This window comes from Hemitrygon akajei, chromosome 15 (assembly GCF_048418815.1).
Source record: "Hemitrygon akajei chromosome 15, sHemAka1.3, whole genome shotgun sequence".
NCBI lineage: Eukaryota > Metazoa > Chordata > Chondrichthyes > Myliobatiformes > Dasyatidae > Hemitrygon > Hemitrygon akajei.
Window position 1 is genome coordinate 39558356 of NC_133138.1, and position 144179 is coordinate 39702534.

Sequence of the window (144179 nt, forward strand, 5' to 3'; positions counted from 1 at the left end):
ACACTGTTCATGTTCCATAGTCTTTCAATTTCCTTAAATTCAACATATTTCTGTTTCTTTCAATTATTGATTTCTGTATGGGGTGTGTTTGGAGTGGTTATTTCAATTAAGTAAATTGCTCTTATTGCTTATACTGCATTATTATATCCTAAAGGTCATTAAGGGTATTCTTATCTGTATTAATGGATGGATTGTTCGTAGTATGATATGGAGGGAGCTGACGATAAAATTGGAGCAGGCTTGTATTTATAGTAAGACATGGTGTCTTTTATAACTTTATATTTCAAAGCAAGATTTCGAAGAATGATATTTGCCACTTGTTTGCTTGAATTTTGAAGTTATCAGATTGAGTTACACTGCTGCATGGTCCTGTAATATCGTTGATTATTTCTTGTTTCTCATGACATTTTTTGTATTTATCATCTTGAATTTGCTGTTCTTTTATTTTGGATATGCCTTTAGATGAACCACCTGGCATTTCGTTGTCACAAGGAACCCCTCTGTTTCTGAAAAGAGGTCTCTATTTCTGAGCTGGCCATTCCACAGCCCCTTTCAACTTCCCATCAGATTATGGGGATGTCTTCCCTGGAGGGTAATTGTCCTTCATTGTTTAATTTTCTTTTTTCTTTTTTAGTGATAATTTCTTCATTTTTCTGGATTGTGCTTTCATTTAAATTTGGTGGTACATACCTCTTATCAGAATTGTATATGCTGGTGTGGAGTGCCGAATCTTATTTTCGTTGATGTAAGCATATCCTTGGAAGCTTTATCTGACCATTGCGTATTTTCTAAGTTTGTTGTGCCTGTTCCACCTTCTGTTCCAGGTAATGTTAATCTAAGTGCGATCGAGTGTACATAGTGTTTTCTAACATTTATCATATCAGTTCTGATTTTTTCCTTGTTAGTTTTTTCAAAGTGGTTTCGGACCAAGATATTCTGCCAAAAGTGTAGGTTATTATCAGTATAACGAAAGTGCTTATTGCCTTTGCTATACTTTTCATATTCTGCTCTGCTTTTCATCTTTTCTTGAACCTTGAACTGCATTCACTCGAAATTTGTCCCGTTATTGCACAATGGTCTAAGATACTTTAATTATATGTTCCATATTTAACCATCGGTTGTGCTGCATCCTGCAGCTCTGTTTTGTATTCTACTAGCTATATTGCATATTTCTTGGTGTTTACTGTTCTGTACTTACCTTGCTCAAAGTTCATGCTTATGTATTATTATTTCAAATATTGTTTACCGATATCTTTCATGTAATAATATCCACAGCAGATACTCAAATATTCAAATAAGATATTCATGAGAATTTCATTATTTCTTTTTTAGGATATTCAAGTCAGAGTTCGAGAACATAACACTAATGATGCCACCAACTTGAAGCAATTTCGAGCAATTCATCCGTTGAAATCTGAACCCCCACTTCATGTGGATTTCACAATTCTACACTCCGAATACATAGTAAAGGCATTTCCCATGCTGGAGATCTGAAATGAAAACGGAAAAGTTCCAGATAAAACTCAGCAGACTGTAATATCTGTCCTTTCACCACTTCCTTTCTTATATTTCACGATCCCAAACTTTTTTTCTTGAATGAAGTTACGATTTGCTAGTTTTTATTTCGAGTGAGACCCATGATACTCATTGTTCAGAAGAACAGTCGTTATAGTGGTCAAGTTATAGCCGGCTGAAGATCATTTAATTCAATAACATCAGATAACCACCTTTTCTTGTTTATACCAAAAGTGGCCAAATCTAATGATCGTTTAAAACCTAATGCACTACATGTACATCTGTTACCATCCACAGAATTCACAGTAATCCCTTTTATTTCAGAATTTGCACTGCCCTATTCTATAAATCATTGTTTTAGCTTCCGTTAAATGTCTTCATTTTGAACTCATTGTTGTCCTGACCGTTTACCATGTCCCCACGCCATGTATTCCGGAAACCTTTACTTGAACACCATCGGTAGGACATGAAAAGTTATAAAAAGTGAACGCAGCAATTAATTGCACCACTTCCCTGAAACTTGTACTTTTCTAAACACACACACACACACACACACACACACACACACACACACACACACACACACACACACACACACACACACACACACACACACACACACACACACACACACACACACACACACACACACACACACCTCGGCACCTTCGATGTCAAGGTTCTTTAAGCATCAGTCTGTGAAACAGGCATTATTTTTTTCCCGTTCTGGCGTTAAACCAATTTGATGCATCCCCCTGGTTTCTGTGTTGTTTTGAGGATCGAAATATAAGAGGAAGTAAGGATGAAGGGAAATCTTTTGACGACAAAGGAAAGATTGAGGCTGACGTTCCAAAAAGAACTTATCCAGTGAGTGAACTAACGCATTTGAATTTTTGCCCATATCACATGCAGTGTTTCCTTTGTAAACCTTCACTATTATGCGAGTAAAGTATTCAATTCGTTTTATTAAAACAAGATATGCTATTAAAGAATACCGGCACTGCTCCTGTCTTTACGAACCCAAGTGGAGATATTATGTTTGGAGATATATGTTCTTTGTAAAACTTCACACATATGGTATATTAAATTTCTTTTGAGCCTCTCATCTCCGCGGTAACTGGAAAGGAATGGATTGCGACAGCCGCATCCACAACGCCATATGTACTCATACGGAAGGCTTCTACAACCTTACTCCCTTTTACTGGTTTACCTTCCACTGAATTTTTGTTGAATCCTGTGTCTCCGAAGATCTGATCTGAAAACATAAAAGAGAGGTAATTCTATCTGCATTAAAAAGGACTTAGAACAATTTCGCTATTTCTTTTTTTTTTAAAGAGACGATGCCTCTTGGTGCTGGGACACGATTCCGAGAATTTAGTTACCCAAAACTAATACTATTATACACTATTTATCTTGCTTATATACGAAATCAATTCCAGGCATTCAGCTGAGCGTACGGCATGTTCATATTGGCCATAGTGCTCAGTCTACGACTCTATTATTCGCTCACGCACAGGTGCTTACGTATGTAGAATACACAAGGCGTTCTCGCAAACTAACAATCTCTTTGGTGGCTCAGGTGTTCAAGTGCTGGCTAAAGGTCGCAGGTATACATTCCGGCTTTGGAGATGGAAACCAGCTTCTTTGATGCATAATTTATAACATCAGTTTAATCATAACTGAAGCTGTGTTCACAGGCAGATCCAAATTTACTTCTAAAAGCAATGATGACAGAACAGAATGTTTCCTTTAAACGAACACAGTTTAACAGCAAATGGTGAATTAATCAGTTAGAAATAACATAATCAACAATAAATGTTTGAAGATGTTGGATGCAACTAACTAAATTACATACAATTGTGGACAAAAGCTGAATTTATACCAGATAATTCACATTTCACCCAGCCATGGAATGAAAGTTACCTGATCCCATCTCTGCAATGCTGTTTACCAAAAACATAAGACCTTTGTGCATACAATCAAACTCTGAAACTGAGTGCCGTGGCTTGAGGATATGAAATTAATTCAACCAAATATGATCAGAATATATATAATCCAGAAGGTTTGCCTATTCGTGGTAGGGCAATAGTTGATTTATATACTATAAAACAAAATAAATCTAAGCATTTTTTAAAAGAAAGATTGGGACAAAATTGTGACAAGAAAATGTCCAAATTTGATGCATGAAGAATTATGTTAGCAAAAGTTAGATAATTCGATGCTGGGTCCAGAATAATAAAACATTTCAATTTGGAAGCTGAGAATTGTCCTCAAAGTTGCTTTCTTGATTTGGCCTCGTTGTAACAGTATGGGAGGCCACATTCAGAATGGTCAAGATGCAATGGGATGAAAATGTGTAAAGACTAAATTCATTGAATTATAATTATGTAGTGATATAATTCTAAATTAAGTCTTTGACCTCAATTTATCGATGCCAACTAAGATGATAATCCAAGCTTGCTCCGTTCGTCTCCGTTTGCTCCACACCCCTCTAAACAATTCCTGTATTTCCATGTGTTCATCCATATTTTACGAAAATACTGCAGAAGTACACGCTTCTACAGAGTCCTCTCTCAGCTCTTTACGTACACTAACCATGCTTTATGTGAAAATGCTGCCTTCGGCTCTCACCCATTTCACGTTAAACCTAGACACTCCTCTTTTACCCTAAATTAAGCAACATAGGGAACCTGACATTCACCTCATGGATCTATAATAATTTTAGAAACGTCGTAATCCTCTCCTTCTTCTTCTTCACACCAAAGAAAATGTCCCAGCCCAAACAAACACGCTTTATAATTTAATCCCACTCACTCAGCCCTGTGTTTCTTTTCCGCATCCTTTCCAACTTAATGATATCCTTTCTATAACTGGGAAAACTGGGCGGAGCTTCGCATGATGGCAACTTTCTTGCTTGCATCTTCGGAAACAGCTCGATTTTTATCTTTAATATCGCTATTTTTTTTTACACTCAGCGGGAGACGCTCATGGAGTGAGTACTGTTTCAGATCCGCTCCATAATCTTTACTTATTGTAACCTTTGATCACCCTTATTCAACTTATTGTTACCTACACCAAAAGACTTTTGCTACTTTCTCGGGCTTATTGTTAAGATTTTATCGTGAATTTTGGAAGATATGCAAACAGAAATGGCTCTTAGATCCAAAGGACGAGAACCGGGGCGAAACCCGAACGGTAATGGAAAGAAGTCAGCTCAACCTCAACGCACTGAGTTAACTTATGAACTGCTTATGGAGCTTTTGGATAAAAAATTTGAGGAACAACGTCAGGCTCTTCAACGAGACATAAAGGTTTTTCAAGATTATATGGTTAAGACGGATTCAGTAATTAACCAGCAGCAAGCGCTTATCTCATTGCTGCAAGAGGAAGCGCGGAAACGAGATTCGACAATTGAAAAATTGCAACAGGATTTAATTTCGACTATTAAATTGGTGGAGACACTTAAAGCCAAGAGTGTCGATTTGGAGAATCGGTCCAGAAGACAGAACCTACGCATACTTGGTCTCCCAGACGGCATAGAACAAGGCGATCCTTCGAAATACTTTGCTCAATTTTTAAAAGATGCGTTTCCGTCGGTTTTTCCAGTAAACCCTCCGCTACTTGACCGAGCACATAGAATTTGGAGTCGATCACCGACGGTTTCAGATAAGCCCCCGGTGGTAATCGTTCGATTTCATTACGTACACGATAAAGAACAACTCATTCGTGAAGCTCGAAGGGCTGGGATGATTAAATTTCGTGATTATTGTTTTCGCTTGGTCCAGGATTTTAGCCCAGAAATCATGAGAAAAAGGCTGCTTTTTAAACCTCTGATGTCTGAATGTTATGAGAAAAATCTAAAACCTGCGCTCTTATACCCGGCGAAGCTCAGGATCTCCCCCCCGAATGCTCCGCGTAAAGTATTTTTGTCTACCTTTGAAGCGAAAAAGTATTTGGAAGAGAACTGCCCTACTGATACAGTTACTACTCTCCAGTAAATGAGTGATTCTGATCGTGAAAGATGGTTTTTGATTTTTTAAATCAGGGTTAGTCTCTGGTTATTGGTGTAGGTTTATCCTATACTTCATATTTAAGTTAAAGTGTGTTTTCGTTATATTAATCGCTCTGTCTTATACACTTTAACTACTATACTATATTTTTGTCTACTATTTTTGTTCCCTTGAAGGTATATTTTTAACCTTTCGAAGTGAATTTTTTGTTTAATATCAAGATAATGGTTTTTTGTAAAGTATTGGATTAGTTTAAGATGGCGTTATTGCTTCTTTTTTCGTCTTCTTCCTATAATGCATCGCTTATCATTGTTTAAATACTTCTTGATTTGTTTGGGTTATAACCCGATTTATAAACTTTTAATGATTTTATTCCCTTTTTCTTTACAACTCAGCATATTAAGAAGCGTAGTTTTTAGTACTGTGATCATAATTCTTAAAGTTCGGGTGGTTTTTTATATATACCCGTTAATCACGGAGTGATCTGCCGCTGATATGGGGTTAGAGTTAGTTTCATTTTTTCTTTTTTCTAGCCACATTTTGGCTTTTTTTCCTTTTCATATGGGGGTGGGGGTTGGTCTGTTCTCTTTTTTAATTTCTTTCTTATCAATTTGTTTTAGTTTTTTTACTTGGGCTGTTCATGAACTACAAATATGTCTACGATGTCGTCACTTCCGGGTCCGCTCTTTATTTTTGTCCCTCTTCCGGATGCATGAGTTTATAACATGGTTAACCCTTTATATACCAAAGGGATGACTTTGGAAACATGGTTCAAACCATTAACTTTGTGTCTTGGAATACTAATGGATTAAACCATCCGATTAAACGAAAGAAGATTTTCAAAGTATTCCAAAGACTTAATGCTCATATTATTTTTGTACAAGAAACTCATGTGAGGAAGGAGGACAAATATCGCTTTTTTAGGTCTTGGCGGGGTCAACAATATCATTCGAATTCGAATGCCAAAGTTAAGGGAGTTTCAATTTTTATTGACTCCTCTATTACATTTGTTCAACACGATATTCTTTCGGATCCGAATGGTAGATTTTTGTTAATTACGGGTTTACTCGGTAATAAAAAGGTTGCTATGGTTAATGTTTATGCCCCAAATGCGGATTGTCCTGACTTTTTTAAGTCCTTATTTACTTCTTTACCTAATTTAAATGAATATAAATTAATAATGGGTGGTGACTTTAATTGTTGTTTAATTCCTTTGATGGACAAATCTACAACTATTCAGACTTTACCCAATAAGTCGGCCACTTGTATTAACTCCTTTTTGACTGATAATGGAGTTTTTGATATTTGGAGATTTCGTCATCCTAATGACAAAGAGTTTTCTTTTTTCTCACATGTTTATCACTCCTATTCGAGAATTGATTATTTTTTTATTGACTCTTGTTTTATTCCATCGGTAATTGGTTGTAATTATGATATTATAGCTATTTCTGACCATGCTCCTTTAAAACTTTCTATTAATTTTACGGATACAGCTTTAAATGCTAGACAATGGCGATTTGACTCTACCTTATTGCAAGAACCGGACTTTATTAAATTTATGAAGGAACAGATTGATTTCTTCTTTTCAACTAATTCCACGGAGGATATCACATGCGGAACACTTTGGGACACTTTAAAAGCGTATATACGTGGACAGATTATCTCGTATTCTGCTGGTCTGAGAAAACGTATTAAGAAGGAAACTCTTTTACTGGTTGATAAAATTAAAGAGATTGACAAGAAATATTCGACTACTCCTAGCATGGAACTTTATAAACAAAGGGTTGAACTTCAAATGGAACATAGTTTATTACTTACATCTCCGATAGAAAATCAATTAATGAAAACCAAATCTGATTTCTATATACATAGTGATAAATCAGGAAAACTGTTAGCTAGTCAGCTGAAGAATGTTTCAGTTAAACGCCAGATTACTAAGGTTCGACAGCAGAATGGGGATTTGACAGTTAACCATGATGACATAAATAAGTCTTTTCAAGACTTTTATACCTCCCTGTATAAATCTGAATTCCCTCAGGATCATAATAACATGTGTGATTTTCTCGGGAAATTGAATTTTCCAAAACTATCATCTGATGATATTTCAGTAATAGATACTCCGTTTACAGATGCGGAAATTAAAGGGGTTATTTCCTCAATGAACTCTGGGAAAGCACCAGGTCCAGATGGGTTTACAGTAGAATTTTTTAAATGTTTTTCTGATACTCTATCTCCTTGGATATGCAAGGTGTTTGAAGAAGCAATTAGATTGGGGAAGTTGCTGATTGTGCATCCTACAGACCAATATCTTTATTGAATGTAGATTCTAAGATTTTTTCCAAGTTGCTGGCTTCTAGGTTGGAGAAGGTATTACCCCAAATTATTTCGGAAGATCAAACCGGTTTTATTAAAAATCGCTATTCTTTTTTCAATGTTAGGAGATTATTGAATATTGTTTATACTCCTTCACATAATACTTCAGAATGTGTTATATCATTAGATGCGGAAAAAGCATTTGATAGAGTTGAATGGCCCTACTTATTTTATGTGTTGGAGAAGTTTAATTTTAGTCCGACCTTCATTTCTTGGATTAAACTGATATATCAAACTCCAGTAGCCTCGGTGTTTACTAATAATCAAAGATCTCCATTTTTTCGTTTATTTCGGGGCACTAGACAAGGTTGTCCTCTTAGTCCATTACTATTTAACATCGCCTTAGAACCTTTGGCAATTGCCATCAGAGAATCACATGATATTTTGGGTATTAATCGTGGAACAGATATTCATAAGGTATCTTTATATGCAGACGATTTATTATTATTCATCTCTAATCCTGAAAAATCTATTCCAGCAGTCTTATCATTGTTGGCTCAATTTAGTGAGTTTTCTGGGTATAAGTTAAATCTTAATAAGAGTGAATTGTTTCCTTTGAATAAACAGGTCCCAAATTATGGTATTTTACCTTTTAAATTAGCTAACGATTCTTTCACTTATTTAGGGATTAAAATTACCAAAAACCATAAAGAATTATTTCGGTTTAATTTTTTACCCTTAATTGATCAGATTAAAGGTTTGTTTACTAAGTGGTCACCATTATCTTTATCTCTGATAGGTAGGATTAATGCTATTAAGATGGTTATTTTACCTAAATTTTTATATGTTTTTCAAGCGGTACCAATTTTTATTCCGAAATCCTTTTTTACTAATGTTGATTCAAAAATTTCTTCATATATATGGCAGAATAAAAATCCCAGGTTAGGTAAAATATACTTACAGAAGACAAAGAAGGATGGTGGGTTGGCATTACCCAATTTCAGATTTTATTATTGGGCAGTTAATATTAGATATTTGATATGTTGGTTGAAAGAATGGGATGGTCCTTTTGGCCCTCATTGGGTGAGTTTGGAAACCAAATCGGTTTCTGCTTATGCTTTGGGTTCTATCTTAGGGACATCTCTCCCTTTTGCTCTTTCTAAATTGCCGAAGCGAATTGACAACCCGATAGTTAAATATACCTTACGTATATGGTTTCAATTTCGGAAATTTTTCGGGTTGACTCAATTCATGTTAAATAGTCCTATTGTATCTAATTGTTTTTTCCATCCCTCAATTATAGATCATGCTTTTTTGGCTTGGAAAACTAAGGGATTATTAAGATTTTCCGACTTATTTTTGGACAACTGTTTTATGTCCTTTGAGCAACTAGCTAATAAATATAATTTGCCTAGATCTCATTTTTTTAGATACTTACAGGTTAGGCATTTTTTAAGTACGGTACTTCCTTCGTTCCCAAATTCTCTGTCTTCAGATACTTTGGAAAGTTTGTTTGAACTAAACCCTTTTCAAAAAGGGCTTATATCAAAACTTTATAATATAATTATGAAGATACGTTCAGTGCCCTTTGATAAGACCAAAAATGATTGGGAAAGAGAACTTAATCTTATTATTCCTATTGAGAATTGGGATAGAATTCTTAAATTAGTTAATACTTCATCTATATGTGCCAAACATTCATTATTACAATTTAAGGTTGTACATAGGGCCCATATGTCCAAGGATAAATTAGCTCATTTTTATTCTCATATAAACCCTATTTGTGACAGATGTCATTTAGAAATCGCTTCTTTAACTCATATGTTTTGGTCATGTCCACTTTTGAGAAAATATTGGAAAGATATTTTTGATATTATTTCGGCGGTATTGAACATTGATTTACAACCCCATCCTATTACCGCAATTTTTGGTTTACCGATGATGGACTTACTTCACTTATCTCCGTCCGCCTGTCGAATGATTGCTTTTCTCACTTTGATGGCTAGAAGATCTATTCTGTTGAATTGGAAGGAAATTAATCCTCCCACGGTATTTCATTGGCTTTCTCAAACTATGTTATGTTTAAATTTAGAAAAAATTAGAAGTGCTGTATTTGATACTTCTATTAAATTTGAAAAGATATGGAGACCATTTATTCAATATTTTCATATGATGTAATGGCCCTGTGCCGGGCTTATTGGTTTTTTTTTCAGCCTTAATCGTATGTATGTTGAGAGGATCGGAGTTGACGTCATTGATGTTTATGTATACTCGTGAGATACTATGAACAGCCCTTTTTTTTTCTCTTTTTAAAAGATTTTTTATTTTTTTTTCTTTTTGGTTTTTTTTTCTTTTTCTTGATACTAGATTAGTAGATTAGCTAACTTCCTTAGATAGATTTTTTTTTTTCTCTTTTTTACATTATATATTATGAAATATTTAAACTTACCTTGTTCATATATATACTATACGGTTTATGTTTTGGGAAACTTACTTATGCTCTATTCATTGTTTATGTAATACTTTATGTATAATGGGAGTCTATATATTTGTAATCCCTTACCATTATTTGAATTGTATCTCATTCATAATATTTTAAATATTAATAAAAAGATTGAAAGAGAATATCGCTATTTTCCCTTTTCAGGGTTGTTTTGAAGAACCTGACCTGCAGTTACGCACTGACGTCGGTTCTTTGTGGAAATGCGACCCGTTCTCGGCGTCTCACGGCCCGCCGCTTGTCGATATGTGAAGGACCTGGTCTGGAAGACTTGCGCACCTTCATGGTGTCGGAGTTTTACGCTCTGGAGGCGAGCGGACTCGAGGCCGGTGCCGCCCCCGGTATGTAGTGGGAGATGGATGGTCGTAAGCTGCGAGCTGGCTGCTGGCTATGTCCCGAGAGACCGGAGTTCTTTGCGCACACAGATCGGAACAAATAACGCAACAGCATAAATCGGCGAGATGTTTTGTTATGTTTCTCCTCTTGCTATGAAACGGGACAACTATTTTTCTCCTTATTAGGGAGAGGGAGCCTGTGGTATGTCGAATTACCGGGTGAACGAGTAGTCTTTGGAGTACTGCAAGTCTATCTTTATTGATGCTTTCCTGCACGCTTGGGTGCTCAGTGGGGGGAGGGGGTTCCAATACTCTTTTTCTGCTGGGGCGGGATCGTTACTTTGCTGCTGCTTATGAGTGGGAGGGGGAGCTGGGGGCCTTTGAGATTCTGGCATTTAAATGTCATTCATTCTTTGGAGCACTGCTCTATTTTCGTGGATGTCTGCGAAGAAAAATAATTTCCGTATGAATATTGTATAAATTTCTCTGACCTTCTAAGTACCTATTGAATCCTATTGAAATACAATGCTGAATTGTGTGTCTCACCAATAAACTCTACAGATATAACATGATGTTCTAGCTTCTGCAATTAATCCCTTCACTAATGAAGGCAAGAATGCCAAAGGCATCTTTAGCCTCCTGTCTACCTCTGCCACAATGTTCAGGCTAATAACTACGTGTATCTAGATCTGTTCTACGCCTCCCCCAAAACATTAGCATTTACTGTGCAAGACCTGCTCTAGCGTACCCGACAAAATGCAACAATTCGTGCTTATGTTCCCAATGGTCTAATTCTGCTAGAATAATTTCTGGTACTATGGTCTTATGGACCTGTACAAATTAAAGCTAACTGCACTTCTTTGGCCATCTTGCCCACTTGTTAATTCCGCACTAAACCTTCTGTACTGTCGACTATACTACTAATTTTAGGATTTTCATTTACTGTGTTAATAGCATTTTCCTGTACAACGTTTATATAAATAATAAAGCACTGACTACTATGGACAATACCGATTACAGGTCACCAATCAGATTAAGAGCTATCTGTTACCAATTTCGGACTCTTTTTACCGAGTCAGCTTTGTATATAATTGAGTATTTCAGCATGGATCCCGCATGGTCTGACTTTACAGATTAGATAACTATGCTACACAATGGTACAGGCCTTGTTAAAGTCCATGTAGACCGCTCTTACAAACAAAAATAATTACCCAATTGGTCAGGCAAAATTCTCCAACGCACAATGTCATGTGAATAATCTCTTATAAAACTATCCCTTCCAAATTCTGGTACATCCGTACTTCAGAATCTGCCATCGTAATTGTCCCACCACTGATGTTAGGTTTATGGGCCTGTAAAATACCTGCCTTGTTTATGCAGTCTTTCTGAAATAAATGTGCAATATTAGCTATCTCCAGCATAGCAAAGCAACTGGAATTACCTCCGACGAGGTTCCAGCAATTTCAGAGAAACATGGAGAACCTACAGCACAATACAGACCCTTCGGTCCATAATGCTGTGCCGGACATGTACTCTATTTTTCTAAGCTCCATGTACCTAAGAGTCTCGACCTTATTGTATCCACCTCCACCACCGTCGAGGCAACCCATTCAACGCACTCACCACACTTTGTATAAACAATTTACCCCTGACATATCCTCTGTACGTACTTCCAAACACCTTAAAACAGTACCCTCTCGTGTTAGCCATTTATGCCTTTGGAAAAAGACTCTGACTGTCCACACGATCAATGCATCTCATAATCTTATACACCTCTATCAGGTCACCTCTGATCTTCGGTTGCACCAAGGAGAAATGGCCAAGTTCATTCAATCCATTCTCATAAGGCATGCACCCCCATCCAGGCAACATTCTGGTAAATCTCCTCTGCACCGTTTCTATAGTTTCCACGCCCTTCCTGTAGTGAGATGACCAGAACTCAGCACAGTACTACAAGATCCCTTTGATCCTCCATACTGCCAAGAGACTTACTATTAACACTGTACTCTGCCATTTTATTTGACCTACGAAAATGAAGCACCTCACGCTTATCTGGGATGAGCTCTATATGCTATTCGCAGCCCAGTTTTGCATCCTATCGATGTCGCACTGTAACCTCTAACAGCTCTCCATACTATCCACAACACCACAGACCTTGATGTCATCAGCAAATATACTAACGTAACCATGTAGGTTGACATGCTAGTATGACACAGTACGTTGGAGGTCTGTATTCCTGTTGCTCGTTCCTGGTTTTTATGCCATGAATTGTCAGCATTTCATCCGGTATGCAGTTCGATGTTATAACAAATACTTTGATAGCATTCCTCAAATAATAATACTTCAAGCAAATCTCCGCCTCCAGCCATCAGGTTCCTTTGCGGAAACGACCTAATAGCAGCCCATTTGTGTACGTCATTCAATATCAGGAAGTAAAAATCCTCCTCTGATACCACAGATGCCATTCTCAGCTGGTTAGGTTGGAATTGTTACTATTGAACATTACAACAAATATACTTTCTCTTAGCTGAGAAAAAGAAAATTGCACAAACAGAATATTTTCTAAAATAATCCATTTCGAATAAAGCACATAATACCCTATGATCTCATATCTGGCTATAAAAAGAAGTAACTGCAAAACAAGTGTACAACGTGGCCTAGGAATTGGTTTAAGAACGAGGACATAATTTTTTTTTCCATAATTTGGGCTCTCTTCCAGGGATGGTGGGACCTGTACAGAAGAAACGGTTTGCACTTAATCTGTAATCGTAATAATCTCCCAGCGGGCTAATGCTGCACGGCGGAGTGTGGGGCTGTGGTTCAACTGTGGTTCAACTTGGGTTGTGTGGCTCTACTGGTAAAGAATGACATCAAATCCATAGAAATATGTGACATAAGATTGGAAGATGTTGATTGCAGCTATATACAGGCCTCCCAACAATGCCTAGGAAGTGTAACAGAAGTTACAACTGGAAATATAAAAGGCGAGTCAAAAGGGCAAAATTATGGTAGTCATGGGATATTTTAACATGCATGTCGATTGGGAAAATCAAGTTAGTAATGGATCTCAAGAGACTGTGTTTACTGAATACCTAAGAAGTAGTTTTTCAGAGCAGTTTGTCGCTGAGCCTGCTAGGGTATTTGCTATACTGGATTGGGTAATGCTGTGTAATAACTGGGAGGCGATAGGAAGCTTAAGGTAAAAGAACCCTGAAGAAACAGTGATCACAATATGATTGAGTTCAACTTGAAATTTGATAGGGAGCAAGTAAAGTTTGATGCAGCAGTATGTCATTGGAATAAGAGAGGAGTTTGCCAAAGTTTATTGATAGGAGCTGCTGACAGAGATGTCAGTGGAGCAGCAATGCGTGCGTTTCTGGGGAAGATGTGAAAGGTGCAGGACATATGCATTCCAAAAACGATGAAATACACAAATGGTAAAATGGTACAACCATGGCTTACAAGAGACGTCAACGCCATTATAAAAACAGAACAAAGGGCATACAACACAAAAATTAGTGGGTAGATAGATGTTTGGAGAGTTTTAAAAACATACAGAGCAACTGAAAATCATTAGAAGGGGAAAGCTGAAATATGAAATCAAGCCAGCAAATAATATCAAAGTGGATAGTAAAGGTTTTTTCACGTATGTTAAAAACAAAAAGGGAAATGAGAGTGGATATAGGACCGCTAGAAACTTGGACAGGAGAAATAATAACAGGGGAAAAGGATCTGGCTGATGAACTAGATGAGTATTTTGCATCAGTCTTCACTGTGGAGGTCAGTAACACGATGCCTAATGTTGTAATGTGTGAAGGAAGGGAAGTGGGTGCAGTTACTATTACAAGAGACAATATGCTGAAAAAGCTGAAATACCTAAAGGTACGTAAGTCACCCGGACCAGGTAAACTGCATCCTATGGTTCTGATAGTAGTAGTGTTTGAGATTGTGGTGGCATTAGAAATGTTCTTTCAGAATTCATTGGACTGGAAAATTGCAAATGTCACACTACTCTTTATGAAAGTAGGAAGGCAGCAGAAAGGAAATTGTAGACCAGTTAGACTGACCTCAGTGGCTGGTATATGTTAGAATCAACTGTTAATGCTGACTGATGGAGTACTTGGTGACACAGGACAAGATAGTACAAAGTCAGCATGGTTTCCGTCAGGGAAAATCTTGCTTGACGAACCTGTTGGAATTCTTTGAGGAGATTACAAGTAGGATAGATAAAGGGGATGCAGTGGATGTTGTATATTTGGACTTACAGCAAATCTTTGGCAAGGTGCCACACATGAGGTTGCTTATCAGGTTAAGAGCACATAGTATTACGGGAAAGGTACTAATATTGTGACAGCATTGGCTGATTGGTAGGAGGTATCAAGTGGGGATAAAAAATCCTTTACTGGTTGGCTGCCAGTGACTAGTGGTGTTCTGCAGGGTTCAATGTTGGGACCATTTCTTTTTATGCTGTATATAAATGATTTGGATGATGGAATAGATAGATTTGCTGCCACGTTTGCAGATGATCGGAAGATAGGTAAAGGGGTAGGTAGTGCTGAGGAAACAGGGAGGATGCAGAAGGATTTGGACAGATTAGGATATTGGCAAATGAAAGTGGCAAATGAAATACAATGTTGAAAAATGCATGGTCATGCACTTTGGTAGAAGAAATAAATGTGCAGACTATTTTCCAAACGGGGAGAAAATCCACGAATCTGAGGTGCAGAGGGGCTTGAGAGTGAGTCCTAATGCAGAACACCCTGAAGGTTAAATTGAAGTTTGAGTCGGTGGTGAAGAAGGCAAATGCCATGTTAGCAAGTGGTCCAAAATACAACAAGGATGTGATGATAAGGATTTATAAGATAATGGTGAGTCATCACCTTGAGTATTGTGAACATTTTTGGGCCCCTCATCCTCGAAAGCATGTGCTGGAATTGGAGAGGGTTCAGAGGAGGTTCACAAGGATGATTCCAGGAACGTAGGTGTTATCATACAAGAAACCTTTAATGGTGTCATGCGGGGGGGGGGGGGGGGGATCTCATTGGAACCTTTCGAATGCTGAAAGTCCTAGACAGAGTAGACGTGGAAATGTTGTTTCCCATGGCGGATCAGTCTAGGACAAAAGGGCACAACCTCGGATAGAGGGGCACCATTGCGAAACAGAGTTAGGGAGAAAGTTCCTTGTACAAAGGGTCGTGCATTTGTTGAATTTCTTGCCACATGCAGCTGTGGAGGCCAGGTCGTAGGGTTTATTTAAGGCACAGATTATTAGATTATTGATTGGACATGGCCAATGTCCAGAAAATGCTGCACTGAGCTGAAGTTATATTATTCACTGTGCACTGCATTGCCTTTGATGCTGTTCTCCACAAACGTACTGTGTAAATAATATTTTCATGGAAATAGATAATATAAATAGCAAATAAAAATTAATTCACCACTGATATATTTGACACACCTTTGGCCACAGGCCTGCAATATGAATAACAATCTTGCACTACCAACCTTTGTCTCCTTCTAATTGTTTAATTTGGATCCAGCTTACTAGCTCGCCTTGGATTCGGAGTGATTTAACCTATCAGTCCAGAAACTCACGCAGATGCCTGCTAAGGGTCTTCTGAAATTCATGCGGATAATTGCTACTGCCTTGACTTCACTGTCCTCCTCATTGCCTGTTCAAAACGCACAGTCGGACACGACATTGCACTCTTACAACAATGCTATCTGTTCCTTACATCTTTCACAATACAACTGCTGCCAGATCCTGGCCCTCAGAAACCCTTCTGGTATTTTTTCCACTAGTACTATTATGTTCACGTGCTTGCAGACCCCTGGCTTACTCTTGAAGCCCGTTTTAAATATACGCAGATATCTACCAGTACCTCACAATTGACAAAAAAAAAATGAGATAGAGGTATCTGATTCAAGCTCTGGAAAATCCCCCCTAGCCTCCCGGAATATGTCGGAAAACACCGGATCAAGATACGGCAGTTTATCAAATTCAATATGCTTTAGGATTAGATAAGAAGTGTTGCATTCAAATCAATTCTTCCTGAGAAGCATTGGGTTTTGATTCGAACAGTTACAAAGGAGGAGGTTAAAAGGGAATGCTTCGCATCTCCAGTCTTTCTTTCTATCGTGTCAAGATGTGGAGTGGCTGCCGGACGCAGAAATACAAATAAGAAAAGGGGTAGCAACGTTGCTTTGAAAGACCAAAAAAAAAGAGAGAGGAACGAAATCTAGTTGCCATGGTGTAAGTTGTGTGCACTTTGAGATCTGGTGGAGTGGGAAGTAATAAGCAGCGAGACTGTTTTTTTCGTTCTTAGAGGAGAAACGACTAGAGTAAATGGAAAACAGATTTTTCCCGACTGCTTGGTGCACCCTCAATCTCTGTTATTAATAGTACAGTCTACAGAACCCCCGAAAAAATTCTATTTCACATAAACTGTTTCGGCCTCCCCTATGGACTGACATCTCAGTAATCTCCCTATGTTGCATGCATCCCACAATCGCCAGGTCTGTCATCTCAACGCTAAACTCTTTATTATTTTTACCTGTTCCGACAAATAGTCCAGATGTGAAGCGAAGAGAATTGCTGCTTTGCCCACAGATCCAAACTAACAGCTGAGTGTCTGCAGTGTATTGTGGAATCTCAAATGAAAACATCTGCATATTTGCTTCTTTTTATTCAGCCAGTTGAAGTATTTCATCCAGAGTGAATTTCACTATGCCAGCAGATATATCATCATTTTTATTTTCAGATATCACCATTTCAAGTGGCATGTGAATCTCAGAGCTATGATACAAATTCAATAGCAACCCATTTGAAACGCCGTTCAGCGACAGTTAGTGATATTCCCTTCAGATTTGTAGATGCCACTCTCAGGTGGTTAGATTTCGGTTGATGTAAATTTTATCTAACCATTATACCAGCCATATTCCTGGTCAACAGAAGGAGAAAAAAAAAAGAAGTGGCGCAAAGAGAATAGGCTCTGAAAGACATTACCTCAATAAACCATATCACGGATTATAAACAAAGACGCGTACATAAGATGGGTATATGTTGATGTTAATGATGACTGTAATCTAGTATTGGGTCTGAGAGGTGGGAGGGCCGCATGGCTTCAAAAATAGGAAGTCGCTGTTCGCTGATTCTGGAGACAGACAAACCGAGTACTGTGTTAGCCCTGGCACGCGGACCACCTGGTCCGTATCAGGATAGCGTAAAGTTTCCTCCATTGCACTTTTACGATTAAACGTGTCCTGCATATCTGTAAGTCTGTAACAATAACTGTGTGATGTATACTCTTGGTTCATTTTTCTGTCCTGTTTACATTTGATTCCGATCAACAGAATTATAATCAGAAGAAAGACAATGGAGGTGCAACTGAAAATAACCAATAAATAATAATTTAGATCAGATATATGTTCAGGCTTCTTCAATAAATTACTGCTTTCGGTGAGAGATTCGGTGCTATTCTGCAAAATAGTGATGTGAAGGGTAACTGTGCTAGATAGGTTTGGCTTCCCGTTGTCTTTCACCAAGATTACCAAAGTTTGTGTCGTTGGATCCTGCTGCAATATTTGGCGCGCTGTTCTGATTTCACCAGACATTTGACCAATTGCAAACAAACTGTTATCAGTAACTTTCACCATTTGGTAAAATAGCCTCCCGTTCTGACCAGAATCTGCATCAGTGGCCAATATCGTGGTGACCAAGTACCCCTGAGCCGCTGACTGGGGCAGGGTTTCCACGGCCGATGCTCCACCATGCTCGCAAGGTGAAACAATCACTGGTGCGTTGTCATTTTGATCCAGTATGATCACATTCACTGTAGCGCTGCTGCTCAGCGGTGGCACTCCAGCGTCACGAGCTTGAACATGGAACTGAAAACTTTTGAGTTCCTCATAATCAAAAGAGCGCAGTGCGTAAATAGTGCCGTTCATTGAGTTAATGCTTAGGTACGTAGACAATGGCAAGTTTTGAATGTAATTGTCCAGAATGGAATAAGAAACATAGGAATTCTGTTCTAGATCGGGATCTGACGCCGTTACTGTGAAAACGGAAGCGCCAGGCGAACAATTTTCAGTCACGTATACGTTGTAGGGTAGTTCAGCAAAGTGTGGGGCGTTATCATTGATATCAGTAATGACAATATGGATGGTTTTATTTGTTGAAAGTGAGGGTGACCCCAAATCCCAAGCTGAAACGAATATGTTGTACTCCGACACCGTTTCACGGTCCAAAGGTTCATGTACAATTAATTTATAATGATTAGATGATGTTTGCAGTAGAAAGGGGACTTTCTGAGATACCTCGCAGCGCACTTGACCGTTCTCCCCAGAATCACGATCGATAATATCGATCAAGGTGATTAATGTACCCGGTGAGGCATTTTCTGGGACTTGGTTGGAGGCTGACGTCATTTTTATTTCGGGTACGTTGTCATTCACGTCAATGACCTTGATCAGTACTTTCGAGTGCCCCGTAATCGCAGGTGAACCGTGATCAATAGCTTGAATATCAATTGAATAGCTCTTTGTTTCTTCATAATCAAGCAGCCCTTCCACTCGAATCTCTCCGGTATTTCCGTCCAAGCTGAACAATTCCCGCATTTTTCGCAAGGAAGTAACATCACTGAAAGAATATGTTACCTCTGCATTCAGCCCTTCGTCCAAATCATTTGCCTTAACTTGTATCACTACCTCACCTTGTGGTGCGTTTTCAATAATGCTTCCCCTGTACACATCATGCTCGAATACAGGTGGATTGTCATTAATGTCCAGTACAGTAATGAGAATCTGAGCTGTTCCGGTACTCTGAGGATTCCCACCATCCACAGCAGTAAGCACCAGTTGAAAGGATGATTGTAGCTCTCGATCCAAAGGTTTCTCTAACAGCAACTCAGCAATTATAAAATCCTCCTCGGTTCTCCGTGTTTTCAAACTGAAGTACTCACTCGAACTGATTGTGTAATTCGTGATAGTATTCATTCCAGTATCAGCATCGTCCGCGCTCTTAAGTCGAAAACTTACGCCAGGCGCGATAGCTTCAGAAATTTGCAAGGCAATGTTTTTGTCCCGGAATATAGGGAAGTTGTCATTTATATCAAGAATCTCCACTTTCCCACGATACACCTCAAACGGATTTTCCAGTATTATTTCCAAAGGTATCGTACACATATTTGCTTGTCCACAAATACGTTCCCTATCGATTTTTTCACAAATAGATAGAAGCCCATTATCTGAACTAACCTGCATGTACCGTTCTCCGTCAGCGGAGCTGAGCCGAAATTTACGAGCTGACAATTGCAGTGCATTCAATCCCAAATCTTGAGCGATATTCCCAATGATTGTCCCTTCGCCCATTTCCTCAGGAATAGAATAACTCAGTTGTCCTAAAATTCGAGCCGGGGTACACACGATAAAGATGAACAAAACTACAGTGTAGCTTAACCTCGATGTTAACCACTCCATTAATCCGCATTCAGTTAATTTAGAAATCCAGGCTTCTTCTCGATTAATTCGTGACGCACTGTCCTGAACACAAAATATAAACGCAAACAGATAAACAACTGATATAAAGAGACCGAAGATTTTTCCGCCTCAGCTTAACGCCATAATCTAAACGCACCCAATGGCTGTCTCTTTCGTCGACCCTGTCCTTTTATTCTGGATGTGGGAGGGACAATGTATCCATCAGTGGAATTGTGTTTCTCATTGGTAGACAGCGACACAACCAGTTCTTTTCGACAATTACAAACTATGCTCTTAAAGCTGTACTGTTACCCTAGCTATTTAATGGTGTGCAACCATAAAATGTAGTTGTTGATTGCGTTTCAAATTAAATTTTATTTTCGGTATTTAGCATCGTAAAGCATAAAACTGCTTTTAGATGGCATTTAACCTTACATTTAGTACGACCTACAAATTCAGTCAGAATGTAATCTGGAGCAGATAAGTTCCTTGAACATTTCTGTGACTCAATGAAATTAAAAGCTTGGTTGACCCTCGTATCCGCCATGGCAGTTAGCTTTGTGCATTTGTTCTGTGATATAAATAGCACGAACACTGTATGCGGGAGAGATTTTAAATCTGAAAGGCCATTGCACTGGGGCTGTTCTACTCTTTTGGGTCAATAATATGGTTCAATCTATTAAAAATCAAAACGATTTGCATATAAGGACACTATTTTGGAACCCGCTAAGGGTAATCACCTAATGTGATCTATATACATATCCGTTTGTTAGCAGCTGGGATTTATTATTAATTCTAATAAATAAATATTTTCTGAAGTAACAGTAACCTCAATAATATTCAAATAGATATTCTTAACAATTTCTTTGTAAATTTTCGAATCTGCAAGTGGGAAATCGAGAAATTGATGATATTGATATCACCAAATTTAGAATAAATTTCGTGTTTTCATAAAGTGTTTAAATAAGGGTTGTTGAGGGATGACAACCATGAACATGGTGGTTTTAGGGAAAAGGAAATAAGTTTTGACCATACGACCATAAGACCAAAAATATAGGAGCAGAAGTAGGATATTCGGCCCATCGAGACTGCTCTGCCATTCAAGCATTGGCTAATCCAATTCTTCCAGTCATCCCCACTCCCCAGCCTTCTCCCCATACCCTTTGATGCCCTGGGTAATCAAGAACCTATCTATCTCTGTCTTAAATGCACCCAATGACTTGCCCTCCAGAACCGCTTGTGGCAACAAATACACAGATTCACCACCCTCTGACTGAAGTAATTTCTCCGCCTGTCTGTTCTAAATGGACGTCCATCATTCCTGAAGTCGTGCCCTCTTGTTCTGGACTCCTTTACCATGGGAAATAACTTTGTGATAAAAAATCTGTTCAGGCCTTTTAACATTCAAAATGTTTCGATTAGATACACCCTATTCTCCTGAACTCCAGGGAATGCAGTCTAAGAGCCACTAGACGTTCTTCATACGGTAACCCTTTCATTCTAGGAATTATTTTCGCGAAGCTTCTCTGAACCCTCTCTAAAATAAAGCGCCTAAAGCTTCACATAATACTCCACGTGTGGTCCCACGAGTGCCTTATAGAGCCTCAACATCAAATCCCTGCTCTTATATTCTAAATTTATGGTTGAATAAATGTTTAGTTCAGTGTAATAAAACCAGATGCTAAATTTATAAGCATTTTAAATGGTCTGGAGAAAACTCTGAACGAAATTGTGTACGCTGGGACTTTACGAAAGACCAAATATAAGTACTCTTTGATTAAAAACTTATTGAGAAGATTATCATACCCCAAATATAGACTGATTGATTCTCTTGTCTTCTTCAATTCTTTAAGATAACAGGAATAATACAGAATACTACAATTTTCTTTCACTCTTTAGCATACTATACAAAAACCAAGTCTGTTGACATCGTCGATCTGAATATTTCCTCATCTATTTTCAGGCTGTTGCACCTGCTCCTAGAATCCCCATTATAGGAATCATATTCTCCGCATTCTAGGCCTTTCAATATTTGAAAGATTTCAATGAGGAATACTCCTCCCCCACCTTCATCTCACATCTTTCTTCTGAATTCCAGTGACTGGAGGCACAGAGCCACCAAACGCTACTCATCTGTGAAACCTTTCAATTCCAGAATCATGTTCATTCACTTCCTCTGGACCTTCTCCAATGCCAACACATTTTTTTCTTCGATCAGAGGCCCAGTATAATGGCGAATAAAATTTAACTTCGTCCCACCTTGTTTCGGAATTCTAAGAACATGTGTCAATCAGATATTTATGTTCCAAAGATTCAACTTGTTGATAAAGTCTACATAGACACTACCAGTAGAGATACTCCGAATGAAGTTTACTACGAAAGATACTTCTACACGGCCATTTTGGTAACACAGGATTTTTTTGAGTACTATAGTGATGTTTTAAAGAGAAAATATCCGTGGATCACTACATAATTCTGTCTGTTCTTTGCAAATTGCAGTTATGAAGCCTTTGAACAAAAGAGAAGCAAATCTGCTCACAGTTCTCCTGTGCGATATGAACAATACCTTATAAAGGTTCAAAGGTTCAAAGGTCCAATTTAATGTCAGAAAAAAATGTATAAAACATACATCCTAAAATGCTTTTTCTTCGCAAACATCCACGAAAACAGGGAGGTGGCCCAAAGAATGAACGACAGTTAAACGCGAGAACTGCAAATTCTCCCCAGCTCCGCCCTCCCGTGCGAAAGTGGCAGCGAGCATAGATCCCCTCTCCCCCAACCGGCAGAAAAGCAAGCATCAGCACCGCCACTCAAACACTCAAGCGTGAGCAAGGCAATAGGAAAGACTCAGACCCGCAGTTACCACAAAGACTTCGCCTTTCATCCGGCATTCGACATACCACAGGGTCTCTCTCTCCCTAAGCAGAAAGAGGGAGGTGTCTCCATTTTCGCATCCAGCGGGGAGACAGAACAACAACTCGCTGGTTTATGATGTTAAAACTCTGTTACGTCGCTTTTTTCGAGCTCTGTGATTCGAGCTTTTCCTGAAGATCGCAAAGATCTCTGGTCTTCGGGCCCACAGCAGTAGATTCTTCGACTCCCCCAACGACACATGCGTCTGCTGCCGTGACACAAGCCATCGATTCGCCCGGCTCCAGAGCCCCGAGATCTTAGGCTTCCAAATACAAGTTGGAACCCTTGGCGTGCCGAAAAATGGCCAGTCGCGAAACCCCGAGAACGGGTCCCACTCCCGCAAAGAACCGAAGTCTGCGTGTAACTCCAGGTCAGTGTCCTCAAAACATCACTGAAAGTGAAAGATAAAGATATTAATGATGGAAATAGAACTGTTTCCGAAGATGCAAGCAAAGGAGTCGCCGTTTAGCGCCATCTGAGCTCCGCTTCCGTCTCCCTTAGCATTGAGTCTTAAAGCCTCCACTTAAAGCCTTAAGTATCCACAAAGCCTTAGCACTGCATCCTTGTTTTTATATACTAGTCCTCTCAAAGGGAAGAGTAACACTGCATTTGTCTTTCTTACCACGGATTCAACCGGAAAGTTATCCTTTAGTGAATCCTGTGACTCCCAAGCCCCTTTTGCAACTCTGATTTCTAAATGTACGCCATGTTTGGAAAAAAAGGGCGGGGGGGAGAAGGGTTAAGGAACCAATGCAGAGTGCCCCTGTGACCATCCCCATCAACAACAAATATACCATTTGGGAATCTGGCTGACAGATAATCTAACAAAGGAAAGTGACAGTCGTCTGGTCTCTGGCACAGAGCCGGCCTCTGTGTCTCAGAAGGGAAGGAAGGAGAAGAGGCAAGTTGTGATGATAGGATATTGGTTAGTAATGGGAACGAACAGGAGGTCCTGTGGGCAAGAACGACATTATCGCATGTGAGGGTCCGGGATAATCGGATTTATTCCTTATTAACCATAAGTGGGAAGGAAAACAACCCGAAGTCCTGGTCCATTTATGTACCAATAACATGGGTAGGACGAATGACGTGGTTCTGCAGAGGGAGTTCAGGAAGCTAGGTGCTAAGTCAAAAGGCAGGTACTCCAGGGTTGTGATCTCAGGGCAGTTAACCGCGCCATGTGTTAGTGAGGCCGAACTAGGAAGATTATACGGTTTACTACTTGGGGGGGGGGGGGTGGTAGGAGTGCAAAATATTTTTGGATCATTGGGTTTTTTCCAGTTAAGGTGGGACCTGTACAGAAGGATGTTCAGCACCTGAACTGGAGGGAGAATAATATGCAAGCAGTATGGTTTGTTAATGCTGCTTGGTGGGAAGCAGTGCCAAAACAGTTAGTGAACATGTTGTGGAAGCAGATGTTGGTAAGACCTCAGACAAAATTAGGAATCAGAAGGTTCAGCATTGTGCGAGTAGTGTCCTGAGATGCCGATATTTCAATGCAGGAAAGGCGGGAAATAGTGCAGAAGACGATGTGGCTGCTTTACAGACAGAGACAATGTGTAGTGAGGAGAGGCTGTTGAAAAGGAAGAATTACAGTTAACAGGATGAGTTGCAACGTAAAAGGCAGACCAAATTGAGAAGCCTGAATACAGCATTGAAGGTGTTGTATCTGAATGCGAGCAGTTTACTGAAAAACGTAGATGAACTCGCAGCACAGTTGCAGATTAGCACGTATGATTTCTAGGTATTAATAAATCAAGGCGCAAAGATTATTGATGGGGTGTAACGTCACAGGATGAGCATTGAATCAGAAGGATAGGCCGAAAGACAGAGGGGACGACGTGTTACCTTTGCTAAAAAATGAAATGAAATCATTAGTAAGAGTCGACATGGGGTCGGAACGTGCTGAATTATTGTGGATAGAGCTAGGGAACTGTAAGAGTAAAAGGATCCCGATGGGAGTTGTATCCATACCCCAAAACAATAGTAAGGATGTGACCTACCAATTACGAAGGATGATGGAAAAAGCATAACAAAAGGTCAATGATACAATAGTTATAGTGGAGTTCAATATGCAGATAGATTAGGAAACTCATGCTGCAGCTCGATTACTGAAGGTGTGATTTCTAGAGTGTTTAGGAGATGGCTTTTTTAGAGTAGCTGGTGGTTGTGCCCACCAGAGGAACAGCTGTTCTGGATTGGGTGTTCTGTAATAAAACAGAATTGACAATAGAGTATAAGATAAAAGATCTTTAAGGGGAAAACGATCATAATAAGATCGAATTCACCCTGAAATTTCTGAAGGAGAAGCGAAAGTCAGATGTATTAGTATTGCAGTGGAGAAAAAGGAATTACAGAGGCATGAGAGAGGAGTTGGCCAGAAGTGATTGGAAATAAGCACTGTCAGGGATGACGTCTGAACAACACTGTCTGGAAGTTCTGGAAAGAATTCAGAAGGCACAGGATATGTACATCTTAAAGAGGAAGAAGTGTTCTAATGGAAAGATGACACAACCGTGAATAACAAGAGAAATTAAAGCCAATATAAAGTCCAGAGAGGGCATTTAATTGAGCAAAAATCATTAGAAAGTTTGAGGAATGGGAGATTTTAAAAACCAGCAGAAGGAATCTTAAAACGTCATTAAGTAGGTGAAGATGGAATACGAAGTGATTTAGCCTATAATATTAGAGGGAAAAAAACTTAAGTTACTTCAGGAACGTAAAGTGTAAACGAGAGGTGAATGTGAATATTAGATTGCTGGAAACCGATACTAGAGAGATAGTAATCGGGTACAACGAGATAGCGGACGAAATGAATTAGTATTTTGCATCAGTCTTTACTGGGAAAGATACTAGCAGTATGGTGGAAGTTCTCGGTGTCAGGACTCATGCGTTGTGTGAAGATCCCACAACGAGAAAGAAGGTTCTTGGGAAACTGAAGGACTGAAGGTTGATACATCACCTGCACTAGATGGTGTACATCCCACAGTTTTGAAAGAAGTGGCTGAAGAGTTCGTGGAAGCATGAAAAATGATCTTCCAAGAATCACAAGATTCTGGAACTGTTCTGGAAAACTCGAAAAGTGCAAGGGTCTTCAAGATAAAAGAGGCAGAACAAAGGAAGCTATTGGTCAGTTACTCTGACCTCAGTGGTCGGAAAGATGTTGGGGTCATTTTTAAGGATGAGATCTTAGTGTACTAAGGCATAAAATAATACAGGTCGTAGACAGCATGTTTCCTCAAGGGAACGATGGATAAAAAAGTGGCTAATTGGCAGAAGGCAAAGAGTGGGAATAAAGGGAGCCTTTTCTGACAGGCTGCCGATGACTATTGGTGTTCCATAGGATTCTGTGTTGGGACCGATTCTTATTAAGTTATATGTTAATGATTTTGATAATGGAGTTGATGGCTTTGTTGCAAGGTTTTCTGCCGATATGAAGATAGGTGGAGGGGCATGTAGGGAGGCTCAGAGAGACTTACACAGATAAGGAGAATGGGCAATCAGTGCCAGGTGGAATGCAAAGCCGGGAAGTGTATGGTCATTCGCTTTGGTGAAAGAACTGAAAGGGCTATTTTCTAAATGCAGAGAAAATACTAAAAAACGGGGGTGCAGAGGGACTTAAGGGTCCTTGTTCAGGATTTCCTAATGAGTAATTTGCAGGCTGAGACTGAGTGGGAAAGGGAAATGCAAAGGTAGCATTCATTTTAAGAGCACTGCAATAGCAATATAAAAGCAAGGATGTCATTCTGAAACTTTATAAAGCTCTGCTGAGGCTTCACTCGGAGTATTCTGAGCAGGTTTGGGCCCCTTATCTTAGAGAAGATGTGCTGAAACTGGAGATGTTTCAAAGGGGACTCACGAAAGTTATTCCAGGATGGCTTGTAATATGAAGAGCAGTTAATGGCTCTGGGCGTGTATTCATTGAAATTCAGAAGAATGAGAGGTGGCCATATTAAAACGTATCGAATAGTGAAAAACCTTGATAGAGTGAATGTGGAGAGGCTGATTCCTCTGATCAGAAGTCTAGGATCAGAGGGCAGAGCCTCAGATTAGAGGGGAAACCTTTTAGAACAAAGATGGAGGAATATAATTAGTCAGAGAGTGCTAAATATGTGAAATTTTAGGCCACATGCAGCTGTGGTTATCAAAACTTTCTGTATGTTTACGGTAGAGGCTAATAGATTCTTTTTTGGTCAGGGCATGAAAGGATATGGGGAGAAGGCAGGATAATGGGGCTGGAAGGATCATTGCATCAGCCATGATGGAATGACGGAACGGACTCGATGGACCAGATGGTTTAATTCTGCACCTATATCTTATGGCCTGACGATCTTAATAGTCTTAACGCCTTCACTCCTTCGGTTAAAATCGATTACCATGCACTTTCCTGCACTATATTTCATCTGCCAATTATTTTCGCATTCCCATTCTCTGCCTTATTGCTTCTGCAAATTTTGCCAAAACTACTCCTTCCTCCACCTATCTTCGTATCCGACACATACTTTGTCAGAAAGCCATCCATTCCTTTCCAAAGAAAGTTCAGCATTCTCCTTCATTTCAAATTTTCGCCACTATACATTCTGCAACAAACATTCTGCATCTTACGCTATTTCTCTCCATTATGAGCAATTTTTTGTCCTTATCTTTGCATAAGGAGCGAAGAGACGGATTTTTCTTCAGGGCGTTCATCAAAGGAGGACTGCGCAAGCGCGTGGACGACAGCGCATTAGACCGGCGCGAAGTTTGAAAGGAGACGTCTTTACAGAGCGGGTAAAGGAGTAGAGGGAGACAGAGGGAGACCCCCTGTTTGTTTCAACAGGGCTTCGGTGATAGCGGGTCGAGGTCAGGTAGGTTACCTATGAAGAATAGAAACAGGAAGAATGTCTGTCAGGCGTGTGCTCTGTACTGGGTGTCAGATGTGTGAAGTTCGACAGAATCCCAACCTCCCGTAAGGCCTCATCGGCGCCAGGTGCATCGAATTGTAGCTTCTTTGGCACCGTGTCAGGGAGGTGGAGCTGCAGCTCCAGGACTTTCGACATGTCACGGAAAGTTAGGAGGTGACAGAGAGAAGCAATAGTCAAGTCACACAGGGTCTCCGGAGACGGTTAAGTAGGTAACAGTCAGAAGAGGGAAGGTCAGGATGCAGATACCAGAGAGTAACACAGTGGCTGTCCCCCTTAACAATGTACTCTTGTTTCAGTACACTTGGGGGGCGGGTGGCAGCCTACCAAGGAGAATCAACAATTAGGAGGTCAGAAAGGCGACTCTGTGGACGCAGTAAAGTAACCAGGATGATAGTTTGCCTCCCACGAGCTAAGGTCCAGGATGTTTCTGATCGCGTTTACAATATCCTGAAGTGGAAAGGTGAACATCAGAGGTCCTGGTGCGTATGATACCAACGACATAAGTAGGAAAAGGGAGGAGGCTCTGAAAACAGACTACAGGGAGCTAGAGAGGAAGTTGAGAAGCAGGACTTCAAATGTAGTAATCTCGGAATTGCTGCCTGTGCGACGCAACCGTAAGTATAGGAATAGGAGCAGTTGGAAGATGAATGCGTGGCTGAGGGATTGGAGTAGGGGGCAGGTATTCAGATTTCTGGATTATTGGGTCCTCTTTTGCGGCAGGTATGACCTGTACAAAAAGGACGGGTTGCACTTGAATTCGAGGGGGTCTAATTCCAGGCATGGGAGGTTTGCTAAGGCTATTGGGGAGAGTTTAAATTACAGTAAATTAGCACTCATATAGTAAATACGTCAAAGTCATGGCATACAAGAGACTCGTCCGTCCAAAGCATGAGTATTGCACGGCCATATGGGATCGCCATCAAGCTAGCAATATGATGTACATCGAAAAAAGTCCAACGACGTACTGCTCGCTTTGTGTAAAACGATTATAGCCGGAAATTTAGTGTCACCAACTGCTCTCCAAACTTCAGTGGGAACCACTTGAAAACCGACTACGGTTAATCTCCATTTTCAAAGAAGTTGACAGCATCACTCCACCAAACATCCAAATTCGTCACAGGGTCTGTTCAACTCGACAGCAAACTGGACCTTAAATACTAGAAACCCCTTCATTCAACAAGATTTGCTACCTGTTCTTCCTCTACCCAAGATCAACAAAAGTGGAATCTTCTTCCGCCAGAGCTGCGCAGTATTTCTGACATTAATATTTTTACAGATATACTCAGTCAAATAATTTTAAGGGGCCTAGTAAATAAAAGCTCACTTTGCAATTGAAATCTCACGCCGTTCACACCGACAGCGCGTTGTAACAGCCGTCTGGCAGTGCTTGCGCAGTACCAAGCAGAAGCAGAAGAATTCCTGGGGGTGGGAAACGGACTAAAGCGACGGAGGCGGGGCTGTTGGCAAACAAACAGAGAAAGACTGGAGACAGTGCGAGAGGGAGTATAGGCTGGTGATAGAGAAGGCCGATTGTTTAGATATGTCTATTTTAATGCAAGAAACATCATGAACAAAGCGGATGAGCTTAGAGGGTGGATCACTATTCGGAGCTATGATGTGGCATTACAGAGACTTGGATGGTTCAGGGTCAGGAATGGTTACGTACAGTGCCAGGCTATAGATGTTTCAGAAAGGACAGGGAGGGAGGCAAAAAGGTGATGGCATGGCTCTGCTGATCAAAGATAGTGTCACACCTGCAGAAAACGAGGAAGTCATGGAGGCATTGCCTACTGATTCTCTGTGGGTGGAAGCAGGAAACAAGAAGGTGTCAAGAAATCTACTGTTTTTGTATAGACCACCCAATGGTAACAGGGACATCGCGGAGCAGATAGGGAGACAGATTATAGAAAGGTGTAATAATGACAGGGTGTCGTGGTGGTAGATTTTAATTACCCAAATATTGATTGGGATCTCCCTAGAGCAAGGGGTTTAGAAGGGTTGGAATTAGTTAGGTGTGTTCAGGAAGGTTTCCTGACACGATATGTAGATAAGCCTACAAGAGGAGAGGCTGAACCTGATCTAGAGTTGGGAAATGAAACTGGTCAGGCGTCAGGTCTCTCAGTGTGAGAGCGTTTTGGAGATAGTGATCACAATTCTATCTCCTTCACCACAGCGTTAGTCAGGGATAGGAACGGACAAGTTAGGAAGGCGTTTAATTTTAGTAAGGGGAACAGGCAGGAACTTGGAAGCATAAATTGGGAACAGATGTTGAAAGGGAAATTGTCGGCAGAAATGTGTCAAATATTCAAGGATATTGAAGTGGCGTTCTGCATAGGTACGTTCCAATGAGACAGGAAAAGGATGGTAGGGTACAGGAACCGTGGTGTACAAAGGCTTTTGAAAATCGAGTCATTAAGAAAAAACCTTGCGAAAGTTTCAAAAAACTAGGTAATGATAGGGCTCTAGATCAGGCATGGGCAAACTGCGGCCCGTTAAGTTTTTTAATCGGGCCCGCAGAACTTGATGAAATTATATTAATAAACCTTGTTAACGTTTTTTCCCCGCAATTCTGGCGTTTTCCCAATAGATGACGCACTCTATATACATTGAACTTTGTTGAGGTGCAGCGTATTATTCCACATTCGCTTTACTCTTTGACCTCTCACCCCTTCTGTAAAGATGTAAAAAATGCATTTGAAAATATTTTTTTCAATAAGCCTTACATGTTACATGTCATTTCTGTTAAGTGATGGACATGAGTAGTGCGCAGGTGCACGTACGTTCTCAAAATAAAAAATGCGCTCCAGATCAAATAACGCGCTCCGCATACTGGCGCGCTGTCACTGTTCTGTCCTTGTGCTGGTCGTTGTTGAGTTTTGGCACAGGGGACAATTGAATAAGCAGGAAAAGGACAAGTACACCTGCATCTCCTACCGTTTTTGAAATAAAGACAGTCAGGAAGAGAGTAATGATGATAATATCTTGAAGGATAACAGAATTTTCAGTGCTTTAAAATAATAACTGTTACTATTAAAAAAGCTCTATTTTATTCATTTAATTTTCAGTGTTTTAAAGGTCATTTCAATAAATAGCTAAATACCATGGGACTTCAAAGACAGATATTTTGTTGTAATGTATTTGTTCATTTTCAATTGAAATTAAAGCACATGTTTTCTACATATCCCATGATATTTTATTTTCTCTTTTGAGGTGTATTACCAAAACACTCCGTCCATCTGCTCCTGGTCCGGCCCCCCTGTCAAATTTTAGAACCCTTGTGGCCCACAAGTCAAAAGGTTTGCCCACCCCTGCTCTAGATGATTATAAGGCTGGCAGGAAAGAGCTTAAGAATGAAATTAGGAGAGCCAGAAAAGACCAGAAGAAAGCCTTGACGAGCCATATTAAGGAAATTCCAAGGCATTCTAGAAGGATGTGAAGCGCAAGAAATGAGACGTGAGAGAATAGAACCAATCAAGTGTGAGCGTGAAAAACTGTGTATAGATCCTCCAAGAGATAGCAGAGATACTTAATACATACTTTGTTTCAGTATTCACAACGGAAAAGGATCTTGGCGATTGTAGCGATGACTTACAGCTGTTTGAAATGATTGAGCATATGGACATTAAGAAGAAGGATGTGCTGAAGTTTTTGAAAGCATCAAGTTGGTTAAGTCTCCGGGACCAGATGAGATGTATCACAGGCTACTGCAGGAGGCGTGGGAGGAGATGTTTTACCTCTGACAATGATCTTTGCATCATAAATGGGAACAGGAGTAGTTCCGGAGTATTGGAGGGCTCCAGGTGTTGTTCACTTATTCAAGAAAGGGAGTAGAGATGGCCCAGGAAATTATAGACCAGTGAGGTTTTCTTCAGTGGTTGGTACGTTGATGGAAAAGATCCAGAGAGGCAAGACTTATGAACATTTGGAGAGGCATAATATGATTCGGAATAGTCAACTTGGCTTTACCAAAGGCAGTTCGTTCCTTACGAGCCTGCTTGAAATTTTTTCAAAAATATTTTTATTGTTTTGTTAAAAAATAAAGAGAACATAGTATAAAGGAGAATTGTGTGGTGCATTACAAATGCAGCATATGTGTAATTCACATTTATGAAAGAGGTGCATCCATAATACAAACATGCTTTGATTATTGTCCCACCCTTCTCAGTCCCCAACCCCAAGCCATCAATGCATTGTCAAAAAGGGTTAAACAGAACCTCGGTCCCCACAGAGCAGCAATGGTATAGAAAAGGTGTATTTTTCTAATATATAGGTTGTTGTATGATAACAAATTTGAGTCAGCAGAGTTTACCGGAAAATGCTGGGGGTCAAGAAGTCACATACTGAGGAAAGGGAGAGAGAATGGACCTTTAGTCTGGCTGGGAATTTTGAAAATTTTCAAGAAAGGGTCCCCACATCTTTTGGAACTTCCTATCCGAACTGAGGATTCAATAGTGGATCTTATCAAAATGTATACTGGACATGATGTCCCTGAGCCACTGAGCGTGGGTGGGCGGGGCAGCATCCCTCTACTTGATCAAAATTGCACGCCTGGTCAACAGAGAAGCAAAAGACAGTGTGCGACGTTTAGTCGTACTTAAATGCATGTCCCCCTCTCCGGGGGTGCTGAAAAGAGCCATCAAAGGGTTCGGTCCCCAATTGTTATTACGTATCTGGGATAGAGTTTGTAAGACATTTTTCCAGTATTTTTCCAAACTAGGACATGTCCAGTACATATGGATAAGGGAAACCTCGCCCCTTTTGCATTTGTCGCAACAGGGATTACCATCTGGGTAAATGCGAGGTACTTTAGTTTTAGACAAATGGGCCCTGTGTACGAACTTGAACTGTAATAGGCAGTGGCGGGCACATAAAGACGTTGAGTTAACTCATTTGAGGACTTCATCGCATTTGACATTGAAAATTTTAAATCTTGCTCCCAGGCAGTTTTAGTTTTGTCAAGAGAAAGTCGCCTCAGAGCCGCCAGCTTGTCGCAGAGAAAAGATATTAGACCTTTGCAGAGAAACATATCAATGACGTTTGTGACGGGTGTCTCAGGAAAGTTTGGTATCAGAAGGCGAAATGTCTAATTTGCAAATATCTAAAGAAGTGATTGTTGGGTAGATTAAACTTTGCAGACAGTTATTCGAATAATGCAAAACAGTTGTCTAAAGAAAGATCTTTAAAGAGTTTGATGCCCTTTCTGTACCAGTCTTAAAATGCTGAATCATGTATAGAAAGTTGAATGAGATGATTATGTGGAATAGGATTTGAAAGAGAGAAGCCATGGAGACCACTGTGCTTTCCGAACTGAGGCACACAGTCAGGCTGAGCCTGATGACAGGATTAGCAATTGGTTTAGACGTACGAAAATGGAGTGCGGATCCAAGAAGTGCGGAGATGGAAACATTCCACTCCATTGTTACCCATATTAGGCAGTCGGATTGATTATAAAAATGAGACCAAAAGATGAGACAACGAATGTTAGCTGCCCTGTAGTATAGGCGGAAATTGGTCACGGCCATGCCTCCAACACTTTTAGATTTTTGAAGATGAGTTTTATTCAGTCGGGGACGCTTGCCCTTCCATAGGTAAGACGATAAAATTGAGTCTAGCGAGTCTAAAAAGGCTTTAGGAATGAAAATTAGTATGGACTGATTTTTGAAGACGTGAATAAACGCAATATGAAATATGAAGATAGAGTAATAGATGAAGTGTATATGGATTTCAGCAAGGTATTTAATAAGTTACTCCATGCAAAGCTTACTGAGAAAGTAAAGAGGCATGGGATCCAAGGGGAAATTGCTTCGTAAATTCAGAACTGCATTCTCACAGAAGCCGGCAGTGGTTCCAGACGGACCATATTCTGCATGGAGGTCGGTGACAAGTGGTTTGTCTCAGGGATCAGTTCTGGAACGCCTTCGTGATTTTTATAAATAACTTGGATGAGGATGTGGGGGAATGGGTTAGTAAATTGTTGATGACGCAAAGGTTCGGTATGTTGTGGATAGTGTGGTGGGCTGTCAGAGGTTACAGAGGGACATCGATAGGTTTCAAAATTGGGCTGAGAAATAAAAGAGGGAATTCAACCCAGATAACTGTGAGGTGATTCATTTTGGGAGGTCAAATCTGAGGCAGAATATCAGAGGGATCTTGGGCTCCGAGTCCATAGGACGCTCAAAGCTGCTGCGCAGGTTGACTCTGTTGTAAAGAAAGCATACAGTGCATTGGCCTTCTTCAACTGTGGGATTTAGTGTAAGAGCCGAGAGGTAATGTTACATTGGTCAGGCCCCACTGGGAGTATTGTGTTCAGTTCTGGTCACCTCACTACAGGAAGGATATGGAAACTATGGAAGACGTGCCCAGGAGATTAACAACGATATTGCCTAGATTGGGGAGCATGCCTTATGAGAATAGGTTGAGTGAACTCGGCCATTTTTTCCTTGGAGCGGTGGAGGATGAGAGATGACCTGATAGAGGTGTACAAGATGATGATAGGCATTGATCGTGTGGATAGTCAGAGGCTTTTTTTTCCCAGGGCTGAATTGAATAACACGGGAGGGCACAGTTTTAAGGTGCTTGGAGGTTGGTACAGACGGGATGTCAGTCATAAGCTTTATTACACATAGAGTGGTGAGTACGCGCAATGGGCTGCCAGTAAGTGTGGTGGAGGCAGATACGATAGTGTCCTTTAAGAGACTCCTGGATAGGTACATGGATCTTATAAATATAGGGGGCTATGGGTAACCCTATTTCTAAGGTAAGGGCATGCTCGGCACAGCTTTGTGGGCCGAAGAGCCTTTATTGTGCAGTAGGTGTTCTATGTTTCTATGATATCCTACTCACCAAACTTTAATTCCTTCCCATTATAAATCCTGATAGACTCTAGCCCTCAGTGGATCCTCTTATCATTTTGCCACCAGTGATGTTGGGCTCGCTGGCCTGAAGAACCCTGGATTGCATTTGTAACCGTTCTTAAATATAGGCATAACATTAGACACTTTCCCGTGTTTCACACTTGGCCAAGAATGACAAGGGAAAAAGGCCGTTCTGTCGTTTGCATTCCATCACACCGCTCCTCCCCAATATTACCGTAGTATCCCAAGAAACGCATAGCTGACTACGGGGATTTATCCAAATCAGGGATTTATCTTTTGGACTACATTAGAAGAGTTGTATGCACATCAATTCTTCCTGAGAAACAAATCATTGGACTCTGCAGCCTTAGGTGATGAAAAGGGTCTGCAGTGCCCGTTCTTTGTGTCTATGTCAAAGATGTGGAATCTCTTCTGGAGACAAAGGGACAAATATGAATTCGTGAAGGAACGCTAAAGTAACAAGCAGCAAGAGTGTTCTTCATCTTTCTTGTAGAAGAAGGTATCAGAGTAGATTAATGACAGATTGATTCGCGAATGTTTGACATATTCTAAATCCCTGTTGTTATTAGCAGCACGTTATACAGAATAGAAAAAAAATCTATATGAATTTAACTGTTCCGATTCCTCCCACGCACTGACCATATCAGTGATATTCCGTTGTTTCCAACCTGGAGTCCACGGACCACTTACTTAACGGCAGGGGTCTATGGCATAAAAAATATTTGGGGAAGCCCTGCCTTGTTCAACCCATCCCTCACTCTCCTCTTCTGTGAATACAACACGGTAGTCGTTATTCTTTATACCTGTTCTGACAAACAGTCCGGATATGAAACGAAGAACACTGTTGCCTTCACCAGAATTGCAGACTGACATGGTGAGTGCTGCAGTATATTGTTTTCATTTGAGAGCCCACATCTCTATTCTGCTTCCGTTTTTATTCTGCGATTTTATAGAACTTCATCAGGAATTCATTTCAATGTACCAAAGAATTTTGTCATCTTAAGTACACATACCAATCAGGTAGGCCATACATTTTTAGGTAACATATTCAACAGCAACCCATTTGTGAGCGCCATTCAAACACCGACAATAATATTCTCTTCATGGTTAACAGATATCACTCTCAGGTCCTTTGCTTGTTGTGACTGGATATTTTATTTCTTACCACCATAAAAATTAGATCCCTCTTCACAAGGGTGCAAACATGATTTCACAAAGGATATATGTTGGAACATAGAAAACCTCCAGCACAATATAGGCCCTTCGACCCACAAAGCTGTGCCGAACACGTCCCTGCCTTACAACTACCTCGGCTTACCCATAGCCCTTTATTTTTCTGAGGTCCGTGAACCCAACCAATAATCCCTTAAAAGACTCTAGCGTCTCCACCACCACCGCCGTCGCAGGTAGCCCATTCCACGCCCACACCACTTCATGTTTTAAAAAATAAAACTTACCACTGACAACTCCTCTGTACCTACTTCCAAGCAGCTAGAAACTATGCACTCTCATGCTAGCCCGGGGAAAAGCCTCTGTCTATTCATACGATCAGTGCCTTTCATTATCTTGTACACCTCTATCAGGTCAACTCTCATCCTCCGTCGCTTCAGGGAGAAAAGGCGAAGTTCACTCAACCTATTCTCAAAAGGCATTCTTCCCAATCCAGGTAACATCTTTGTAAATCTCCTTTGCACCCTTTCTATTGTTTCCACGACCTTCTTGTAATGAGGCGACCAGAATTGAGCACAGTACTCCAAGTGGGGTTTGACCAGGGTCCTATATTGACCAGCTGCACCATTACCTCTTGCCTCTTAAATTCAATTCCACGGTTCATGAAGGCCAATGCACCGTATGCCCTCTTAATCACAGAGTGAACTTGTGTAGCAGTTTCGAGTGCCCTAAGGATTTGGATCCTCCACACTGTCAAAAGTCTTAGCATTAATGCTATAATCTGCAATCATATTCAAACTATATGTTCTAAAATACTTCACTCCACTGTACCACAACCCAAAATATAAACAACAATAATAACATTACACTGGGCATGCGTTGGTCTTACCCATCTATAATTTAGGATTGAGCCTGACAGCTGGGAGGACCGCATGGCTTCAAGAAAAGGAAGTCGCTTTTCGCTGATTCTGGAGACAGACAGATTGAGTACTGAGGCAGTCCTGGCATACGGACTAACTGATCAGTACCGGGATAGCGTAAAGTTTCCTCCATTACAGATCTTCGATTGCACGTGTCCTGCATATCTCCACGTTTGTAACAATAACTGGGCGAAGTATACTCTTGGGGGTTATTTCTGTCCTGTTTACACTTGATCCCGATCAACAGAATGATAATCAGAAGAAAGACAATGGAAGTGCAGCTGAAAATAATCAATAAATAAAGATTTAGATCAGACAAATATTCGGAAGTATTCACTGAATTACTGCTTTCGGGGAGAGTTTCGGTGCTATTCTGCAAAATTGTGATGTGAAGCGTAACCGTGCTGGATAGGTTTGGCTGCCCGTTGTCTTTCACCATGATGACCAACGTTTGTGTGGAAAAATCCCCATCCATGATTTTGCGTGTTGTTCTGATTTCTCCGGTCGTTTGACCAATCATAAACAAGTTTGGTTCAGCAGCTTTCACCATTTGGTAAAAGAGCCTGGCGTTCTGACCGGAATCTGCATCTGTAGCCATAATTTTGGTGACGAAATGCCCCTGACCCGCTGACTGAGGAATGATCAGCGCGGATGCTGAACCAGTCTGTGCTGAAGGTGAAATGATTACCGGAGCGTTGTCATTTTGATCCAGAGTAATCACCTGCACTGTAGCGCTGCTGCTCAGTGAGGGTATCCCAGCGTCACGGGCTTGAACGAGGATCTGAATTTTTTTGAATTCCTCATAGTCAAAAGAGCGCAAGGCGTAAATGGTGCCGTTCCTGGAGTTAACGCTGAGGTATGTGGATACTGGCAGATTTTGGAAATGATCGTCCAGAATGGAGTACGAAACAGATGAATTCTGGCCCAGATCAGGATCGGAAGCAGACACTGTGAATATGGATGCGCCAGGAGCATTATTTTCAGACACATATATGTTGTAGGATAATTCAGAAAAGTGTGGGGCGTTATCGTTTACATCCGTAACTACAATATGGATGATTGTATTTGTTGACTGGGAAGGTGACCCCAAATCCCAGGCTGAAACATTTATTGCATACTCAATTACCGATTCACGGTCCAATCTTTCCCGCGTAACTAACTTATAATGATTCGATGATGCTTGTAACATAAAAGGTAGGTTATTTTGTATCTCGCAGCGCACTTGACCGTTCTCTCCAGAATCACGATCGATAACATTGATTAAGGTTATGAAAGTTCCTGGTGGGGCATTTTCCGGGATCTGATTCGTCAGTGACGTCACTTTTATTTCGGGTGCGTTGTCATTTACGTCAATAATTTTAATCTGGACATTGGCGTGTCCTGTATTCGCAGGAGACCCGTGATCAACAGCTTGAATATCGAGTGAATAGCTGTTTGTTTCTTCAAAATCTAGTTGCCCTTCAATTACAATCTCTCCAGTTTCTGGAACCAAACTAAAAACACCGCGCACACTCTGTGAAGTAAATCCACTGAAGGAATATGTCAGCTTTGCATTCAGCCCCTCATCCAAATCGTTTGCCTTAACTATCATCACTAATGTACCTCGGGGTGTATTTTCCCTTATGCTACTCCGGTAAACATCATATTCGAATACTGGTGGATTATCATTTATATCCATTACAGTAATGACAATGTGAGCTGTTCCGGTTCTCTGAGGAGCCCCACCGTCCATAGCCGTAAGCACCAGTTGAAAAGATGACTGCAGTTCCCGGTCTAAAGATTTCTCTAACATCAATTCAGCAATTACAATACCTTCCTCGGTTCTCCGTGATTTTAGACTAAAGTACTCACTTGAACTGATTGCATAGTCAACGACAGTATTTATTCCAATATCGGGGTCATCGGCCCTCTCGAGACGGAAGCGTGCTCCAGTAGGAATGGCTTCGGATATCTGCAACGGAATACTACTCTCCCGGAAAGTGGGTGAATTGTCATTCGCATCAAGAATCACCAGCTCCCCGTGAATCACCTCCAACGGATTTTCCAGTATTATTTCAAAGGGCATCGTACACCTATCTGTTTGCCCACAAAGACGTTCCCGATCGATTCTGTCACGAATAGACAAAACCCCATTATCCAAACTGACCTTTATATACCGCCCTCCGTCATCAGCGCTCAATCGGAATTTACGAGTTGCTAATTGCTGTGCATTCAATCCCAAATCTTCAGCGATATTCCCAACAAATGATGCCTCTGCCATTTCCTCCTGAATAGGGTAACTAATTTGCCCTGAAATCTTCTCCAGGGCACAGACGATAAAAATGGAAGCAATTAGAGTGAGGTTTAGCCTCCATACACACGCCATTGTTCCGTATGCAGTTAATTTGAAAAATAAACAGGCCTCGATTAATCGGTTCGACCGTCCGAACGACAAAATGCAGACACATACAGATAAGGACCGAATCTATACAGACAGGAGACTTTTCTGCATCATCCTAACTTCACAGTTGAAACGGACGTAATGATCGCGTTTTCAGTCGACTCCATCCTTTTATTCTGAGTGAAGGAGGGGCAATAGATCTATCAGTGCACTGGAGCTTCTCATTGGTAGACAGCGACACAACCAGTTCTTCTCGACAATTACAACTGCTGTTCTTAAAGCTGTATTGTCGTCCTAAATATTTAATATTGTACAACAATAAAATGCAGTTGTTGTGAAGATGATCCATTTAGTATTATTTTCAGCAGATATCTCTGTAAGTCATTACACCTGTATTGGAATGGCATTTTGGCAAGAAAATTATCACAACATTCGCACTCACTCAGAGTTAACGCATCAGCATTTCTGTGATCCAATGAGTTTAATCGTTTGTTGTCAATTGTATCCGACCATGACAGCTAGATGTGTGCAATTGCACTGTGATGTGAACTACAGGAAGAAACTGCGCACGAGAGTTTATTTTAAGAGGGAAAGCCATTACATTGGGGCATTCCACTCTCCCAAACTAACAATACTTTTCAATATACTGCACTGGAAAACAAGGATCTTCTTCCTGAATATTCTGGGGCGTACTTTTTCGAATATATCTCACTTGAAATATCACAAAGCACCAGCATCCCTATGCAATACAAGTTATTTCTGTAAATTCCCATGTGATAAAGGAAGTGTGAAAATGTTGATGGTGTTCAGCATCAAGCAGTCTAACATAAACAAAAAAAATTCTGAAGAAGCAGCAGTTGTGAAAAAAATTGCAGTCCAGTATCATATAGGAAAAATACTACTTGGCAACAAAGGCGCATGTTGGACTCTGAAAATCATATAGTTAACGGTAGTCACGAAAAATAACATTCTGCATAAAAGTCCCTATATGTGCAACTAGAGTTTGTCGTTATTGTAATATATTTTTTCTTCTCAGCTCAAGATGGTAAAACATGAGGTACAGGCATAGCCAAGCTCACCTATTTCTCAAAGGCTTGGAAGCTTCGTACTGTTTGTTGTTATTCAGTATTGAGGCTTTCGGGAGCTTTACACAAAAAAAAAGCCTAATTGTTTACTTCGAGGAGGAACCCATGGATAGCAACCAGACTAGACGCGGTACCTGGCAATGTATTAATCACCTGTGTTTTTGATCAACTGGCTTTAGTGTACATGAGATCGTTAACCCCTCGCTTCTGCAGTATAACGTACTCATTTGCTTCATAGAAACATAAAAGAACTACAGAACAATACAGGCCCTTCACCCACCATGCTGTGCCAAACAAGTACTTACTATAGAAATTACCTAGGGTTACCCATAGACAACTATTATTCTAAGCTCCGTGTACTTATCCATAAGCTTCTTAAAAGACACCACCGTATACTCGTCTACCACCATTGCCGACGGTCCATTCGATGCTCTCGACGTAAAAAAAAACTTTATTTTTACCACTCCCTACGTAAAAAAAAATCTCTTCTGTACCTACTTCCAGGAATATTAAAACTGAGCCCTCTCCTGATAGACATTTCAGCCTCGGGAAAATGCCACTGACTATCCACACGATCAATGCCTCCAATCATCTTATACACCTCTATCACGTCACATCTCATCCTCCGTCGCTCCAAGGAGAAAAGGCCAAGTTCATTCAATCTATTCTCATAAGTCATGCTCACGAATCCAGGCAATATCCTTGATTATTTATTCAGCAGTTTGATCGCGGCACGACTGCAAGCGTGTGGGTCAGCCAGTGGAAACAGTGAGAAGAGTTTAAGAGGAGATGGTTATTTCTTCCACGGTTTGATCGAGACACGATAGCGTAAGCTCGTGGTCGTCAGGCAGTGAGAACAGGGAGAAGAGCTTAAAAGTTATAAAGTGGGCTCTAGAGTAGAGGGAGACAGAGTAGGAAAGATTTGGCTCAACGGAGCTTCGGCGATAACAGGTCGAAGCGAGGTAGGTTATCTGTGTACAGTACAGACAGGAAGTATGTGTGCGAGACCGGTGTTCTGTGCTCAGTGTCGGATGTGGGAAGTCCGGGAGACTCCAAGCCACCCGGATGGCCACACCAGCGCCAGGTGCGTCTAGCTGTTGCTCCTTAGGGACCGGATTAGGGGACAGGAGATGCAGATCGTTGACCTCCGTCTGGACAGGGAAAGTGAAGAGGTGATAGCGATGAGCTATAGGCACGTAGTCACACCGGGGCCTCGGGAGACAGAGAAGTAGGTAACAGTCAGTAGAGAGGAGAGCAAGAGGCAGATACTAGAGTGTACGCCAATGGCTGTCCCCCTTAACAGTAAGTACTCCTGTTTGAGTATTGTTGTAGGAGATAGCCTACCTGGGGGAAACAACAGTGGCCATGTGGCTAAGTAGGGTAGGGAAAGGAAGAGATGGCAGCAGTCATAGGGGACTCTATAGTTAGGGGGTCAAACATGCTGTTCTGCGGACGCAGGAAAAAACACCGATGACAGTTTGCCTCCCAGGTGCCAGGGTCCGGGATGTATCTGATGGCGTCCACGGTATCTTGAAGTGGATAGGAGAAAAGCCATATTGGTACCAACGACATAGGTAGGAAAAGGGAGGAGGGCCTGAAAACAGACTACAGGATGTTTGAAAGGAAGTTGAGAAGCTGGACCACAAAGGTAGTAATACCACGATTACTGCCTGTGCCATGTGACAGTGAGTATAGGAATGGAATGAGGTGGAGGATATTGGAGCAGAGGGCAGGGTTTCAGAATTCTGGATCATTGGAAACACTTCTGGGGCAGGTGTGACCTGCAGAAAAAAGGATGGGTTGCACGTGAATCCCAAGGAGAGCAATATCCTGGCGGGGAGTACTGCGAAGGCTGTTGGGGCTAATTTAAACTACAATTGCTGGGGGTGGGAACGGCACTGAAGTGACGAAGGAAGAGAAGGTTGGATCACAAATAGAGAAAGCTTGGAGACAGTGCGAGAGGGAGAATAGGCAGGTGATAGAGAAGGGACGCGCTCAGACTTATGGTTTCAGATGTGTCTATTTTAATGCAAAGAGTATAATTCACAAAGCGGATGAGCTTAGAGCGTGGCTAAGTACTTGGAACTATGATGCTGTGGCCATAACAGAGACTTGGATGGCTCAGGGGCAGGAACGGTTACCACGAGTGTCAGGCTTTAGATGTTTCAGAAAGGATAGCGATAAAGAGGTAGGAGTGGCACTGCTGATCAGAGATAACGTCACTACTCGATAAAAGCAGGAAGTTACTGAGGGATTGTCTACGGATTCTCTGTGGGTGGAAGTTAGAAACAAGATGGGATCAGTAACTCTACTAGGTGTTTTTAAAGAGCACTCAATAGTTACAGGGACATCGAGAAGAAGATAGGGAGATTGGTTATGCAAAGGTGTAATAACAGCAGGGTTGTCGCTGTGGGAGATTTTAATTTCCCAAATATCGATTAGCATCTCCGTACTGCATGGGGTTTACATGGTGAAGAGTTTGTTAGGTGTGTTCAGGAAGGTTTCCTGACCCAATATGCAGATAAGCCTGCAGGAGGAGAGGCTGTTCTTGCTCTTGAATTGGAAAATGAACCTGGTCTGGTGTCAGGTCTCTCAATGGGAGAGAATTTTGGAGATAGAGATTACAGTTCTATCTCCTTTACCACAGCATTAGAGAGGAATAGGAGCAGACATGTTAGGAAAGCGTTTAATTTTAGTAAGGAGAAATATTAAGCTTTCAGGTAGGAACTTGGAAGCATAAATTCAGAACAGATGTTCTCAGGGAAATGTACAGCAGAAATGTGGCAAATGTTCTGGGGATATTTACGTGCCGTTCTGTGTAAGTACGTACAAAAGAGACAGGAAATGGCTGGTAGAGTACAGGAATCGTGATGTACAAAGGCTGTTGAAAATCTAGTCAAGCAGAAAAGAAAAGCTTACGAAAGCTTCAAAAAACTTGGTAATGATAGAGAACGAAAAGATAAAAGGCTAACATGAAGGAGCTCAAGAATGAAATTAGCAGAGCCAGAAGGTGTCATGAGAAGAACTTGGCGAGCATGATTAAGGAAATCTCCAAGGCATTCTGCAAGTACGTGAAGAGGATAAGCCGTGAGAGAATAGCACCAATCAAGTGTGCCAGTGGAAATGTGTATATGGAACAGGAGGAGACAGCAGAGGTACTTAATGAATATTTTCCTTTCGTATTCACTGCGGAAAAGGATCTTAGCGATTGTGGGGAAGACTCACAGCAGATTGAAAAGCTTGAGCATACAGATATTAAGAAACAGGATGTGCTGGAGCTTTTGGAAAACATCAAGTTCGGTAAGTATCCGAGACCGGATCAGATGTAACCCATGCTACTGTGGGAGGCGAGGGTGGAGATTGTTCATCGTCTGGCAATGATCTTTGCATCAACAATGGGGAGAGTAGAGCTTCCGGAGGACTGGAGGGCTGCAAATGCTGTTCCCGTATTCAAGAACGGGAGTAAAGATGGTCCAGGAAATTATAGACCAGTGAGTCTAACTTCAGTGGCTGGTAAGTTGATAGAAATGATCCTGAGAGGCAGGATTTATGAACATTTGGAGAGGCATGGTATGATTAGGAATAGTCAGCATGGCTTTGTCAAAGGCAGGTCGTGCCTTACGAGACTGATGATTTTTTTGAGGAGGTGACTGAACACATTGATGAAGATAGAACAGTAGATGTAGTGTACATAGATTTTAGCAAAGCATTTGATAAGGTACACCATGCAGGGCTTATTGAGAAAGCCAGGAGGCATGGGATCCAAGGGGACATTGCTTTGTCGATCCAGTACTGGCTTGCTCACAGAAGGCAAAGAATGATTGAGGACGGGTCATATTCTGCATGGAGGTCGGTGAACAGTGCTATGCCTCATGGATCTGTTCTAGGAAACCTTCTGGGATGACCTGGATGTGGAAGTGGAGGGATGGGTTAGTAAATTTGCTGATGATACAAATGTTGGGGGTGTTGGGGACAGTGTGGAGGGCTGTCACAGTTTACAGCGGGATATTGATAGGATACAAAATCAGTGTGAGGTGGTTCATTTTGGTAGGTCAAATATGAAGGCAGAGTATAGCATTAAATGGTAACACTTCTGGTAGTGTGGAGGATTAGAGGGATCTTGAGTTCCGAGTCCATTGGACACTGTTGGCTCTGTGGTTAAGAAGAGATACGGTGCATTGGCCTTTATCAATCTTGGGATTGAGTTTAAGAGCCGAGAGCTAATTATACAGCCTATCTAGGACTCTAGCCAGACTCCACTTGGAGTAATGTGCTCAGTTCTGGTCAGCTCGCTACCAGAGGGATGTGGAAAATCAAGAAGGATGCGGAGGAAATCTATAAGGATGTCGCCTGGATTAGGGAGCATACCTTATTGGATCACGTTGATGAACTCGGCTTCTTCTCCATGGAACGACGGAGGATGAGAGGTGACCTGACAGATGTGTATATGATTATGAGAGGCATTGATCGTGTTGGTAATGGTAGGCTTTTGTCCCAGGGCTGAAATGTATAACACGAGAGGGCACAGTTTTAAGGTGCTTGGAAGGAAGGTACAGAGTAGATGTCAAGGGTTTCTTACGCAGAGAGTGGTGAGTGCGTGGAATGAGCTGCGGCTATGGGTAACCTAAGGTAATTGCTAAATAACTATGCGTTCGACACAGCATTGTGAGCCGAAGGGCCTGTGTTGTGCTGTAGATATTCTATGTTTTTATGTATCTAAGTTTGGTTGATTCGTGATTTGATAACCCATGTTCACCATGTTTTGTAAGTTAGAGAGCGGGTTGAAAACTAGACAAAACCACATTGATCGGCCTGGAGAAAAAGTGCCTCGGTTTATTTTGATAACGTTGCCTGTTTATTTTCGGTCGTTCATCGGCAGGGTGATTATGGCACGCCAATGCTTCGTCATATGTTGTAGTAATTTCACAATAATGGGGTGTAGCTTATACATATTCAGAACGTCCGTCAATCTTAAATGTGGGACAGGTTCAAATGCTTTTTGGTAGTCTATGTAGCAACATGGACGACTGTTGTACTTTTCCTGTGGGCTTGATTTGGAATTGCAGAGAATATTATCAGTTTTTTTACACCCCTATTGCATCTTCTCTGCTCACTTATGAATATATTGTGGTTGTCTAAGTGAGTGGTGATTAGTTGCGAGATACAAGATGTTACAAATTTATATCTACAAGTAATAGGACGATATTTTGACCTATCGCTTGTGATTTTTTTTTTAGAAATATATTTTACCTTCTGTCAAAAATCGGATAATTTTTCAATATGTTTATTATTATTTTTTTTCCTCAGCTCAATATGTATAACTTGTAGTACGGTCATAGCCAAACACTCTGATTTCTCATTTGCTAGGAACTTTCGGACTATCCTAGCGGTGTTTTTTTATAAATATTGCCCTGTAGGCCTAATTGTTTAATGCTATTGTGAAGTGACTTTGTTTTGACAGCAGTTGGGGGACAATAGTAAATCTGTTTAGAATGCTTATATCTGGAGGGTAAGTTTTTCCAGCTTATTTATCCTGTATAAAGCTACGATACCAATTCTTTGCTATATAAAGAGTAAAGGGGAGGTGGCTATGGATATTGGACCCCTGTACAATGATGCTGGTAAGGTAACAAAAGGGAACAAAGAAATGGCAGATGAAATTAAACGGTGCTTTGCATCTGGCTTCACGGTGAAAAAGCACTAGAAGTATACCAAAGGTCTGTGAGTGGTAGGGAGTATGAGTGCGTGCGATTGCTATTACAAAGCAAAACCTGCGAGGCAAACCCAAAGGTAGAAATTGATGAGGATAGGGCAGTGGATGTGGTCTACGTGGACTTGAACAAAGCATTTGACAAAGTCATGAGCCATGGAATACGTGGAAACTTGGTTGTTTGGATAAAAAAGTTGGCTTAAAGGAAGACAGCAGAGGGTAGTTGTGGAAGGAAAGTATTCTGACTGGAGGTCAGTGACTAATGGAGTGCCGTAGGATCTGTCCTGGGACCCCTGCTATTTGTGATTTTTATAAATGACCTGGATATAGGGACGTAAGGATGGGTGAGTAAGTTTGCGGATGACACGGAGATTGGAGGAGTTGTGGATAGAGCTGCAGGCGATCGAAGGTTACAAGAGGATATAGACAGGCTACAGAGTTGGGCAGAAAAATGGCAGATGGAGTTCAATCCGGACAAGTGTGAGGTGATGCATTTTGGAAGGACAAACCAGAAGACTGAGTACAGGATTAATGGTCAGTTACTCAAGAGTGTGGATGAAAAAATGAACCTTGGAGTTCAAATCCATACGTCCCTCAAGGTCGCTGCATAGGTTGATAGGGCAGTTAAGAAGGCCTATGGATTGCTAGGCTTCATTAACAAGGGGATTGAGTTCAAGAGTAGAGAGGTCACATTGCAACTCTATAAATCTCTGGTGAGACCGCACTTAGAGTGTTGTGTTCAATTCTGGTCAACTCATTATAGGAAGGATGTGGAAGCTATGGAGAGGGTGCACAGGAGATGTACCAGGATGTTGCCTGGATTGGAGAACAAGTTATATGAAGCAAGGTTAGCAGAGCTGGGAATTTTCTCTTTGGAGCGTAGAAGAATGAGAGGGGACTTGATAGAGGTCTACAAAATTATGAGAGGCATAGATCAGGTGGATAGTCAGTATCTGTTTCCCAGGGCACCAATAGCAAACACCAGAGGACATAGATACAAAATTAAGAGAGGGAAGTTTAGGGAAGTCATCAGGGGTAAGTATTTTACACAGAGGGCTGTGAGTGCCTGGAATGACTTGCCAGGGATGGTGGTGGAGGCTAAAACATTAGGGGTAGTTAAGAGCCTCTTGGACAGGCACATGGATGAATGAAAAATGGAGGGTTATGGGGTAGTGTGGGTTTAGTACTTTTTTTTAAGGATTATATGTGTCGGCACAACATGGAGTGCTGAAGGGCCTGTACTATGTCGTAGTGTTCTATGGTTCTCTGGTAGTAAGTTGGGTGAGTCATCTAGACCAGAGGGGCTACATCCCAGAGACCTGAGAGAGGCTGATAATGAGATAACGTATTCAATGGTCATGATTTTTCAAGAATCACTTGATCCAGGCGTGGTTGGTTCCAGAGGACTGGAAGATTGAAAATATCTCTCTACTTTTCAAGAAGGGAGGAAATTATAGGACTTTTAGCCTAACGTCAGTGGTTGGGAAAGAGCTGGAGTCTATTATTATGGATGAGGTTTCAAGGCACTTCTATACTAATGATAAAATACGTCAAAGTCAGCATGATTTCTGTAAAGGGAAACATAGTTTCTGTTAGAGTTCTTCGAGGAAGTAATAATCAAGGTGGGCAAATGTGATGCAGTTGATGTTATTTACTTGGGTATTTAGAAGGATGTTGATAAAGTGCCACACAAGGTAAAATCCTATGGCATAACAGGAAAGAGGCTGGCATGGATACTGGAATGACAGGAGGCAACAAGTGAGATTAAAAGGTGCTAAGGAAGCAATGTCATTGCACCAGGACTTAGACAAATTGGAACATTCTTTCATTTGACATATTTTTTATTATTATAATTATTATTATTATTATTATTATTATTATTATTATTATTATTATTATTATCCAAAATAAAAAGAGTTCATCGAAGTAAGTAACACTTGCAATGTCTCAAAGGGATACAAACAACAACGTTTTAAGGATTGAAAAATATGGTGACACAAAAATAAAGAAAAGAAAAAACTACTAAAGCAAAGAAAAGTGAGAACATAGAACATAGGAACATAAGAAATAGGCGTAGGATAAGGCCATATGGCCCATCCAGCCTGCTCCAACATACAATAAGATCATGGTTGTGCTGGCCTTAGACTCATCTCAACCTATCTGCCTTTTCCCCATAACCATTAATTCCCATACTATGCAAAAATCTACCCAACTTTCTCCTAAATAAATTTACTGAGTTAATACCCACCGCTTGTATTTTTATTCAGATCTGTTTCAGACCACTACATTACGCCAAATGAATAAGTTAATGTAGGTATACCGAAAGTATGCATTACATTTGTTATATATTTACTTTTGTTCTCCGTTTCACAGATTTTCCTAAGCATTGGATTAAATTATGTCGAATGTTTTCCATTTACTATTTGCTTGTTTATATCTCAGATACTTAAATGATTCATATTTATGCATCAGTATTATTGTATCTTGTTCCTCTGGTTAAAATCTTCCGGCTCTTTTGCACCATTCATTATATTTAATATTCTGCACTTAACTAGTTCTAAGTTCATGTTTATATATTCATTATAAAGTTCTACTATTTCAGTTAATTCCTTTAGCTTAGCGATTCCGAGCCTTTTTTGTCCACTTAGGCTCAATATACCTTCGGACGCCCCAATAATGTAAAAACATATCGACCATCTGGCTAACACGAGAAAAAAAATCTCCTTTGGTTTGGTTATTTGCCTTTAAACCTAGCTAAGACAGTACCTGTGAACTGTACAGAAGCTTCGCTATCAACGTGATCCTTGAACTTGATTGTTTTATAGGAAGAGTTGAAATATCTGGTTCAGTTTGTGACAGCAAAGGCCTTAGGTCCCCACGCGAAACATTGTCCAAGTGGCCTCTGTTGTTTGCGTATATGTGGTTCACTGCTCTAAAGCCTCTTTAAACAGGGTAGGAGGATGGAAGTGCAATGAGGATTAGCTCAGCTGCTTGTAGAAAGACCAGGAAACTTCGTATATCATTGGTGCCACATATCACAAAAACCGTAATTTTTGAAAAACATTTTTACTTCTTCATCATTCTAATTTCGAACATTTCTTCTTGCAAGCTATCTTCCTGTTTTTTCCACCTTTTAAATAAATGGGTTATTCATATGTCCGAAATTTTTAGATCGTTTAAGCCCTTGAATCGATTCTGAAAATCCTACTTCCTTGACTGCAGATGTATGCAGAACTCTTTCTAATCGCCGACTGTGAAACACAGTGTCGTTAGTTCCATGCAGAGAAACTGTAAGAACATTCTTCTCCCAATATTTTGCTTATGTATTTCCAATTGTCCGATCAAAGTGGACACTGCATCGTTTTGCCTGCATTAACATTGAAATTCTCACACTGTAGCTTCATACATAGAATGGACTTTTTGTTATACAGACTGCTAGGCATACCATATTTTCACGTAAAGGTTCAATCTTATTTCCTAAGCTCGTGGTAACTTGGGCAAAAATTCAACCACAGTGTCAAAAAGATCAAAGAAACGTTTTAAACAGTAGCCTTCTGACAGCGAACGCACTTTAGTGCAAAGAAGCAAGTGTTCAAACTCTTCATCGTTACCTTGGCAAAACTGGTGAAGTATTCTGCTATTTAACCGATTTGCTTTAATTTCGTTGATAGCAGATATTACAAGAGGAAATCGTGTATAAAGCTGCTGGCTGAGGATTTTGGCTGCGACATGTTAGCGATAAATTACACAATGGATTGCAAACAGACTGAGACTTTTATGTTCATAAATTACACGAACGCAGAATGGGGATCTGTCTATTGGTTGCACAAATCAAAATACTTTCATTTTCGATATGCATTTTGAGCTCGTTGTAGATCGATTCTCCGTTGGTATTTTTCTTAACATTTTACAAAAGAGCATCTCTCGATAAGCTATATTTTTCCATTCTAAATAAATGTACATCTGCAATTAGAAATGCCTCGAAGTCTCGCACAGTTGACTCATTCAGTTTAATCCCAAATTCTGCTTTTGAAACTCTGTGCATAGTTGATATATAATGTCTGCACTAATTTCATCAATACGACCAGCTGCAGATTTAATACTCAGAGGAATTGATTTTAAAATCTTGGTATCAATTTTGAGAACAGTAGCGAGTACGGAATAGGATTACGGAGTATCTGGAGGCACATGACAAGATAAGCCAAAGCCAGCACTGTTTCCTAAAAAGAAAGTCCTGCTTCACTAAACTAATGCAATTTTTGAGGACTTTACAAGCAGGGTAGATGTCGTGTACTTGGATTTTCAGAAGGCCTTTGACAAGGTGCCACACATGAGGCTGCTAAGCAAGATGAGAGCCCATGGAATTACAGGGACTTTACTGGCACGGTTGGAGCATTGGCTGGTCGGCATAAAGCAGAGAGGGCGAATAAAGGATCTTATTCTGGCTGGCTGTCGGTTACCAGTGGAGTTCCACAGCGGTCGGTGTTGGGACTTGTGCTTTTTAGGATGATTGTCAATGATTTGGATGACAGTATTAATGGATTTGTGGCTACATTTGCGGATGATACTAAGATAAGTGGAAGAGTGGGCTGTATTGACGAATCAGAGAGACTTAGATAGTTTAAAGGAATTGGCAAAGAAGCGGCAAATGAAATCCAATGTTGGAAGGAGTTTGGTCATGCAGTTTGGTTGAAGAAATAAAGTAGGAAAACATTATTTAGATCGGAAGAGAATTGAAAATGCGGAGATGCAAAGGGACTTGGGAGCCCCTGTGCAAGATACCTTAAAGGTTAACCTTCAGCTTGAGTCGGTTGTGAAGAAGGCGAATGCAATGTTGGCATTCATTTCTAGAGGTATCGAATGACAGAGCAGAGATGTGATGTTGAGGCTCTAGAAGTTAAGTCAAGTCAAGACGTCACTTTTTATTGTCATTTTGCCAATAACTGCTGGTACATAGTAAAAATGAGACAACGTGTTTTCAGGACCATGGTGTTACATGACACAGTACAAAAACTAGACTGAACTACGTAAAAAAAAACAACACAGAAAGAAAAACTACACTAGACTACAGACCTACTCAGGACTGCATTAAGTGCACAAAACAGTACAGGTATTACAATAAATAATAAAGAGGACAATAGGGCAGTAAGGTGTCAGTCCAAGCTTTGGGTATTGAGGAGTCTGATAGCTTGGGGGAAGAAACTGTTACATAGCCTGGTCGTGAGAGCCCGAATGCTTCAATGCCATTTCCCAGACGGCAGGAAGGAGAAGAGCTTGTATGAGGGGTGCGTGGGGACCTTCAGAATGCTGTTTGCTTTGCAGATGCAGCGTGTAGTGTAAATGTTCGTAATGGCGGGAAGAGAGACCCCAATGTTCTTCTCAGCTGACCTCAGTATCCGCTGCAGGGTCTTGCGATCCGAGATGGAGCAATTTCCGAACCAGGCAGTGACGCAGCGGCTCAGGATGCTCTCAATACAACCACTGTAGAATGTAATGAGGATGGGGGAGGGGGTGGGAAATGGACTTTCCTCAGCCTTCGCAGAAAGTAGAGAGACGCTATAAGGCACTCGTGAGACCACACTTGGAGTATTGTGTGCCGATTTGGGTTCCTTAGTTTAGAAAGGATATATTGATATTGCAGCGAGTTCATACAAGATCCAAGAGAATAAATCCAGAAATGAAGAGTTGCCGTCTGGGGAACGTTTGGCAGCTCTTGGACTATATTCCCTGGAGTTCAGGAGAATGAGGGGGAATCTCATAGAAATATTCCTAATGTTAAAATGACTGAACAAATTAGATATGGCAAAGTTATTTCCCATGGTAGGGGATTCTAGGCCAAAGGGGCACGACTTGAAGATTGAACGACGTCCTTTTAGAACCGAGATGCAGAGAAATTGCTTTAGTCAGAGGGTCGTAAATCTCTGGAATTTTTGCTACGAGCGGCTCTGGAGAACATGTCATTGGGCGTATTTAAGGAAGATATAAATAGGTTCTTGATTAGCCAGGGCATCAAAGGGTATGTGGTGAAAACAGAGGAGTGGGGATGACTGGAATAATTGGATCAGCACATGATTGAATAGCGAAGCAGAATCGACGGGCCGAATAGCCTACTTTTGCTCCTGTATCTTATGGTCTTGTAGTCTTCTGATACAGCAGTCATTATTAATCCTTCACCAATTGTAAGAGATTTTCCACATTAGCTATAGTTTTGGAAATGTCATAAGAAGCATTTAAGACTGCTATCAAGGCCGTTTTTTAGCTTTCTTGGGAAATGACTCTCGAGTGTGCAACACTTTTCAAATGCTTCTTTAATCTTCTGGAACCGCGTTATACCAGACGTAGCGTTTTCTAGAACGGTTCTTGCAATCGTGATGGCTTCATAGCTTCATTATATCGTATGGCATCCGTTAGTCTCGCGAGACCATGAATCTGCACCTGGAAAGTCTTCTCCAGGACATAGGCCTGGGCAAGGTAGTATGGAAGACCGGCTGTTGCTCATGCAGCAAGTCTCTCCTCACCACGCCACCGATGTTGTCCAAGGGAAGGGCAAGGGCCGATAGAGCTTGGCACTAGCGTCGTCACAGGAGTTTCCAGAACGAAGTTGAAGACAACGTCGGACTGCCTTAGGGACTCCAACTCCGGATTTGTCCTCAGGGTTTACTCCCGAAGCCTTTCCCATGAGTTGGTATGGCCGCAAAGCAGCGGAGTTTTGAAATCAGAGATTTCCCTTACTTCGATGAACTGCCTTCCCAAGCTGACGAGCTCCATCTACCCGAAATATAGTACAGTATTAGAAATAAGACTTATGGGACAACGCTGATCTGACAAGAAGGGAATAGCGCCATACTCCAGGTATGTTGGATTGTATTGACGTTTCTTCTTCATAGCAGGATTAAAATTCCAGCCTTCACTGCCTTCAGACTCATAGAGACCACGCTGTGCATATTTATCCATCATTAGCAGGTCAAAAGTAAAATAACAAAAAATTAACACAAACTCCAAAGATGGCTTTTAAACAGAACTATGAAACTGAGGTCGCTTTGAACACCTCAAGAGGATACCTTGGGATGGGTAGTTTCACCGTTCGGCTCCTGTGACATCTCTTTCATTGATCCTGCTTATGGATGCTATTCTATAGATTTGCTGACAATGTCCGCACGAAGAGGAATTTCAGGGTTGTATGTGTTGACAAGTGTGTACCCGATAATTCTTTCTTCCAGTACCTTCTGTTTTGTCCTATCATCTTCCCCTTTATCCAGCCGTCACTCTTGCACCAATCAACTCTCCAGTTCTTTACTTCACCCCTCCCAACACCTCCCGGATTCACCAAATACCTTGTTTTTTCAACACCCCGCCCCACCTTCTAACTCTGACTCGTCACCTTGTTTTTCTTTTCTCCAGTCCTGATGAACGGTCTCGGTCTCAAATGTTGTAGATGCTGCTTGGTCTGCTGAGTTCTTTCAGCTGTGTGTGTGTGTGTGTGTGTGTGTGTGTGTGTGTGTGACTCTTATAATAAATTTTAGATCGAACTTTGAACTTTGTGTCCACCAGAACGAAAACAGAATTTTTACCCCGATCATCTGTTGCTAAGTAATTCATGGACATCAGAAAGTATACTCCGCACTGTGACCCTGCCCCATCTTCCCATCTGCGTGCGCGCGCGCGCGCACACACACACACACACACACACACACACACACACACACACACACACACACACACACACACACACACACACACACACACACACACACACTCGTTATTTGTCACGAAATGACCGATTCAAAAATATTGAATTTTTGACCGAATCAAAAATAATTTGATGGCTACAATAACATAATTTACATATTGCTCTACAGGATGAATGGTAAGAGGAAGTATATCCTTGCGCTTTGGGCAATATAGGAATTAAGAAAGTACACCTTGTTTAAGGAAAGCGTCGAATAAAGTGACGTAATGCATTTAAATTTTGCCAATCTGTCCTTTGAATGAAAGTTTATCTAAGGGTTTTTGAAAAACTTTCGTAATGGTTCACTATCATATCACTAGGGTATTCAATTATTTTAATCATCAAGGTATGCCGTAAAGATAATAGGTTCTGCTGTGTCGTTAGTAACGTGAACGAAATGTTTTCTCGGTATGCTGTTTGTAAACCTTTCATCATACCAGAATTTAAATTACTTCAATTACTTTTGCATTTGCCATCTTCTCTGTGTCTGGAGAGCGACTGGTTATTACAGGCACATCACAAATGGAAATTATAACAACTGCGCCCCCTTGAGGAATTATGTTCACCTTATTAGACTCACTTTCAGCGACTCTGCAGCTCACGTACTCGTTACTATGTAATTACTCTTTAAATATTGGAACGATTTGTCCTCCTTAGCATATGGATTTTTTCTCAATCCTTGCTATTTTGATTTTCCGTGGATGCGTGCAAGAAAATTAATCTCAAGACTGCATGTTTTATACATACTTAAATGAAAAAAATATTGAACACTGAAAATTGATTTTCCTCCACATTCCATTGGCACTCTTTTGAATGCTGTGTCTCCGAAAACCTGACCTGAAAGCTGAAAAGAAAGCTAGTTACTTCTGAATTCACAGGAAATTAATGCAAGTTTGGTCTCTTTTCTTACTTAATGAGACAACAGCTCTTGCTGCTGAGACAGGGTCTGACATGAAATAATATCCCCAAAAGCAGTACATATTAAAGTGTAAAAGCCTTGCTTACACAAATAACCAATTCCACGTATTGCTTTTGCGCATAAGCAGTGTTACCGTTGGCCATGGTGCTACTTCTAAGATTCTAACCAGAATTTTTCGTTCACACATGACCCCAATGCGCGTCTGCGCTCATACTTATATTACATGCGCTCTTCATGCAACCTGATGATTTCCATGGCGTTTCAATGGGTTAAGTAACTGCTGGAGGTCACAGGCCTACAACCTCACTTTAGCAATAGAATTCATCTCATTTATTACACATTTTTAACGTGAGCATAATGATTATTCAACTCTTGTTGCACTGCAATAACTCAAATGCATTTCCAAAATCAATGTGTGATAGTCCGGTCCCTGAATTCCGCATTCCTGTTCACGGTCCAGTCCAATGCTCCTTATTCCTGGTTTTCCTGTCTTCCATTGTTCTGTTGGGTGCTCTGATTGAGGCACCTGATTTTCGTTTTGGGCTGGTTACATGAATAGCTACCGGGTTCAGCTTCATTTGCTGGACTGTTCCCTTTACCTTTCACCTGAGGCCTTGCCTGAAGCCTCGCCTGCAACCTCGCCTGCGTTCTCGCCTGTATCGCTGTCAAGTTCTACCGCTGGAACAAGACCAGAGCCTAGCTGTGACTAGATACGGAACTGTCTATAGTTGTTTGGAACCGTCTCTGTGTCCACACATTCGCTAGGTAGTTCTGGCCGATTGCCGGTACCTTGTGTTAGGAACCGTCTCTCTGTGTTCTGTGTACGAGACGCGGCCCTACGTCCTGTTCCCTAGGAGGAGTCTTGTCTTTGTGTAGAGCTCCGGCCCCAAGTCCTGTTCCTAAGGAGTGGTCCCGGCTCTGTGCTCCATGTCCCTGTGTTCCTGTCTCTCTCAAGACCAAGGCTCTGTGTTCCTGTCTCTCTCGAGACCAAAGCTCTGTGTTCCTGTTCTCTCAAGAACAAGGCTCCATGTTCAGGTCTCCCAGGATTGAGTCAAGGCATTGGGTTCTTGTCCTATCCGTGTGTCTCGTCTTGTGCAGGAGTTCCATTTCTAGTCCTGCATCCAAGCCTCGAAGAACCCAAGCCTCGTCTACTCCTGCAGCCAAGCCTCGAAGAACCCAAGCCATGCCCAATCCTGTAGCCACCTCTTGTCCTCGCCTAGTTCCGGGGTCCGAAACTAGGTTCTGGGTCTGGGTCCTTGACTAGTCTCTGGCTCGGAGTCCAGTCCCGGGCTCCTAGTTCCCAGTTCCTTGTCCTGGTCCCGCCTTCCTAGCCAAAGTCATAGCACAGGTCTGTGTCCTGTCCCGTCCCTAACTCTAATCTAGTCCAGTTCCTAGTACTTCAGTGCCTGTGTCTTGCATTGGGGTCCGCTCCCAGCGCTCACCTTATGACACAATGATACCAGCACAGAATGTTTATATTAAATGAACATATTTTAAGAATGGATAGCGAATTATTCAGTTATGTAAAATAAAATTACACAGCAAATTGAAAATAGTGAAAATGGTTTGAACTGTGTTATTCAAATTTGCGGACAAAAGCTGAAAGTGCACCAAACTGATTCTGACTGCCCACACCGATTGAAGGAATCAGACTTGATCTCAAATTCAGCAACGTTATTTGACAAGAGCCTTCTCTGATAAGAATGCGAAAATCATCGCATAAAATCACACTCTGAGAATAATTGGGGCAAAGAGAAATATGGAATAAATACAGCAAAATTGCGATTTGGATAGATAGGCCCAAAGGTGGGTAGATGGCTGGTTACTATTCTGTGCAAACAAAAACGTGGAAATATGCCTAGCAGGAAGATATGGTCTGTCATAAATCTTTCTTTTTGCCTTGGCCTCGTTGTAAAAGTGCGGAAAGCCACATTCAGAATGTTCATTGTGCAACTGGATTTTAAATACATGTGATAAAAAATCGGAAGAATGTTTCCATTCCCCTTCCTGAGCACTTTTCCTCCACACACAAAAAAAAACACTCAATTCTCTTTTCGTTTCTCGAAAGTCCAAATTCAATGCATTGCAATTATAAGGTGTCACAGCTCGAAAATATCTCCTTCCCTTCAACATATCTATGGTGAGGAAAATGGGCAGCTGGGCAACTCCCGTTCGCCTGCGTTTGGCCCATATCCCTCTTAACATTTTCCATTCATGTAATCGTCCAAATGTCCTGCAAGTATTCGAATTCCACCTTCCTCTACAACCTCCACTGACAGCTCTTTCCGTGCAGTAACCATGACTTACATGAAAAAAAATTGCCTTCAGGTCCTTACATCTCATCTCTTTCATCTTAAATCCGTGAATTCCTATTTAACACTCCCGCACCCTGGGAAAAGACACAGATCATTCAATTATCTGGCCGTTAATTTTATAAAGGTCGATTAGGTCAACTATCAGGTTACAGCACACCAAGGAAAAGCCACAGCCTGAAAAAAACATTTTCATCGGTGAAGCCTGCTCAGTCCTGTTCAACCCTTACACTTTTTTCTGCACCCTTTTCACCTTAATGACATACTTCTTTGGACAAAAATCTCTGCATACAATACTCAAACTGTGGTCTCACGAAAGAACCATAAAACAGCAACTTGATGCTAAATACTCCAGTAATCAGTCCCTTCATTGTTTAAGTCAAGCCCGCTAAGCTGCCTATCGACCTCTACCCTGTCGTTCAAAGAAATATATACATCTTCTCCAAATCTCGGTTTTACAGCGTCCTCGGGAGCGTCTGCCCAAGTATAACAGATCGAATTTCAATACTTCGCAAGTATAACTTAAATGCAATCTGCATTTCATTGTCCTACTTATACGTTATGTTTATAACCTACTAAGCTTTTCTTAGATAAACTTTTTCTCTCTACACTATCAATTCTTATTTACTTGACAAACTTTAAACTGCATTAGTAACACTCATCTATATACCGTTACTATAAATAAGAAACATCAACGAACACAATACTTTGGTCTATGGCAGACTATTGGTAACAGGCCTTCAGTCTAAATAAAGACCCTTCCTTGCCACCGTCTGACATCTTCATCTAGTCAATTTAGTGTACATCTGATTATCTCACCTTGGATCCCATCTGGTGTAACCTGCCATACGAGCTCAGCATGTGGGACCATGTCCAAGACCTTGACGCAGACGCAGACTTCCTTGCCCACATGGTAAATTAAAATTTATCATGTCACACCGGGGCCACGGGAGACAGACAAATGGGTCACAGTCAGGAAGGAGAAGGGGAAAGGTCAGGTACTAGAGAGTACACCTGTGGCTATACCCCTTCACAATAAGTACTCCTGTTTGAATAGTGTTGCGGAGGGGCAGCCCACCTGCGGGGAAGCAACAGAGACCATGTATGTGGCACAGTCTGTCGCTGTGGCTCAGAAGAGTAGGGAAAGGAAGACAAAGGCAGTGATGATAGGCAACTCTATAGTTAGGGGGTCAGGCAGGCGATTCTGTGGACGCAAGAAAGAAACTCGGATGGTATTTTGCCTTCCTGATTCCAGGGTACGGGATGTTTCACATCGCGTCCAAGACATCCTGCTGTGGGAATGAGAACAGCCAGAAGTCGTGATACATATTGGTAGCAATGCCATAGGTAGTAAAAGGGAGGAGGTCCTAAAAAGAGACTACGAGGAGTTAGGAAGGAAGTTGGGAAGCAGGACTGCAAAGGGAGTAATCTCGGGATTACTACCTTTGATGTGGGGGCCATTAAAGAGACATCGATGGCTCAGGGGCAGGAATGGTTACTTCAAGTGCGGGGTTTTAGATGTTTCAGAAAGGACAGGGAGGGAGGCAAAAGAGGTGGCGGTGTGACACTGTTGATCAGAGATAGTGTCACTGCTGCAGAAACGGTGAACACCATGGAGGGATTGTCTGCGTCGGCTCTGTGGGTGGAAAGGTGTCAATAACTTTACTGGGTGTTTTTTACATGCCACCAGTAGTAACATGGATATCGAGGAGCAGAACGGGAAACGGAACCTGTAAATGTGTAATAATACACAGAGTTGTCGTGATGGGAGATTTAAATTTCCCAAGTATCGACTGGCATCTCCCCAGAGCAAAGGGTTTAGATGGGGTGGAGTTTGGTGGGTGTATGCAAGAAAGTTTCTTCACACAACATATAGATAAGCCTACAAGAGGAAAGGCTGTACTTGATTTGGTATTGGGAAATGAACCTGGTCAGCTGTCAGATCTCTCAGTGAGAGAGCATTTTATTGATAGTGATCATAATTTTATCTCCTTTACAACAACATTGGAGAGAGATAGGAACAGTCAAGTTCGAAAAGCGTTTAAGTGGAGTAAGGGGAAATAGGAGGCTATCAGGCAGGAAATTGAAAGCTTAACTAGTAAACAGATGTTCTTAGGGAAAAGTACGGAGGAATGTGGCAAATTTTCAACGGATATTTGTGTGGAGTTCTGCATAGGTACGTTCCAATGAGACAGGGAATTGATGGTAGGGTACAGGAACCGTGGTGTACAAAGGCTGTAATATATCTAGTCAAGAAAAAAAGAAAAGCTTACAAAAGGTGCAGAGAGCTAGGTATGGTAGCGGTCCAGAAGATTATGCTAATAGGAAGGAGCTTAAGAAGGAAATTAGGAGAGCCAGAAGGGGCCATGAGAAGGCCATGGCGAGCAGCATTAATGGAAACCCCAAGGCATTCTACAAGTATGTAAAGAGCAAGAGGATAAGATGTGATAAAAATAGGACATATCAAATGTGACAGTGGGAAAGTGTGTATGGAACCAGAGGAAATAGCAGATGTACTTAATGAATACATTACTTCAGTATTCACTATGGAAAAGAATTTTGGTGATTGTAGTGATGACTTGCAGCAGACTGAAAAGCTTGAACATGTTTTATTAAGAAAGAGGACGTGCTGGAGCTTTTGGAAAACATCAAGTTGGATAAGTCGCCGGGACTGGATGAGATGTACCCCAGGCTACTGTGGGAGGTGAGTGAGAAGATTGTTGAGCCACTGGCGATGATCGTTGCATCATCAATGGGGACGGGAGGGGTTCCAGAGGACTGGAGGGCTGCAGATATTGTTCCTTTATTCAAGAAAGTGAGTAGAGATAGCCCAGGAATTATGGACCAGAGTTCAACCCAGATAAATGTGAAGTGGTTTATTTTGGTAGGTGAACTATCATGGCAGAATATAGCATTAATGGTAAGACTCTTGGCAGTGGGTAGGATCAGAGGGATCCTGGGGTCCGAGTCCATTGGACGCTCAAAGCAGCGGAACATGTTGACTCGGTGGTTAAGAAGGCGTACAGGTATACTAGCCTTCATCAATTATGGAGTTTAATTTAGGAGCCGAGAGGTAATGTTGCAGCTATATAGGACCCTGATCAGACCCCAATTGGATTACTGTGTTCAGTTCTGGTCCCGTCAGGAAAGATGCAGAAATCATAGAAAGGGTGCAGAGGAGATTTACAAAGATGTTGCCTGGATTGGGGAGCATGTCTTATGAGAATAGGTTGAGTAAACCCGGCCTTTTCTCCTTGGAGCGACGGAGGATGAGAGGTGACCTGATAGAGGTGTATAAGATGATGAGAGTCATTGATCGTGTGGATAGTCAGAGGCTACTCTTAAAGCTAAAATGGTTGCCACAGGAGGACACAGGTTTAAGGTGCTGGGGAGTAGGTACAGAAGAGATGTCAGGGATAAGTTTTTTACTCAGAGAGTAGTGAGTGCGTGGAATGGGCTGCCGGCAACGGTGATGGAGGCGGATACGATAGGGTCTTTTAAGAGACTTTTGTATCAGCACATAGCGCTTAGAACAATAGAGGGCTATGTGCAAGTTAGTAATTTCTAAGGTAGGGGCATGTTCAGCATGACTTTGTGTGCCGAAGAGCCTGTATTGTACTTTAGGTTCTGATGTTTCTATGTTTCTATGAAATAAAAATCCATAGTGGTTTTTAAAAGTAAGTGGAAGCCCTTATACGTATAGCAGTGTGTGTTGCCAGATGATAAGAATCAGAATGAGATGCAAGATCACTGAATTGAATTTAATTGAGTTGACTTCATTACTCACATCCTTCATATACATGCAGAGTTAAATCCTTTATGTTATGTCTCAGTCTAAATGTGCAGTGTGCAATTTATCGTAAATTGTAATAAATAGTATGTGTAGCCCAATAGGCTTGTCCGAACGTTCGTCTAGGGCAGTGGTTCCCAAGGTAGGGCGTACGCCCCACAGGGGCGTAATTTGATTTTTAAGGGAGGCAATTCGAGAATGAGTTATTAACAGTGATTTTTTTTCTAGTAAGTCTGTGTGAGTATGAGTGTGTGTGCGAGTTAATACATATGTGTATATACAGTATGCATACATAAAAATACTTGTGTGTATGTACATGTGTAATTGCGTATGTACTGAATATATAGTGCATCACCATCATTACAACCATCATAATTAAATTAATGAATTGACTGATGTAGGAAGGAACGAATAAACAAGTCCAAACGCATAAGAAACTCGTATGAGGTCGCGCCAATGCTGCTTTTTGCAGTAGCTTTCGATTCTTGGTGGTGTGAAGGTGTGTACATTGCGTCATCTCTTTTAAACGGTGTATCTGTCTTTGTATGCTGTAGAAATGAATCGGCATTTATTTATTTATTTATTTATTATTATTATTATTTTAATATCACTTAATGTTCTTTTTTTTTTACAATTTCTTAGTAATTTCTTCCTCAGAACTTTAACAGTCCTTCGGTTCTTTTCTTTTTCTTTTTCATGAATGCCATGTTCTTTGGAAGCTTGTTTAAACCAAGTTAATGGTCTTTTAGGCTTCCTCCAGGTGAATAGGAGTTCACTTTTTGAATAATAAGAATTATATATCTCCACAGGGGGCATCAGGATTTTAGAGGTGTTTAGGTGGGGTATGGCCAAAAAAAGGTTGGGAACCACTGGTCTAGGGGAATTGGCCTTCGGCCCTGCCAAATTGGGCATTCAAATGTGAGTGGATGCTGTGTAATGTACCCCAGCACACACTCATAACGCAAATGTCAGACAGTACACAATAAGCAATTAAATGATTACACTTTATAAACTTCATAAAGACCGCCAACATTAGGATCCTCGAATACCTGTATCACCGTCCAGGGATCACAGAGTGCTCCCCGCACTCGTCCTTCCTCTTCATTCGCCTCGCCTCAAAGGCCCCCGCGAACCAACCTGGTTCCCAGACAAACAAGATAGAATAATATTTCGCTCATTATTTAGTTCCCCGTTATCTGTAGTTATAACCCAAACATCGCAGCTACAGAGAACCCATTTCCTCAGCAGTGAGCATTACAGAGAAGCCATTTTATCAGCCTTAAAAGTTAGTATAAATGAGAATCCCTTTCTTATGTGTAACAGATAGTCAACATAACACAAAAATGCAGTTGTGTCAGCATGAGTTAAGCAGTCTGATGGCCTGGTGAGAGAAGCTGGCCCGGAGATTGTTGGTCCTGATTTTATGCTGCAGTACAGTTTTCCGGAAGGTAGCAGCTGGAACAGCTTGTGGATGGGGTGACGCGGATCCCCAGTGATCCTTCAGGCCCTTCTTACACAGCTGTCTTTGTGAATATCATGAATAGTGGGAAGTTCACATCGACAGATAGGCTGGGGTGTCCGGATCACTTTCTGCAGAGTCCTGCGATTGAGGGAAGTACAGTTCCCATATCAGGCAGTCATTTAGCCAGCCAGAATGCTGTCAATTGTGTACTTTAGAGAGTTCATAGAATTTGGGGCCCCATACCTTACTTCTTCAACCGTCTGAGGTGAAAGAGGTGCTGTCGTGCCTTTATCACGTCACAGCCGGTATGTACAGACCACGTGAGGTCCTCGGAGATGTTCATACCGAGGATATTAAAACAGTTCACCTTACTACACCAGTTCCACCGATGTCAATATCGTTCAGTCTGTCTCCATTCCACTTGCAGTCCACACCCAGCTCCTTTGTGTTTGCGACATTGAGGGAGAGGTTAATTTTTTGTCACCACTGTGCCATGGTGATGACTTCTTCTCTAAAGGCTACCTCATTATTATTTGAGATTAGGCCAATCAGTGTAGAGTCGTCAGCAAATTGAATTAGCAGATTGGAGCTGTGGGTGGCGACACGGTCATGGGTATGCAAAGAGTAAAAGAAGAGCCTTGGCGGGCACCTGAGTTGAGGGTCAGTGCGCCAGAGCTGAGGGAGCCAACTCTTAGCACCTACATAGAATATAGAACATAGAACAATACAGCACAGTGCAGGCCCTTCGGCCCACTATGTTGTGCCGACGCTTAAACCCTGCCTCCCATATAAACCTCCCCACCTTAAATTCCTCCATATACCTGTCTAGTAGTCTCTTAAATTTCACTAGTGTATCTGCCTCCACCACTGACTCAGGCAGTGCATTCCACGCACCAACCACTCTCTGAGTAAAAAACCTTCCACTAATATCACCCTTGACCTTTTCACCCCTTACCTTAAAGCCATGTCCTCTTGTATTGACCAGTGGTGCCCTGGGGAAGAGGCACTGGCTGTCCACTCTGTCTATTCCTCTTAATATCTTGTATACCTCTTTCTCTCCAGGGAGTAATGCGCTAGCTCCCCTAATCTCTGACCATAATGCACACTGTAAAACAGGCAGCATCCTGGTAACTTTCATTTGTATCCTTTCCAATGCTTCCACATCCTTCCTATAGTGAGGCGACCAGAACTGGACACAGCACTCCAGGTGTGGCCTAACCAGAGTTTTATAGAGCTGCACCATTACCCCGCCACTCTTAAACTCTATCCCTCGACTTATGAAATGTAACACTCCATAAGCTTTCTTAACTACCCTATGTACCTGTGAGGCAACTGTCAGGGATCTGTGGGCCAGATCCCTCTGCTCCTCAACACTTCCAAGTATCCTGCCATTTACTTTGTACTCTGTCTTAGAGCTTGTCCTTCCAATTTTACCACCTCACACTTCTCTGGGTTTAACTCCATCTGCCACTTCTCAGCCCACTTCTGCATCCTATCATTGTCTCTTTGCAATCTTCGACAATCCTCTACACTATCCACAACACCACCAACCTTTGTGTCGTCTACAAACTTACCAACCCATCCTTCTACCCCCACATCCAGGTCGTTAATAAAAATCACGAAACGAAGAGATCCCAGAACAGATCCTTGTGGGACAAGGATCTACCCTCCAATCCGAATGTACTCCTTCCACCACGATCTCTGCTTTCTGCAGGCAAGCCCATTCTGAATCCACCTGGCCAAACTTCCCTGGATCCCTTGCCTTCTGACGGTCTGAATAAGCCTACCGTGTGGTACCTTGTCAAATGCATAACTAAAATCGATGTAGATTACATCCACTGAACTACCCTCATCTGTATGCCTGGTCACCTCCTCAAGGAACTCTATCAGGCTTGTTAGACACGATCTCCCTTCACAAAGCCATGCTGACTGTCTCTGATCAGGCCACGATTCTGTAAATGCCCATAGATTCCATCTTTAAGAATCTTTTCCAAAGGCTTTCCCATCACAGACGTAAGGCTTACTGGTCTATAATTACCCGGACTATCCCTACTACCTTTTTTGAACAAGGGAACAACATTCGTCTCCCTCCAATCCTCCGGTACCATTCCTGTGAACAACAAGGAGATAAAGATCCTACACAGAGGCTGAGCAATCTCTTCTCTCGCCTTGTAAAGCAGCCTGGGGAATATTCCGTCAGGCCCCGGGGACTTATCCGTCCTAATGTATTTTAACAACTCCAACACAACTTCTCCCTTAATATCAACATGCTTCAAAACATCAACCTCACTCCTGTTGTCCTCACTATCATCAGGTTCCCTCTCATTGGTGAATACCGAAGAGATGTATTCATTGAGGACCTCGCTCACTTCCTCAGCCTCCAGGCACACCTTCCCACCTTTATCTCTAATCGATCCTATCTTCACTCCTGTCAACCTTTCGTTCTTCACATTATTGAAGAATACCTTGGAGTTTTCCTTTACCCTACTCTCCATGGCCTTCTCATGCCCCGTTCTTGCTCTCCTCAGCCCCCTCTTTAGCTCATTTCTTTCTACCCTATATTCCTCAATAGCCTCATCTGATCCTTGATTCCTAAACCTCACGTATGCTGCCTTCCTCCATCTGACTAGATTCTCCACCTCACTTGTCACCCATGGTTCCTTCACCCTACCGTTCTTTATCTTCCTTAGCGGGACCAATTTAGCAGTAAAATCCTGCAAGAGATCCCTAAACATCGAACACATGCCCATAGTACATTTCCCTGCAAGAACATCATCCCAATTCACACCCGCAAGTTCTAGCCTTATAGCCTCATAATTTCCCCAGTTAAATATTTCCCTGTCCTCTCTGGTTCTATCCTTTTCCATGATAATATTAAAGGCCAGGGAGCGGTGGTCAACATCCCCCAGATGCTCACCCAGTGAGAGATCTGTGACCTGACCTGGTTCGTTACCTAATACTAGATCTAATATGGCATTCCCCCTAGTCGGCCTGTCAACATACTGTGACAGGAATCCGTCCTGGACACACTTATCAAATTCTGCCCCGTCTAAACTATTGGAACTAATCAGGTGCCAATCAATATTAGGGAATTTAAAGTCACCCATGAACATAACCCTGTTAATTTTGCACCTTTCCAAATTTTGCCTCCCAATCTGCACCTCGGTATCTCTGCTGCTACCAGGGAGCCGATAAAATACACCCAATAGAGTATCTGCTCCCTTCCTGTTCCTGACTCCATCCATACTGACTCAAAAGAGGATCCTGTTGCGTTACCGACCCTTTCTGCAGCTGTAATAGTATCCCTGACCAGTAATGCCACCCCTCCTCCCCTCTCCCCTCTATCCCTTTTAAAGCCCTGAAATCCAGTAATATTGAGAATCCATTCCTCTCCTGGTGGCAGCCAAGTCTCTGTAATGGCCACTACAGCATAATTCCATGTATGTATCCAAACTCTCAGTTCATTACTTTTGTTCCTGATGCTTCTTGCATTGAATTTTGCACACTTTTGCCCTTCTACCTTATTACCTTTACATCCTTTATTCTGTTCCTCATTCCTGAAAGACTCTGTATATGTTAGATCTGGCTTTACTCCATGCACGATACTTATAGCTCTCGCATGACCTTTATCCTCCTCCACCTCACTATCTGCTCTAACACTCTGGTTCCCCTACCCCTGTAAATCTAGTTTAAAACCCCGGAGCAGCACTAGCAAACCTTCCCGCAAGGATATTAGCTCCACCCCCCCCCCCCCACCCCCAGTTCAGGAGCAACACGTGCTGTCAGAACACGTCCCAGCTTCCCTGGAACAAGGTCCAATTGTCCAAAAATATGAAGCCCTCCCTCCTGCACCAACTCTTTAGCCAGGTATTTAGTTGTATTACCTTCCTACTTCTAGACTCACGAGCACATGGCATGGGTAGCAATCCTGAGATTACAACCCTGGAGGTCCAGTACTTCAACTTCGCACCAAACTTCCTAAATTCTCTTTGCAGTGCCTCCTCCTTCTTCCTATCCGCATCATTGGCCCCTACATAGAACACGACATATGGCTGATCACCCTTCCCCTTGAGAATACTGAGAACTCGATCCGAGAATGAGAGGGTTAATAAATAAGGGACGGTTCACCGCTCTTGGACTGTAATCCTTGGAGTTGAGAAGAATGAGGGGGGACCTCATTGAGACATTTCGACTGTTGAAAGGCATGAACAGAGAGGATGTGGCAAAGTTGTTTCCCATGGTGGGGGAGTCTAGTACGAGAGGACATGACTAAGGATTGAAGGGCGCCCATTCAGAACATGGATGCGAAGAATTTTTTTTTTAGCCAGAGGGTAGTGAATCTGTAGAATTTGTTGCCACGGGCGGCAGTGGAGGTCAGGTCATTCGGTGTATTTAATGCAGAGATTGATAGGTATCTGAGCAGCCAGGGCATCAAATGTTATGGTGAGAAAGCGGGGGAGTGGAACTAAATGGGAGAATGGATCAGCTCATGATAAAATGGCGGAGCAGACTCGATGGGCCGAATGGCCGACTGCTGCTCCTTTGTCTCATTGTCTTATGGTCTTAAAAGCATTCTTACATAAGCATCCCTCTTCCCCAGATGTGCAAGGACGGTGTGCAGAGCTGTAGATATTGCGTCAAATGTCGATCGGTTGTGCTCTATGCAAATTGTAGGGAGTCCAGAGTGGATGGTAGCAGATGTAGTCCTTGACCAGCCTCTCAAAGTATTTGTTTATTATTGAGGTGAGTGCGACAGGATGCCAGTCACTGATATTATCACTGATAAGTCACGTTTTTTTTCTGTTTTGCTGCAGCAGTACAGTGCAAAACATGAATATGTTATTGTAAATTACAATAAGAAATATAAAACAAAAAGTGCAAATTAGAGAGGTAGTGTTATCCCAGCAACCTGTTCATATGATGTCCAATCCTTATACACTTGCATTCCCCAAAGTCCTCAGCTACTTTGTTGACAATAGACGTTACCAGTTCCCCATCATCACCACACTTCTCCGACTGGTGGAACTGGTACTCAAACTTAATAACTTCTCTTTTGGCTCTTCCCACTTACTTCAGGCCAAGGATGTAGCTATGGGCACTCGCATGAGCCCCAGCTATGCCTGCCTCTTGGTTGATTATGTGGAATAGTCTATGCTCCAAATCTATACTGATACTGCTTCCCAACTTATCCTTCGCTGCATTGACGACCACATTAGTGCTGCTTCTTGCACCCAAGCTGAGCTCGTCAATTTCATTGACTTTGTCTTTTACTTCCACCCAGCCTTCAAATTCATTTGGTCCATCTCGAATACTTCTCTCCCCTTTCTCGATCTCTCGGTTTCCATCTCTGACGTCTTCTATAAATGCACTGACTCGCAAAACTACATCGACAATACCTCTTCCCACTCTGCCAAATGCAAAAATGCTATTCCCTATTCCAAGTTCCTCCGTCTCCGCCGCATCTGCTCCCAGGATGAGTCCTTCTGTTCCAGGACATCTCAAATGTCCTCTTTCTTTAAGGATTAAATAGATAGATAGATACTTTATTCATCCCCATGGGGAAATTCAACTTTTTTCCAATGTTCCATACACTTGTTGTAGCAAAACTAATTACATACAATACTTAACTCAGTAAAAAAAAATATGATATGCATCTAAATCACTATCTCAAAAAGCATTAATAATAGCTTTTAAAAAGTTCTTAAGTCCTGGCGGTAGAATTGTAAAGCCTAATGGCATTGGGGAGTATTGATCTCTTCATCCTGTCTGAGGAGCATTGCATCGATAGTAACCTGTCGCTGAAACTGCTTCTCTGTCTCTGGATGGTGCTATGTAGAGACAATTCTGCCGTCATCAAAGCTGCCCTCACTCGCATCTCCTCCATTTCCCGCACTTTGGCCTTACCCCATCCTCCCGTCACCAGAACAAGGACCGAGTTCCCCTTGCCCTCACCTACCACCCCACCAGCCTCCGGATCCAGCACATATCCTCCGCAACTTCCGCCACCTTCAACAGGACCCCACCACTAAGCACATCTTTCCTTCTCCATCCCACTCCGCTTTCCGCAGGGATCATTCCCTCCGCGACTCCCTGGCCGACACGTCCCTCCCCACAGATATCCTATCTGGGACTTATCCCTGCAAGTGTAAGTTCTACACCTGTCCCTACACCTCCTCTCTTACCACCATTCAGGGCCGCAAACAGTCCTTCCAGGTGAGGCAACACTTCACTTGTGAGTCTGTTGGGGTCATCTATTGCAGCCGGTGCTCCTCGGGCGGCCTCCTCTACATTGGCGAGACCCGACGCAGATTGGGGACTGCTTCGTCGAGCACCTCCGCTCCATCCGCCACAACAGACAGGATCTCCCGGTTGCCAGCCACTTCAACTCTGCTTCACATTCCGATTCGGATATGTCCATACATGGCCTCCTCTACTGCCGTGATGAGGGCAAACACAGGTTGGAGGAGCCAAACCTCATATACCGTCTGGGTAGTCTCCAGCCCCTTGGCATGAACATTGAATTCTCTAACTTCCAGTAATTCCCTCCCTCCACCTCCCCATCCCAGTTTCACTCAGACTCCTCCTCCAGCTGCCTATCACCTCACTCATGATTCCGACTTCTTCTACTACATAGTGCTTTCCCCTTACATTCTTTCTTCACCTTTCCAGCCTATCCCCTCCCTGCTTTCCCTCCCCCACACTTTGATCTTTCCTCTTACTGGGTTTTCGCCTGGCACCTACCAGCTTCTCCTTCCCACCTTCACCCCACCTTCTTTATAGGGCCCCTGCTCCCCCCTTTCACTTCAGTCCTGGCGAAGGGTCTCGGCACGAAACGTTGACTGTTCGTTTCCACGAATGCTGCCCGACCTGCTGAGATCCTCCAGCGTGGTGTACGTGTTGCTTTAAGCCCAGCATCTGCATGGTACTTTGTGTTTACCTTACCTTCACAGTATGGGTCAATTTTGACCCGGCCGAAGAATCCCCTCATAACATGTATCTATACCACATTTTGAACCACAGAATCCATTCCTGTCCTGGTGCCAGCCAAGTCTCTGTAATGGCCACTACAGCATAATGGAGCTCCTCTACATTGGCGAGACCCGACGCAGATTGGGGACCGCTTCGTCGAGCACCTCCGCTCCATCCGCCACAACAGACAGGACAAAGCTCCATGGACTTATCTAGGAGCCTCGTAAATGATCCAATCGTTTCTGCCTCCAACACCACCGCCAGCAACCAATTCCACACACTCACTACTCTTTGCGTAAAAAACTTACCCCGACAACGACTCTGTACCTATTTCCAAGTACCTTAAAACTATGCCCTCTTGTGATAGCCATTTCAACCTTGGGAAAAAGCCACTGACTACCCTGACGATCAATGCCTCTCATTATCTTGTGCACTTCTATCAGGTCACCTCTCATCCTCCGTCGCTCCAAGGAGAAAAGGCCGAGTTGACACAACCTATTCTCATAATCCATGCTTCCCAATCCAGGTAATATCTTTGTAGATCTCCTCTGCACTCTTTCTATGGTTTCCACGTCCTTCCTGTAGTGATGCGACCGGAATTGAGCACAGTACCTCAAGTGGGTCAATCACTAGGGACCTATTTATCTGCAACCTTACCTCTCGCCTCTTAAACTCAATCCCACGGTTGCTGAAGGCCAATGCACCGTATGCCTTCCTATTCACAGAGTGAACCTTCAAGCAGCTTTGAGAGTCCCATGAACTCGGACTCCAAGATCCCTCTGATCCTCCACACTTCCAAGAGTCTTACCATCAATGCTATATTTTGCCATAATATTTAACCTACTAAAATGAACCAGCTCACACTTATCTGTGTTGAACACCGTCTGCCACTTTTCGGGCCCGTTTTGCATCCTATCAACGTCCCGCTGTAACCGCTGACGGCCATCCACACTACCCACAAAACCCCTCACCTCTGTGTCATCAGCAAATTTACTAACCCAACCCCCTCTCCCCACATCCTTATCAACATCGTTTCTCAAACTCATGAAGCGTAGGGGTCCCAGAATGGATCCCTGAGGCGCCCCACTAGTCACCGACTTCTATGCAGATTATGACCCATCTGCAACCCCTCTTTGCCTTCTGTGGGCTGGGTTGTTCGGAATCCAAAAAGCAATGTCCCCTTAGATTTCATGCCTCCATATTTTCTCAATAAGTCGTGCATGGGGTACCTTATCAAATGCCTTGCTAAAATCCATATACACTGCATCTACTGTTCTACCTTCATCAATGTGTTTCTTCACATCCTCAAAAAATCAATCATGCTCGTAAGACACGACCTGCCTTTAATAAAGCCATGCTGACTATTCCTAATCACGTAATGCCTCTCCTAATGTTCATAAGTCCTGCCTCTCAGGATCCGCTCCATCAATTTACCAACCACTGAAGTAAGACGCATTTGTCTACAATTTTCTGGGCTATTTTTACCCCCTTTCTTGAATATGGGAACAACATCTGGAACCTCCCAATCCTCCGGAATCTCTGCCGTCCTGATTGAAGATGCAAAGATCATCACCAGAGGCTCAGTAATCTCCTCCCTGGTCTTATTCTCTCACGTCATATTCTCTTGCTGCTCACATACTTGTAGAATGTCTTGGGAATTTCCTAAATCCTGTCCGCCAAGGCCTTCTCATGATCCCTACTGGCTCTCCTAACTTAAATCCAAAGCTCCTTACTGCTAGTCATATAATCTTCTTGATCTCTATCATTTCCTAGTTTTTGAAGCTGTCGAAAGGTCTTCTTTTCTTATTGACCAGATTTAAAATAGCCTTTGTATATTACGATTCTTAGAGCCTAACATCCTTTCCCTGTTTCATTGGAACGTAACTATGGAGAACCCCACGCTAACATCCCCTAAACATTTGCCACATTTCTTCCGTGCTTTTCCCCGAGAACATCTGTATCCAATTCATGCATCCAAGTTCCTAGCTGATAGCCTCATACTTTTTCTTACTCCAATTAATCGTTCCCCTAAGTTGTCTGTTCCTATCCCTCTCCAATGCTATAGTAAAGGAAATAGAACTGTGATCACTTTTCTGCAAAATGCTCTTCCACTGAGAGACCTGACACCTGACCAGGTTCATTTCCCAATACTAGATCAAGTACAGCCTCTCCCCTTGCAGGTTTATCTACATATTGCGTTAAGAACCATTCCTGAACACACCTAACAAATTCGACCCCATCTAAACCCCGCACTCTAGGGAGATGCCAATCAATATCTGGGATATTATAAATCCCCCACAACTACAACCCTGTAATTATTACACTTTTGCAGAATCTGTCTACCTATCTGCTTCTTGATTACCCTGCTGCTTTTGTCTGGTCTACAATATATACCCAAACGAGTAAGTGCCCCTTTCTTATTCCTAACTTCCACCCACAGAGACTCCGTAGACAACCCCTCCATAACTTGCTCCTTTCCTGCAGTCGTGATACCTAATCAACAGTGCCACACCCCACCCCCTTTGCCTCCCTCCCTGTCCTTTCTGAAATATCTGAAGCCTGGCACTTGAAGTAGTTATTCCTACCTCTGCACCATCTAAGTCTCTGTAATGGCCACAACATCATAGCTCCAAGCGCTGATCCACGCTCTAAGCTCATCCGCTTTGTTGATAATACTGCTCGCATTAAAATAGACACATCTCAAATCATCTGTCTGAACGCGTCCCTTCTCTATCACCTACACATCCTTCCTCTCGCACTGTCGCCAAGATTTCTCTATTTCTGAGCCAACCTCCTTTTCCTCCATCACTTTAGTTCGGTTCATAACCCCCCCCCCCCCACCGCAATTTTAGTTTAAATTCTCCCCAGAAGTCTTAGCAAACATCCCCGCTAGAATATTGGTCCTCCTGGAATTCAAGTGCAACTCGTCCTTTTTGTACAAGTCACACCTGCCCCAAAAGAGGTCCTAATGATCCGAAAAATCTGAATACGTGCCCACTGCTCCAATCCCTCAGCCACACATTTATCCTCCACCTCATTCTATTCCTATTCTCACTGTCAAATGACACAGGCATTAATCCCGAAATGACTATCTTTGTGGTCCTGCTTCTCAACATCCTTCCTAACTTCCTGTAGTCTGCTTTCAGGACCTTCTCCCTTTTCTTGCCTATGTCGTTGGTACCAATATGTATGGAGATATCTGGCTGTTCACCTTCCCACTTCAAAATATCATGGACGCGATCAGAAACATCATTGACCCTGGCAAACACGAGGAAATCTGCAGATGCTGGAAATTCAAGCAACACACACAAAATGCTGGTGGAACACAGCAGGCCAGGCAGCATCTATATGGAAAAGTACTGTCGACGTTTCGGGTGGAAACCCTTCGTCAGGACTAACTGAAAGGAAAGATAGTAAGAGATTTTAAAGTAGCAGGGGGAGGGGAAAATACAAAATGATAGGAGAAGACCGGAGGGGTGGGGTGAAACTGAGAGCCGGAAAGGTGATTGGCGAAAGTGATACAGAGCTAGAAAACGGAAAGGATCATGGGACAGGAGGCCTACAGAGAAAGAAAGGAGGAGGGGAGCACCAGAGGGAGATGGAGAACAGGAAGAGTGATGAGCAGAAAGAGAGAGAGAAAAAAACAACTATATATGTCAGAGATGGGGTAAGAAGGGGAGGGGGGGGGCATTAACGGAAGTTAGAGAAGTCAGGTTGGAGGCCACCCAACCGGTATATAAGGTGTTGTTCCTCCAACCTGAGTGTGGCATCATCTTGACAGTAGAGGAGACCATGGATAGACATATCAGAATGGGAATGGGGACGTAGAATTAAAATGTGTGGCCACTGGGACATCCTGCTTTATCTGGCGGAAAGATCGTAGGTGTTCATCGAAACGGTCTCCCAGACTGCGTCAGGTCTCACCAATATATAAAAGGCCACCCCTGGAGCACCGGACGCAGTATACCACACCAGCCGACTCACAGGTGAAGTGTCGCCTCACCTGTAAGGACTGTCTGGGGTGAGGGAGGTGGTGAGGGAGGAAGTGTAAGGGCAGGTGTAGCACTTGTTCCGCTTACAAGGATAAGTGCCAGGAGGGAGATCGGTGGGAAGGGATGGGGGGGGGGGGGGACGAGTGGACAAGGGAGTCGCGTAGGGAGCGATTCCTGCAGAAAGCAGAAAGGGTGGGGAGGGAAAGATGTGCTTGGTAGTGGGATCCCGTTGGAGGTGGCGGAAGTTACGGAGAATTATACGTTGGACCCGGAGGCTGGTGGGGTGGTAGGTGAGAACAAGGGGAACCCTATCCCGAGTGGGGTGGCGGGAGGATGGGGTGAGGGCAGATGTGCGGGAAATGGGAGAGATACGTTTGAGAGTAGAGTTGATGGTGGAAGAAGGGAAGCTCCTTTGTTTAAAAAAGGAAGACATCTCCTTAGTCCTGGAATGAAAAGCCTCATCTTGAGAGCAGATGCGGCGGAGGCGGAGGAATTGTGAGAAGCGGATAGCACTTTTGCAAGAGACAGGGTGGGAAGAGGAATAGTCCAGCTAGCTGTGAGAGTCTGTAGGCTTATAGTGGATATCAGCAGATAATCCGTCTCCAGAGAAGGAGACCGAAAGATTAAGGAAGGGGAGGGAGGTGTCAGAAATGGACCAGGTAAATTTGAGGGCAGGGTGAGTTGGAGGCAAAGTTAATGAAGTCAATGAGCTCAGCATGCGTGCAGGAGGCAGCACCAATGCAGTCGTCGATGCAGCGAAGGAAAAGAGGGGGACCGATACCCGTATAGGCTTGGAACATGGACTGTTGCACAAAGCCAACAAAAAGGCAGGGATAACTAGGACCCATGCGGGTGCCAATGGACCCTGGCACCTGGGAGGCAAACCAACATCCGTGTTTCTTTCCTGCGTCCACAGAATCGCCCATCTGACCCCTGACTATAGAGTCCCCTATCAGTACTGGCATCTTCTTCCTTTCCACACCCTTCTGAGCCACAGGGCCATACTCTTTGCCAGAGGCGTGACCATTGTTGCTTCTCCCAGGGAGGCCGTCTCCCCTAACAGGAGTATTTATTGTCAAGTGGTACAGTCACAGGGGTGCTCTCTCGCCTCTGACTTCTGCCCTTTCCACTACTGACTGTTACCCACCTTTCTCTCTCCGCAGGCCCCGCTGTGACTAACTGCCTATTACTCCTATTATAGCTCCTTTAGGCTCTCGGATGGTAGCAATGATATGAAGGCATGACTTGGATGGTGAAAAACCCTTAAGGCTTAGTGCAGGGAAGGACATTACATGGATGATGGGGACATTAATGGTGGGTGAATAAAGACTTTGTGGTCAAAGTCCATAAATGAAGGACAATAAGGAAGATGTTCATTAGGCCAGTCATAGAGCTCAAAATCAGAACGATATGTCGCTTCTTTGTAAGTTTCTGCTTGGACTGCATCTAGAGTACTGCACTAAGTTCTGGTGGCCTTATTATTGGAAGTATGCAGATGCCTTTGAGAAGATGTAGAAAAGGATGCCACCACTATCAAATGATATATTCTGTAAAGAGATTTTTGGCAAATTTAGGTTATTTGCTCCAGTGCAGCGGAAACTACGGGGACACATGATAGATGATTATAAGATATTGAGATGTGTAGATAGATCAGCTCTTCTAGTTCTAGAGTTTACACAAAAGGGCGTTCAAACGCAGCATATTCCAATGAGTGGCAGTTCTCTGGACAAAAAGGCATTGTTTATGTGACAGATTAAAGGAGAAAGCCAGACAGGTTCAATAGCGGTATGCGAAACAGCGTCTCTAAAAGCACAGCACATCGAACCTTAAAGTGCATGAGTTCTAGCAACAGAAGGAAAACGAAGTACATAATAATATGTCTGAGTGTATGAAGTTCTGTGCTCGATTGTATACCAACTGCTTGTCAAGTTACTTCATCTGAGACAATGCTCCGCAATGTAAACAGTTCCACGTTCTGATTACAGGCAATTAAATTGACGTGGAGACGAAATCTTGTTGGAACGGGCTTGAATTGTCTTGAACGTAAAATCAGGTCGAGTGGGACGTAATCCGCTTGGAGAGTGTTCTTTTTCTATGCAGTAAAATCGAAGATAAAAGCAGATCCCTTCACCATAACTGGGAATATCCCAAACACTCGCATTGAGCTGTACATTACACACCATCAAAAGCAAGAATAAATCTCTATTTAACCACAACTTTCGGATTCCTGCTATATGCACGGAACTGAACTGATCATATCCGAAATATTCCCTTTGATCCACCGAATCCCTTCCCATCTGCTCTCCTATCTCAAAATTAAAATAAACACACACACACACACACACACACACACACACACACACACACACACACACACACACACACACACACACACACACACACACACACACACACACACACACACACACACACTCGGTATTTGTCACGAAATGAACGATTCCGGTGACTGTACCAGTTCTATTCTGCAAAACTCTAATGTGAATTGTGACTGTCCTTGATAGTCTTGGCTGTTCGTTGTCTTTCAACAACATGACAGAAGTTTGTGTCCAAGACGTTGCGCTCTTCCGATTTCTCCAGACGTTTGCCTAATAATAAAACTGGGATTGGTAGCTTTCATCATCTGGTATAAAGGCGCAGGTTCTGAACATAAACTGCCTCAGTTGCCTCAGTCATTATCTTGTTCACCAGTTAACCCTGATCCGCACACTGGGTACCGCAGCTGATAGACTCCATGCTGAAGATGTAATAATCACCGGAGCTTCGGGATTTTGATCCAGGATGATCACATTCACTGTAGCACCACATTTCAGCGGGGCAGCTGCCAAGTCATGGGCATTAGAATGGATCTGGAAGATTTTGTCTTACTCATCGTCAAAAGAGCCCATTGCGTTAATAATGCAGTTCATTGAGTTAATGCTGAGGTAAGTGGATACTTGAAAGGTTTGTATATGTTTGGCCGGAACTGAGTAAAAAATATAGGAATTCTTCAAAAGATAAAGTTAGTTTGCAGATGCTGTGATGATGGAATGGGAAAGTGTGTTGCTTTCAGCCACATAAACGTCGTAGGATGGGTCAGCAACGCATTGTTATCGTTTACATCAGTAACTGCATTGTGGATGGTTTCATTGTTGACAGTGAAGGTGATACGAAATCTCTGGTAAAAAAAAGATATTTAATTCGCAAACAAAATTACACCATTCAACGTTTCACTTGTAATTGGATGACGTTTGCAACATAAAGGTGATGTTCTTCGATATCTGGTAGCTCACTTGACCCTCTCTCCAAAGTCAAGATCGAAAATATTGTTCAAGGTGATTAAAGTTCCCGGCGAGACATTTTCTGGGTTTGGCAATGTGGCTGATACCACGTTTATCTCAGTTGTTTTGTTATTGATGTCAATGACCTCGATCAGCCCTTTGAATTGTCCGGTAATCCCGTGATCAACAGCTTGAATATCGAGTGAATTGTGGTTTACTTCTACAAAATCTAAAGACTCTTCGATTCCAGTCACTCCAGTTTCTTGATCGCAAATAAGCACGCCATGCGCATTTTTTGTGAAGTTAGTGCATTAAAGGAATATGTCAGCTCAACATTCCACACTTCATCCACATCATTTGCTTTAACTTCCATCATCACGGTGATTTTCATTGCGTGCTCGTATATAATGTCCCTGTAAACATCATGCTCGAATATGTGTGGACTATTGTAGAAGTTCAGCACTGTAATGAGGATCTATGCTGTGATTTCCGAGGATTGTTTTCATCTGTAGCCGTAAACATTGGTTGAAACGATGACTGCAGCTTTCGGTCCAAGTATTTCCCTAACAGCAGGTCGGCAATTATATTACCCTCCTCGTACTTTTTCAGTTGAACAATGTCGCTCTTGAGACCTAAATGTACCCCAGTTGGATTGGCTTTAGAGATCTGCAAAACAGTTCTGTTCTCCTGGAAAATGGACGAATTTCATTCACATCCAGGATCTCCACTTCCTTGCGAAACACCTCTAATAGAAATTGCAGTGTTATTTCGAAGGGTATAGTACGCTTAAGTGCTTGTCCATATATAAGTTCATGGTCGATTCTTTCACGAACAAGCATACAAAACATTATCTCAACTTGCCTTCATTTTACGTCCTCAGTCATCAAACTTCTGTCGAAAATTGCAAGCTCATAATTGCCATGTATTCAATTGCAATTCTTGACGGATAATATCAACAATGTCCCCTCTTTCATTTCCGTGGGAATAGAATTATTAATTTGACCCGATATTCGATCCTCGGCACATATGATAGAAATTGACGAAATTACAGTGAAGCTTAGCCCAAGCAATATGTTCATATTCTCAAGAGCAAACACGAGGAAATCTGAAGATGCTGGGAATTCAAACAACACACACTAAATGCTGGTGGAACACAGCAGGCCAGGCAGCATCTATAAGGGGAAGGACTGTCGACGTTTCTGGCCGAGAGCTTTCGTCAGGACATTAATAAATGGGTGATTAATCCTTAAATAATGTTTCAGAGATCTAAAATGCATTTCAATAGATACGGGTCAAATTTGACATGGACCAGCCTCAATGTACAAACATTTATAGCACCTGTACAAAAGAATGACATTTTAAAGTATTTTCATTTTTGCACATTTTGTGTCACTTTAGGAAAAGTCATCAAATTCTGGCTTAAGGTGGCATTTAGGGTGCTTTTACTGCTGGCAAATGTCACAACAGGTCAAATTTGACCCGAACGGCCAGTAAGGGTCAATCGGGCTGCGCACCCAATTTCCAGCATTCATAAATTTACAAAATGAACGATTAATCCGTAACATCATCCTTACACAAAATGTAAACACATGCATATTAATACAGAATCTAAACACACTGGAAATTGTTACAGCCTCAACCTGACTCTAAAAAAATACAGTGATCGGATCTTTCGTCGACTCTGGCCTTTTATTCTGCACGTGGACTTCATCAGTGGAATTCATCTTTTCATTGGTCGGTATCGGCAGAGCAAGTTCTTTTGGACAATTATAACAGTAGTTTTAAAGCTATATGCTACCCAAAATGTTTAATTGTGTACATCCATTGAATATAGTTGTTGATAAAATGATCCATGCAATTTTATTTTCAGCATTTATCTTCCAAAGTCATAACACCAGAGTTTAGATTTCACTTTGGCCTTAAACACAATACACATTCACTCAGAATGCAATTGCAAAAATATAAACTGCATTAGTATTTCAATGACACATTGGTTATACAAGACAGAACTACATACTGACAATGGCACAAATTTTGGAGTCTAAGACCTGCCGATAAGGGGAGGAATAAAATAAGTTACACTGAATCTAAATGTATCTTTCCTCGCAGCTGGAGATTATTATTTTGTTTTTCATTTACACCTGCTTATTTGTTTTCTCAGTTCAATTTGGAAAAATTTGAGATATGGTATAGCCAGGAACACTCATTTTATAATTGCTCGGAATTCTCCATTAATTCTGGAATGTATTCTGGGCTGAGAAGTGGCAGACGGAGTTGAACTCAGGTAAGTGTGAAGTGGTTCATTTTGGTAGGTCAAATACGATGGCAGAATGTAGTATTAATGCTAAGACTCCTGGCAAAGTGGAGGATCAGAGAGATCTTGGGGTCCAAGCCCTTAGGACGCTCAAAGCAGCTGCGCAGGTTGCCTCTATGGTTAAGAAGGTAAATGCTGTATTGGCCTTCATCAATCGTATGTAACACTTACCCAACAGGCTGTTATATGTCTGTGAGAATCAAGTTTATGCAGCGCGCACACACACAATATCAAACTCACACCAGATACCGTTATGGAATACACTTTAAAGATTTTACTAAAACTAAAAGAGTACTTTGCAATACAGTATATATGAAGGAAAAGAAAATAGAGTAAAAAGCGCCAACTTACCAAAGTTCAGTCAGTTTAGTGCACATCGTAGGAGCTCAACCATCGAACCAGTCGTCCCCTCGTCACTTTCCTCCGACCTCCACGTCCTTGCACCTAGGACCACCCTGGTGGACGACAGAGCAGTGCCGCGTACGTCCACCTTCCTCGGCGTCTTCTTCCCGACTCTCCAAAAGACTGCGAAAAAAAACCCTTCCCAGACCCACAAGACAAAATAACAATTCCCCATTGGTTAACAAATGAATACATCCCGTTATCACCAAGTCTAAAGCTAAACAACTGCGAGAGAAAGCACTTATCATACAAAGAAGCTTTCCTACTCTTAACAAAACAAAGAAGCCATTTTGATTAACATACGCAGTACACGTGGAATTGAACTTAGGAGCCGATAGGTAATGTTGCAGCTATATAGGAACATGGTCAGACCCCACTTGGAGTACTGTGCTCAGTTCTGGTCGCCTCACTACAGGAAGGATGTGGAATCCATAGAAAGTGTACAGATGATATTTACATGGATGTAACCTGGATTGGGGAGCATGCCTTATGAGAATAGGTTGAGTGAACTCGGCCTTTTCTCCTTGGAGTGTCTTAGGATGAGAGGCGACCTGATAGAGGTGTATAAGATGGTGAGAGGCATTGATCGTGTGGATAGCCAGAGGCTTTTTCCTGGGGCTGAAATGGTTGCCACAAGAGGACACAAGTTTAAGGTGCTGGGAAGTAGGTACAAAGGAGATAGCGGGGCAATTGTTTTACTCAGAGACTGATGTGTACGTGGAATGGGTGCCGACAACGGTGGTGGAGGCTGATACGGTAGGGTCTTTTGAGGGACTTTTGGATTGGTACATGGAGCTTTGAAAAATAGAGGGCTATGGTTAAGCATAGTAATTTCCAACTTTGTGGGCCGAAGTGCCTGCATTGTGTTGTACGTTATTTATGTCTCTGTGTATAGCATTGTGGCTTTCTGAAGGTTGACATAATATTTCTCTGTTGGTCTAATTGTTTAATGCTATTGTATAGTGATTTTTGGCATGATACCACTTGTAGATATTAGGACCGTATATACACTATTCATTTCTCGTGATCGTGCAATATACTCTTAAATTCTGCATATTTCCGGTGTTTTACACTTATTGAGTTCTGGATGTTATGCTTGTTCTGAATGGCTATATCTACTAATAAAGATGTTCTTGTTTGTTTATCCTGCAAAATTATAACCGAATCGTTATTAGGAATTGTCCTGTCTGTAATAATGGATTAGACGTAATACAAATTGTAGATCTCTGACTTTAAAACTGGATCAGACTGGATCGGAGCAAGAAGGATGAGAGTGAACGGCTGATTTTTCGGAGCGAAGGGAGTTTTTTCCTACTCCGTTAGGAAAGAGAGGCAAGACTACGCAGGCGCGTGATGTCTGCCAGTAGAGCGCGAAAGGTTTAAAAAGAAGACCGCCATATCCAGCGGGCAGCGGAATGAGAGGCAGCAGAGTAGTAGGGCTTTGGCTCAACGGGCGTAGGCGGTAAACGGACGAGGCGAGGTAGGAAGTATTTCTGTGAGGCCAGATTTCTGTGCTCGGTGTCAGATGTGTGGGGTCCTGGAGACTCCCGACCTCCCGGCCGGCCATACCTGCACCAGATTTGTCGAGCTGCAGCTCCTGAGGGACCGAGTTAGGGAACTGGAGATGCAGCTCGATGACCTTCGCATAGTCAGGGAGAGCGATGAGGTGATAGAGAGGAGTTATAGGCAGGTGGGCACACCGGGGCCATGGGGCACAGACAAGTGGGTCACAGTTAGGAGGGGGAAGGGGAAGAATCAGGTACTAGAGAGTACCCCTGTGCCTGTACCCCTTGAAAATAAGTACTCATGTTTGAGTACTGTTGGGGAGGGTCAGCCTGCCTGCGGGAAGCGGCAGTGGCCATGCCTCCGGCACAGAGTCTGGCCCTGCGGTTCAAAAGTGTAGGAAAGGGAAGAGGAAGGCAGTAGTGATAGGGGACTCTATTGTTAAGGGGTCAGACAGGCGATCCTGTGGACGCAGGAAAGAAATTCAGATGGTAGTTTGCCTCCCAGGTGCAAGGGTCCCGCGTGCTTCGGCTCGCGTCCAAGATATCCTGTGGTGGGAGGGAGAACAGCCAGGGGCCGTGGTACATATTGGTACCAACAACGGAGGTATGAAAAGGGAAGAAACCCTTTTTTGTTTCTCAAAAAATGATGCTCAAAACATCTGGGCAGGATGACCCTGTTGGTAAAACGACGTATGGTTTATTGGCCTTTATCAATCGTGGAATTGAATTTAGGAGCCGAGAGGTAATGCCGCAGCTATGTAGGACCATGGTCAGACCCCACTTGAAGCACTGTGCTAATTTCTGGTCTCCAAACTACAGGAAGGATGTGGAAGGCATAGAAAGGGTGCAGAGGAGATTTACAAGAATTTTGCCTGGATGGGGGAGCATGTCTTATGAGAATAGGTTGAGATAACTCGGCCTTTTTTTCTTGGAGCGAAGGAGGATGTGGGGTGACCTGATAGTGGTGTACAAGATGATGACGGGCATTGATCGTGTGGATAGTCAGCAGCTTTTTTCCAGGGCTAAAATAGTTGCCACAAGAAGACACAGCTTTAAGGTGCTGGGGAGTAGGTACAGAGGAGTTGTCAGGGGTAAGTTTTTTACTCAGTGATTGCTGAGTGCGTGGAATGGGCTATTGGCAACGGTGGTGGAGGCGGATACGATAAAGTTTTTTAAGAGGCTTTTAGATAGCTTCGTGAAATAGAGGGCTATCGGTAAGCCTAGCAATTTCAAAGGTAGAGACATGTTCGGCACAACTTTGTGGTCCGAAAGGCCTGTATTGTGCTGTAGGTTTTCTCTGATTCTATGATTCTACTTGTATTTATAGTGAGGGATAGTGCTTAGGGTTGGTGTCTTCTTAAGCTTGTATTTATTGAATGAAGTTTGCCACTTGTTTCTCCCCCCGTGTCAGGAATCAGATTGAGTTGTCCCGTGCAGGAACCTGAAATGTGTTGAATGTTTCTCTTGACATTTTCTGCATTTATCGTCCTGGAATTCTTGGTCTTTTATTGTGAAATTTTTGATACGTTTTCATGTTGATCCTTCGTTGCATAAGGAACCCATCTGTTTCTGGGAAGAGGCCTGTAGCTCTGCTCCAGGCGTTAGGAGATTCCTTTGTAACAGCTTGTCTGTGGGGGTGTCTTCCATTGTTTAACCTTATCATATGTCGTGATCATATCTTCATCTCCAACCCCAGTGAGACTCGTGCAATTCAGTGTTTTAAATAAAATCGGTTTTGCACTGAAGAAACTAAGTGCTGATTGGATTAACATATTTTCCTAAAAAAGTATCTGCACAGTGAACGAAAGTGCCCCTAATCTTCAAGATTTCCGTCTCTCACCTCTATATTATCCATTCCACTCAAAATACAGTCTATATCTTTGCCTTCTAATCTATTTAAAGCCGTATAATGGTCGTGCTCCAGAAAATCTATTTAGCGGTGATGTTGCAGCCGTCTGCGTATCATTTAATTCAACCTTCTAATTTGTACCAACATTGCCAAAATCTGATTAAAATTAGCAACCTTACGCACTAAATATACATCCGTTACCATCCACAGGAATCCCATCGTTCTTTTTCATTTCAGATATTCACCACTGAACTATTCTATAAATCAGTATTTTAGCTTCCGCTATTTCTCTCCACTTTGATCTTATGATTGTCCTGACCATTTGCCATGTTCCCACACAAAGTGTTGCCTAAACACCGATCCGTAGGACAGTAATAGATATAGATATTAGAAAGTGGACGCAACAATTAATCGCACTGCCTTCCTGGGCCTCGTGTCTTGTACACACACACACACACACACACACACACACACACACACACACACACACACACACACACACACACACACACACACACACACACGCACACCTCATCAGCTGATGTTTCGTCAATGTCAGTTGAGCATCAGTATGCGAAATAGTCATAATTGTTCCTCATTCTGTCTTTAAATCAATTTGATGCATCGGCCTGGTTTCCATACTATTCGAAGAGACCAAAAGTAAGAGAAAGTAAAGAGAGACATGGAAATCTTTGCCCGATAAAGGAAAGATTAAGGATGATGCTCCAAGAAGAATTTATCGAGTAAAATAAGTCAATGCATTTGGCATTTTCTCATCCACTTTTTGACTACAAGATCCAAGGGCTTCTGAAATTCTATGTACATATTACATACGACGGTTTCTTTATAAATGTTCACTATCATGGCAGTAAGGCTTTCAATTATTTGTATTAAAAATCGTATGCTGTTGTGGAAAATCTGCACTGTTCTTATCTTTGAGAACACAGGTGGAAATTATTTCTCCGATACGTTCTTTGTACAACTTTCCCATATGATAACTCCATACGTACCCAAATACGGCACCCATGCGGAAGGATAATACAGCCTTCCTCGCCTTTAATAATTCTCCATCTACAGAAAATTTTGTTGAATACTCTGTCTCCGAAAATTTGATCAGAAAACATAAAAGCGAGGCAATCATTTCCGAATTCACGAGGACTGAAAACAAGTTTGCTATCCCTTCTTTGTTCAAGAGAAAATGTCTCCTGGTGCTGGAACACCATCTGCTGAGAAATTATTTCCTAAAAACCAGTACGTATTAAAGTCTAACTGACTTGTTTACATCCCACCCCCAGCATTTATTTGCGCGTACGGAGCATTCCGTTGGCCATGTGCTAAGTCTCAGATTCTATTATTCGCTCACTTACGATCGCAACGCTCACGTATGTACAATACACGCGGAGTTTCTACAATCTAACCATCTGCGTGGCGTCTCAGCTGGACAAATAACGACTAGGGATCACTGATATTCATTCCAACCTCTTAGAGGGAATTCACCTTCGCTGCTGCACATTTTGTAACGTGCGTAAAATTAGAAATTGGGAGCCTGCGCAGACTCATTTCATGACAGTCACGAAGAAGGGGAAGGTGTTAAGCAACTAGTGCGGAGTACCCCTGTGGCCATTCCCTTCAACAGCAGGTATACCACTTTGGGTACCTTTTGGGTAATGACCTAGCAGAGGAAATATATGGCGGTTAGGTTTCTGGCACTGTCTGATTCTGCAACTCCAAAGGGCCTCGAAGAGTCGAGCCATGGTGATTGGAGTTTTGTTAGTTAGGGAAACAGAAAAGACCTCTGTGGACTGGAACGCGATACGTGGATGGTATGATGCCGCAGGAGAAATAGAGTCAGCGACATCTAAGATAGAGTTCCCAACATGCTTAAACAGGATACTGAACAGCCAGAGGCCATGGTCCATTCAGATACCGATGAGATTCGTAGGAAGGGTGACGAGGATCAGCAAAGTGAGTTCAGGGTTTTAGATGATAAGTTAAAGGGCAGGATCTCGATGGTTGTGATCTCAGGATTGCTACCCGTGCCATGTGATAGGGAGGCAAAAATCGAACATAAGATTTTTGGATCATTGAACTCTGTTCCAGGGAAGTTGGGGCCTGTACAGAAAAGACGGTGTGCACCTGAAGTGGAAGAAGTCTAATATCCTAGCGGGACAATTTCCTAGTGCTGCACTGTGGAGTGTAAATTAAAGTTGCCGGGATACGGGAACCAGAGTGTCTGAACAGATAATGGAGAGATTCCGATGAAACATGTTGTTAAGACCTCATACTAAGACACGAACAAAAGGGTTGAGTGAGGTGGACAGGCGTCCTGGGCTGAGAAGTATTGTAGGAAGAGCAGAAGAGTTCAGGACATGGACCAACAGCTGGAATCATGATGCTGGATGACAGAGCTATTAGCTCAGCCTTCCGGAGTTAATTTGTTGTAGACGCGACCGAGCGGAAGAGATTAATTGAGGAGAAGTCGCGTTACTATTCAAGGAAATATCACGGCAGTGTTCATTCAGGACAGACCGGAGAACTAATCTAGTTAGGCCTTATAGGTGGAAGTGAGAAATAAGGAATGTATGACCACATGGTGTAGCTATATTACAGACCACCCAAGAGGTCTGGGGATTTAGAGGAACAAATTTGCAGAGAATGACAACAATTGCAAGAAACATAAAGTTATTGTTGTTGGTGATTTGTACTTTCTTCATACTGACTGGGTCTCTATTATTGTAAAAGGAATAGATGAGATAGAGCTTGTCAATTGTGTTGAGGAATTTTTGATTAATCAGTACGGAGAAGTCCCAAGAAGAGAGTGTATGATACTTGATTGCCGTTACGGAATGAGACCGGACTGGTAACAGAATTTTGTGTCCGGGAACATGGTGTATCTAGTGATCATAATCCAAATACTTTCGAAGTAAAATAGCAAACAGATAGGTCTGGTGTTCGAGTTTAGATTCTAAATCGGAGAATGGTCCATTTTAGTGGTATCAGAAAGGATATGACAATTGGGAATTGGGCATGCTGCTTCCTGGCAAAATTGTACATAGAAAGTGAGTGGACATCAAAAGAGAAACTTTGAGAACATAAATCTTGTATATGCCTATCAGAATAAAGAGGAAAAAAAGATAACAGATGTGCGTAACATTGGTTTTTAAGGGATATTGAGGTCCTGATTACGGAAAAACAAAGGACGTTCATTGCAGGTATAGTCAGAGAGACACAAATGTGATGCTTATAGAGTATAAGAAATGCAAGGGAACACAAGAAAGAAATCAGATCAACTAAAAGGACGCATGAGGATGCCATAGCAGACAGAGTGAAGGAGAATCCAAAGGGGTTCTGTAAATATGTTAAGAGGAAAGGGGTTACAAGGGATAAAGTTGGTCTTCTGGCAGATCCGAATGCAATCCGTGTGTGGAGCCGAAAGAGATGGAGCATATCTTAAATGATCATTATATTTGCATCATTATTTACTCAGCAGGACACAGAGACTATAGAAGTGAGGCAAGGCGATATCATCTTCATGGATTGCATACAGATTAGAATGGAAAGATGTTTGCCATTCGCAGACAAATTGAAATGGATGCATTCGCAGGACCTGACAATGTGTTCTCTCGGACCCTGCAGTAGACAAAGGCAGAGATTCCCGGGGGTCAAGCAGAGATATTTATATCATCCTTGCAGCAGGTGAGGTGCCAGACAATTGGAAAATACCAAAAGCTGTTTCTCTGTTCAAAAAAAGTTGAAAAAAATGAACACAAAAATTACATGCGGGTGAGCCTGACCTCAGTAATAAGAAGGTTTTTCGAAGGTTTAGACAGTGGCATGGTGAGAAAAGCTAGAGAGTGATAATAGGTGGTTGCCTCTCTGACTGGAGTGCTGCAAGGATTGGTGCTGGGTCCGCTGTTGTTTCTTATCTATATCAACGATCTGGATGATGATGTGGATAACGGAATCAGCAAATTTGCGGATGACACCAATATTGCAGGTGTAGGGGACAGCGCAGAAGCAGCGGAATCTGGACCAGTAGGAAATATGGGCTGAAAATGGCAAATGAAATTTAATACCGACAAGTGCCAGGCTTTGTAGTTCGGTAGGATTAGTCAGGGTATATCTTACACTGTAAACGTAGGGTAGTGATAATTGTGGTAGAACAAAAGGATCTGAGAATAGTTTGGCATCACATATAGGTAGGGTTGTTAAGTACTGCACCTATTAGATAACCCTTTTTGCTATCGACTACACTTTTTTTTTATTTTTACTCCATGGATTTACAGCGCTTCATGTAGAATATATTTCAATGCGTTAACAAATAACTTGATACCAATTCTCAAATATTAATACGCCAAGCACATCACCAAGTTCCGCTAACAGGTTCATTTGCGTAAGCGACTGAATAACAAATTATTTCTTTACTTTATTCAGTGTGGAATAGGAGACCTCACCTCCAACATCACAGATACCACTCTCAGCTGGTTTCAGTGGCTATAAACATTAATATTGATTTTATTATTGAGCATTACAACCAATATTCTTCTCCTTACGTCAAAGCAAGAACGTTGCACAAAGAGAGTATTTTCTGATATAATCGACTCGGATCATACCGCAATTTTCTGCATATCAAAATAAATGCAGGTGAATGGGCACTTCTTCTCGTTACGCACTCTGTCATTTTAGCATTGAATCTGAGTGGTGGCAGAACTGCATGGGTTTAAGAAGCAGATGAACGGGAGGGGACTAACATGATGCACACATGATAACATTAATGCTGCAAGGTAGGAAGCAGAGTTTCAAATCAGTTAGTAGAGCGGTTGTGGAGTCAGATATTAACAATACCTTAGACAAATTTAGGAATCAGAAGATTGCTCATGGCGCGTTTAGTGTCCTAAGATGCTTATATTCAAATGCAGGAAGGGCGGATAATAGTACTATAGATGAGGTATCCTGTTTACACACAGCGGCAATATGTAGTGAGTATAGGCTGTTGATAGGGAAAAATTGCAGTCGACTGGATAACAAAATCAAGAGGGGTAAATGCAGAATTGAAAGTTTTGTATCTGAATGCGTGGAGTACACTGAAAAAGGTAGATGGACTTGCAACACAGTTACAGATAAGCATGCATGACTGAAAGCATTGCTGAATTATAGCACAAAGATTATAACTGGGAACTTAATGTCAAAAGGATAGGCTAAAGATAGAGAAGGCGCTTTGGCCCTGTTGGTATAAATGAATTGAAATCATTAGAAAGAGGTAACATAGGCTCAGAAGGAGTTGAATTATTGTAGATAGTGCTAAGGAACTGCAAAGGTAAAGGGATCCTGATGGGAGCTTTATACATAGACCCAAATAGTAGTAAGGATGTGGCCTATGAATTACAACGGGAGATAGAAAATGCATGCCAGAAGGTCAACGATACCATAGTTATGGGGAACTTCAATAATCAGGTAGAATAGTAAAATCATGGTGCAGCTGGATTACAGAAGGGGGAGCTTCCAGAGTGCCAGCGAGATGGATTTTAGAGCAGCACGTTTTTTGAGCCCACTACAGGTTCAGCTATTCTCGATTGGGTGTCTGCTATGAGCCACAATTTATATTAGAGTTCAAAGGGAAAGAACACCTGTAGAAATAAAGAAATGAGACGTGGATAGGTTTTTTCCATTGAGATTAGGGGGGATTCAAACAAGAGGACCTGAGTTGAGAGTTAGGGAGCAAAAGATTAAGGGTAACACGAGGGGAAATTTCTTTACTCAGAGAGTGGTAGCTGTGTGGAACGAGCTTCCAGTAGAAGTGGTAGATGCAGGTTCGGTATTGTCATTTAAAGTAAAATTGGATAAGTATATGGACAGGAAATGAATGGAATGTTATGGGCTGAGTGCGAGAAAGTGGGACTTGGTGAGAGTAAGCGTTCGGCGCGGACTAGAAGAGCCAAGGTGGCCTGTTTCCGTGCTGTAATAGTTATACAGTTATATGGTTCCAAAAGACTGGAAAATTGCAAAGGTCATTCCACTCTACAAGGGAGAGAGGTAAAAGAAAAGATACAAGAGGCCATTAAGTCTGAGTTCAGTCGTTGGGAAGATGTTGGAATCGATTTTGAAGCATGAGGTCTTAGCGCACTTGGAGGCATATCATAAATTCTGCCGTACTCAGCATGATTTACGCAAAGGAAAATGTTGTCTGACAAATTCGTTGAAATTATTTGAAGAAATAACGATCAGGATAGACCAAGGAGAATCGGTTGTTGTAGTGTACATTGATTTCAGAAGGCCTTCGACAATTGCCACACACCAGTTTGTTTGAAAAAAACTACGAGTTCGTGGTATTACAGGAAAAATTCTATCATGGATAAAGTAGTAGTTGATTGCCAGGAGGCAAAGAGTGGCAATAAAGGGAGCTTTTTCTGACTGGTTGCCGGTGATAAGTGGTACTCTACAGGTGTATGTACTGGGATTGATTTTTTACGTTATATGTTAAAGATCTGAATAATGGAATTGATTTCGGTATTAGAAAGTTTGCGCAAATAGAGGGGTTACAGAAAGACTTAGACAGACTGGGAGAATGGCAACAAATAGCAGATGAAATACAAAAACCGTTTTGGAAAATGATTCCAGGATTGAATGGTTTGCCATTTGAAGAGCGTTTGATGGTTCTGGGCCTGTATCCACGGGAATTCAGAAGATTGAGGGGTGACCTCATTACAAACCTATCGAGTAGTGAAAGGCCTTGATAGAGTGGATGTGATGGGAGAGTCTCAGACCAGAGGACACAGATCAGAATAGATGGCCATTCACTTAGATCAGAGATGAGCAGAACTGTATTTAGCCAGAGATTGGTGAATCTATGGAACACACACAAAATGCTGGTGGAACACAGAAGGTCAGACAGCATCTATAGGAGAAGCACTGTCGACGTTTCGGGCCGAGACCCTTCGTCAGGACTAACTGAAAGGAAATAAGTTTGAAAGTAGGAGGGGGAGGGGGAAATGCGAAATGATAGGAGAAGACCAAAGGGGGTGGGATGAAGCTAAGAGCTGGAAAGGTGATTGGCAAAAGGGATACAGAGTTGGAGAAGGGAAAGCATCAAGGTACGGGAAGCCTAGGGAGAAAGAAAGAAAGGGGGAGGGGAGCACCAGAGGGGGATGGAGAACAGGCAGAGTGATGGGCAGAGAGAGAGAAAAAAACAAACAACTGAATATGTCAGGGATGGGCTGAAAAGGGGAGGAGGGGCATTAACGGAAGTTAGCGAAGTCAAACATGCAGCTGTAGCGACAAAGTATTATGTACATTTAAGGCAGAGTTTGATAGATTCTTTTTTGGACAGGGTATGAAGCGATATGGGGAGAAGTCATGAGACTGGAGCTGAGAGGATAATTGGATCAGCCGTGATGGAATGGCGGAGCAGACTCGATGGGCCAAATGGCTTAATTCTGCTCCCATATCTGTCTCTGATCGCGTGCCCAGCATTCTGAAGTGGGAGGGTGTGCAGCCAGATGTCATGGTACACAACAGTAACAATGACGTAGGAAGAAAGAGTGAGGAGGTCCAGAAGAATGAATATAGAGAGTTTGGTAGGAAGTTAACAAGCAGGACCTCGAGTGTAGTAATCTCAGGATTGCTACCTGTGCCACGTCTCAGTGAGGGTAAGTGTAGGATGATCTGGAGGATGAACACGTGACTGAGGAACTGGTGTAAGGGGCACGGTTTCAGATAGTTTGCTTATTGGGACCTCTTCTGGGACAGGTGGGACCTGTACAAGAGAGACGGGTTACACCTGAACTACAGGGGACAAATATCCTTGCAGGGAGGTTTGCTAGTGCTATTGGAGAGGCTTTAAACTAGATTTGCAGGGTGATGGGAACTAGAGTGCCAGAGCAGATAATGGAGCGGGGGTGAAAATAAATTATGTTAAATGTTCGTGCAAAGTCAGAAATAGAAGTGTTCTCTGTAGTGGTAATAATCTTCTGAGGTGTGTCTATTTCAATGCCAGGAGTATTGTGGGGAAGGCAGACCAGCTGAGGGCCTGGATTTACACATGGAATTATGACATTATAGCTATTAGTGAAAGAGATGCAGGATCAGTTCATTCCAAAGAGGAAGAAAGATTCTAAGTGTCCAGAACCAGAGGCAGCAGTTTAAAAATAAAGGGTAAGCCATTTAGAACGAAGTTGAAGAAAAACATTTTTCACCGGGAGAGTTGTGGATCTATGGAATGCTCTGCCTCAGAAGGCAATGGAGGACAATTCTCTGAATGCTTTCTACAAATAGTTAGATACAGCTGTTAAAGATAGTGGAGTCAAGGGATATGGGGAGAAGGCAGGAACGGTGCTGATTGTGGATGATCAACCATGATCACATTGAATGGCGGTTTGGCTCGAAGGGCCGAATGACCTGATACTGCACCTATTGTTTATTGTCCATTGTCTATTGATTGGCAGCTTAATGTTGCAACGTTCCGATGTTTCAGACGAGATAAAGGCAGAGGGATGAATAGTGTGGGGGCGTGGCATTGCCAGTCAACGAAAATGTCACAGCAGTGCTCAGGCAGGACAGATTAGAGGGCTTATCTACCAAGGCCATATGGGTGAAGCTGAGAAACAGGAGAGGTATGACTACATTAATGGGGTCATATTATAGACCACCCAATAATCAGCGAGAATTGGAGGAGCAAATCTGCAGAGAGATCGCAGGCACCTGCAGGAAGCGTAACGTTGTCATAGTAGGGTATTTTAATTGTCGACATACTGTTAAAGGTCTAGACAGGTTAGAGTTTGTAAAATGTGCTCAGGAAAGTTTTCTAAGCCAATATATAGAGGTACCAACTGGAGAGGATGAAATATTAGATGTCCTATTTGGAAACGAATTAGGACAAGTGACGGAAGTATGTGTAGGGGAACACTTTGGGTCTAGTGATCATACCGCCATTAGTTTCAACTTGGTCATGGATGAAGATAATCTGGTCCTCGGGTTGAGGTACTAAACTGGAAAAAGTCCAAATTTGAAGAAATTTGAAAGGATCTAAAAAGCGTGGATTGAGACAGGTTGTTCCCTGGCAACGATGTGATTGGTAAGTGGGAGGGCTACAAAGGAGAAATTTTGAGATTGCAGAGTTTGTTTACCTTGGCTTACGAGGGATATTGGAAATCTGATAAAGAAAAAGAGAGAGGTATATGACAGGTGTAGACAACATGGAGCAAATAAAGCGCTTGAGGATTATAAAAAGTGCAAGAAAATAGGAAATGAAACAGGAGAGCTAAAAGGAGACATGAGGTTGTTCTGGCAGTCAAAGTGAAAGATAATCTAAAGAGCTTCTTCAGGTATATTAAGAGCAAAAGGATAGAAAGGGATAAAATTAGTCCTCTTGAAGATCAGAGTTGTCGGCTATGTATGGAAACAAAAGAAATGGGGGAGATCTTAAACGGTTTTTTTTTGCACCTGTATTTTCTAAGGAAAATGGCAAGGCATCTATGGAAATAAGGCAAACAAGTAGTCAGGTCATGGAACCTATACAGATTAAAAAGGAAGAGGTGCTTGCTGTCTTGAGGAAAATCAGTGTAGATAAATCCCCAGGACCTGAGAGACTATTTCCTCGGACCTTGAAGAAGATTACTGTTGAAATTGCAGATGCCCTGGTAGATATATTCAAAATGTTGGAATCCATGGGTGAGGTGCTGGACGATTGGAGGATGGCTCATCTTGCTCCATTGTTTAAAAAAGTCTCTAAAAGTAATCCAGGAAATTATAGCCGGAAAATTTAATGTCAGTAATAGGTAAATTATTGGAAGGAGTACTAAGATATAGGATCTACAAGTATTTAAATAGACAGGGACTTACTAAGGAGTGACAACACGGCTTTGTGCATGGCAGGTCATGTTTAACAAATCTATGAGAGTTTTTCCGAGGAGGTTACAAGGAAAGTGGATGAAGGGAAGGCAGTGGATGTTGTCTACAAGGAGTTTAGTAGGGCCTTTGACAAAGTCCCGCATGGGAGGTTAGTTAGGAAGATTCAGTCGCTTGGTATACATGGTGAGGTAGTAAATTGGATTAGATATTGGCTCAATGGGAAAAGCCAGAAAGTGTTAGTGGAGGATTGTTTCTCTGAGTGGAGGCCGGTGACTAGTGGTGTGCCGCAGGGATCAGTGCTGGGTCCATTGTTAATTATCATTTATATCAACGATCTTGACGATAATGTGGTAAATTGGATCAGCAAATTTGCTGATGACACAAAGATTGGAGGTGTAGTGGATAGTCAGGAAGGTTTACAAAGCTTGCAGAAGGATTTGGACCAGCTGGAAAAATGGGCTGACAAATAGCAGATGGAGTTTAATGCAGACAAGTGTGAGCTATTGCACTTTCGAAGGTCAAACCAAGGTAGAACATACAAGGCAAATGGTAGGACACTGAGGAGTGCAGTAGAACAGAGGGATCTGGGAATACAGATACACAATTCCCTAAAAGTGGCGTCACAGGCAGAAAGGATCGTAAAGAGAGCTTTTGGCACATTGGCCTTTATAAATCAAAGTACTGTGTATAAGAGTTGGGATGTTATGGTGAGGTAGTATAAGACATTGGTTATGCTGAATTTGGAGTATTGTGTGCAGTTCTGGTCACCTAATTATAGGAAGTATATTAATAAGTTTGAAAGCGTGCAGAGGAGGTTTACAAGGATGTTCCGGGACTTGAGAAACTGAGTTACAGAGAAAGGTTGAATAGGTGAGGACTTTATTCCCTGTAGCGCACAGGAATGAGGGGAGATTTGATAGAGGTGTATAAAATTATGATGGGTATAGATAGAGTGAATGCAAGCAGGATTTTTCCACTGAGGGTAGGGGAGAAAAAAAAAACAGCGGACATGGGTTAAGGGTGAAAAGGGAAAAGATTAAAGGGAACATTAGGTGCAGCTTCACAGAGAGAGTAGTGAGAGTGTGGAATGGCCTGCCAGTTGAAGTGTGAATGCAGGCTCACTTTTAATATTTAAGAAAAAACTTGGACAGGTACATGAATGAGAGGAGTATGGAGGGTTATGATCTAGCTGAAAGTCAGTGGGACTAGGCAGAGAAATGGTTCGTAACAGCCAAGAAGGGGCAAAAGGCCTGTTACTGTGCTGTAATGTTGTATGGTTCTATGGTTCTATATCTTATGGTCTTAATAGTCTACGCCTTTACTCCTGTCAAAATGCATGATTATGCACGTCCCTACATTATATTCTATTTCCCACATATTTGCCCATTCTTATCATCTGCCTGATTCCTTCTGCAGATTTTCTCCTTTGGCAAAACTATTCTCCCCTCCACCTGTCGTCGTATCGTTCAGAAACTTTGCCAGAAAGTAATTCACTCCCTTCCACAGAAATTTTAGTGTTCTCCTTCATGTCAAATTTCCGCCACTGTATCATTCTGTAACTGAATGTTTTAATTTACATTATTTCTCTCTACTATGAGATTATTTTTGTCATTATACTTGTATCTCCTGCAGACCATTTGTCTGCAAATAAGGCTTTTCTCGGCTTTTAGTCCATCATTTGTAATATGGGTCCTCTTGGTCTCTATCTAATTGATGTGATGTAAAGTTTAAGTAAAGGCCATTTGTTCCCAACCTGGAGTCTGCAGACGCTTCGTCTAATGGTAGAGGTCCATGGCTTAAAAACGTTTGGGAACACTTAGTCTAGACAATCATATAGCCATATAACCATATAATAATTACAGTATGGGAACAGGCCATTTCGGCCCTTCTAGTCCGTGCCGAACTCTTAATCTCACCTAGTCCCACCGACCTGCACTCAGCCCAAAACCCTCTATTCCTTTCCTGTCCATATACCAATCCATTTTTATTTAATGACAAAATCGAACCTGCCTCTACCATTTCTACAGGAAGTTCGTTCCACACAGCTACCACTCTCTGAGTAAAGAAGTTCCCTCTCGTGCTACCCCTAAACTTTTGCCCCTAAACTCTCAACTCATGTCCTCTTGTTTGAATCTCCCCTACTCTCAATGGAAAAAGCCTATTCACATCAACTCTATCTATCCCTCTCATAATTTTAAGTACTTCTATCAAGACCCCCCTCAACCTTCTACGCTCCAAAGAATAAAGACATAACTTGTTCAACCTTTTTCTGTAAGTTAGGTGCCGAAAACCAGGTAACATTCTTCAAAATCTCCTCTGTACTGTCTACTTTGTTGACATCTATCCTATAATTTGGTGACCAGAACTGCACACAATACTCCAAATTTGGCTTCACCAATGCCTTGTGCAATTTTAACATTACATCCCAACTCCTATACTCAATACTCTGATTTATAAAGGTCAGCATACCAAAAGCTTTCTTCACCACCCTATCCACATGAGATTCCACCTTCAGTGAACTATGCACCATTATTCCTAGATCACTCTGTTCTACTGCATTCCTCAGAGCCCTACCATTTACCATGTATGTCCTATTTTGATGATTCCTACCAAAATGTAGCATCTCATACTTATAAGCATTAAACTCCATCTGCCATCTTTCAGCCCACTCTTCTAACTGGCCTAAATCTCTCTGCAAGCTTTGAAAACCTACTTCATTATCCACAACGCCACCTATCTTAGTATCATCGGCATACTTACTAATCCAATCGACCACCCCATCATCCAGATCATTAATATATATAACAAGCAACATTGGACCCAGTACGGATCCCTGAGGCACACCACTAGTCACCGGACTCCAAACTGACAACCAGTTGTCCACCACTACTCTCTGGAATCTCCCATCCAGACACTGTTGAATCCATTTCACTGTTTCAATATAAATACCTAACAATTGAACCTTCCTAACTAACCTTCCGTGTGGAACCTTGTCAAGGGCCTTAGTGAATTCCATATAGACAACATCCACTGCTTTACCCTCGTCAACTTCCAAGTAACCTCTTCAAAATATTCAATAAAATTTGTCAAACTTGAATAATCATGCAGTCAATCATGCAGATCCCTGCCAAAGCCCTTATTACTCTTCATTGGATAATCTTCTGACTTCGTCGCCAGTTCAAAAACCTCATGTCAAACTTTAGACATTATCTCCCAGACACGGAACTTTAAAACCTTTCCATTACAAAATACTGGTAGTCCCTGGCCCTCAGAAGACCCTCCAGTAATTTAAAAACCAGTGATGTTAGGCTCGCCGAATTACATTGGAAGAGTTGCTTCCGTATCAGTTCTTCCTGAGAAGACAGATTATTGAACTGTTTCAAGGTAGGTTGTTAAAAAGGGGGCCAGCTTTGCATCTCTTGCCGTTCTTTTGCTCATGTCAAAGATGCGGCATCGTTGCTGGAGACAAAGGTACAAATAGGAAGACTTGAAGGTGCGCTGCTTTTAAGAACAATATACAGGGGAGGTAAAGAAATATTTTGCCAGTGCGTAAACTGCATTCACATTCAAACCTGATGGATCGGAAAGTAACAAACAGCGAGAGTGTTCTTCATCTTTCTTTGAGAAGTAGGTATCAGAGTAAATTAAGGACAGTTTGATTCGCATTCTTGGCATATCCTAAATCCCTGTTGCGATTCGCAGATTCGTTATAGAGGAAATATAAAACAATCTATGCCTACTTAACTGTTCAGATTCCTACCATGCACTGACCATAGCGGTGAAATTCCTTTGTTTCCAACCTGGAATCCACAGATCGCAGCTTAACGGTAGAGATCTGTGGGATAAAAAAGTTGGGAAAACCGTGCTTTTTGCACCCATTCCTCAATCTCCTGCTCTGTCAATTCAACAGGAAATTCTTTATTCTTCTTACCTGTTCTGACAAACTATCCGGATATGAAACGAAGAACACTCTTGCATTTTCCAGAAGTGCAGACTTACATACTTAGTGCTTACAGTATATTGTTTCCATTTGAGAGCCAATATCTCCATTTTAATTCCGGTAATATTTTGCGGTTTTATAGAACCTCATTAGGTATTCATTTTAATGCGTCAACGAATTTTAAAATCTTAATTTTCAAATATAACAACTTTAAGTAGACATAGGAAACAAACACTTTTTACGCAACATACTCTATAGCAACCCATTTGTGAACGCATTTAGATAATGATAACAAGATTCTCTTCAGGGTTAACAGATACCACACTCAGGTGCTGGATATTTTAGTTTTAACAACCATGACAAATATGTTCCCCTTCAAAAGGATGCAAACGGAATTTCACAAACGGAATATCTTCTGAAGTTCTATATTCCACCATATACCTACGCAGTATATAAGCCAAAAAAAAATCACATTAAGCTTGGGCATGTTGATCTTACCCATCTCTAATTTAGGATTGAGTCTGAGAGCTAGGAGGGCCGCATGGCTTCAAGAAAAGGAAGTCGCTTTTCGCTGATTCTGGAGACAGACAGACCGAATACTGTGGCAACCCTGGCACGCGGACTACCTGATCAATAACGGGATAGCGTAAAGTTTCTTCCATTACAGATCTTCGATTAAACGTGTCCTGCATATCTCCACGTTTGTTACAATAACTGGGCGAAGTATACTCCTGGGGGTTATTTCTGTCCTGTTTACACTTGATCCAGATCAACACAATGATAATCAGAAGAAAGACAATGGAAGTGCAACTGAAAATAACCAATAAATAAAGATTGATATCAGATAAGTATTCAGAAGTATTCATTGAATTACTGCTTTCGGGGAGAGTTTCGGTGCTGTTCTCCATAATTGCGATGTGAACCGTAACCGTACTGGATAGCTTTGGCAGCCCATTGTCTTTCACCAATATGAGCAAAGTTTGTGTGGTAAGATCCGCCTCCAAGATTTTGCGCGTTGTTCTGATTTCCCCGGACGTTTGACCAATGATAAACAAATTTGGATCAGTAGCTTTCACCATTTGGTAAAAGAGCCTGGCGTTCTGACCGGAATCTGCATCTGTAGCCATAATTTTGGTGACGAAATGCCCCTGACCCGCTGACTGAGGAACGATCTCCGCGGCTGCTGAACCAGTCTGTGCTGACGGTGAAATGATTACCGGAGCGTTGTCGTTTTGATCCAGAATAATCACATTCACTGTAGCGCTGCTGCTCAGTGAAGGAACTCCGGCGTCACGGGCTTGAACGAGGATCTGAATTTTTTTCAATTCCTCATAGTCAAAAGAGCGCAAGGCGTAAATGGTGCCGTTCATGGAGTCAACGGTGAGGTATGTGGACACTGGCAGATTTTGGAAATGATCGGCCAGAAGGGAGTAGGAAACAGATGAATTCTGCTCCAGATCAGGATCGGACGCAGATACTGTGAAAATGGATGCGCCAGGAGCATTATTTTCAGACACATATATGTTGTAGGATAATTCAGAAAAGCGTGGGGCGTTATCATTTACATCAGTAACTACAATATGGATGATTGTATTTGTTGAATGGGAAGGTGACCCCGAATCCCAGGCTGAAACATTTATTGCATACCTCGACACCGATTCACGGTCCAATTTTTCCCGTGTAACTAGCTTATAATGATTTGACGACGCGTATAGCATAAAAGGTAGGTTCTTTGGTATCTCGCAGCGCACTTGACCGTTCTGTCCAGTATCACGATCGATAACATTGATTAATGTTATGAAAGTTGCTGGTGGGGCATTTTCCGGGATTTGATTCGTCAGTGACGTCACTTTTATTTCGGGTGCGTTGTCATTTACGTCAATAATTTTAATCTGGACATTGGCGTGTCCCGTGTTCGCAGGAGTCCCGTGATCAACGGCTTGGATATCGAGCGAATAGCTGTTTGTTTCTTCAAAATCTAGTGGTCCTTCAATTACAATCTCTCCAGTTTCAGGGACCAAACTGAAAACACCTTGCACCCTCTGTGAAGTAAGTCCACTGAAGGAATATGTCAGCTCTGCATTCAGGCCTTCGTCCAAATCATTTGCCTTAACTTTCATCACTAATGTACCTCGGGGTGTATTTTCCCTTATGATACTCCGGTAAACATCATGTTCGAATACAGGTGGATTATCATTGAAGTCTAGTACAGTAATGAGTATCTGAGCTGTTCCGGATCTCTGAGGGGTCCCACCGTCCATAGCCGTAAGCTCAAGCTGAAAAGATGACTGCAGTTCCCGGTCTAAAGATTTCTCTAACAGCAATTCGGCAATTACAATACCCCCCTCGGTTCTCCGTGATTTTAGACTAAAGTACTCACTCGAACTGATTGCGTAGTCAACGACAGTATTTATTCCATTATCGGCGTCTTCGGCCCTCTCGAGACGGAAGCGTGCTCCAGTAGGAATGGCTTCGGATATCTGCAACGGAATAATCCTCTCCCGGAAAGTGGGTGAATTGTCATTCACATCAAGAATCACCAGCTCCCCGGGAATCACCTCCAATGGATTTTCCAGTATTATTTCAAAGGGCATCGTACACCTATCTGTTTGCCCGCAAAGACGTTCCCGGTCGATTTTTTCACGAATAGACAAAACTCCATTATCCAAACTGACCTTCATATACCGCCCTCCGTCATCAGCGCTCAGCCGGAATTTACGAGTTGCTAATTGCTGTGCATTCAATCCCAAATCTTCAGCGATATTCCCAACAAATGATTCTTCTTCCATTTCCTCCTGAATAGGGTAGCTGATTTGACCGGTAAACTTCTCCAGGGCACATACGATAAAAACGGAAGCAATTAGAGTGAGGTTTAACCTCCATACACACGCCATTGTTCCGTATGCAGTTAATTTGTAAAAAACCAGGCCTCGATTAATCGGTTCGACCGTCTGAACGACAAAATGCAGGCACTTGTAGATTAGGACCGAAACTATACAGACAGGAGATTTTTCTGCATCATCCAGACTCCATAGTTGAAACGCAAGAAATGATCGTGTTTTCTGTCGACTCCATCCTTTTATTCTGAGTGAAGGCGGGGCAATAGATCTATCGGTGCACTGGAGCTTCTCATTGGTAGACAGCGACACAACCCGTTCTTTTCGACAATTACAACTGCTGTTCTTAAAGCTGTATTGTCGTCCTAAATATTTAATATTGTATAACCATAAAATGCAGTTGTTGAGAAGGTGACCATTTAGTATTATTTTCAGCAGATATCTCCATAAGTCATGACACCAGCGTTAAGATTGCATTTTGGCCTTAAATTTAGCACAACATTCGCATTCACTCAGAGTTAACGCATCAGCATTTCTATTATCTAACGAGTTTAATCGTTTTCTGTCCCTTGTATCTGACCATGACAGTTAGATTTGTGCAATTGTAATGCGATGTGAACTACAGGAAGAAACTGCGCAGGAGAGTTTTTTTTTTATTATTTTTCTTTTAAGAGGGAAAGCCATTGCATTGGGGCATTCCAGTCTCCCAAACTAATAATATTTTTCACTGTACTGCACTAGACAACAAGGATTTTTTCCTGAATATTTTGAGGTGTACCTTATGGAACTTCTCTCAGTTGAACTCTCGCAAAAGCGTCAGCTCCGTTATGCAATACACATTATTTCTGTAAATTCCCATGTGATAAAAGGTATATTAAATATATATATATATATGTGTGTGTGTGTGTGTGTGTGTGTGTGTGTGTGTATGTGTATATATATTATTTATGTATTTATTTGTTTGTTTATTTACTTATTTATTTATTGAAGGAATGACACAAAACAGAATACATAATGGATTTCATTTTCCTCCATTTTGCTTTTATATCTTACCCCTAAACAAGTCTCCCTCACTCGCCCTCTCCGAACATACCAGGGCAGCTGATGTATTTACAATACAACAATTCACAAATACAAGTATAGACATTTCACGGCCATACCCCCACACTACTTCAAGACGAAAGCCCATACATATCCACAACATGTCACATGATCCAAAATACACTCAATTACAATTTATCAACCACCTTGTGAGTTAAACCATATGCGTGTTAAAATGGAGGCCACTTGCCAACTACAATCAAATGCCCTCAACTGGTAGGTAATTCCTTAAGACTCCGAGAATATGACAAGAAAGGTCCCCATTTCGATTAGTGTTTTCTCACACACACCCTCAAAATGAATTTAATCTTTTCTAATTTCAGAAAAACATTACGTCCTCTAACCAAGCAGCGGCAGATGGGGGAGTGGAAGATTTGCAGACCAGCAAGATTCTCCAAAGGGCCAGCAGCGATGTAAAATGCAATAATATCCGACTGGCTTGCATTTAAACACAACACATAATCTGCCACACAACATACAGCTATAAGCGGGCAAGGTCTCAGTGTCACCCCCAAAACCTCACTGATAATTTTAAATACCAGTGCCCAGTAGCCATCAAGCCGCGGGCAAGACCAAAATGCATGCACTAAACCAGCCGGAGAGAAGGAACACCTGCCACACCAGCGTCTGTCCCGGGATATATGTCAGCACGCCTGGCTTTACTTAAATGTATCTTGTGTAAAACTTTAAATTGTACGAGCCCCAGTCTAGCACATGATGACGAGGAATGATTGTTATTCAATGCTTTTGCCCAATATTCCCTAGCCAGATCCATACCAAGGTCATCCTCCCACTTAGTTTTAATTTTGTTTAGATCTTGAATTCCCAAAGACATCAGCTGGGAGTATAGTACAGTGATGAACCCTTTATTATTAAAACTAAGAGTGAGTTTTTCCCACTACATAGCAGGTGGGAGATTAGGAAAAGAGGGAAAATTTTCCTTGACAAAGTGGCAAATCAGCAGGTATTTAACTGATTACGCAGAAGGCCATATTTACTGCATTGGTTATCAAAACTATCAAATATGTTATCAGTGTACAAATCCTTATTGCGCATAAGACCGTTCAAGACCCATTGTCTAAAACCTGAATCGAGTGTAGAGGGAAGAAATAGATGGTTTCTATCAATGCAACCAAAAACTGAAGTTGATGTGAACTTATAGTGCAGCGAAACTGATTAAACATTTTGAGAGTAGAGAGCATGACCAGGTTAGATGTGAATTGAGAGGATTTCAATGGCAAGGAAGAATACACTAAAGCTGGGAGAGGCAAGGAGTTACAAGACCGTGTCTCAAACAGGCACCAGTTTATATCTGGCTGGTGGAGACAAAATAATACCTTTTGAATGTTCGATGCCCAGTAATATTGAATGAAGCTCGGAAGGCCCATTCCACCTACGTCACGACCTCTTTAGAGAGTGTGCTTATTAACCCTTGGGACCTTATTTTCCCAAATAAAGGAGGTTATAGCTTGGTCGACTGATTTGAAAAATAACTTAGATAGGAAAAATGGCAAGCACTGGAACAAATAAAGAACTCTGGCAAGTATAATCATTTTCACTGATTGAATTCTCCCCGCTATAGTAAGGGGTAAATTACGCCATCTCTAAAAATCAGCCTTTATTTGGCTAAACTGAGGCCTGTAGTTAGCTTCAAACAGAGATGTATAAGAGCGAGTAACGTGTGTTCTTAAGTGTACAAAACTATCTTAAGATAAAGAACAAGGCAAAGATCCCTGTTGGATCTGTAGGACCTAGTTATTAATGGGAAAGCATTTGATATTTTGAAGGTTCAGTTCATAGCCAGAGAAGGCTCCAAATTGACCTAATAATGACACAATAGCAGGACTGCTACCTACAGGGTCGCTAACATAAATTAAAAGGTCATCAGCATATAGGGATACACGGTGTTCCATGCCCCCTCTCCTAACACCTTGAAATAATGTAGTTGACTTAAGTGCAATAGTAAGAGGCTCGATTTCAATTGCAAAAAGGGGACAATGGGCAGACTTGGCGAGTGCCACGTGTTAATGGGAAATCGTCAGATCGAAAATAATTCGTCTGTATACAGGTTAAAGGCGAGTGATATAGTAGCTTAACCCAGGCTACAAATATTCTGCCAAATCCAAATTTCTCCAAAACACTAAACAGGTGTACCCGCTCCACTCTATCAAATGCGTTCTCCGCGTCCACGGAGATAACAACTTCCAGACTCGGAGAGTCACTGGGTGAATAAACCGCATTAGTCAGTCGAGGACTATTAAAAAAAATAACGATTTTTAATAAAACCTGTTTGATAATTTGAAATTATCTTGGGAAGGGGGTGTTCTAAACGGCACGCAAGCACTTTAGCCAAAATTTTCACATCCACATTCAAAAGTGAGAAGGGGCGATATCATCCACATTGAATCGGGTCCTTGTCCTTTTTAAGAAGAAGTGAAATAGATGCCTGTGAAAGAGTAGGGGGTAAGGAACCGTTCTCCAAAGATTCCTGCAACACTTCTAGAAGGACCAGTATGAGTTAATCTTAAATTTCTTATAAAATTCTATCGGATAACCATCTGGACCTGGGGACTTACCACTCTGCATAGCAATAATGGCATTATTAAACTCTTCCTGCCTATGAGCCCGATCTGAATTCTCCACCTCTTCTGGTTCAAGAGTTGGTATTTCCAAATTATCTAAAAAACGTTCCATATTTGTTATATCTGAGGGAAATTCTGAGGTATACTGAGCGGAATAAAAAGTTGCAAGGATGTTATTAATCTTTTGGGATTGTTTGTCAAGTTTTGTTGCGTGTCTCTTATCTGGGGAATAAGCTGTGATGCAGCTTGACGCTTCAACTGATGAGCCATAAGTCGGCTCGCCTTATCACCATATTCATAACAGAGGCCACGTGTCTTCAGAATAAATTGTTCTGATAGGTTTGTAGATAAAAGATTAAACTTCGCTTGCAAATCAGCCCGGCTTTTATATAATTCCACAGTGGGTGCCTCAGAATATTGCCTATCCAGGTCCAGAATAGATTGCAATAACACTTGCATTTCCTTCCTACGCTCTTTAAGTATAAGACCTTATTTGATCCCTGAAGTAAGCTTTTAAAGTTTCCCAAAGTAAGGAGTACGATACCGACTCAGTTTTGTTAGTCTCGAAGAATGTGTCAATGTTAACCGATATACAACTACAAATTTTCTAATTGGAAAACAGAAGGGGATCAAGCCTCCACAGAGGCCGTTCTCTGATGTTTAAAGGAAAACGTAGGTGCAGTTTCACGGGCGAGTGATCAAAGATAACTATAACAGTGTACTCAGTTTGCCTAATCATTGGTATCAAGGCACTATCTATAAAAAAATAGTCTCGCCTGGAAGAGGAGTGATGAACATGAGAAAAGAAAGAGATTTGCTTAAATCATTGATTCAAAAATCTCCAAGGATCCATATAAACATTTTGTTGCATAAACATCGAGAAGGCCTTTGCCATACCAGAAGATGTTCCCCTAGAGCTAGACTTGTCAAGCAGTGGGTCAATAGCACAGTTCAAATCACCTGAAAAGATTCGCTGGTGTGTATTCAGGTTAGGTATTAATGACAAAACCTTATTTGCAAAGTGGACGTCGTCCCAAAAGGAGCATAAACATTTACCAAAATGACTAGTATCTGAAAGAAAGATCCAGAGACTATAATAAAGCGACCATTAGGGACACTGATAACATAAGATGGTATAAACTGCATTCCTTTGGTTCTTAATATTGCCACATCCCTGGACATACTATGAACCTTGGAATGAAAAACCTGACTAATCCATGCTTTACGGAGTCTATTATGATGTTCCACTCTTAAATGCGTCTCTTGTGAAATAGTATATCTGCTTTTAATTGTTTAAGATGAGAGAAATCTTTAGCTCTTTTAACAGGACTATTGAGCCCCTTTACATTGCAAGAAATAAACCTCACAGGGTGGTCCCCATCAGCAGCACTCATGTTAACCATATCAAAAGACACACAGGGCCCACAATCCAAAACAGTGCGAGGGCATGAGCTCCACACAATAACGCACAATGAAAAGAAAATCTGGCCAATCCGTAACACACAAAATAATAAGCTGCCGTGGTAATCCCCCAAAACACTCCGCTACCCCTTTACACAAACAAAAATAAAACAATTAACCCCCGAAACCTAGAACTACCTCCTCAACTGAGGATGATCGCAGGTATTACCAAACAAAAAACTTCCAAGGCATTCTCCATACAACCAAAACTTTCAATCTCATCCAGGGTGGCACCCCCCCCCCCGCCCTTAAAGTTTATACCATCACATATTCTACCTTTAATATATATAGGCTAAAGATAACACAGGTCAAGCAAAGCATTAAAAAAACAAACCCAAAAAAATGGAAACTAAACGCCAGAGATACAAATCCTAAATATTTACATTTGCTGGTTGAAAGGTTTTGTTAATCAGATTCTGCAGCACAGCAGTTCGACCCGATCACGTTCCACAAATTAAACTGAAAAAAAATGAACAAAGAAGGGAATTCCGAAAAATAAGTTTGCTTCGGCAGGAGGTCCCTTCAATGCTGCAGGAATAACAAAAAAAAGTCATGGCTCTTCTCGATCTTCTTCTCCCCAGAGCGAATGGTAAAACTCTTTGGCCGCCTCTGGTATCGAAATAATGCTTTTTCCCTTCATGGTTGACTCGGAGCCGAACAGGATACAAGAGGCCGAACCTGGCCCATTTCCCGTAAAGCAGGGATTTCATATCCTTGAACGCTGCTCATTTTTCCCCAGCTCCGCACTAACATCTTCATGAAAAAACATCCAATGCCCTCGGAAATACAGCTTACTTTTAATCATTTTTATAAATGACCTGGATGAGGAAGTAGAGGTATGGGTTAGTAAGTTTGCTGATGACACTAAGGTTGGGGGTATTGTGGATAGTGTGGAGGACTGTCAGAGGTTACCGCCGGACATTGATAGAATGCAAAACTGTGCCGAGAAGTGGCAAATGGAGTTCAACCCAGATAAGTGTGAAACGGTTCATTTGGATTTGTCAAATATGACGGCAAAATGTAGAATTAATGGTGAGACTCTTGGCAGTGTGGAAGATCAGAGGGATCTTGGGGTCCGAGTACATAGGACGCTCAAAACAGCTGCGCAGGTTGACTCAATGATTAAGAAGGCGTACGGTGTATTGGACTTCTCTTCAATCCTAGAATTTAACTTCAGAGCCAAGAGTTCATGTTGCAGCTATATAGGAGTTTGGTGAGACTCCACTTGGAGTACTGTGCACAGTTCTGGTCGCCTCACTGCAGGAAGGATGTGGACGTCATAGAGGTGTATAAGATGTTGAGATGCGTTGATCGAGTGGATAGTCAGATGTTTTTTTTTCCCAGGGCTGAAAGGATTGCCACACGAGGACACAGGTTTAAGGTGCTGCGGAGTAGGTACAGAGGAGATGTCAGGGGTAAATTCTTTATGCAGAGAGTGGTGAGTGCATGGAATGGACTTCCAGCAATGGTGGTGGAGGCGGTTATGATAGGGTCTTTTAAGGGACTTTTGGATAGGTACAAGGAGCTTATAAAAATAGAGGGCTATAGATAAACTTAGTAATTTCCAGAATAGGGACATGTTCGGCATCACCTTGTGGACTGAAGGGCTTGTATTGTGCTGCAGGTTTTCTATGTTTCTATGTAACAGGGATGAGCTATAGAAACATAGTCACTCCGGGGCCTCTGGAGACAGATAAGTGGGTAACGGACAGGAGAGGGAAGGGCAAGAGGCAGATACTAGAGGGTACCCCAGTGGCTGTCCCTCTTAACAATAAGTACTCCTGTTTGTGTTGGAGGAGACGTCCTACCTGGGGGCGCAACAGTGGCCACTCCTTTGTCAAGAGTCTGTCCTTGTGGCTCAGAAGGGTAAGGAAAGGAAGAGATGGCAGCAGTGATTGAGGACTCTATAGTTAGGGGGGTTCACAGGTGATTCTGCGGACGCAGGAAAGAAACACGGTTGGCAGTTTGCCTCCCAAGTGCCAGGTTCCGGGATGTTTCTGATCGCGTCCACGATATCCTGAAGTAATAAGGAGAACAGCCAGGGGGCATCGCATATATTGGTACCAACGACATAGGTAGGAAAAGGGAGGAGGTCCTGAGAACAGACTACAGGGAGTTAGGAAGGAAGTTGAGAAGCAGGTCTACAAAGGTAGTAATCTTGCGATTATTGCCTGTGCCACGTGACAGTGAGTATAGGAATAGAATGAGGTTTTGGATATAGACGTGGCTGAGAGATTGGAGCAGAGGGCACCGATTCTGATTTCTGGATCATTGGGAACTCTTCTGGGGCAGGAGTGACCAGCACAAAATGGACTGGTTGCGTGTGCATCCCAAGAGGAACAATATCCTGGCGAGGAGTTTTGCAAAGCTTGTTGGGGATAGTTTAAACTAGAACCGCTTCGGGGTGGGTACGACACAGAAATGACGACGGAAGAGAAGGTTGGCTTACAATTTGAGACAGCTTGGAGACAGTTCGAGAGGGAGGATAGGCAGGTGTTAGAGAAGGGACGCGCTCAGACCGATGGTTTCTTTAATGGAGTGAGTATTGTTGACAAAACGCATGAGTTTAGGGCGTGGATAAGTACTTGGAACTATGATGTTGTTGCCATTACAGAGACTAGGATGGCTCAGGGACAGGAATGGTTACTTCGAGTGCCAGTCTTCAGATGTTTCAGAGAGGGCAACGACGGAGGCAAAAGAGATGGGGCGTGGTATTGCTGATCAGAGATAATGCCACGGCTTCATAAAAGGAGGAAGCTGCGGAAGGATTTTCTACTGATTTTCTGTGGGCGGAAGGAAGAAACCGGAAGGGCTCTATCACTCTACTATGTGTTTTTATAGACCACTGAATAGTAACAATGCCATCGAGGAGAAGATACGGAGATAGGTTCTGCAAAGGTGTAATAATAACTAGGCTGTCGTGGTGTGAGATTTTACTTTCCCAAATTTCGACTGGCATCTCCGTAGAGCAAGCGGTTTAGATGGGGTTGAGTTTGTTAAGTGTGCTCAGGAAGGTCTCCTGACACAATATATAGATATGCCAAACAGAGGAGAGGTGGTACGTGTTCTGGTATTGTGAAATGAACCTGGTCAGGTGTATGGCCTCTTAGTGGGAGAGAACTTTGATGATAGTGATCACAATTCTATCTCCTTTACCAGAGTATTAGAGAGAAATAGGAACAGACAGTTAGGAAAGCGTTTAATTTTAGAAAGGGAAAATATTTAGCTATCAGGCTGGAACATGGAAGTATAATTTGGGAACATATCAGGGAAAAGTACGGCAGAAATATGGCAAATGTTCAGGGGATACTTAAGTGGCGTTCTGCGTAGATACGTACCAATGAGACAGGGAAAGGATGGTAAAGGATGCTGAAAATCCAGTCAAGAAGAAAAGAAAAGCTTACAAAAGTTTCCAAAAATAAGGCAATGATCGAGAAGATTAAAAGGCTAGTAGAAAGGAGCTTAAGAATGAAATTAGCAGAGCCAGAATGGTTCATGAGAAGGCCTTGGCGAGCCGGATTATGGAAAACCCCAAAGCATGCTACAATGTGTGAATAGATGAAGCAGTGAGAGAATAGGACCAATCAAGTGTGACAGTGAGAAACTGTGTAGGGAGCCGGAGAAAGCAGCCGAGGTATTTAATGATTACTTTGCTTCCATATTCACTGCGGAAAAGGATCCTGGCGATTCTCCCCCTATAACCATATAACAATTACAGCACGGAAACAGGCCATCTCGGCCCTTCTAGTCCGTGCCGAACGCTTACTCACCTAGTCCCACTGACCCGCACTCAGCCCATAACCCTCCATTCGTTTCCGGTCCATATACCTATCCAATTTTACTCTAAATAACAATACCGAAACTGCCTCTACCACTTCTACTGGAAGTTCGTTCCACACAGCTACCACTCTCTGAGTAAAGAAATTCCCCCTCGTGTCGCCCTTAAAGTTTTGCCCCCTAACTCTCAACTCATGTCCTCTTGTTCGAATCTCCCCTGCTCTCAATGGAATAAGCCTATCCACGTCAACTCTATCTAACCCCCTCATAATTTTAAATACCTCTATCAAATCCCCCCTCAACCTTCTATGCTCCAAAGAATAAAGAACTAATTTGTTCAATCTTTCTCTGTAACTTAGCTGCTGAAACCCAGGTAACCCAAGTAAATCTTCGCTGTACTCTGTCTATTTTGTTGACATCTTTCCTATAATTCGGTGACGAGAACTGTACACAATACTCCAATTTCGGCCTTACCAATGCGTTGTACAATTTTAACATTACATCCCAACTCCTACACTCAATGCTCTGATTTATAAAGGCCAACATACCAAAAGTTTTCTTCACCACCCTATCCACGTGAGATTCCACCTTCAGGGAACTATGCAGTATTATTCCTAGATCACTCTGTTCTACTTCATTCTTCAATGCCCTACCATTTAACAGGTATGTTCTATTTGGATTATTTCCCCCAAAATGTAGCACCTCACACTTACCAGCATTAAACTCCATCTGCCATCGTTCAGCCCACTCTTCTAACTGGCCTAAATCTCTCTGCAGACGTTGAAAACCTACTTCATTATCCGCAAAGCCACCTACCTTAGTATCATGTACACACTTACTAATCCAATTTACCACCCCATCATCCAGATCATTAATGTATATGGCAAACAACTCTAGACCCAGTACAGATCCCTGAGGCACACCACTAGTCACCGGCCTCCAACCTGACAAACAGTTATCCACCACTACTCTCTGGCATCTACCATCCAGTCACTGTTGATTCCATTTTACTACTTCAATATTAATACCTAACGACTGAATCTTCCTAACTAACCTTCCGTGCGGAACCTTGTCAAAGGCCTCACTGAAGTCCATATAGACAACATCCACTGCTTTACCCTCGTCAACTTTTTTCGTAACCTCTTCAATAAATTCAATAAGATTTGTCAAACATGACGTTCCACGCACAAATCCAAGTTGACTGATCCTAATCAGACCCTGTCTATCCAGATAATTATATATACCATCTCTATGAATACTTTCCATTAATTTACCCACCACTGACGTCAAACTGACAGGCCTATAATTGCTAGGTTTACTCTTAGAACTCTTTTTTTTAAAAATGGAACCACATGAGCAATACGCCAGTCCTCCGGACATTTGAAATATTTCTGTCAGAGTTCCTGCTATTTCTACACTAACCTCCCTCAATGTCCTAGGGAATATCTTGTCAGGACTGGAGATTTATCCACTTTTATATTCCTTTAAAGCGTCAGTACTTCCTCTTCTTTAAGCGTCATAGTATCCATAACTTCCCTACTTGCTTCCCTTACCTTACACAATTCAATACCCTTCTCCTTAGTGAATACAGAAGAAAAGAAATTGTTCAAAATCTCCCCCATCTCTTTCGGCTCCACACATAGCTGTCCACTCTGATTCTCTAAGGGACCAATTTTATCTCTCACTATCATTTTGCTATTAATATAACTGTAGAAACCCTTCGGATTTATTTTCAGCTTACTTGCCAAAGCAACCTCATATGTTCAATTAGCTTTTCTAATTTCGTTCTTAAGATTCTTCTTACATTCTTTATATTCCTCGAACACCTCATTTACTCCATGCTGCTGTTATTTATTGAAGACATCTCTCTTTTTCCTAATCAAGTTTTCAATATCACTTGAAAACCTTGGCTCTCTCAAACTTTTAACTTTTCCTTTCAGCCTAACAGGAACATAAAGATTCTGTACCCTCAAAATTTCACCTTTAAGTGTCCTCCATTTCTCTATTACATCCTTCCCATAAAACAAATTATCCCAATCCACTCCTTCTAAATCCTTTCACATATCCTCAAAGTTAGCCTTTCTCCAATCAAAAATCTCAACCCTGGGTCCAGACGTATCCTTCTCCATAATTATATTGAAACTAATGGCATTGTGATCACTGGAACCGAAGTGCTCCCCAACACATACCTCCGTCACCTGACCTATTTCATTTCCTAATAGAAGATCCAACACTGCCCCTTCTCTAGTTGGTACCTCTATGTACTGCTGCAAAAATCTACCCTGCACACACTTTACAAACTCCAAAACATCCATCCCTTTTACAGTATGAGCTTCCCAGTCGATGTGTGGAAAATTAAAATCTCACACAATCACAACCCTGTGCTTACTACAAATATCTGCTATCTCCTTGCAAATTTGCTCCTACAATTCTCGTTCTCCATTAGGTGATCTATAATACACCACTATAAGTGTCACTACACCTTTCCCATTCCTCAATTCCACCCAAATAGTCTCCCTAGACGATCCCTCTGATCTATCCCTCCATGGGCACCGCTGTAATATTTTCTCTGACAAGCAACGCAACACCTCCGCCTCTTGTCCCTCCGATTCTATCATACCTGAAGCAATGAAATCCAGGAATATTTAGTTGCCAATCACACCCCTCCTGCAACTATGTTTCATTAATAGCTACAACATCATATTTCCAGGTATCAATCCATGCTCTAAGCTCAGCCACCTTTCTTACAATGCTCCTAGCATTAAAGTAAATGCATTTAAGAAATTCTCCACCTCTTGCTCTCTGTTTATCTCTAACAGTACAAAGAACTTTACTGTCTTCTTTTTCTTCCTTCGCCCATACATCTGTTCCTACTCTCTGATTCCCCTCCCCCCTTCAATCTAGTTTAAATCCACTGGAGCCTCTCTAGCAAACCTACCTGCAAGAATATGTGTCCCCCTCCAGTTCAGATGTAATCCGTCCCGCCGGAACAGGTCCCACCATCCCCGGAAAACTGCCCAATTATCTATAAATCCGAATCCCTCCCTCGTGAACCATGTCCACAGCCACGTGTTGATCTGCACTATCTTACTATTTCTAAACCCACCTGCACGTGGCAGTGGTAGTAAACCTGAGATTGCTATCCTGGAGGTCCCGTACTTTAACTTGGTGCCTAACTCCCTAAACTCACCTTTCTGGACCTCCTCACTCTTCCTACCCACGTCATTGGTCCCTACATGGACCACGACTTCCGGCTGTTCACCCTCCCTCTTGAGAATATTGAGACTTCGATCCGAGATATCGCAGACCCTGGCACCAGTGAGGCAACAGACCATCCGGGATTCTCGATCTCTTCCACAGAACCTCCAATCTGCCTCCCTAACTATCGAATCCCCTATCACTACTGCTCTCCACTTTTCCCTCCTTTCCTTCTGAGCTGAGGGTCCAGTATTGGTGCCAGAGACGCAACCACTGCAACTTGTCCCTGGTAGGTTGCACCCACCAACAGTATCCAAAACGGTATAATTATGATTACTGCTCTTCCTGTCTATTCCCCTTCCCTCTCTTGACAGTCACCCAACTACCTGTCTCCTGACTCCTAGGGGTGACTATCTCCCTGAAACTCCTGTCTATTTCTGCCTCTGCCTCCCGAATGATCCGAAGTTCATCCAGCTCCAGCTCCAGTTCCCTAACACGGTATGTCAGGAGCTGCAGCTGGATGCACCTTTTGCAGGTGTAGTCATCAGGGACAACAGTGCTTGCCCTGACTTCCCACATACTGCAAACGGAGAACTCAACTGCCCTAAATGCTGCCTCCATTACCTACTCCTAATCGAATTAGATTAATTAAAGGAGCTTACCCGGCCTTACCTCACCTGGAGTGAAGCTCGTACTCAGCCTCTGCTCGCTATTTAAATTCTCCCGCTGCCTTACGGGCGGACTTTCACGCGCTTGCGCATTTGTGCTCCGTTCAAACCTCGCCTCTGCCTGTTCTCGCCGAAGCCTGATTGAGCCAAAGCCGACCCACGCTGTCTCAGTCCACTCTGACGATTGTGGTGAAGACTTAGTGCAGATTGAAAAACTTGACCATGTAGATATTAAGAAAGAGGATGTGCTGGGTCTTTTGGAAAACTTCAGTGGCTGGTAAATTGATGAAAATGATCCCGAGAGGTAGGATTTTTGAACATTTGGAGAGGCACAGTATGATTAGGAAAAGTCAGCATGGCTTTGACAAAGGCTGGTCGTGCTTTACGAGCCTGATTGAATTTTTTGAGGTGGTTACTGAGCACATTGATGAGGTAGAACAATAGATGCAATGTATATGGTTTTCAGTAAGGCATTTGATAAGCCAGGCCATGCAAAAGGCTTACTGAGAAAATAAGGAGGCATGAGATCCAAGAGGACATTGCTTTCTCGATCCGGAATTGGCGTACTCACATAAGGCAAAGTGTGTTTGTGGGCGTGTCATTGTCTGCATAGAGGTCGGTGACCAGTGCTGTGCACTGGTTTCTTTTCTGGAACCCCTTCTCTTCGTTATTTTTATAAATGACCTGGATGAGGAAGCGGAGCGATGGGTTAGTAAATATGCTGATGATACAGAGATTGAGGGTGTTGTGGATAATGTGGAGGGCTGTCACAGCTTACAGCGGGATATTGATAGGATGCAGAACTGGGCTGAGGAGTGGCATATCGAGTTCAATCCAGGTCAGTGTGAGGTGGTTCATTTTGGTAGGCCAAATATGATGGTAGAATATTGTATTAATGCTAAGACTCTTGGCAGTGTGGACGATTAGAGGGATCTTGAGTTCGGAGTCAATTGGACACTCAAAGCTGCTGCGCAGGTTGACTCTGTGGTTGAGAGGGCATACAGTGCACTGGCTTCCATCAATTGTGGAATTGAGTTTAAGAGCTGAGAGGTAATGTTACAGCCTATCTATGACCCTAGCCAGACTCTACATGGAGAACTGTACTCAGTTCTGATGACCTCACTACCAGATGGATGTGGAAAATCTAGAATGGGTGCAGAGGAAATTTACAAGGATGTTTTTGTTTTCTTTTCTTTTCTTTTTTTTTAATTTTTGCTCAGCATAACAAAACTTTCAATTTCCAGGTACATTTGAATTTCTTCCCCTCACGGATAGCAGCTATCAAAACAGTTCCATCAAAGTATAGACATCACCACCACATCCTATACAAAAGCCCTTATTAGTATAGCAGACAGGTTTACATCTACGTATTGTAGAAAATGTCGCCATGTTTTATTAAAGCTATTTGCTTTTGAGTGTACCATACATGTTAAAAAGTCCAAATTAATATATTAATAATTTACTCCAACCAGAAAGTCCAGGGACCTTTTGGATATCCAACAAAGTAAAATGTTCTTCTTCGCACAAAAAGTCAGGCGGTTAAAAAGTTTTTTCTGATGTGCATTAATAATACGACTGCTGGGTAGGCCTAAGAGAAAAGACACAGGGTCCAGTTCAAGCTCCATCTTCAGACTATTTTCCATTTCACCCAAAATATCACTCCAGTATGCCTGATGTTTGGGACAAATCCAAAAACAATGTGTGAGAGTTCCAGTATTTCCTTTACATTTAGAACATATTAGAGAAACACCCGTCTAAAATGTCGATCTGGAGTCAAATGGGCTGTATGCAGAATTTTGAGTTGCAGTGCCTTAGTTCTATTACAAACTGAAATTTTCTTTGCATTATCACAGATGTTTTCCTATGTTTCAGCTGTAATTTCTACTCCCAGCTCTCCCTCTCAGATCCTTCCCAACTGCTCAGCCTCTCCAGAAGAACATTCCCTCAGGAAGCTGTAAAAAGTTTTGATGGAGACATCACTATTAGAAAGAAACACCCTCTTTTCTATGTCAGAACTATAGAACTCAGTTAACAATGATGCATTTTTTCCGTATATAATCTCTTATCTGAAAGAAGTGAAAGAGATTCTTGCTGGGTATGTTGAATTTCTATGCTATTTGACTAAATAACATCATCGTTCCTTTACCAAACAAGTCTCCCAGATGGAAAATACCCTTAAAAATCAGAAGTTTAAATCCAAGATTCAATATGCCAGGATGGAAATCTGAACTACCGGATATTGGTGTCAAGAATTATATTTTCTCTGCATTGCCCTCAATTTGTCGCACTGCCCACCAGCCCTGATTGTGTTAATTATTATTGAATTGTGACAATATCCCTTAACTAATTTCATCTTAATTATAAAAAGCAAATTAATAAGAGGGCATTTAGTTTGTGAGGCTTCAATGTCCAGCCAATTTGAGAAGGGACCCTGCAAACCCACTGAACCAGATAAGATAAAAAGGAACTTAATTGATATTTTTTGATGTCTGGAAAATCCAGATCCCCTGGACTACTGGGAAGCTGTAACTTAGACATTTTAATAGAGGTTCTTTTAAAAAAAAAAAATTCCAAATGAAATGACCAAACCAGCCATTTATTTCTTAAGTATTTGTTGGGTAAAACTGGCTAGAATCATTTGTATTGGATACAACAGACGAGGAACAATGTTCATTTTGAGCAAGGATATTCGGTCAAGCCAGAAAATGGGAAGAGTGCTCCAATGCTCAAGATCCTGTTAGATTTTGTCAAATACCTGTGCAAAGTTAGCTTTGAACAATTGATTAAACGTAGGTGTGATGAATATGCCTAGGTAAACAAAACCTGTCTGTGACCATTTTAAGGGGAAAGCACCCTAACTGTCAGGTACCTGCTGTATGGCCTCTGATTTAGTAAAGTTGATTTTATAACCTGAAAAGGCGCTAAATGAATTAATGCATTGTATACGGTGGTGCACTGATATAGCATGGTTTGATAGGAAAATTAAAACATCCTTTCCATACAATGTAATTTTATGTGACCTTAGTCCTATGTCCTGATATTTCGGAGTGTCGCCGAATAGCCTCTGCCAATGACTCGATCACTAATGTGAAAAGTAGTGGTGATGAAGGGCAGCCCTGCCGGCTGCCCCCCAATATACTAAAATTATCCAACCTAATACCATTAGTAAGAATCGCAGCCAGAAAGTCATTGTAACGAACCTTCACCCACTTAATAAAATTATTGCCCAAACCAAATCGTATTAAAATGAAAAAAACGGCACGGCCATTCGACACGAATTAAGTCTTTTTGTGCGTCTAAGGAAATCACCAAGCCGTCCACTGCCTGTTACTGACATGCCTGAATTACATTAAGTAAACTTATGTTATTGTTAGATGATCTACGGCCTTTTACAAAACCCGTTTGAACCTATTTTATGATAAAAGACAACACAGTTTCTAATTGCAAAGCTAAGGTTTTAGATAAGATTTTGAAGTCAACATTTAACAGTGAAATATGTCTGTAGGAGACACATTCTTCAGGACTCTGTCCTTTTTTTAGAATTAGGGAGATATTAACTTCTCTCAATGATGATGAGAGGAGGCCACAGTTAAATGCATGATTGAACATTTTCAGCATACGCTCTGATAAAAACCCTGTGAACTCTTTATAGAATTCACTAGTGAGTCCATCAGGATGAGGGGCCTTCCAACTTTGGAGCTGTCTCACAACTTCCTGTACCTCATGTGCAGATAACGGACATTGAGGAAGGACTCTTGTTCAAAAGAAATGCACGGGAGATCTAAATTCCTGAAAAAAAGGTCTCCATCTGAGATTGTCCATCACTACATTGCTCAGTTTGATACAATTTAGTGTAAAAATTCGTAAACACTACATTAATCATTTTAGAATTACTAGTGAAGTTTCATCCCTAATTGAAGCAATAGTCTGTGAGGCATTTTTTCTCTCTAGCTAAATAAGCTAAATACGTACCTGGTTTTTCACCATGTCCAAACAATTTTGCTTAGCAAATGACAGTTTTCTTTTGGCTGCCTGTGTAAATAAGGAGTTTAGTGTACAGCGTAGGGCTGTGATCTTCTGTAACTTGGCTGAAGAAGGCCTATTAATATAAACCTTTTTCATCTGCTGCAAGCCTTGCTTCCACTAGGCGCTGATGATCCGCAGCTTGTCGCTTCTTACTAGCAGAGTAAGGGATAATTAATCCCCTTGCATAGGCCTTAGCGGTTTCCCAGAGCATCGAAAGGCTACTCGCTGATTTGAAATTATCAGATAGGAAAGTTTTGAAGTCTGAAGTAAAGTAGTCTATAAACGTATTATCATTTAGAATAAAAGGGTTCAGCCTCCAATGTCTAAATCGTGCTGAATTATGTTTGGGCTTAATATTTAAATATACTGCTGTATAGTCGGAAATAGCGATGCAATTAAGTCTAGGAGCGTTTTGGGAGTTAGAAAAAAATCAACTCTAGTGTTACACTTGTGTGGATTAGAAAGAAATGTGAAATCTTTGTCTGAGAGATGTAACAACCGCCAGATATCCACGAGTCCAGTTCTCCACAATAGCCCATGATTTCTTTAGACTGTGAGGAGAGCAATGGGGGACCACTAGGCACTCTGTCGATCAATGGATCCATAAGACATTTAAAATCCCCACCTACAATAATGTTTTGTATTGGAAAGCTTGTAAGATTGGAAAATGCATCTATTAAGAATTTGAGCGGATGAGGTGGAAGGTAGTAAACATTAAGAATACCATATTCGTCTCCATACATTGAAGTCATAACAATCACAAATCTCCCATATTTATCTTTGATGCAGCCTAATAACTTAAAAGATAAGTTATTCCTAATTAAAATGGTTAAACCCCTACTCCTAGTATTAAAGGAAGAAAAATAGACCTGATCAACTCCACTCTGTTGCAGTTTTACATGTTCTTTTTCATTTAAATGTGTCGCCTGCAATAAGGCTATGTTCACCTCTTTTCTTTTTGGTTTAGTAGGACGTTCTTTGTCTTGATTGGTGAATGAAACCCCTTAATGTTCCAAGTGCACAATTTTAATATATTACTGGCCATAACCCTTTATAACAATCATTTGACTCCGGAGGAGAAAAAACCCGACTTAAGAGCATCTGAGCAGCAATAAGTGAACAAAAAAAAAACACACACAAAAAAACAAAGCGCCAACAGCGCTGAACAAAAGGACTTACCGCACACTTCAAGGAGATATCTGAAACTTCTAGCACCCCATATTCTGCCCCATTGCCAATATGGCATTTAGCATAGCCAAAAATCTATACAAGGATAATTTATCAATCCACCGATTTGTAACAGTCATGTTTAAGCTCAGTTAGCCTGGAGCAGTACCGCTAACTTAAACGAATAATGAAGCTATCTTAATCAAAACAAATACATTACTCATCCTATAAGATATCTTGCCGTCGAGTAGTGAAAAGGTGCAATAAAGCGACCATCAAGCATGTTATCGCCCATGACCAGGTTTACACAATATATGCATTCTTTAGCCCAACGTGTCCACAAAAGTTTTAGCTTTGTCAGGAGAATCAAATATCTTGGTGCTCCCGTTGCGGGTGATCCTCGACGCCGCTGGGTATAGCATAAAGTACTGGATTCCGGATTCCCTCAAGTACCTCTTCACCTGGTCGACCCCTTTGCACTTCCAAACAACAGCTGCCGAGAATTCTTGAAAAAACATAAACCTGGAACCCACATATATTAAAGCCTGGGTATCAGTCCGTCTTGGTCGTGTTTTTAGTACTTACGGAGGCATGGTGTTGTTCATGTTACTAAATACAACATGGGCATTAAAAACAATTGAAACGGATAGTTTTATATGCGGAATTGTCAGTGTTGTGGTGCTGAGCTCAGCAAAGCAGACGTTTCACTGCGCCGCCAGCTTGAAAAACCGCGAAATTTACAAGGATTTTGCCTGGATTAGGGAGCATGCCTTTTGAGAACAGGTTGATGGACTCGGCAAAGGATGAGTGGTGACCTCATAGAGGTGTATAAGATGATGAGAGGCATTGATCATGTTGGTAGTCGGAGGCTTTTTTTTTCCCCCAGGACTGAAATGGCTAACGCGACAGGGCACAGTTTTAAGATGCTTGGAAGAAAGGTACAGAGTACATGTAAGGGGTAAGTTGTTTTTTTACGCAGAGAGTGGTGAGTGCGTGGAATGACTTGCGGCTATGGGTAACCTGAGGTGATTTCTAAGTAACTACGTATTCGGCAGCGCATTGTGGGCCGAAGGGCCTGTGTTGTATTGTAGGTATGCTATGTTTTTATGTATCTAAGTTTGGTTGATTCCTTATTTGATAAATTATTTTCGTCCTATTTTGTACATTAGAGAGCGGGTTGAAAACTAGACAAAGCCATATCGATTGGCCTAAAAAAAGAAACGCCTCGGATTATTTTGGTAATTTTGCCTGTTCATTTTTGATTGCTAAACGGCAGGATGATTATCACACGCGAATGCTTCATCAGATGTTGTAGTCATTTTACAATATTTGGGTGTAGTTTATATATATATATATATATTAGGAACTTCTATCAACCTTAAATGTGGGACAGCTTCAAATGCTTTTTGGTAGTCCATGTTGCAACATGGACGACTGTCGTATTTTTTCCTGTGAGTTTGATTTAGAATTGCAGAGTATATGATCAGCTTTTCATTATATACTTCCATACACTTACTGCATCTTTTCTTCTCACTTATAAGTATATTGTGGTTGTCTAAGTGAGTGGTGATTAGTTGCGAGCTACATGCTGTTACACATTTATACCAACAAGTAATAGGACAATATTTTGACTCATCGTTTGTGATTTTTTTTAGAAATATATTTAAACTTCTGCCAAGATTTCAGATAAACTTTCAGGATTTTTATTATTATTATTATCTTTTTTTTCCTCAGCTCAATTAATATAACCTGTGGTATAGGCATAGCCAAACACTCTGATTTCTAATTTGCTAGGAACTTTCGGACTATCCTAGTGGTGCCTTTTATAAATGATGCTCTGTAGGCCTAATTGTTTAATGCTGTTGTGAAGTAACTTTGGGTTGACAGCAGTTGGAGGTATTACTATTAGGAGAATAGTAACGCTATTTAGAATGTCTATATCTGGGAAGTAAGTTGTTCTAGCTTCTTTATGTTGTATAAAGCTGGACACCAATTTTTGTAATATAAGCAGTAAGAGGAAGGTGAGCATAGATATTGGACCACTGTAAAATGATGCTGGTAACGTAGTAATAGAGGTCAAAGAAAATAGCAGATGAACTTAATGGGTACTCTGCATCTGTCTTCACTGTTAAAAGCAGTAGAGGTATGCCAGAGGTCCGTGACTGGTAGGAAGTAGAAGTGTGTGCGATTGTTATTACAAATAAAAAAGTGCGAGGCAAACCCAAAGGTGTTAAGTTGGGTAAGTAGTTTGGACCAGATGGACTACATTCCAGAGTCCCAAGAGAGGCTGATGATGAGATAACGTATTCATTGGTCATGATCTTTAAGGAATAACTTGATTCAGGCATAGTTCCAGAGGACTGGAAGATTGTCAATATCACTCTACTTTTCAAGATGGGAGGAATGCAAAAGAAAGGAAATTGTATGCCGGTTAGCCTAACGTCAGTGTTGGGAAAGTGCTGGAGTTTATTATTAAGGCTGAGTTTTCAAGGTACTTCTCGACGAATGGTAAATTAAGTCAAAGTCAGCATGGTTTCTGTAAAGGGCAGCATCGTTTCTGTTAGAGTTCTTCGAGGAAGTAAAAATTAAGGTTGATAAATGCGATGCAGTTGATGTCAATTACTTAGATATTCAGAAGGCAGTTAATAATGTGCCACACAAGATACAATCCTATGGCGTTAAGGAAAGAGGCTGGCATGGATACTGGAATGGTTGACAGGCAGGAGACAACAAGTGAGAATAAAAGGGCGCTTTACTGCTTGGCTGTCTGTGACTAATGGTATTGCACAGGGATCAGTATTGGGACCGCTGCTTTTCACATTGTTTCTCAATGATTTAGATAATGGAATTGATGGCTTTGTGGCAAAGTTTGCGAATGATACGGAGATAGGTGGAGGTGTAGGTAGTGCTGAGGAAGCAATGCAATTGCACCAGGACTCAGACAAATTGGAATATAAGACCACAGGAACATAAGAAATAGGAGCAGGAGTGGCTCGTCTGGCCTGCTCCGCCATTCAATAAGATCCTGGCTGTACTGGCCATAGACTTATCTCCATCTAGCTACCATCTCCCCTTAACCAATAACTCCCATACTATGCAAAAGTCTACCCAACTTGGTCCTAAATAAATTTACTGATTTAGCCTCCACTGCTTGTATTTTTATTCAGGTCAATATATTACGCCAAATGAATACGTTAATGTGGGTATGGCGAAAATATGCATTACCTTTGTTATATCTTTTCTTTGGTGCTCTGTTTCACTGATTTTCTTAAGCATTGTAGTAAATGATCTCGAATGTTTTCCATTTACTATTTATTTGTTGACATCTCAGATATTTATATGATTCATATTTATCCATCGGTATTACTGTATCCTGTTCCTCTCGTTTATAATCTTCCGGCTCTTTTGCACCTTTCATTATGTTTAATGTTCTGCACTTAACTAGTTCTAAGTTCATGTTTATATATTCATAAAACAGTTCTCCTATTTCAGTTAATTCCTTTGGTTTCTGTTTCCAAACCTTTTTAGTCCAATGCCCCTCATAGGCTCAATGTACCTTCCCATGCCCCCATAATGTAAAAACATATCTACCACTTGATTAACACGAGAAAAGTTATTTTCCTTTAGTCTAGTTATTTGCCTTCAACCTAGCTAAGACAATACCTGTGAGCTGTACAGAAGCTTCATTATCAATATGATCCTTGATCTTGAATGTTTTCTATGAAGAGTTGAAATATCTGGTTCAATTTGTGAACGCAAAAGCCTTACGTCCCCTTACGTAACGTTGTCCAAGCGGTTCCTTTTCTTTGTGTGTATGCGGTTCACTGCACTAAAACCTCTCTAAATAAGGTAGGAGGACGTAAATGCAATGAGGAGCAGTTCGGTTCTTGTAGAAAGTCCAGGAAACTTCGTATATCAGTGGAACCACATACATCAGAAACCAACATTTTTGAAAAGCAGTTTTACATCTTCATCATTCTGAATTTCGAACATTTTTTCTTGCAAGTTCTCTTCCTGTTTTTCCACCTTGCAAATAAACGGGTTATTCACCTTCCGAAATTTGTAGAACGTTAAAGTCCTTTAATCGATACTGAAAATCCTAATTCTATTACTGCAGATGTATGTAGAACTCTTTCAAATCACCGTCTGTGAAAGAGAGTGTTGTTCTTTCCAACAGAGAAACTGTGAGAACATTCTTCTCCCCATATTTTACTTACGTACTTCTAATTGGCCGATGAAAGCGGACACTGCATCTTTTTGTCTGGATTAAAATTGAAATTCTCACCCTGCAGTTTCATATATCGAACGATCTTTTTGTAATACAGTTCGCTAGGTATGCTATATTTTCATTTAAATGTTCAAATTTATTTCCCAAGCTCGTGTCAACTTGGGCAAAAACTCAGCTTCAGTGTCAAAGCGATCAAAGAAACGTTTTAAGAAGTAGCCGTCTGACAAGATATCCAGGATATCCTGCGGTGGGAGGGAGAACAGCTAGAGGTCGTGGTACATATGAGGTAAGTAGAAAAAGGGAAGAGGACCTGATGAAAGACTACGGTGAGTTAGGAAGGAAGTTGAGAAGCAGGATAGCAAAGGTACTAATCTCTGGATTACTGCCTGTGCCACGTGAAGTGAGAATAGGAATAGGATGAGGTGGAATTTAAATGCGTCGCTGAGGGATTGGAGCAGAGGGCAGGGATTCAGATATCTGGATCATTGGGACCTCTTTTCGTTTAGGTGTGATCTGTACATAAAAGACGGGTTGCATTTGAATCCCAGGGGGACCAATATCCAGGCGGGGAGATTTTCTAAGTCTACTGGAGAGAGTTTAAACTAGAATTGTTAGGGGTGGGAACCGAACTGAAGAGACTGGGGAAGAGGTGGTTAGCTTACAAATAAAGAAAGCTTGTAGACAGTGCAAGGGTGAGTATAGGCAGATGTTAGAGAAGGGATGCGCTCAGACAGAAGGCTTGATATGTGTATATTTTAATGCAAGGAGTCTTGTGAACTAAGCGGATGAGCTTAGAGCATGGATCGATATTTGGAGATATGATGTGGTGGCCATTACAGAGACTTGGACGGCTCAGGGACAGGAATGGTTCCTTCAGGTGCCGGGTTTTAGATGTTTCAGAAAGGTCAGGGAGGGAGGCAAAAGAGGTGGGGGCGTGGCACTGTTGATCGGAGACAGTTTCACGGCTGCAGAAGAGGTGGACGACATGAAGGGATTGTCTAAAGTCTCTGTGGGTTGAGGTTAGGAACAGGAAGGGGTCAATAACTTTACTGGGTTTTTTAAAATATATAGGCTGCCTAATGGTAACAGGGTATCGAGGATCAAATAGGGAAACATATCCCGCAAAGATGTAATAATAACAGAGTTGTCATGATGGGAGGTGTAAATTTCCCTAATATCGATTGGCATCTTCCTGGAGCAAGGGTTTAAATGGGATGGAGTTTGTTCGGTGTGTTCAGGATGGTTTCTGGGCACAGTATGTACAAACGTTCGTAGATAAGCCTACAAGAAGAGAGGCTGTACTTGATTTGGTATTGGGAAATGAAGCTGGTCAATCGGAGGCTTAAATTTAACAGATGATCTTAGGGAAAAGTACGGAAGAAATGTGACAAATATTCAGGGGATATTTGTGTGGATTTCTGTCTAGGTACTTTGCAATGAGACAGGGAATTTATGGTAGGGTACAGGAATCGTGGTATGCAAAGGCTGTAATAAATCTAGTCAAGAAAAAGACAATAGCTTACAAAAGGTTGAGAGAGCTAGGTAATTAAAGAGATCTAGAAGATTTTTAGTCTACTAGGAAGGAGGTTAAGAAGGAAATTTGAAGAGCCAGAAGGGGCCATAAGAAGGATTGGCGAGCAAAACTAAGGAACCCCCAAGGCATTCTACTAGTATGTGAAGAGGAAAAGGACAAGACGGGAAAGAATAGGACCTACCAAGTGTGACAGTGGGAAAGTATGCATGGAACCGGAGGAAATAGCAGATGTACTTAATGAATACTTTATTTCAATATTCACAATGGAAAAGGATCTTAATGATTGTAATGATGACTTGCAGCAGACGGAAAAGCTTGAGCATGTAGATATTTAGAAAGACGATGTGCTGGAGATTTGGAAAGCATCAAGTTGGATAAGTCGCCGGGACCGAAAGAAATGTACCCCAGGCTATTGTGGGAGGGGAGGGAGGAGATTGCTGAGGCTCGGGAGATTATCTTGGCGACATCCATCGGCACGGGAGAGGTTCTGGAGGATGGAGGGTTGCGGATATTGTTCCTTTATTCAAGAAAGGGAGTTGAGATAGCCCAGGAAATTATAGACCAGTGAGTCTTAACTCAGTGGTTGGTAAGCTGATGGAAAAGATCCTGAGAGGCAGGATTTATGGAAATTTAGACAGGAATAATATGATTAGGGGTAGTCAGCATGGCTTTGTCAAGAGCAGTTCGTGCTTTATGAGCCTGACTGAATTTTTTGAGGATGAGATTAAACACACTAATGAAGGATGACAAGTAGTTGTAGTATATATGGATTTCAGCAAATAATTTGATAAGGTACCCCATACCAGGCTTATTGATAAAGTATGGAGGCATGGGATCCAAACGGACATTGCTTTGTGGATCCAGAACTGGCTTGCCCACAGAAGACCATGAGTGACTGTAGACGGGTTATATTCGGCATGGAGTTCGGTCACCACTGGAGTGTTTCAGGGATCTGTTCTGGGACGCTTACTCTTCGTAATTTTTATAAATGACCTGGATGAGGAAGTTGCTGGATGGATTAGTAAGTGTGCTGATGACACGAAGGTTGGAGGTGTTGTGAATAGTGTGGAGGGCTGTCAGAGATTACACCGGGAAATTGATATGATGCAAAACTGGGTTGAGAAGTGGCAGATGGAGTTGAACCCATATAAGTGTGAAGCGGTTCATTTTGGTGGGTCAAATATGATGGCAGAATATAGTCATAACGGTAAGACTCTTTGCAGTGTGGAGGATCAGAGGGATCTTGGGGTCCGAGTCCATAGGACGCACAAAGCAGCTGCGCAGTTTGACACTGTGGTTAAGAAGGATAACGGTGTATTGGCTTTCATCAATCGTGGAATTGAATTTAGGAGCCGATAGGTAATGTTGCAGCTATATAGGACCCTGGTCAGCCGCCACTTGGAGTACTGTGTGCAGTTCTGGTCGCCTCACTACAGGAAGGATGTGGAAGACATAGAAATGATGCAGAGTAGATTTACAAGGATGTTTCCTGGATTGGGGAGCATACCTTATGAGAATAGGTTGTGTGACCTCTGCCTTTTCTCCTTGGAGCTGAAGATGATGAGCGATAACCTGATAGGGGTGTACAAGATGATGAGAGGTATTGATCGTGTGGATAGTCAGAGGCTTTTCCCAGGGCTGTAATGGTTGCCACAAGAGGACAGAGGTTGACGGTGCTGGGGAGTAGGTACAGAGATGTCAGGGGTTAGTCTTTTACTCAGTGAATGGTAAGTGCGTGGAATGTGCTGCCGGCAACGGTGGTGAAGGTGGATACGATCGGGTTTTTTAAGAGGCTTTTCGGTAGGTACATGGAGCTTCTTTAAAAAAAAGAGGGCTATAGGTAAGCCGAGTAATTTCTAATGTAGGGGTATGTTCGGCACAACTCTGTCGGCCGAAGATCCTGTATTGTGCTATACGTTTTCTGTGATTCTATGATTTTATTTGTATTTATAGTAACGGATAGTGCTGAGGGATAGTGTCATCTTTAAGTGTGTACTTATTGAAGCAAGTTTGCCACCTGTTTTTTTTTTTCCTGTGTCAGGAATCAGACTGAGTTGTCCCGTGCAGGATATTGTAATTTGTGGAATGTTTCGCTTGGAATTTTCTGCATTTATCGTCCTGGATTTCTTGGTCTTTTATTATGAAATTTTTGATACATTTTTATGTTAACTAGATGATCCTTCATTGCATAAGGATATCATCTGCTTCTGAGAAGAGGCCTACAACTCTGCTCCAGCCGTTCAATGATTCCTTTGTAACAGCTTGTCTGTGGGGCTGTCTTTCATGGAGGGCCATACTCTTCCATTGTTTAACTTTATCATATGTCGAGACCTCCAGCCGCAGTGAGACTCATGCAATTCGATGTTTTAAATAAAACCCGTTTTTGCACTGGAGAAACTAAGTGCTGATTGGATTAATATATTTTCAAAAATATCTACACAGTCAACAAAAGTGACCCTAATCTTGCAGATATCCGTCTCTCACCTCTATATTGTCCATTCCACTCCAAAACCCGTTCTATATCTTTGCATTCTAATCTATTTAAAGCCGAATTACCGTCGTACTCCAGCAAATCTATTGAGTTGTCATGTTGCAGCCATCTGAATATCATTTAATTCAACCTTCTTATTTGTACCAACATTGCCAAAATCTGATTAAAATTAGCAACTTAACACATTACATATACATCCGTTGCCATCCACAGGAATCCCATCGTTCCTTTTCATTTCAGATATTCGCCACTGAACAATTCTATAAATCAGTATTTTGGCTTTGTAAAATCTTCTCTGTGGGGGTGTCTTCCATGGAGGGCCACACTCTTCCATTGTTTAACATTATCATATGTCGTGATAATATCTTCATCTCCAGTCCCAATGAGACTCATGCAATTCAATGTTCTAAATAAAATCCGTTTTTGCACTGGAGAACGTAAGTTCTGATTGGATTAAAATGTTTTCAAAAAATATCTGCACAGTCAACTGAAGTGACCCTAATCTTCCATATTTTTGTCTCTCGCCTCTATATTGTCCATTCAACTCAAATACACACTCTCTGTCTTTGCCTTCCAATCTATTTAAAGCCGAATTATAGTCGTACTCCAGAAAATCTATTTAGTGGTCATGTTGCAGCCGTCTAAATATCATTTCATTCACCTTTCTTATTTGTAACAAAAATGCCAAAATCTGATTCAAATTAGCAGTCTATCGCACTAAATGTACATCCGTTACCATCTAGAGGAATCCCAACATTCCTTTTTCATTTCAGATATTCGACACTGCAAATTCTGCAAATCAGTGCGTTAGCTTCTGCTATTTCTCTCCATTTTGATCTTATGCTTGTCCGTACCATTTTTCATGCTCCCAAGCAAACTTTTGCCTAAACGCCGATCTGTAGGACAATAATAGATATCAAAAAGTCACTAACGCATTCAAACACACACCACATCAGCCTAAGTTTCGGCAATGTTTGTTGAGCATCAGTGTGTCAAATAGTAATAATTGTTTCTCATTCTGTCTTTAAACTAATTTGATGAATCGGCCTGATTTCCATACTATTGGAAGAGACGAAATGTAAGAGAAAGTAAAGAGAGACATGGAAATCTCTGCACGATAAAGGAAAGATTAAGGATTATGCTCAGAAAAGAACTTATCAAGTATAGTAAATCAATGCATTTAGGATTTTCTCATCCACTTTTTGACTACAAGTTCAAAGTGCTTTTGAAATACTATGCACGTATTACATACGACGCTTCTTTTGTAGAAGTTCACTATCATGGCTATAAGGCTTTCAAATCGTTTTGTTGAACATTGTATGCTGTTGAAGAAAATCTGCACTGTTCTTATCTTTGAAAACCCAGGTGGAAATTATTTATCTGATATGTTCTTTGTAAAAGTTCCCCATGTGTCAAAGTAAATTTCTTTGGTGTCTCTCGACTCCATGACGACTGCTGAGGAATGAGTTATCACTGCCACATCCACAACTCCAAATGTACCAAAATACGGCTCACATGCGAAAGCCTTCCTCGCCTTTACTAATTCCCCATCCACAGAACATTTTGTTGAATACTCTGTCTCCGAAAACCTAATCTGAAAACATAAAAGAGATGCAATTATTTCCGAATTCCCGAGAACTGTAACCAAGTTTGCTATCCCTTCTTTATATAAGAGAAAATATCTCTTAGTGCTGGAACACTATCTGCTGAGAAATTATTTCCTAAAAAGCAGTACATATTGAAATCTAACTGTCTTGCTTAGTGCTGGAACACGATCTGCTGAGGAATTATTTCCTAAAAGCCAGTATATATTAAAATCTAACTGTCTTGCTTACATCCCATTCCCAGCATTTATCTGCGCGTACGAAGCATTCCGTTGACCATGTGTTAAATTTCAGATTCTATTATTTGTTCACGCACGATCGCAATTCTCACGTATGTACAATACACGCGGAGTTTCTGCAATCTAACAATCTTCGTGGCGTCTCAGTTGGACAAATAACGGCTGGAGGTCACTGATATTCATTCCAATCTCCTAAATGGAAATCGCCTTCTCTATTGCACATTTTGTAACTTGCGTAACGTCGGAAATTGGGAACCTGCGTAGATGCATTTCATTCAGAGTTACTGATTGAGTAGAAATGGCGGTGACACGCAGTAGTTTGGAGCCTTAAGCAGCGGGCAGTCAGCGTGTTTGATTGATTGGGAAGAACACATCAAAGTAAAGAGGGGGAAGTGGAGGGCCTATTGTCGGATATTGATCTAGGGGACAAAGTCAGACATTGAATTCTGAGGACTTAGCTCTTCGAGGCTTCGCCGAGTTGAAGCTTGAACGAGAGAAGACAAAAAAGATGTAGGGAGAGATCCTGCCTCCGATCCCGCCCATTCCCCACAGTTTAATGTTCCTCCTTCTTCATGTTGGCTCAGTGAGAACATTAGAGATGCCAGGCAATTCTCCTCTTGCGGGATGTGGGAAGGCAGGGACACCTCCACTTTCTCTGACGACATTTATGATGTGCATCTACCTGCAGCTTCTAAAGCTTCGCATTCAGGAGTTGGGGCTGTAGTGGGATGAACTGCAGATCATTCCGAAGGCTGAAGGGGGTGATAGATAGATAGATAGATAGATAGATAGATAGATAGATAGATAGATAGATAGATAGATAGATAGATAGATAGATAGATAGATAGATAGATAGATAGATAGATAGATAGATAGATAGATAGATAGATAGATAGATAGATAGATAGATAGATAGATAGATAGATAGATAGATAGATAGATAGATAGATAGATAGATAGATAGATAGATAGAACATCTGGCGAGGTAGCTACACCCAAGGTGCAAGACGCAGGAAACTGCGTGACAGTCACGAAGGAGAAGAGGAAGGGGTTAAGCAACAAGTGCAGAGTACCCCTGTGGCCAGTCCCCTTAATAGCAGGTATACCACTTTGGGTACTGATTGGGTAATGACCCTGCAGAGGAAATTTATGGCGGTCAGGTTTCTGGCACTGTCTGTTTCTGCAACTCCGAAGGGGGTCGAAGAAGCGTGCTATGGTGATTAGAGTTTCGTTAGTTAGCGAAGCAGAAAGGAGCTCTGTGGACGGGAAAGCGATACGCGGATGGTATGATGCCGCACGAGAAGCAGAGTCAGTGACATCTAAGATAGAGTCTCAATATGCTTAAATAGGAGACTGAACAGCCAGAGGCCATGGTACATCTAGATACCGATGCAATTCGTAGGAAAGGTGACGGTGTTCTACAGAGTTCAGTGCTTTAGATGATAAGTTAAAGGCTAGGACCTCCATGGTTTAGACCTCAGAATTGCTACCCGTGCCATATGCCAGGGAGCCAAAATCCGACATAAGATTTTTGGATCATTACACTCCCTTCCTGGGAAGTTGGGGCCTCTACAGAAAAGATGGTATGCACCTGAAGTGGAAGAAGACTAATATCCTAGCGGGAAAGTTTACTAGTGCTGCATTGTGGAGTATAAATTAAAGTTGCAGGGACACGGGAACCAGAGTGTCTGAACAGATAATGGAGAGATTCCAATGACAGATGTTGTTAAGACCTCATACAAAGTCACAAACAAAATGTTTGAGCAAGGTGGACAGGCGTCCTTGGCTGCGTAGATATTTCAATGCAAGAAGTATTGTAGGAAGGGCAGAAGAGTTCAGGACATGGACCAACAGCTGGAATCACGTTGCAGCAGGGCAGAGCTATTCGCTCAGCCTTCCGGAGTTCATTTGTGGTAGACGCAAGAGGGCGGGAGGGATTAATAGAGGAGAGATGGCGTTACTATTCTAGGAAATATCACGGCAGTGTTCAGTCGGGGCAGTCTGGAGAACTCGTCTAGTTAGGCCTTATAGATGGAAATGAGAAATAAGGAATTATGACCACATGGTGTAGCTATATTACAGACCATCCAAGAGTTCAGGGGATTTAGAAGAACTAATTTAGAGGATGAAAAACTGGGCTAAGAAGTGGCAGATGGAGTTCAACCCAGATAAGTGTGACGTGGTTCATTTTGGTAAGTCAAATATGAGGGCAGAATACAGTAGTAAAGTGAAGACTCTTGGCAGTGTTGAGGATCAGAGAGATCCTGGGGTCCGAGTCCATAGGACACTCAAAGCAGCTGCACAAGTTGACACTGTGGTTAAGAAGGCATATGGTGTATTGGCCTTCATCAATCGTGGAACTGAATTTAGGAGCCGAGAGGTAATGTTGCAGCTGAATCGGAACCTGGTCAGACCCCACATAGAGAACTGTGCGCATTTCTAGTTGCCTCACTGCGGGGAGGATGTAGAAGCCATAGAAAGGGTGCAGAGGAGGTTTACAAGGCTGTTACCTGGATTGGCAAGCATGCCTTATGAGAATAGGTTGAGTGAACTCGGCCTTTTCTCCTTGGAGTGAAGAAAGATGAGAGGTGACCTGATAGGTGTGTACAAGATGATGAGAGGCATTGATCGTATGGATAGTCAGAGGCTTTTACCCAGGGCTGAAATGCTTGCCACAAGAGGACACAGGTGCTGGGGCATATGCACGGAGGAGATGTCAGGGGTAAATTTTTTACTCAGAGAGTTCTGAGTGCTTGGAACGGGCTGCCGGCAACGGTGGTGGAGGCGGATACGATAAGGTCTTTTAAGAGGCTTTTAGAGAGGTATATGGAGCTTAGTAAATTAGAGGGCAATAGGTATGGCTAGTAATTGCTAAGGTAGGGGCGTATTCAGCACAACTTTGTGGGCCGAAGGGCCTGTATTTTGCTGTATGTTTTCTATGTTTCTATATTTGCAGAGATCGCAAACAATTGAAAGAAACATAAAGTTGTTGCTGGTGATTTGGATTTTCCTCATACTGACTGGATCTCCATTATTGTAAAAGGAATAGATGAGACAGAGCTTGTCAATTGTGTTCAGGAAAGTTTGATTAATCAGTATGTAGAAGTCCCAAGAAGAGAGTGTATGATACTTGATTGCTGTTACGGAATGAGACCGGACGGGAAACAAAATTTTGTGTCCAGTAACATGCTGTATCTAGTGATCATAATCCCAATACTTTCGAAGTAAAATAGCAAACAGATAGGTCTGGTGTTTGGGTTTAGATTCTAAATCGGAGAATGTTCCATTTTAGTGGTATCAGAATGGATATGACAATTGGGAATTGTGCATGCTGCTTCCTGGCAAAATTGTACATGAATAGTGAGTGGACATCAAAATTGAAACTTTGAGAACATAAATCTTGTATATGCCTATCCGAATAAAGGGAAAAAAAATAACAGATGTACGTAACCTTGGTTTTTAAAATATATTGGGGCCCTGGTTACTGAAAAACAAAGAACGTTCATTGCAGGTATAGTCTGGGAGATACAAAGGTGATGCTTATAGAGTATAAGAAGTGAAAGAGAACACAGAAGAAAGATACCAGAAGAACTAACAGAACACACGAGGATGCCATAGCAGAGTGAAGGAGAATCCAAAGGGATTCTGCAGATATGTTAAGAGGAAAAGGATTACAAGGGACAAAATTGGTCTTCTGGCATATCCGAATGGTCATCCATGTGTGGAGCCGAAAGAGATGGAGGATGTCTTAAATGATGATTTTATTTGCATCTTTATTTACTCAGTAGGACACAGAGTCTGTAGAAGTGAGGCAAGGTGGTATCATCTTCGTGGATTGCATAGAGATTACAATGGAAAACTTGTTTGGAATTCGCAGGCAAATTAAGATGGATACATTCCCAGGGCCTGGCAATGTGTTCTCTCGGACCCTGCGGTAAGCAAGTGCAGAGATTGCCGGGGTCCAAGCAGAGATATTTATATCATCCTTAGTAGCAGGTGAGATGCCAGACAACTGTAGGATACCAAAAGCTGTTCCTCTGTTCAAAAGAGGTTGAAAAATAAACCAGAAAATTACAGGCTGGTGAGACTGACATCTGTATTAGGAAGGTTATTCGAAGATTTGGAAAGTAGCATGGTGGGAAACGCCAGAGAGTGAGAGTAGAAGGTTGACTCTCTGACTGGAGTGCTGCAAGGATTGGTGCTGTGTCCGCTGCATGTTTGTCTATAACAACGATCCGAATGATAATGTGGTTAACAGAATCAGCAAATTTGCGGGATGACACCAATATTGCAGCTGTAGAGGATAGCGCGGAAGCAGCAGGATCTGGACCAATAGGAAATATGGGCTGAAAATGGCAAATGAAATTTTTATACCGGCAAGTGCCAGGTTTTGCAGGACCAGTCAGGGTATATCTTACACTGTAAACATAGGGTAGTGAGGAGTGCGGTAGAATAAACAGATATGGGAATACTTTGGCGTCACATATAGATAGGGTTGTTAAGAAAGCTTTTAATACATTGGTCTTCATAAATCAAAGTATTGAGCACCAGAGATGGGATGAAAGTTGTGTAAGTCATCTGTGAAATATAATTTGGAATATTGTGTACAACTTTGCTCACCTACTCACAGGAAAGGTTTAAATAAGTTTGAAAGAGTACAGAGAAAATTTACAAGAATATTGCAGAGTCTGGGAAACCTAAGTTATAAAGCACAATTGAACAGATTAGGACGTTATTTCTTCGAATGTAGTAGATGGAGAAAAAATTCATAGAGGTAAACAAAATTACGCAGGGCATAGATAAGGTGATTGCAGCTCCCTGCAGAGCACCATCACTTACTGTGCAAGTCCTGCCGTACTGTAACTGAGAAAAATGCAACACTTTACACTTGTACAACTTGAATCCAAACTGCATTTCTTTCGCCTCTTTGCCCAGTTTGTTAATTCCGTACTGCATCTATTAGATAACCCTGTTTGCTATCGACTACACTTTTTTTTTACTCCATGAATTCTCAGCGCTTCACGTGGTATATATTTCAATGCGTTAACAAATAATTTGATATTAATTCTCAAATATCAATACTCAAAGCACATCACCAAGTTCCGCTATCAGGTTCCTTTGTGGAACAGACATAATAACAAATTATTACTTTATTTAATTCAGTGTGAATAGTGGATCTCACCTCTAACATCACAGATGCCACTCTCAGCTGGTTCCAGTGGCTATACACTTTAATATTGATATTTAATATTGAACATTAACCATATAACCATATAAAAATTACAGCATGGAAACAGGCCATCTCGGCCCTTCTAGTCCGTGCTGAACGCTTACTCTCACCTAGTCCCACTGGCCTTCTCTCAGCCCATAACCCTCCATTCCCTTCCTGTCCATATACCTATTCAATTTTACTTTAAATGATAATACCGAACCTGCCTCTACCACTTCTACTGGAAGCTGATTCCACACATCTACCACTCTCTCAGTAAAGAAATTCCCCCTCGTGTTACCCTTATAGTTTTGCTCCCTAACTCTCAAACCACGTCCTCTTGTTTGAATCTCCCCTACTTTCAATAGAAAAAGCCTATCCACGTCAACTCGATCTATCCCCCTCAATTTTAAATACCTTTATCAAGTCCCCCCTCAACCTTCTACGCTCTAAAGAATAAAGACCTAACTTGTTCAACCTTTCCCTGTAACTTAGGTGCTGAAACCCAGGTAACATTCTAGAAAATCCTCTCTGTACTCTCTATTTTGTTGATATTTTTCCTATAATTCGATGACCAGAACTGTACACAATTCTTCAAATTTGGCCTTACCAGTGCCTTGTACAATTTTAACATTACATCCCAACTGCTATACTCAATGCAACCAATATTCTTCTCCTTACCTCAAAGAAAGAACGTTGCACAAAGGGAATATTTTCTGATATAATCGACTCGGAATATACCACAATTCTCTGCATATCGAAATAAATGCAGGTGAATGGGCACTTCTTCTCGTTACGCATTCTGGCAATTTAGCCTTGATTCTGAGTGGTGGCAGGGCTGCATGGCTTCAAGAAGCAGATGAACTGGAAGCGGACTAATATGATGCAGACATGATGGCTCATTAATGCTGCAAGGTAGGAAGCAGAGTTTCGAATCAGTTAGTAGAGCGGTTGTGGAGTCAGATGTTAACAATACCTCAGACAAAATTAGGAATCAAAAGGTTGATCATGGTGGGATTACTGTCCTAAAATGCCTATATTAAAATGCAGGACAGGCGGATAATAGTACTAAAGCTGAAGTATCTGGTTTACACACAAAGGCAATGTGTAGTGAGGAGAGACTGTTGGTAGGGCAAAATTACAGTCGACAAGATAACAAAATCCAGAAGGGTAAACACAGAATTTAAAGTGTTGTATCTAAATGCGCGAGGTACACTGAAAAAGGTTGATGAACTTGCTGCATCGTTACAGATTAGCACGCATTACTGAAAACATTACTGAATCCTAGCTCAAAGATTATAAATGGGAGCTTAATTTCGAAAGGATAGGCTGAAAGGCAGGCCTTGGCCCTGTTGGTAAAAATGAAATGAAATCATTAGAAAGAGATAACATAGGGTCGGAAGGAGTTGAATGATTGTGGATAGTGCTAAGGAACTGCCAGGGTAAAGTGATCCTGATGGGAGTTGTATACATAGACCCAAATAATAGTAAGGACGTAGCCTATAAATTATAACGGGATATAGAAAATGCATGCCAAAAGGTCAATGATACAAGAGTCATGGGGGACTTCAATAGTCAGATAGAATAGGAAAATCATGGTGCAGCTGGATTACAGAAGGGGGAGCTTCCAGAGTGCCGGTGAGATGGACTTTTTAGAACAGCATGTGATTGAGCCCACTACAGGATCAGCTATTCTCGATTGAGTGTTCTGCAATGAGTCAAAATTTATATTAGAGTTCAAGAAAAATAACTTGTTGGGGAAAGTGATTATAATTGAGAAGGAACGTCTAAAGTCAAGTACATCAGCATTACAGTGGAGTAAAGGGAATTGTAAAAGCTTGAGAGGAACTAGCCAGAATTGTTTGGAAAAGAGCTCTGCCACGGATGACGGCAGCTCAGCAATGGCTGGAATTTCTGGAAACAATTCAGAAGGACCATGATATGTACGTACTACAGAGGGTAAAGTATTCTAAGAGAAAATTACACAACCGTGGATAACAAGAGAAATCAAAGCCAACATAAAGTCCTGAGAGAACATTCAATAGAGCAAAAATTAATAGGTAGTTAGAGGATTAGGAAGTTTTTAAAAACCAACTGAAGGCGCCTTAAAGTGTCATTAAGATGGTGTACGAAAGTGAGCAAACCAACAATATTAAAGAGGATATGTAACGGGTAAAAGAGAGGTGAGAGTGTATATCGAACGCTGGAAAAGGATATTGGAGAGGTAGCAATGGTGGCCACCGAGACAGCGGCAGAAGTACATAAGTATTTTGCTTCAGTCTCCACGGGGGAAGATTCTAGCAATGAGGTACAAGTTCTAGGTGTCAGGGGCATAAAGTGTATGAAGTTACCATGAATAGAGAGAAGATTCTTGGGCAACTGGAAGATCTAAAGTTACCTGGACCAGATGGTGTAAGCCACAACGTATGTGAACAGGTGACTGAAGAGATGGTGGAGACTTTAATAATGCTCTTTCGAACATCACTAGATTCTGAAATTGTAACATAAGACTTGAACATTGCAATGTTCATCCCCCTCTTCAAGAAAGGAAAGAGGTAGGAGAAAGGAAACTATAGGCCATTAAGTCTGAGCTCAGTCGTTGGGAAGATGTTGGAATCGATTTTGAAGGATGAGGTGTGAATGCACTTAGAGGCACATCATAAAATAGGCTGCAGTCAGCATGATTTACTCAAAGGAAAATCTTGCCTGATAAATCTGTTGGAATTATTAGAAGAACTAACAATCAGCATAGACAAAGGAGAATCGGTTGGTGTAGTGTACCTGGATTTCGGAAGGCCTTTGACATGTTCCCATACACGAGTCTGTTTGACAAACTACGAGCTCGTGGAAATACAGTAAAGATTATATCATGGATAAAGTAGTGGTTGATTGGCAGGAAGTGAAGAGTGGCAATAAATGGAGCCTTTTCTGAGTGGCTGCCGGTGACCAGTGGTACTCTATAGGGGTATGTGTTGGGATCCTTTTTTTTCTGACGTTATATGTTAACGATTTGGATAGTGCAATTGATTTCGGTGTTAGAACGTTTGCTAACGACATGATCATACGTGGAGGGCAAGTAGTTGTGTGCAAGTAGAGGTGCTACAGAAAGACTTAGACAGACTGGGAGAATGACAACAAATGGCAGATGAAATACAAATATGAGAAGTATATAGTCATTCACATTGGTGGAAGAACGGAAAGGGTTGATTATTTTCTAACTGGAGAGAAAATATGCAGGATTCCCTAAAGGTTAACTTGCAGGTTGAGTGTGTAGTGAGAAAGACATATGCAACTTTAGTATTCATTTTAAAGGACTAAAATATAAAAGCAAGGGTGTAATGTTAAAACTTTAAAAAGCACTGGTGAGACATCATTTGGAGTATTCTGAACAGGTTTGAGCCCCTTATCTTAGAAAAGATGCGTTAAAAGTGGAGAGTTTTCAAAAGCGGTTTGGAAAATGAATCCAGGATTGAATGGTTTGCCATTTGAAGAGTGTTTGATGGCTCTGAGCCTGTATTCATTGGAATTCAGAAGATTGAGGGGTCACCCAATTGAAAACCTATCGAATAAGGAAAGGCCTTGATAGAGTGGATGTGGAGAGGATATTTTCCTGTGGTCGGAGAGTCTAAGACCAGAAGACACAGTTCAGAATTGATGGCCATTCCTTTAGATCGGAGATGAAGAGGAATGTATTTAGCCAGAGAGTGGTGAATCTGTGGATTTATTTTGCAGATGCAGCTGTGGCGACAAAGTCTTTATGTACATTTAAGGCAGAGTTTGGTAGATTTTTTTTTGGACAGAGCATGAAGTGATATGGGGAGAAGACAGGAGATTGGAGCTGAGAGGATAATTGGATCAGTCATGATGGAATGGCGGAGCAGACTAGATGGGCCAAATGGCTTAATTCTGCTCTTATATCTTATGGTTTTAATAGTCTACGCTTTTACTCCTCCTGTCAAAATCCATGACGATTCACATCCCTACACTATTTTCTATGTCCCACATATTTGCCCATTCTTATCATCTGCCTATTTCCTTCTGCAGATTCTCTGATTTACCAAAACTACTCTTCCCTCCACCTATCTTCGTATCGTTCACAAACTTTGACAGAAAACCATTCATTCCCTTCCACTGAAAATTGAGTATTCTCCTTCATTTCAAATTTTCGCCACTGTACCATTCTGTAACTCACTGTTTTAATTTACACTATTTCTCTCTATTATGAGCTTATCCTTGTTGTTATATTTGTATCTCCTGCAAATAAGGTTTTTCTCGGCCTTCAGTCCATCATTTGAAATATGGCTTCTCTTGAACTCTCTCTAGTTAATGTGATTTAAACTTACAGTCAAGACCAGTTGTTCCCATCCTGGGGTCCACGAAAGCTTTGTCTAATGGTAGTGGTCCATGGCTTAAAAACGTTTGTGAACACTTAGTTTAGACCAGGGGTGTCAAATTCATTTTAGGTCACGGGCCGGATTGAGCAAAATGCAGCTTCATGCGGGCCGGATCAGTCGGCCGCGTGCGAACGCAGCTTTCGTTGCCTCCGTTTTTTCAGCCTGCTCTCATGTGTCTCAGTCTCTGCTATAACTACAAAGTGTTTCACTTTACAAATTCCGTTTCTTATGAAGAAGACCGCCGAGCAAGACTGCCGAATAAACACTAAAAACCCTGAAAACCTGGTACCTGAATAAACTCAGCATTAGCCATATCGTACGCCATAGGCGCTTCGATTACTGGGGCCAGCTTTAATAGTAATTAGATATTATCTCGCGGGCCTTGAGTTTGACATAAATGGTTTAGACAATCATGCGATCAAGTAATAAGGGCTTTATTACTCATCATGAGATAATCTCCTGACTTCGTCGCCAGTTCAAAAACCTTACGACAAACTTTGGGCATGATATCCCACATACGTAACTTTAAATCCTTCCCATTGCAAAATTCTGGTAGACCCTAGCCCTCAGAAGACCCTCCGGTAACTTTATAACCAGTGATTTTAGGCTCGCCGGATTACGTTAGAAGAGTTGCATCCATATCAGTTCTTCCTGAGAAGACAGATCATTGAACTGTGACAAGGTACGTGGTTAAAAAAGGGGGCCTACATTGCATCTCTTACCGTTCTTTTTTTCATGTCAAAGATTTGAGAAGTAGGTATCAGAGTGGATTAAGGACAGATTGAAACGCGATTGTTTGGCATATTCTAAATCCCTGTTGTGATTAGCAGATTCATTATACAGAATAGAAAACAATCTATATCTACTTAACTGTTCAGATTCTTACCGTGCACTGACCATAGCGTCGAAATTCCTTTGTTTCCTACATGAAATCCACAGATCGCAGCTTAACGGGAAAGATCCGTGGCATGAAAAAATTCTGAAAAGCGTGCTTTTTGCATCCATTCTTCAATCTCCTGCTCTGTCAATTCAACAGGAAACTCTATTCTTTTTACCACTTCTGGCAAACTATCCGGATAAGAAACGAAGAACATTGTTGCATTTTCCACAAGTGCAGACTGACATACTGAGTGCCTACAGTTTATTGCTTCCATTTGAGAGCCCACTTCTCTATTCTGCTTCCATTATTATTTTGCGGTTTTATAGAACCTCATCAGGTATTCATTTTAATGAGTAAACAAATTTTAAAATCTTAATTTTCAAATATAACAACTTTATGTACACATAGGAAACAAACAGTTATGATCCTTTTTACGCAACGTATTCAAAAGCAACCCATTTATGAACGCATTCAGAGATAGATAATAAGATTCTCTTCAGGGTTAACAGATACCACCCTCAGGTGCTGGATATTTTAATTTTAACAATCATAACAAATATATTCCTCTTCAAAAGGATGCAAACGGAATTTCACAAAAGGAATATTTTCTGAAGTTCTATACTCCACTCTTGACCAACGCAGGATATAAACAACAAAAAAATCACATTAGGCTTGGGCATGTTGATCTTACCCATCTGTAATTTAGGATTGAGTCTGAGAGCTGGGAGGGCCGCATGGCTTCAAGAAAAGGAAATCGCTTTTCGCTGATTCTGGAGACAGACAGACTGAGTACTGAGGCAGTCCTGGCATACGGACTAACTGATCAGTACCGGGATAGCGTAAAGTTTCTTCCATTACCGATCTTCGATTGCACGTGTCCTGCATACCTCCACGTTTGTAACAATAGCTGGGCGAAATACACTCCTGGGGGTTATTTCTCTCCTGTTTACACTTGATCCCGATCAACACAATGATAATCAGAAGAAAGACAATGGAAGTACAGCTGAAAATAACCAATAAATAAAGATTGAGATCAGATAAATATTCGGAAGTGTTCACTGAATTACTGCTTTCGGGGTGAGTTTCGGTGCTGTTCTTCATAATTGCGATGTGAACCGTAACCGTACTGGATAACTTTGGCAGCCCATTGTCTTTCACCAAGATGAGCAAAGTTTGTGTGGTAAGATCCTCCTCCAATATTTTGCGCGTTGTTCTGATTTCCCCGGACGTTTGACCAATCATAAACAAATTTGGATCAGTAGCTTTCACCATTTGGTAAACAAGCCGTGCGTTCTGACCGGAATCTGCATCTGTAGCCATAATTTTGGTGACGAAATGCCCCTGTCCCGCTGAGTGAGGAACGATCTCCGCGGCTGCTGAACCACTCTGCGCTGAAGGTGAAATGATTACCGGAGCGTTGTCATTTTGATCCAGAATGATCACATTCACTGTAGCGCTGCTGCTCAGTGAGGGAACTCCGGCGTCACGGGCTTGAACGAGGATCTGAAATGTTTTGAATTCCTCATAGTCAAAAGAGCGCAAGGCGTAAATGGTGCCGTTTGCGGAGTTAATGCTGAGGTATGTGGACACTGGCAGATTTTGGAAGTGATCGTCCAGAATGGAGTACGAAACAGATGAATTCTGCCCGAGATCAGGATCGGACGCAGATACTGTGAAAATGGGTGCGCCAGGAGCATTATTTTCAGCCACATACACGTTGTAGGATAGTTCAGAAAAACGTGGGGCGTTATCGTTTACATCAGTAACTGCAATATGGATGATTGTGTTTGTTGACTGTGAAGGTGAACCCATATCCCAAGCTAAAACAGGTATTGTATACTCAGACACCGTTTCACGATCCAGTCTTTTCTGTGTAACTATCTCATAATGATTTGAGGATGCTTGCAGCATAAAAGGTAGGTTCTCTTGTATCTCGCAGCGCACTTGACCGTTTTCTCCAGAATCACGATCGATAACATTAATCAGTGTTATGCAAGTTCCGGGCGGAGCATTTTCCGGAATGTGGTTAGTCAGTGACGTCACTTTTATTTCGGGTGCGTTGTCATTCACGTCAATAACTTTAATCTGCACACTGGAGTGTCCTGTAATCGCAGGAGACCCGTGATCAACAGCTTGGATATCAAGTGAATAGCTGTTTGTTTCTTCAAAATCTAGTGGCCCTTCAATTACAATCTCTCCAGTTTCTGGGATCAAACTGAACACTCCATGCATTATTTCTGAAGTATGTCCACTGAAGGAATATGTCAGCTCTGCATTCAGCCCCTCATCCAAATCATTTGCTTTAACTTTCATTATTAATGTACCTCGGGGCGTATTTTCCTTTATGCTACACCGGTAAACATCGTGCTCGAATACAGGTGGATTATCATTGATATCCACTACAGTAATGAAAATGTGAGCTGTTCCGGATCTCTGAGGGGTCCCACCGTCCATAGCCGTAAGCACAAGCTGAAAAGATGACTGCAGCTCCCGGTCTAAAGATTTCTCTAACATCAATTCAGCAATTACAATACCCCCCTCGGTTCTCCGTGATTTTAGACTAAAGTACTCACTCGAACTGATTGCATAGTCGACGACAGTATTTATTCCATTATCGGTGTCTACCGCCCTCTCGAGACGGAAGCTCACACCAGGAGGAATAGCTTCTGATATCCGCAACGGAATACTACTCTCCCGGAAAGTGGGTGAATTGTCATTCGCATCAAGAATCACCAGCTCCCCGTGAATCACCTCCAATGGATTTCCCAGTATTATTTCAAAGGGCATCGTACACCTATCTGTTTGCCCACAAAGACGTTCCCGGTCGATTCTTTCGCGAATGGACAAAACTCCATTATCCACATTGACCTTAATATACCGTCCTCCATCATCAGAGCTCAGTCGGCATTTACGAGCTGCTAATTGCTGTGCATTCAATCCCAAATCTTCAGCGATATTCCCTACAAACGACCCTTCTTCCATTTCCTCGGGAATAGGGTAACTAATTTGTTTAGATATTTTCTCCAGGGTACACACGATAAAAATTGAAGCAATTAATGTGAGGTTTAACCTCCATACACACGCCATTGCAGTATGCAGTTAATTTGCAAAACCTGGCCTGGATTCCTCTGTTCCACCACCCGAACTATAAAGTGCAGATAAAGATCGAATCTATACCTGCAGGAGATTTTTCGGCATCATCCTGACTCCAAAGTGGAAACGCACGGAATGATCGTTTTTTTTCAGTCGACTCTGTCCTTTTATTCCGAGTGAAGGAGGGGCAATGGATCTATTAGTGTACTTGAGCTTCTCATTGGTAGACAGCGACACAATCAGTTCTTTTCGACAATTGCAACTGCAGTTCTTAAAGCCGTAATTTCCAAAATATTTAAGGGTGTACAACCATAAAATGTAGTTGTTGAAAAAAATATCCATTCAGTATTATTTTCAGCAATTACATGGAACTTAAAACATAGTAATCTACAGCAGATTACAGGCCTTTCGGCCCGCAGTGTTGTGCTGACCATGTAACCTGCTCCAGAGATTGCCGAGAATCTCCCTACCGCATGGATCTCTATTTTTCGTTGCTCCATATACCTAACTAATAGAATCTTAAAAGACCCTATTGTATCGGTCCTTAACAGCACATTCCACGCACCCACGACGCTATGTGTAAAGAAATATATACCTCTGACATCCCCTTCCAGGCACCTTAAAGCTGCACATCCTGTTAGCCAATTCAGCTCTGGAAAAAAGCTTCTGGCAAGATACAAGATCAATGTCTCTCGTCATCTTATACACCTCTATCAGGTCACCTCTCATTTTCCGTTGCTTCAAGAAGAAAGGACCAAGTTCACTCAACTTATTCACAAAAATGATACTCTCCAATCCAGGCAATATCCTTCTAAATCTCCTCTGCACTCTCTCTATAGTATCCACGTCATCCCTATAGTGAAACGACAAGAACTGAGCACAGTACCCCAAGTAGGGTCTCAGTAAGGCCTTATATAGGTGCAACATTACTTCATGGCTCTAGAACTCAATCCCATGGATGATGAAGGCCAACAAACTATGAGCCTTTTTAACAACACTATCAACCTGCTTAGCAGCTTTGTGTGTCCACTGGACAAGGATCCCAAGATCTCGCTGATTATCCACACAACCAAGGGTCTTGTCATTAATATTATATTTGGTCTTCAAATTTGACCTACTGAAACGAACCACTTCACATTTATCTGCGTTGAACTTCATCTGCCACTTCTCAGCCTAGTTCTGTGTCCTATTGATGTTGCGTTGTAACCTCTGACAACCCCCCAGACTGTCCACATCACCCGAAGTTTTGTGTCATTAGCAAACTTTCTAACCCACTCTCCGACTTCCTCATTCAGGTCCACTATAAAAGTCACAAAGTGGACGGATCCCAGAACCGATCCCCGTGCAACAAAGCATGCAGTATATGAACCATCTACAACCAACTTCAGTGCGCAAGCCAGTTCTGGATCCTCAAAGCTAGGTCGTCTTGGACCCCATGCCTCATTACTTTTTGAAAGAACCTCTCAGGAGGAACCTTATCAAATGCCTTACTGATATCCATATACACTACATCCACTGTTCTGCCTGCATCAGTGTGCTTTGTAACATTTTCATATAATTCAAACAGGTACATATGGCATGATCTGCCCTTGACAAAGCCATGCTGACTATCGCTATTCAGATTATGTCTCTCCAAATGCTCATAAATCCTGCCTCTCAGGATCTTCTCCAACAACTTGCCCTCCACTGAAATAAGAGTCACTGGTCTATAACTTCCTAGGTTATCTTTACATTGAAAAATGAAACAACGTTTGCAACCTTCTAACCCTCCGGTACTGATCCCGACCCGATTGATGAAGCAAAGATCATCGCCAGAGGCTCAGCAATTTCCTCCCTTGATTCCCGCAGTAGCCTGGGGTATATCTTGCTCGGTTCCGGCGACTTATCTAAATCAATACCTTTCAAAAGCCCTGGCTTGCCGCTACTGTACTTTTATTTATTTCGCAGTTCTCTGTTGCTGACGGTTACAGGGCCCCTGGAATATCTGAACGCTCACGCAGCTTTACTTTTATACAAGCTTCGCTGACTTCCGAGTAACCTCTTTCTTAGTATCTATACACCCAAGTGTTTCAGTAGTCCGATGTAAGTCGTCCCCACAATTGTCAAGGTCCTTTTCACTGGTGAATGCTGAAGCAAAACATTCACTAGGTACCTCCGCGCCCTCCACCGGCTGCATGTACGTGTTTCCACTAATGCTGCTGATTGGTCATATTCATAAACAGCTCATCCTCTTGCTCTTGACATACTTGAAGAATGATTTGTGGTTTTCCTTATTCCTGCTCAGCAAGGCCTTCTCATGGTCCCTTTTCACTCTTCTAATTTCATTCTTGAGCTCTTTCCTGGCATCTTTGCAATTTTCTAGAGCTCTAACGGTACCCAATTTCTTGAACATTTCATAAGCTTTTCTTTCCTTCTTAACGAGATTTTCTACATCTTTTGCGCAGCATGATTCTGTTACCCCACCATCCTTTCCGTTTCACAATAGAACATATTTATGCAGAGCTCCATGCAATTTTTCCCGGAACATTTGCCATATTTCTGCTGTGTATTGCTCTGAGAACATCCGCTCCGTATTTGTGATCCAAGTTCCTGCAAAATAGTATCATATACCCCCTACCCCAATTAAATGTTTTCCCAAATTGTCTGCTCGTATCCCTCTCCAGCGCTACAGTAAAAGTGATATAATTGTGATAACTATCTCCAAAATACTCTCCCACAAAGAGATCTGACCCTTGACCAGGTTCATTTCCCAATACCAGATTAAGTACAGCCTCTCCTCTAGTTGGCCTATCTACATATTGCGTCAGGAAACCTTCATGAATACACCCAACAAACCCCACCCTATCTTATCCCCTTTCTCTAAGGAGATACCAGTTAATATTACGAAAGTTCGCATCACCCATCACAACAACCCTATTATTATGGCACCATTCCACAATATACCTATCTATATGCCCCTCGATGTCTCTGTAACTATTGGGGATCTATTAAAAAAAAACTGTAGAGCTCTTGTCCCCTTCCTGTATTTGACTTCCTCACAAAATTACTCAGTAGAAAATCCCTCCATGAATTATCCCTTTCTGCAGCCGTGATAGATAGATAGATAGATACTTTATTCATCCCCATGGGGAAATTCAACTTTTTTCCAATGTCCCATACACTTGTTGTAGCAAAACTAATTACATACAATACTTAACTCAGTAAAAAATATGATATACATCTAAATCACTATCTCAAAAAGCATTAATAATAGCTTTTAAAAAGTTCTTAAGTCCT

At 41.8% G+C, this 144179-nt stretch overlaps 3 protein-coding genes across 3 annotated transcripts; all 3 read right to left on the reverse strand.

The window, feature by feature from the left end:
• Positions 1-17360: 17360 nt before the first annotated feature.
• On the reverse strand, positions 17361-20262 carry LOC140739261 (protocadherin alpha-C2-like). Its single transcript, XM_073067404.1, has one exon. The coding sequence runs from the start codon at positions 20148-20150 to the stop codon at positions 17760-17762; it is 2391 nt and encodes a 796-aa protein (XP_072923505.1). The 5' UTR covers positions 20151-20262; the 3' UTR covers positions 17361-17759.
• Positions 20263-22829: 2567 nt separating this feature from the next.
• Positions 22830-99443, reverse strand: LOC140739556 (uncharacterized). The gene is made up of 8 exons (XM_073067952.1): positions 96933-99443; positions 96235-96309; positions 77149-77245; positions 76571-76748; positions 67391-67726; positions 62373-62457; positions 36902-39396; positions 22830-23454 (listed from the first exon to the last, which is right to left on the reverse strand). The coding sequence occupies exons 1-7, from the start codon at positions 99306-99308 to the stop codon at positions 36913-36915; spliced, it is 5631 nt and encodes a 1876-aa protein (XP_072924053.1). The 5' UTR covers positions 99309-99443; the 3' UTR covers positions 22830-23454; positions 36902-36912.
• A 38817-nt stretch (positions 99444-138260) lies between these two features.
• LOC140739583 (protocadherin gamma-C5-like) lies at positions 138261-141020 on the reverse strand. Its single transcript, XM_073067980.1, has one exon. It carries the CDS (start codon positions 140895-140897, stop codon positions 138513-138515), a length of 2385 nt encoding a protein of 794 aa, XP_072924081.1. The 5' UTR covers positions 140898-141020; the 3' UTR covers positions 138261-138512.
• Positions 141021-144179: the final 3159 nt, after the last annotated feature.

Bases quoted from the DNA above. Each gene is read 5' to 3' on its own strand.
- LOC140739583 (XM_073067980.1), bottom strand. From the start codon at position 140,897: ATGGCGTGTGTATGGAGGTTAAACCTCACATTAATTGCTTCAATTTTT.
- LOC140739261 (XM_073067404.1), bottom strand. From the start codon at position 20,150: ATGGAGTGGTTAACATCGAGGTTAAGCTACACTGTAGTTTTGTTCATC.
- LOC140739556 (XM_073067952.1), bottom strand. From the start codon at position 99,308: ATGGCGTGTGTATGGAGGTTAAACCTCACTCTAATTGCTTCCGTTTTT. The intron at 67,727-76,570 runs GTGAGCTACCAG...TGCATTTGGCAG, and splicing joins GACTTTGGAGAGAGGGTCAA to AGTGGGAAGAGGTATTGTCG. The intron at 62,458-67,390 runs GTAAGTGGGAAG...CCTCAATCGCAG, and splicing joins AGCTACATCCTTGGCCTGAA to GACTCTGCAGAAAGTGATCC.